This window comes from Cryptomeria japonica, chromosome 6 (genome assembly GCF_030272615.1).
Source record: "Cryptomeria japonica chromosome 6, Sugi_1.0, whole genome shotgun sequence".
In the NCBI taxonomy this organism is placed as follows: Eukaryota; Viridiplantae; Streptophyta; class Pinopsida; order Cupressales; family Cupressaceae; genus Cryptomeria; species Cryptomeria japonica.
The window spans coordinates 536,939,216-537,083,394 of NC_081410.1; the positions used below are offsets into that span (position 1 = coordinate 536,939,216).

The following is a 144,179-nucleotide window of genomic DNA, read 5'->3' on the forward strand; positions in this document are numbered from 1 at the left end:
CAGTTGGCCTTTCTGCATGTGCAGACCCCATTTGTACACACATACTATCTGTAGTAGTATCATCTGATTATGGGTAAGGTTTCCCACCATGGTTTTTCCCCTTACAGGGTTTTCACGTACAAATATATGTTTTATGTGTTGTGGATGTTGTTTCTCTTTCTGTTTCATGCATTAAGCTTCACCGGTACTATTATTAACTCTTAAACTATCAACTGGCATTAAGTTTGGTTTATCGGTATTATGCATCAAGTTTGATTAAGTTATATTTGGGTTGAAATTAATAGACAACTGATTCACCCCCCCCCCCTCAATTGCCTCTGGGTCCTAACAATAAAACTATGGGCTAACTACCCCAATGATCCCACATCTAATATTGAATACCTTTTTACATTTATTTTCTCCAATATTACATAAAAACAATATAATAGATCGCAATGTTATAATAACTCATCAAGTGGCCCTAAAAATATTTCAAAGCAATCTCTAGACTTTACACATCCAGATGTGACTCACATAATAAAATATGACAATTATAAACATTATTATGCAAGGTGTACAACACCTATTTTCCCAACAGAACTTTAGATAACCCTTTTTATGTTGAACAAGTTAGAAATTGAGTGCTTGGTCATTTTTTCCCTTGGGATCTTCCATTTAAAAATAATTACCATTTGATCTAAAGCCTTCACTTAACCACAAATCAAATTTGAGAATTAGTATCATGCAACTAATATTTTCTCACCGTTTGTTACTTTGGGCTTGCTTGAGGATTTTTGTATTCCCTATATATCATATTTAGTCAAATTAAATTCTTAATTGAATCAAATTCATGTTTCGTAAGAATCCTAATATTTTTATATCTAATAGGGTTGATTTAAGTTTTTTATTGCATTTAAGTTTTTTGTTGTGGGCTATTGTGTATAACAAATCTCGAGACAAAGATCAAGAGCTATGTATTTGAAGGAAGGTGATAAAAACACCCAGTTTTTCCACATGAGTTCTCTTAAGCATAGGGAGGCCAATAAGATTTCCAGGTTATCCTGCAATAGGGGGATTTTATCGGATGAAAATGAAATAAGAAAGGAAGTTATGGATTTTTTTAGCAATCTATTGGGAGGGGTGGACGTTCTGGATATCAAAAATCAAGACCTTCTTGCTCAAGAAATCCCTCCCATTTAAAATGAGGATGACAACAAAAATCTCTCTCAGATCCCTTCGAATCAGGAAATCAAAAAGGTTGTGTTTTCCTTTCTTGGAGATAAGTCTCTTGGTCCAGATGGATTCCCTATGTTCTTTTTCCAAAAAATTTGGCATATTGTGGAGATTGATATTTTTAATGGAGTTAAAGAATTCTTTGGTTCAAGGCGGCTCCTAGAAGAACTCAATGCTACCTTTATTTTTCTTATTCCTAAGATCTCTGGAGATAACTCTCTCAATAAGTTCAGACCTATCAGTCTTTGTAATTTTGTTTACAAGATTATATCTAAGGTTCTTACTTCTAGAATCCTGGATATTCTCCCCCGCATTATTTCGGCTCAGCAGAACGGTTTTTTCCCTGGTAGACAGATTCTGGATTCTATCATTTTTGTTCATGAGAATATTCATTCTTTAACTGCTTCTAAAAAACAGGGCTTTTTTCCTAAGATGGACATGTCTAAGGCCTATGATAGAGTGAATTGGCAACTCCTTTTTTAGAATTATGAAAGATTTTGGGTTTGGGGAAAAGGTGATTCAGCTTTGTTCTCAGTTGACTGGAACTTATACATCTGCAGTTATTATTAATGGATCCCCTTCCAGTTTCTTCAAAACTTCTAGAGGCCTAAGACAGGGGGATCCCATCTCTCCTATCTTGTTTACTATTCTGGCTGAAAGTTTGGGTAGATTTATTATGAGAAATGTGGAAGAAAGGAAACGCAAAGGCCTTAAACCTTCATCATCCAACATAACCTATACTCATGAACAGTTTGTTGATGATTCGATCACTATGGGAGAAGCTACCATTAGGGAAGCGAGAAACATGAAGAGTGTTATGGATTCCTACGAAGCTGCTTCTGGTCAAAAAATAAATTGGGATAAGAGTTCTTTGTTCTTCATCAATACCCCTGTGGATAGACAAAGAAGGATCGAAAGAATCCTTGGATGCAAAATTGTTGAGTTTCCTTCAACCTATCTGGGTTTCCCTCTATGCTTAAAGCCTTCGGAGAGTTTATGGATGAAGTTGGTTGATAGATTCAATTTCAAACTGGTTGGATGGAAAGGAGCCCTCCTTAGCCAAGCGGGTAAGGTGACGTTGCTTAAAGCTACCCTTCAAAATTTGCCTATCTATGCCCTTAGTCTTTTGAAAATCCCCAGAATGTTTGCGGAGGCAATTGAAAGAATTCGAAAAAAAAATTTATGGTCGAGAGTGGAAGATAAAAATAGAATTCCCCCTTATTGCATGGAATAATATTTGTACTCCTAAGGCTTTTGGGGGTTTGGGGTTAAGGAACAATATAACTATGAATAATGCCTTGTTAGCTAAACAAATTTGGAGAATGAAAGGGGAGGAAAGAGAATAGAATTTAATTTGGAAAAAGAAATACCTTTACATGCAACCATCTGAGGAAGAATTTATGGAAAATTCATTTTTTGTGGAAGGCTCTACAATTTGGAATGCAGTTCAAACGGCTAAAGCTTGGGCAGCAGCTGGAAGAAAGTGGAAATTAGGGAATGGGAGAATTATTAGATTCTGGGAGGACAGATGGCTTATGGATAAACCGCTGGAGGAAATCCCCATCCTTAAGAAATGGAAAGACTGGTTCAAAAGCAGGTATGGAGTCTTTGTTAGAGACTACTGGAGAAATGGGAAGTAGATTGAGTTCAGCCAGCTTTGTCTGGGGTTAAAATTTTTAGAGATCTTGCTTTCTTCTGAAAAAATTATGGACAATTCTAAGGATTGTTTGATTTGGAGGGAAACTTCGGATGGGAAATATTGTGTGTCTTCAATGGTGTCTATCCACAACAAAGTTCCGGAAGAGATCCCTTTGTGGGCTGAAGTGTGGATAAAGAAGTTCATGCCCAAAATTAATATCTTCTTTTGGATTTTTATCCAAAATAAGGTACCAACTCTTGATAATCTCCATAAGCGTGGATTTATTTTTCCTAACAGGTGTTCTCTTTGCTGCAGGGAGGAGGAGTTTGCTTGTCATATCCTCTACCAGTGTATTTTCAGTCAGGAAATTTGGAATATTATTTTTAGTAGGTGGAAGTTGAGTTGGGTTTTCCCGAACTCTCTGGAAGAGTTTTGGCACCAATAGTATTGCCCTAGTTCCAATTCTAAGAATGTTGATCTTTGGAAACTTACTCTCCCTAATTTCATATGGAACATCTGGAAGGAGCACAACAACAGAATTTTTAGGGATAAAAGTGTGAACCCTGAAGTGGTGGTGGATAAAATATATAGAGGGATCTTTGAATGTTTAAATGGAACTGATAATAGTTTAGCTGCTAAAGAAGACTTTAATGAAAGATGGAACCTCTCCAATAATAGAATCAGTAAGGATAAGGGTAGGGATGCTCTTGTATGGTGCTTTCCTTCTCAGGGATGGATTAAGGCCAACTTTGATGGGGCTTCTAAGGGGAACCCGGGGAAAGCTGGTTATGGGGGCATTGTCAGGAATTTTGCTAGAAGTTGCCTTGTGGATGTTGTTGGCCCTTTGGGTTACCAAACTAGTCATTATGTTGAAGCCTCGACAGCTTTGAATACTTTGATTATAGCTAGAAATCTTAATCATGATAATCTATGGTTGGAGGGAGACTCACTTAACATTATTAAATGCCTCAAGGGAGAAATTGAGCCTTCGTGGACTATAAAAAATATTATTTTTAAAGCTAGAGAAATTATTTCTAGCTTTAAATCTATTATCATTGAACATGCCTTCACAGAAAAAAAATGTTGTAGCGGATGGTCTAGCCAACCGTGGCGTAATTTCTGAAGCTCAAAGTATATGGAATGGGGAAGTTAATATTGATTTTAATATTAAAGAACTCATCGGAAAGGATAGATTTATGGGGAAAGATGGATCGCATGATTAATCATGAAAGTTTTAATAAGTAATCTTCAAATTTTTAGAAAGGTGATGATGACATGTCAGAAGGGCAGAGTCCTAATCAAGAATATTAATTTTCCGCACACTTTGTGGGTATGCATTATTAAAAAATCGATTGTCATTTGGAAGAAAGCTCTGAAGTTACAGAAGAAGAGAAATTGTAAAACGAAATCTAAAATGGGGGGGGATCTAAGAAGAGAGGAACCTGAGAATATTTCCAGATGGCAGGAGATGCCTAAGGTTTGGACAAAACTGGAGAAAGATTCATGACGAATTTCATGGAAAAGTTGGTCGACTATGATAAAGGCAGAGTTAACCTAGCGGTCACCAAAGTTACTGAAAAATTGGATAAATGGCTCCTTCAAAATTCATGGTGTTAGGTTTAAGTTGGATGCGGACCTCATTGCGACGATCACAGGTATGCCCCATTCTGGTCTTAACTTCTTTAGAGACCTGAAAGTGTCTAATAATGCAATTAAGCTTTTTCCGCGTAGAGAGAAGGAGAGAGAGAAACTAAGAAAAGCCACGGGGGGGTATTATGATGCTTCCAATATTAAGAAAATCTGGGGATGTGTGCTTAATGCACTTATGGAATATATTACTGTGGAGGGTCGTTTTACTAGGGTCCACACATACCATTTTGTGTTTTTAAATCATTTTAGACATGAGAAGAGGATTTCTCTGCCCTATTACCTCTTTAGGTCTCTGTCGCAGTCTCTGAATAAGCATAGCAAGAACCCTTCTTCGCCTGTGCTTCATTACAGCCTTATTTTGCTCATTTATGAGCATTGCAAGATTCTGGCTATCCAGGAAAACAAGAGATTGTCGGTGTCGCCGGGGAAAGGAAAGAGGAAGATGGAGGAAGGTGGGCCTAGCAAGGATGAGTTGACACAGAGCAAAAAGGGCAAAAAATCCACTATGGAGAAAATTCAAGAGGACAAGGGTAATCAAAAGGATACGGAGATTGATTCAAAGGACATGGGAAAAGATGGAAGCGAGATGGAGACCAATGAGTCTGAAGGAGAGGAGAGTTGGAAAGAAGAGGAAGTGGGGGAAGAGGAAGGAGGAGCTGAGGATGTTTTTGATCAGAATAGCCCTACCCATTGTGTGAGTATAGGTAATGTTAACAGCCAGCCAATGGAGGAGCAGGACAATAAGATTAATGAGGAAAGGGAAATGGAAACTGAGCAGGAGAAGGACAAGGAGAAATTGAGCAAGGATCATGATAAAGCTGGAGAGGGGATTATTCTGGATAAACTCAAAAACCAGTCCAAGGCTCGAATGGGTTTTGACAGGTGGGTTTATGAAGGAATAAAGAATCTGGAAAAAATTGATAAGCAGTAGGAAGAGAAGGGAAAGAAAGCTAAAATGAACCAGGAGTAGTGGGAAAAGGGTATGGAGGAAAAAGTGGAGAAATTGGAAGCTCGGATTAGTAAACTGGAGGAAGGAAAAACAGCTATGAAAAAAAATTTGGTAATGATTCTGGATATCCTTACCTCTGTGACTAAGAATTCAGAGGAAATTACCAAGTTCCTTGATGGCTCTAGCACCTCCAAACCTGTTGTGGACCTAGATATTGATGAGGATGTTATTGAGGCAGGGACAGTGGAAAGTGCTCCTGGTGGTGCCGCAAAAAGAACAAGGGTGAGCATCAAAAAAGATGCTTTGGCCTCTTCCAAGGATATCCCTATGCTTAGGGATAATATTAAATATTTGCAAGGGATTAGCGGAAATTTGGCTAATGCCCTTAAAAACATTAAGTAATTTGTCTTGTCTTTTTTCTGTTATGGTTGGATGTTGTTGGTTTTGTTGGGCTTTTATGCTGATTTTTGCCCAGAACTGTGCTAATTTTTGGGCAAAATGTCGTTTCATGTTTCTTAATGCTATTATCTTTTAAGGATCTTTTGTAAAGGGTTTCGGGATCCCTTCAAAACCTAGTTTTCCCATAGTCAAAAACAAAAAGCTCATTTCTAGTAAAATTAGCTATATTGCTAACATTGCTAAACATAACCTAGTCTTGCCTTACTACCACCCTAATTTTTTAGTCTTTTGGCAATTGATCATAAGTTATGTGTGGGATCAATTGACCTCCTACCATAGATAACGTGTATTGAATTTCCTTAAATGTGTCTTCTAATGGACAACCCTTTATTTTTCATCACTTGTGTGTACCTATTTTTTTCACAAATTTTTTTCTTGTTGGACCATAAGGGACGACTAGCCATCCCCAAGCGAAACAGCTATGCAGCCACCTAAAATGCACCTCATACATTGTTGAATACTTGACTCTCTTTTGAATATGATGTGTTTTAGGTGGTTGCACAAACGATGTCATCCCCAAGGTGATCAAGGGATGTCTAGGCATCCCCTATGATTTTTTGGGGACGGCGAGGGATGTTTTCAAACAAGAACTACCCTATTTTGGTCGAAACACATATCCAACAACATGGGATAATTTAGAATCTTCTCTAATTTTTTGGAGCAACAATAGTTTAGGAAATAGAAATAAGGGTGGGATCTTGTTGTGGCGTTTTCACACATCGCCCCATTGCAAATGGGCACCCCTAGTTTTCATTTTTATGGTAGTGTTTTGGCATCTTAGGGTTTTGTCTTTGGTCTCTAGCCTTTGCAAATGAGTCTCATTTTTCAAAATTTGGAGGAGTCACCAAAAATCAATGAGAAAGACTGGTCAAAAAAGCGTTTTGATGTCATGTATCTACTCAGAAGGGTCGAAGGAGTAAAATCGTAATTTTCCGAAATCAATTCTAACAACATCCTATTTTTAGAAAATTTTGCTCTTTTGCTTTTTTCTAAATTTAGAAAGTTTTGTTTTTGACATTTTGGGCCCAATCTGAGAACCTACTTTTTCAATCTACTTTTTTTCCTAAAAATAGAAAGTTGCTTTTTTGCTTTTTCGGGGTCACAAGTGGTCATCGAGTCAAGAGAAACATCGAGCGAGGAGAATGCGCCCAGAACAAATCAAGTGTGAAAATAGTTTTCAAATCCAAAGGAAAATTTTCAAAATGCTAATTTGAGATCATGAAAATTGACTAAGTCTAAAACTTGGATTGAGGACTTCCCTATTCAAATCACTGTGATTGCCTATCCATAAAAGAAATTCCTTGCTTCAAGACCAAGTCTGCCCAAGCCTTGTGGCAAAAATCCCAAACCAATGATGAAGTTAGTCCAAGGTGAGGGTAAATCTTCCTTGGAACAAACAAAGTCTGCCCAAGCTTCCTCAACCACAAGCAAAGTCCACCCAAGGTGTGGTAAAGGTTCCTTGGCAGCAAACAAAGTCTGCCCTACCTCAAGCAAAAGTTCCTTGGCATCAAGCAAAGTCAGACCAAGGCATTGGAAAAATTTCCAAACCAATGATGAAGTCTGCCCAAGGAGGATGAAAGGAAATAAGGCTAAGTGTTGGTGAAAGCAAAAGGCTCAAATCTAAGAGAAAATTCACCTAGCTTGAGAGGAATTTGAAAATTTTGAACATGGCAAAGTCAAAGTAAAGCTGGAAAAGCAATTCACCTAGAGTGAAGAGGAAAAAGTATTGCCAAAAAGTTGATGTGGATTAAAGCAAAAGAAAAATCATCACATGTAGAAATTTGCACAAACCAAGAAGGGAGAAAGAGGTAAATAAAGCAAAAAGAATTAGAAAGAAGAGAAAAGGCTTGTAGAAGGAAGCAAAAAAGGGAATTGCCATTAAGTTTTAAAACACAAAAAGAAAAAAACAAGGCAAGAGCAAAGTTTAAATTTCCTATAAGATATCAGCCTTGGCAATTCACTATTCACAATTTTCCTTTCATCCTTATGAAGTTCAAACTTTTCAAGTCATCTTTTAGGGAAATTTGAAGTGTAGTTACAGGTTCACAGCAAGTTCTAAGGAAGAATTCAGGCATCCAAAGACAAATTAGAAGCTTTTCTTTGAACATTTCTTCAATTCTTGCAGGTTTGAAGCACTTTTGTAGTTCCCCTCGTTGATTCATCTTGTCTTTTTGTACATCAAATGAATATATTGATCTAATTTAGTCTAATTTATGATGATTTGATGGTATCATATTATGTACTAACCCTATTTCATGATTGTATTGGATATGATGATGGATCTATATTTGATCATTATATTGCTTATGGGATTTTGATGACATTATGATTACGCTAACCCTACTCTATGATTATGATGAATGAGTTGATGCTACAATGTTTGTGATTGTCTTCTAGTGTCTTCGTGATTAGAGATGATCTCATACCACTCAATGCGAGCATGATATGACATTGTGATTCTCTATCACTTGCCTCATCATTTATGATGTATATGTGGTGTATATATGTTGTATTGCATTTAGTGGTGGATGCAGGATTGCAGGTACCAGACATCAACTCCACCTGGTCTCACAAGTTTGAGCGTGTCTTTATCCCAATAGCAAGTTGTTGGAGATGGCACGTGTTTCCCTCTCAATATTCTAGGCTTAAGTTGATACGCTTGTCAATTAGTGTCTTGGCTTGAGTCATTGGTTTGCGTCATGTGGTATGTCGTTCAACCTTATGTCGGGTTGCCTTGTGAGTTTGCGATTATTTATTAATTAATAATTAATCGATTTATATAGTTTATAAATATTAAATTAAATCAATAGTTGACATTAATATTTAATATTAATGTTCGATTATTATTATTATTGGAGAATTTTTACTCCTTAATGTTTATTTTATAGATTTATATTTTATTGGTTATTTGGAATTGTGAAAATTAATTAATCAAATACTACATATAGTCCATTGGCGTAAATTATTAAATAATGGTTAGTACGAATACAGTATATTTATACATATTTATTTACTGGGAGTTTATAATTAATTAATAATTAATTGGTGGAATTATATTAGTTGAGTATTTTTGTTTATTAGTACATCCATTTATTTATTTATTATTTATTTGATTATTTTATACGTATGTGAGGGATATTTATAGTATTGAGTTTAAATTATATTGGCTAAAGCATTTATATGTATTTGTACATTTAATTATTTATTTATTTATATTTGGCTCATCTATTTATTGGTTATTTATATTGGTTTTGATTTATTATTTGAGCTTTTGATTTATTGAATTATTATTTATTTATTATTTTAATTACTTGATGGGTATTTATGTCTGTCCGTACATTTATTTATCTTCTTTATTAATTATTTATTTATTTATTTATTGTTGGATTATTTATTGTTTATCTAATTATATATTGTTTTGCATTGTTGTTTTATTTATTTGTTAGTATTCATATACCTACCCCTTGTTATGATTGGCCTTCTTGGGAGTTGTGATTGTGAGGAAAATTTTATTTAATTGTTTGTTTATTTATTTATATTATTTGTGGTTTTATATTTAATTGGAGCATTTATTTATATTGTCTTTGATTTATTTTATTGGACTTTAATTTATTATTATTGTTTATTATATTATTATTACATTTTCTTGTTACTAATTGAGTAATTAAATATTATGTTTATACCTACCCTATTATTTTATTGGTTGAGATTTGAGGGTAAGTAAATAATAATAATTTTATATTCTTACCTCGATTTTTGGAAGGGGGTTGGTATAAAATATATTTTATTGGAATATTTTGATTAGCGGATATTCTTCTCTAGTTTTGAATGACATTCTATTTAATGGCTTTGTGAGCATTTTTGTGGGTGTGATTCTAGATATCTTTCTACGAATTTTGAATTTTAGAATTGCTTGGAGTGAGACTTGTTTGGTTGGGTTGGATTTTGGAAAGCTTGTTGGTTAGAAGTTTTGCTCTTCTACGATTGCATTACCATCACTCTACTTCCAAGTTAGAAATCTTTTTCCATTCTTGCATTTTGATTTTTGAAAAGAAATGTTTTCTTCGTGACTGGTGAAAGATTGTTTGGGGAGATATGGGAATGAATGATTATTCTATTATCAGTAATTGGGAGTAATATTTTGGGAAAAATATTTATACATGATTTTATCAATCCGTGTGTTGTATTGTCGAAAAGGGGCATTTGTGTACGTTGATATGTTGATGCATTGTGGTAACGGTTGGTGTTGTGAAGTTTATTTGTTGTTGCATACCTTGCCTTGTGTCTATTTGGATTGATTAGATCTAAAGAGGCTATCTCTATAATCTTTTTTGTGCAAGTTATTGTCGATATATGTTGGAATTCTTGGATGCGTTGTATTGTTGGCCTTAAAAAGGATTTCTTTTGGTTTCTTATTGTCTTTTAGTGACTTTTGGGTCGTATTTATACCATTGTAAGGCCCGTGCCCGAATCTGGGCAAATTTGAGTATCTTTGTATATCATTTTTTCGTGAGTTGGTCCCCTGTTGCAATAGAACTAAAACAGAGAACAATAGTGCTACTCTGGGCTACAATAGCGCCAAAGTAGTGTCAGCAGATTTCAAGGTTGGTTTTTGAGTCCCTCAGTTGATTTCGCTGCTTGGTCTTCATTCTGGAAGCTTGTTTTATTATGTTCGATGGTTTTGGGGCATTGTGCCCTTCATTTGTGATGTGTGAATCCATTTGGGCTCTGGCAAGTGGTTTGTGCTTGTCTGTTGAGGTTTTGATTTGTTGCTCCAACAAGTTGAGTGATTCCTTACTGTTGAGGATGGTTAATTGTAGCTCCAGTAAGAGGTTATGTTGTGCCTCGTTGTGGAAGATCATTCTATGGTATTGGATTCATGTATTGCCCATATTTATGTGTATTTGACATTCTTGAGGCTCTCTTTATTGTTGCATTTTTGCATTATGAGCTTATGGCTTGATCATTGTTAAGTAGCTCTTGGTTGTATGTTGATGGCAATCTTTGTGATTCTATTGTATCAATTTTGTAATGACTTATGGATTCTTTCTATGTTAAGCTTCACGTTGTTATTGTGTTGTATTTTGTTGTGTTTTACCGTGTGGTTATGTTCCATGGTTGGAAGAGTGGGCTCTTGCATGTGTGGACCAAAGTCTTGAGCATTAGGCCTCTAGGAGGGGCTCTAGACTTGCTGGAACCAAGGGGCTCTAAACTTGTTGGAACCACATGAGGAGTTTTCTTGTAATTACAAGTGATAATCTTAATAATTGATTAGTGGGTTTGGGTATCTAGGAATTCACTAAACAAGATAATAATTGGTTTTGTGGCCCCACCTCATAGCCCTAGAAGCGTGCGCGCTCGAGATGAGCTTGGGAAGACCGTTGGAGCGGTAAATCAATCTCCTTTGAATAGCTCCAAGGTTGAGATGGTTCCACATGTCTATCAGGGTGAGACTTGGCTCCTTCTTTTCTAAGGATAGAATGTGACGACACTCTTTCCCTACATGTGTCCATTATCCATTTGCCTTGATTTGTTGATTATGCCTCTGGAAGTTTGGTTGCTTTGATTTAGCCATGTGATATGAATTGGTTGTTGTATTCTTATGTTGGAGTCTTGTGATGTCTTGTTGTATCCTATGGTTGTTAGATGTCAGCTTAGGTTTTGAATGTGGGTTGGAACCTTATGTCATCTCCTAGCACGAGGGGTGGTTCCTATTTGGTTCCACATGGTCGAGTGGTTTGATGTCTTCTTCCATTGGGATATTCTTCTTCTTGGATGTTAGCGTGTCTAGATTGAATTCTTGGATTCTTCATTATGTGGATATTCTTTGGAGCTGATTTCTATGTACTTGGAATAGAAAACATTGTATCATGATGATTTGTATTTGTAAAAGAGATTGTGTGCCCCTAAGTTATGTATTTTCATGTATTTGTTGATGTAATTGAAAAGGGAATATGATGTAGTAGTTTAGGAGTTCTCATTGTACACTCATTGATGTATTGGGTATTCATTATGTAATGTTAGATTATGAGTTCTATGTGGAAAAGGTAGAGTTAGTATTTATACATTTGTATTGTATTGAAATTGTAAGATGGAATTGTATGTATAATCTTATGCAAATTAAGATGGAAGAATAGTGGTTGTTGTTATGATTCTTGTTTAAGGAATGGAAATTATCTAGATGAAATGGATTATATTGCTTAGGTAAATGAGCTAGTTATCTTAGAGATATGTAATGAAACTTAAAGGATAATCTAGTCTTATTGAAGAGAATGGTTATGTAATCTTTGATGCTTTTATGATGAATGAAAGAATGGATATTAGGAGTGTTTGATTTGGTAGTTTCTAAAAGAATCTAAAGAGTATGTTATGTGACTAAGTTATGCATATGTGTCAAGGATTTATCATTGTTGTATGGAAAGTAAATGAATAGATGGATAATAGAATATGATGTTCTCAGATGAATATGTGATAAGTTAAGATTTTGTCAAGTAGTGACGTTGAGATACCCTAGGGAATGGATTTTGTCAAGTAGTGACGTTGAGATACTGTATGTGTTTATATAGAATTATGTTAATGGTTAAATGGTTATTCCTCTTGCGTAATATGATTTTATGGTTATGTTCTTGTTGATTTATGTATTCATGTATATAGTTAACGATGCATTGATGAATAATGGTAGTAGCTTTGCATTAATAAACACTAGTAATAACGTAGTTGTAATGGTTATCTTAAAAAATATATATCTCTTTTTGTTAGTAGATTTTGGTTTATTTCTCTAGGGTATTTTGGTGGGCATTACAACTTTCAAGGCAGAACCCTCAAATTTTGACTTCAAAATTCCTTATTTTATTCAAAAATCTAATTATCTGACATATGCATGGGTTTTCTACATCAAGTTTTTGAGCTTCATTAAGAAAACAAGGTTGTTGTTTTTTGTGTTTTTTCAATCTTGGAGGCAAAAATTCTTAAAATCAAAATTTATTTCACAAATTCCAGAATTCTCCTAGTCTTTTTTCGCTTCCAGAATCTTTTTCAAGTCTAATTTTCAGTCCTAAAGTTTAAATCAGACTTAATTTCATGATTTCAAAAGGATTTTCCAAGTATAATTTCAAATTTTAGAACGTAACTAAGTGTAATTTCCATTTCTAAAATTTGTAATCAGACATTAATTCCAAGTTTTTCTAACTTTGATTTTCGTTCTTCAGACTTCACTTAGTCTGATTTCAGGTTTGATTTCAAGAATTTGATCACAAAATCAAAGTTATCTTTCAAAATTTGTCAAGCTAACATCATGCCTATTTCCCTTATTGTTTTTAACTAAGAGAATTTTCATGATTTTCAGGAGATGGACATCAGCTTAGGAAGAGATTTCCAAAAAGGTGAAGAAACAAAGGAACCAGTTGGAAAGATGTTTTCACAACGCATGGAAGGACAACATTCACACTTCAAGGTGGAATCCAAAGAGGAGTGGAACAAAGGACTTATACTTCATCAAGACATTCAAGAAGATTTAGTCAAGACACAATGAGAATGAAGAAAATGTTCTAATCATCTTAAATTTACTTCGGAAATCCAAGAGTAAGGTATCAACACTTCTTCATGATGGGGAATCAAATTTGCAAGGCAAGTTGAAGTGGTATCCCAATCATCAATCAACCAATCCTAACATTCTAAGTCAAACATGTCCAAGTGCAATGAATCGGATTCAACAAGTGGCTCCTATTTTCTAATTGGTTATCCAAAGTTTTGTAATTTTCTCATTGGCCAAAAAGAGTTTTTTTTGCAAGTAACCCTAATTAGGATTTTATCTATTAATCTTGGTCATTGATCTTAAATCAATCTGGATTGTTGCTTTGTAATAAGGGTGCCTATATAAACCCTCTCATTTGTAAAGAGAGATTTCTGAGAAATTGTTGCAGTGATACTTCTTGAGTGCTAAGACATAATTCATTGTTCAATTGTTCGTGAATTTGTTTACTTTTGCAAGTTAGCATTGTTTCTTGGCTCTCAATAGAATAGATTTTAATTTCCAAGTTGTTAGATTGAATAAAGGATTTGACAGAGTTGCAAGGTGGAACTGATGTGTTCATACTTTTGATTATTGGATGATTTTCAATTATCATGCAAAGTTGGCCTAAACCAGTAAACGAAATTTAACTTATATTGTTTTATTCATTGTTCAAAATGTTGATCAATATGAGTGATATGAAAATCTTTTGAAATCCTTAGAAAATTGCACAGTTCTTGTGTAGTTGTTGAATTTGGCGAAGCAAGAATTGGTTTTGGGTTCCACTTTTGAAATTTTCATCTCCAAAGTTCATAGGATTAGCTTGGAGTTAAAATTATCTTCCTAAACCCTCTCCCTTTTGCCCTTTTTTCTCCAAGTCTTAATAGAAATAGAATTGAAAAGAACTTATTGCAAAAAAATTTCAAAAAAGAGAAAGTTACAAATGTCAGCAATTAACAAAATCCTTTGATTATATGACAACATACAAATCGCCCTCCCGCTCCCCAACAACTCTCATGTCTCTCCAAATTTGAACCCTACTTCTCATGTCGATGCCAAGAATGGCAATAGCCCTACGTTCTTAATACGGTGTGCCTCTATGTCGACAATGTCTATTACTATTGCAATTGCCAATGGCCCTGCACAGTGGCTCTGTTGTGCCCTTGATCGTTGATTCCCCCCCCCTTCCTCACTTGGGAGTTGTTGGTGACTTGTTCAGTGGTGTTTCCCACGCAACGCCTATTGTTGGTTTGGCTCTCTTGTGCTATGCTCCCTAGATGGTCTCTGCTCTCTTGGTTGTGGGGGTCATGGATGGTTGATCGCTAGTGTTGACTCTCTAGGTGATGCTTCTCAGCCAGTTGCTACTAATGTTGTGGGAGCTAAGGTCCCACCCAAACCTTCTTTTGTTGGCAGGCGCAGCTTTGCTCGTGTGGCCAGATCTGTTGCCCAACCCTCCAAGCGGATCCATCCTCTTCCTTGTGTCAAATCCTCCCCTGTGGTGGTTTGTGGACAAGATGTGTTGGACAACATTGGGTTCTACCAACATTGTGCTTTAGTGTGCAAATTCTCTAGGCTCTGGCCAAACGTTGTGCTTTAATGTGCAGATTCTCTAGGCTTTGGCCTTTACTTCCGAACCTCCACCGCTGGGTGACTCTTGGAGGCCTTTGGTGGCTCAAAATATTGAGTTTTGTCCTTGTGGTAAAGACTTTTTCATTGCTTCTTTTACATCTCTAGTTGATCAAGATTTGGTTTTGGGCAAGTTGTGAGCTTGGGGAGTGCACTACCTCTCTGTCAAGCCTTGGACAACTTCTTTCAACCTTCTCACTGAACCGCTCAATGTGCGTCCAGTTTGGGTTTGCCTTCAAAATCTCCCTCTTCATTTTTGGGAGCATTCTTGCTATGAGGCTATTGGTAACTCTATTGCTCGTTTCTTAAAGGTTGATGATGCTACGTCTTCAATGGACCACACTACCTTTGCCCGCATCTTAGTTGATACTGACATCTCCTCGCCTCTCTCGGGAGATGTGGTTCTCATGGCTGAAGATCGACCTTGGACACAACCTTTGGATTTTGAGGTCCTCCCCTTTCGTTGTCAAAAATGTTTCTCTACGGGTCGTCTTGCCTCGAACCGATCTATTTCACGCCACAAATGTCCTGCTACTTGGTGAAAGGATGCTATTGTTGATCATTTGACCATCCATGTTGTTGATCCTAATTCAAATGGCTCCCCTCGAGAGGTGGAGGTGTCTCTTACTGTTGTTGATGTTGCAGTCGATTCCACTATTTGGGCTCCTCCCGCCTTCATGGATTCAACTTTTATCACCTCTAACTTGCAACTCCATTCTACACCTACTAGTTATGCTCCTGATGTCGCTCCTCTGCAACAATCCCCTCATGTTTTGCAGTAGTTGGTTGTTGTCCTGCAACAACACTCTATTGGCTCTTCTGATGGTTTCCAAGCGACATCCTTAACGCTTGATCATTCTCTTGATGGTCCCAATGACAGTATCGCCTTGACTGTAGTTTGTCGTGCGCGAAAAGGGAAGTCCTTCCCACCCAACCCCCCCACCCCTGCTTATCAAGGCTCAAGTGTCCATACCCCTCCTTGAGTTGGGTTTGAGTTATTGAAGGTTAGACAAGTTTTTCTGTCCGACCTTGTTTGTTTGAGGCTTGCTCCCATTTGTTGTTTTCTTAATACCCACGAGCTTTTGTATTTGATAGTCTCTAACTATGTTAAAGGGTCGACACCCTAGTTAACACTGCTTTTTAATCAAACCCTTTGATTAATTCACTCCTCGAACACTTCTGTAAGTCCCCCTTGAGATTACCAACATATTACAACGAACCAATTGATACTATCCGCATGAATATGGAAACTTGGAGTCATCTTCATGATCACACAATCCGTCCATTTAGCACATAGAAGATTTTGATCAAGAGAGAATAGGATATCTCCGGATATTTCATTCTAAGTTGTGCATGCATAAAAAACAGGTCCAATGAAGGGGGTTTTAGGATCTTATATTAAAGAATTGGAAGTCCCTTGAAGTCAAAAAAACAACCCCTACTTTTAAGGGCTGCAAAATTGAGTTGGTGGAAAAGATGGAGCTAAAAATTGTCCCACCAACTTAGACTTTTTTGTGTCACTTGTAACTCTCCCTAAGCTTTGCATTTTTTATCAATTAATTTTATTTTTTATTTACTCAAGAGAATTAAACATGCTAAATGAAACCACTAGCTTACACAAATTATGGAGCTTAAACTTCTAAGTCTGGACTGCATTACAAAGTTCATGGGACCACCCATTTTAATATAATCCTAAAAACAGCACCCACTGAATTTTTTTAGAAAGCCCCCTCCATGGGACCCCACCCTAAGTTGTGTAAACAAGGAGGGAGGGTGGATCCACAAATTTCTTTCCCTCTTTTTAAATATTTTCTTTCGAAATTTTTTTATCAATCTTTTAACTGGACAAATTATTATTAGCACTATCAATACAAATTCAAGATTTCTGCTACAAATTCAAGATTTCTACTTAAAAATAAGCAGAAAAATTAAATGGTCATGGTCCAGTCGCATGTGGACCTGCCCTAAAGCCACAGCAATAATATATACAAATGTCGCCACCAAAACCAGTCGATACAAGGAGAAAGACTTCATCCTCATTCCTACACTCCAGGTTTTTTTTGGTAACTATCGTGAAAACTTAACTCCTGTTTTAAGCCTTCTTTAATTTGTCATCTCCAGATTTTGAGTTTATGTACACTCTAAATTTCACCATTACCAAAACAAAATCAAACTTCCAGAGAAAGAAATGCAGAATAACAGAGTTAAAAGTATACTGCAACGTATGCTATGTATCCACTTCTTCAATTCTTTTAAAGCATGGAAGATGCTTCACAAAAGATAATTTCACAGTAAAAGGATGTTAAATAATGTACTAAAGCATAGCGTGACACATTTTTTATTCAAACATACCTTAGAGAAATTGAAAGGCATCATTCTTACCTGCAAGAATTTTTGGCAAGCATTCTTTGGAAACCAAGCAAAATAGTACTGAATTATGTTCTATTCAATGAACTTGTCTGCAAGATTAATCAAGCATGTCAACAATGTTTTTCACACTGAAATGTTCCACAGAGGTGCCCCATCTTCGACTCAGTAGCTCAATGTCAACCAGACTCATTAAGATATTTTGCCTTAACTAGCTCCTAAAAAAGGTGATAAAACCTGTGCTTGAATTATTGTTCAGGTTTTTAAGATAACTAGTTCCCTTCACACAAAATCCTTTTGAGCAGGAAACAATGGATTATCCATCGAAAAGAAGAGTGCATCTTTATGAAAAGGTCACATGCCAAGAAATATGTAATCGTAGGCTTCCTCCAGCTAAACACCGCAGTTGCATTGAGAGTCACCAACGAAAATTGCTCTATCTCGAAATTTTGATGCTGATAAATATATTCACTAAATCAGCAAACATTTAGAAGAACTGCAATGTCTCAAGCTTTTCATGCTGATAAATCTATACACTAAATCAACAATCATTTAGAATAATTTACAATATATCAATCTTCTGATGCTGATAAATCTGTACGCTGATTCAGGAAATATATAACCAATACGACAAAAATAGAAAATAGAACTCATGTATAATGCAAATTTTGACTAACCTTTCCATAGAGATCTCTCAAACATCGATATCTTTCCTCTTCCTGGAGTATCTTTTTAGACCTGTTATATGCGCTGGAAGGCCGTCATGGAGCTAATCCATTCCCATTTCATTTCATCTCATTCACTACATTATAGCCACTTCTGTGCAACCAAGCCTTTTGCAATAAATATTATCTGATGCCTAAGTTTTGTAAGCTTGAATATTTTATAATAATAGAATCTGTTGGAAGTATATTCAGACAATGCATCGTCTTTATATTTTTAACTGTAAATAATATAAAGGCTCTATGAATTCATCATAAAGGTATACGATCAATACCATTGTTAAGTAGAAACAGCAGAAAGGAATTTATATTACAGCAATATTTATTCTCACTTTTTCGGACAAACATTAAAGACACAAACGAATGGACTGTTTCTGTGCTAGTTGCTACACTTTCATCTGAATCAGAATGTATTTGCTGCTCACATCTTACATCTGGACTAAAAACGCAATCTGTATAAATGTAAATTGCATTCTTTCAGTTTCAAAGTAGAATAAGAGAATTCATCCTCTCAATGACGTTGGATACTGAGAAATTTTCCTGCCCAAGATTTTAAAGAACAGAGACGCTGCATATAGCCATCAAAGGCTACTCTAATGTGAGAAATCAACCCACACTCTAGAACCAGGCAGATGAAGAAAATTACTTGAGATCCCATTGTCTAAGATAACGTGCCACATTTTCATGAACCTTCTCTCCTTTAGAGGTATGGATTCTAATAGCAGAACCACTGGAGACAAATAATTTAATGGAAAAATTCTCTTGTATATGCATATTTTCAATTCATACTCCTGATCAATGTGAGCTGTTTGATTTTGCCATTCACAAGGACAAATTGCCCAAGACTATTCAGATAGCTCCTACGTTGGTCTGAACTATAACGTTCTGTTCTTTTTGTTTCCAAAACAAATTTCAACTCAAAACAACCTGCTAGGATTCCTGTCAGATAGGTGAACCTGTGCTTCGATAACATTTTTTCTAGAATTTATGTTTACAGAAATCTATTATCCATTTGCTTGTTTGCAAAAATTAAAAATAAATATATCTGTCCAAGACCAGAACTTGTTTCATATATTATATGCCTATCAAAACTGTATCTCAACGAAAAAACTAACTCTAGAATCTTACCCTTTGGAAATGGCAGACATTTATGTCCATAATACAAGATCCTTCTGTTCCCAAATAGTATTCTTATTCATGTTCATATGCCCAAGCATTCTCCTTGAGATAAGCCCTTACAGCTGCTTTGATGGCAAAATTGGGTATAATTTGTTCAGCTAGCAGTGGTGCTCGGGTAACTGGATCAAATTCTCCAACCTGGTACAAATTGCATGTTTGAAGTTAACAACACTAGGCACAATGCAACAGCTACTACATGAATTATAACTCTAATGCATGTCTTAATCTGTAATAACCACCTTCTGAAGATGCTCCAGAAGAGAAGATTTTTCATATGTTATGCCACTAGGAGTTATTACAGGGTCACTTAATATACCCAATGTTATTCTACATGTCAGGTGATCTGGAATCTGCATAACAACTACCAACAAAAATTTAGATACAATTGTTGAATAGAAAACAAAACTGATGCTACAATGAAGAAACATATATTTCATTTTATTTCTTCAGAGCAGCTATACCACTAACAACTGCATCAAGTAATATCACCTCTGATGGTATATCACACTGAGCTGCCTTATCAAACACTTCAGAAAGAGTGTGACATCTTTCCAGATACATCGTACTCAAATACTCTGCTCTTTTGGACCTCCTAATCCTTTGCTGATGTTCTTGTGCTTGAGCTCTTCGAACTGAAAATTTATGTATGTCTTCATGATGAGTCTCATCATCTATAACAATAACACTGTCATTTGATTTTCCTGATGCTGATTCTAAATTTTTAACAGCCTCATCATGATCTAATTTTATAGCCCTTTCACAAATTTCCCTGTCACAGGAGTAAGATAACTATTAGAAGATTTCTATAAGACCCAAGATTTAATATTGTTTCTTTTGTTTGCAAATCTGCATACGTGCTCAAACAGAATGATAAACATCACCAAAAACCATGATCACCATTCTTAATAGCACATATAGCATGATCATTTATGATCATCCATCTGATAGCAATAACAAACTTATATTGGCCTTTATGGAATTCTAAAATTATTGGCTTGTTACAGGCTACAACCAGATATTGTCATGCCTCGTAGATTGGCTCCTATACAAATGAACATATTTGTATAATATGTGGCAACAATATTTTAAAATATGCATAGAACCCCAGGATCAAAGGCCCTAGAAGTGGATGACCGTCTTAAATAACCAATTGTTATTATAAAAGTGGATTTTTGAACCCCCAACAAATGGAGATTTTAAGATTCAAATTATCATGACATGAAAAACATACGCCCTACAGTGATGTGTGAGAAGGATTACTCTTGGAATATGGAGCCCATGTCTTGGACCTATGACTCAAACCTTGGAGAAACGAATTCATCATTTCCTCATGAACTATCTATTCAAGCAACTCCTGAAGCCCAAGCTTTTCCAATATTGTGATGAATCTTCAAAGAGAACATGCACAATTATCCACTACTTCGTTATCTAAAACAGCTTTGCAAACAAATGAAAGGTTTTCCAAGCATGCAGTGACTTGGTCCTTGCCCACTGAATCCCCATCTCTTGTAATATTGTGATGAGTCTTTAAAGAGAACATGTACAACTATCCACTACTTAGCTAGCTAATACAGCTTTTCAAACAAATGAGAGATTTTCCTAGCATGTAGTGACTTGGTCCTTGCCCATTGGAATGAGATCAACTCGCATGTCTCAAAGGTATTTCTCAAGGATTCATTTGCAATCAATCAGAAGCATGTTTGTCATATCACTGCTCCAACTCGAGCTTGACTTCAAAGGACAGTTATTTACCATTTTGACGTGTGAACATCTTCATGCTTAATTCTGCCTCAGTGATGTTGAGGTATAAATGTATTCACAGTCCAACTATCAGTCCGTTCTTGTTCATCATAGGTGATACAAATATCATTAACTACTTACACTCATCTCATTATGTTAAAACTCGGATGTCTAATACTTCTTAGCCCATAGTAAAAATAAGAACTATCCATAGATACCTTGTATTTAGTGATTGAGTCATGTTTGGTTCAACTTCGAGAGGGATATGAGGGGAATGCCCTACCCTAGTTAATAACTATATATGTGGAATCTTTTTCACTATTTAGTATCAATTCATCTTACTATTTTTTTTAAATCAAGTGTTCTTCATATCTGAATGTTTATTATTGTTATGTGAATTAATGGCACACTATTGTTATCATTTATTTGTTGAAAAACAGGATAAAACTACAGCGAAAATATGCTGACAATTTTATGCATCCACATAAACAGTAAGCAATAAATCATAGATGGAAATAGATTAAAATATGAATTCGAACCATAACTCAAGAATTACGTGGAGAAACCTTGCGGAAAAAAACTGCAAACCCGAAGAGATCCAAGACTTATATTAATCCTTCAAATGAGTTACATCAATACAACTTCTCTCTCTAAATCAGTGCAACACTTCATTGCTTCAACAACCTGTGAATTAACATTGTTTTTCTTTCAACTCAAACACTAAACAAATAGGCATGAGAGAAACCAAAAAAATCACAAATGGTTTCTAAAACCATTTAGGCATAAATCACAAAATAAGAAACTTCCTCTTCCAAATTGTGATTTTATCTACCTTTAAAAAGATCGTCCTTGACTTCTCCAAACTTTCATTTAACTTCCCCTTTTTCATGGTCTTTCTATTTTGACAGCTAAAAAACACCTTACAAGTTGTCATAGTTACATTTTATCAACTTTTGTGACAACTAAAAGATAATTACAAATTGCCAAATAATAAATAAAAACAAATATGGTAATATGCAAAAATTTACAAGGAGAAAGATCTGAGAACCCGTCAAGCAATAATACACTGACTTTTATCCGAGTCATATTTGAGGAACATGCAAAGCACAACACAAAGAGACCAATCCCCCCCCCCCCCAATGCAAGTGAAGGGTTTGAACCCATGACCTAGGCTCTGATACCACTTGTTGGTCCAAGGTTTGTCATTGCACCAAAAGATCAACCTGTTAATGCCCAATACAACCGCGAGATTTAATGAATCCACGAGAGGCAGTTAAGCCATGTCGCAAACCCAAGCACTACGCTACACAACACAAGGAGACCAAGGGCGCACACCTTGCCCCAAATGATTACCACTGGACTTTATAAAGTTGGTAGTAAATAAAGGTGGACAGGGAATGTGAAGCATTATGTAGGTTGTCAAGCAAAAATCTTCTAATAATCATGGAAAGTGCATTATTTGAGAAATTTTTCCTGACACAGTAATATAGTATCAAAGTGTTGTTGGGGAAGGTCCATGTTCTTAGTTCAAAATTACCTACATACACAGTATGTCTCTTGTTTAGAAAACCGAGTAAAGATTTTTGTTTTACTGATCATAAACCCTAGCTATTAAGAGACTGCACTTTGGAGAGGAATATAAGGCCCAGTCTCCTCCTTTCTCCTTGAAGCAATTTCGTGGCTATAGAAAAGTGACAAATGCCAGAGCAGCAGCTTTGTTGATTCTTGAAGATAACACAAGCTCAGTTGACTTGTGAACATACTATGTTCCCTACCTTGTAATGACTGAAGTGAACTTTTTATATTTTCTGTTAGTTTGCCTAATTTTCATAAAGGTTTGGCATCATAGAGATAATTTGCCATAATATTATAGGCAGCTTTCTGATTACTCCAACTCCAATCTTTCCAATAAGAGCTTGACCCCTAAGCTGCATATGAACAAAGACAAATTTCAACAAAACGTATTTGGTTCTCTTGGAATACTTTATTTTACCCCTTAAAGTGATAAAATTGTGCAAGAGGCATGTGCCATTGGCCCCACTAGTTATTGGGATCTCTTCTCACATAAGAAACTTGATTACAATGAGGAAGTGATGAGGAATTAGGATCTAACTCTTGAGTGTGCTGACTTAATGTTATTGTTGCACAACTTGCCAAAAATCACGCATGACATGGATAGTGGAAGTGGCATTGTAACTCATTGTGGTTCAAATGATACTGAACCAAATGTTGACTTCAATGAAGAGCAATAAGAAGATTATTGAATATTGATTGTAATTTTCATTGTACATTGACATTTGACAAGTCACTGAATTATGAATTTACAAGTCTTTTCTTTTTCGCAAAAGATGAGGTATATAAATATTTTGTTTATTGGCAGTTATGAGTATCACTGTTTTTATAATTTTATATATATAGTCAAACCTGTACCCATAATTAAGGGAAGAAAATTCTGTACCACTAACCTATAGACATCCCCATACCAAGGCTGGCAACTTAGCAACAAACAAACTAAAAAAGTCTTGATAATATGATCATATTGAGTTAGATGTGCCATAATCGAGTCATGAACCCAAACTTTTAATCCCAAAAACAAAAAAAAAAATCAAGCTGATTTTTTTCTAGAGAAACGAAGCAAGAGAATACACAGCCTTGTCCTCTTCATATGATATTTTAGCTCTGTTCAAACTGTGTCGCGTATACCACTATTGATGCTCATGAGGACAATTGTTTACCCAACAAAATATTGCTTCCTATTTAGTATTTTCCCAAAGAAAACAAGCAAGAGAGAATGGAACGTCCAAATACTCGTTGAAAGGACCATTTGTCACACAATTGTAGATCTTCTCATTTCTCCATCTTCAATCTCTCTCCACTAGGACTTTTTTTCTAAAGAGAAAATATTATATTGATATAATGATAGTTACAAAAAACATTTTGTATAAAAAACAAGAGGGGGCATAAGAAATCCCTAAATAGAGCACCCAAAAGACCAAAGACACCAAGAAGCACAGATCAGAAATTACTGTGCTATTCAATATCCCTGATGACATCTAAAAGAAGAGTAAATATATGATATGCTAGGCAGAGCTCATGACAAAGTTAAAACTTATTCTTAATCAAAAAGGGAAAAAAGAGCTCTTGCAAGAATTGCTACAATGATGTTTCCCCTCAGACACACACAAAAGTTTGTCCTGAATTCATATCCAACCATGTTGAGTATTTCTATAATGCCACTTTTCTCCTCGAGATATTTAAGTATTAACAGCAGATTTAATAGATTAAATATTAAAGTTAAGGTAATATACAAGATGTTGTGCTATTAAAATACAAGTGAATAACTGATGTAAAATACAAATATCTGATAATTTAATAAGAATTCCAAAGTAAATAATTAACATAGTAAATTAAATAACACGACAACATAATTCAATCATATATGGAGTAACTCTTCTCCACTCCTCTCAACTTCCTACTCCCAAAGGCTATGGGATGCTTCTTTTGCATCAAAACAGCACCAATCCCCTCTCTTGAAGCATCACTCCAACTCAAATGGTTTGGAGAAATCTGGTATTACCAACATTGCATGTAGACATCACATATTCGAAGTGCTCAGAACACTTTTGGGTTGAATCAAACCACTCAAAAGCTCTCTTCTTCATCAAATCTATAATCGAGCTTCAATGTATGAAAAGCCATTAACAAACCTCCTGTAAAAACAACACGGACCAAAGAATCCCTTAAGTTGATTGAGTTTCATAGTTGTAAGCCATTCAGCTATAGCCCTGATCTTCTCAAGATCAACTCTCACTCTCTCTGTACTGATAATGTGACCAAGATAGAGAAGCTTTGTCATACCAAAGTCACACTTACTTGAGCTCCTGAGCTTACAAGGACACACACTCCAATATGCTCAAAACCTCCTTGACATCCTCATATGTTTTGCCCAAGTTCTACTGAAAATTAGATTATCATCAAAAAATATTAGCACAAACTTCCTTAGTTGTTTTCTGAATACAAGATTCATGCAACTCTAGAAGGTAGCTAGTGCATTAGTCAATCCAAAGGGGATTATCAAAAACTCAAGTGTCCAAAGTGGCATCTGAATGTTGTCTTCTCTATATAGAAATCGAGGGTTTCTTCACAGAAGCTTGAGTTTTCTCGTAACTTATTTTGAAAAATAGTGTATTGGTTTCAAAATCGCATGAGTTTTTTTTTTGCCTTAGAGTCGCGAAGTCTCTCTAAAAAAACACAGCAAATTTTCACGATCTGGCCGTGTAAAGATATTTTTCCTCACCAGACCAAAAACCCCAGGAAGCATCCCCAAGATGACAAGGGGACATTCCCTCGTCCCCACAACGGCTAGGCGTCCCTTGCTGCTGCGAATGATTCCAAGCAAAGTTCCCAAACTCGGACTCGACAAGGCTGACTCGACTCGTGACTCGGCAATGACTCGGCAAAATTAAAAAAACCCTTGAAATTTAGAGATTTTTAATGATTTAAAACTTGTTTCATGCACCCATTATTGAATAAAGCTTAAAGACACTATAACATCATCAAATAGAAGCTAATTTGATCACATACATCCATCACATGCGTAAAAATGTAAATTGTAGCTGAAGGAAATAGAAAACATAGATATATAGAGTTATAAAAATTGTCAAATGTATATAAATCCATGACATCAAATGTTCCCAAACATATATGTAACTGTAAACAAAAACAAGTCTATGCCTCAGGCTCTAGCTCATCCTCAACCTCAGCTTCAGAGTAGTTTGTTTGCCTCCTACAAAAGCGTCTAAGGTAGGTCCTAGATGACTGAGTGGCCATAGTCTCCGCCTGTGAGGCGCCACAATGATCAACATCAGTTGTGCCTATGCCGGATCGTGTTGTATCATCCTCCTCTGCCATAGCTAAAGCCTCACCCTCTCTGTCTGCTTGGTCAACGCACTCATGGTCCTCCTCAGTGAAGACGGGATCGGTAGACTCAGTGATCCACTCAGACACTGGATCGATCTCCGCTAGAGTAATCGAAGAGGAGTCAATGTCCAATATCTGTCTGATCCTAAGACGGAGGTTGTAATGACTAAAAACAAGATCATTCAACCTCTACACAAACAACTTTTTTTTTTTTGCAAGTCAAAACATTGACATGCCACAGCGCGAGTCCTAGAGCTCGGATTCGGCGAGTTTTGCCATAACTTGCCTAACTCGCGAGTCAAGCGAGTTATGAGTAAAACTCGCCCAAATTGTTAAACGCAATGCACCACTGAGAGGGGGAGGGGGTGAATCAGTGGTTCTCAAACTTTTCCCTTTAGCAATCCTATGTGAGCATGTCGGTTATTAGATCTAACTAGGAACAGACTTAACGATTAGAGAGAAGACTAACTCAAATGCAAACACACACAAAGGGACATCTCATAACACCAGGATGTACGAGGAAAACCCAAGATGGGAAAACCTTGATGAGCAATGCTGCTAGAGTCTACTACTCCAATCCAGCCTCACAATCAAAACTTTGTTACAATATTTAGGGCACCAACCCAAGGAGCACCAACCCCTGACTTTATGGGCTACAACCCAAAGGAGCACCAACCCCTGACTTTATGGACTACAACCCCTGCACCGAGCTATAACTCAGTGTCCTTAAAGTAAACTTCAAATACAAAAGTAGTTATCTTGTTACAAGTGAATCTTGCAACCATTTCATATACCTTACTCCGCGGTGAGATACCTTCTCTGCAACACCAACTCACTTCTTTGCTGGTAAACTTTATCGGTACACCTCTCCTCTTCTTCTTAACTACTGGATCTCCACCTTGCTGCTCTACACTTTACCGATACTAAACACATCCTGTTTGTGTCTGCCTACTCAACAGCTTCCTTCACCTCTAATCTGTCGGTATGGACACTACCGGTTCTTCTCTCCTACCGGTTGAACACTTCAACCAGGTTCTCCCTTGCTCTCACTCTCTTCTCAAGTGCTCATTTGGCACTTGGCTGATTCGCTCTTACTTGCAGAAGTAACACACTTCGCAACAGCGTAAAATGATCTTTTGTTTAGCGAGCACAACCAATCTCTTAGGCTTGCATATTTATAACCCAGACTTCCCGCCAAAATCCAATTTTAAACTTGGCACCTTAGGGGTTTTCTTCACTCAACACGAGGCACATCAAATCCACTCAAATCTGATCGAATCACAACACAGAGATGTCAATCTGTACATATCTGCCATTTTTGTACCTTACAGAAATCGCCTTCCTATTCCCACAATCTGCAATCAATCTGTCGGCATACTTCTTGGTCAATCGCCATTAATGGCATGATGGATTGCTTCAACTACTTTGAACTGCTCGATCAGTCTATCCTCGATCCTCTCTTGTCCATTTAATCTCGAGCCGCGCACTTCTGCAACTCCACCTCGAAATTTGCAGTCATTAATAATGTCGGACCAATCACAACCTTACCGACCTCACTTCACCGACCCATGCATGTTTCATCCGCCACTTCATGCAAGTTTGCCACTCCATCTTCACGTGGCATCACTGTTGATATCCACATCAACCAACTGTTAACTTGGCTCTTCAAGTCGGTCCAGATAGGATCGCCGACCAAACACTCTATCGGTTCCTCTTTCCTACCGGTTAACTCCTCATCATGTCTGCCCTTTGTTGTACTGTCGGTGGAACACCTAAACTGGTCTTCAGACATGACTAACCTAAGCATGCACATTCCCATCAAGTGAGAAGTCTTTTGTATCTGCACCTTGTCCATATTACCAGTGGACAAACATACCGATAAGCACTCTTGATGACACAAGTCATCAACCTTCACTAGACTCCTTCTTCAGTCAAGCCATCCTTCCTCTATTTGCATCTGCTGCTATGCCTTCTCCCTGATCAGCTCAGACCATATCTCAACCAGTTTGTCAAAGTGACAAACACTTCACACTTCATCTATACCGGCACCTCAACATGCCTTCTCAGTCGATCCAGTGCATAGCTCTGACTTCATTCACTTGAGGCATTCCTTTTGTTTCACCTGTGGATCCAATGTGAACCTTCAAGTACTTGCCTTTACCTCTTCACTCTTATGCACACAATGCATAATAGGAGATAAGCTCCACTTACCGGTGGTGTCACCTTGTCTTCTGCATCCTGCAATGCACTTCATGTGACTTCCCTGTTTGTGCAACATCTCTTCAAATAGGCACATGTGATCTGATGTGAGCACATTCACTGTCAGTCATTGCTTCTCATGATGACTATATCTTCATCCGGTAGGAGTCCTGTTGTTCTGCAACCTTACAGTATACCTTTTCATTCTTCTCTTCCAGTGTTGATATGATTCAGGTAACATTCTGCCTCTTCATCACAAACAGCTGCTCAAACACCTCTCTATCTCATCACACAAGTCAGGCACTAACTCATGTACTCGTGACTCCTGAGGTCATCTTCCTTACCTTAACGGTGTACTGCAACACAAGGTAATATCCAAGATATCACATCCTGCACTCCTCCATAGCAGTGTTGCACATACATCTCTTCTACCGATAGTCATCCCATACCAATTGACATCAATGACAACACAATGCCAACAATCTCCCCCTTTGGCATTGATGTCAACACATGTAGTATCCGGCATACTACATAGTCTTTCTCCCCCTTACTGTGATCCATGGATTCACACACATGTAGTATGTGGTATACTATAGAATCCTTCTCCCCCTTTGACAACAATGGCGAAGGGAACTGTCAAGATATTATTTCTCTTTGTATGTACCGGTCACTGACAGAATACTTTCTCCCACTTTGTCTTCATTGGATGCAACTCGTCCTTTGATACCACTTGTTATTTTGTCACTTACTGTTACATCTTCTCAAGTCACAACACTTGAGATGGGGATTTTAACCATCAACTGACACTAATTGAGTATGCAGATCCGAAGCCATTTGAACTCAATTTGCAGAAAGATTGATACCAATTGTTGATGTGTCAGTCAATACCACTCACTTGTTGGTCACCCTGCAACAATTTCCATCATCTGTAGTTTGGGCGATCAGTATCTTTACAGGTTCAAGCAAGCTGTCTCTGTATCACGAGCACTTGAACTTCCCTTGAGTCATACACCTCAGGTTCTTCTCTCCGGTCAGGTACAATATCGGGACTCCAATCTCCTCCATATACTAGCTGTGCATATGAGATCATCTGATGATCCTTCAACTCTATTGTATCCACCACAGCTTATGACATGATCCTGGATCTTCACAATGCCAGACAATGTTATCATCATGCCAAGAATCAAACCGGTTAGCCCAAAAAAAAAACATGCAAGCCTGCATGATCAATCACGGGGCCAACATATGTCTTTCAGGTTTTCTTCAATACCACCTAAGACATAACTTCACTCCATGCTATCGGGGCTAATGCAATGATCTCCAACCTCATTGTCTTACATAACCTGCAAGTACCTGTTAGCATTCATGTCAGTAACAATCTGCACATACCAGTTTCTTGTACTGGTCCATTATCACTACCGGAACACCCTCTTGTGACCCCTGACATCTTGTGTCACTTGGCATCCGATCCCAATTGTTATCTCATCATACTTTGACTCAGCAGTAGTGATCCAACTTTCATCTGTAGGTGTGTAGTCAAGGAAGCATCTACACACACTTATCATTTCATTTTTATCCTTCATACCGGCAACAGCATGTTCTTCCATGTTGCCTTCTTCACTGAGGGGGTGAATAATGAATTCAATGTACTACTCCCCCTAGGATCCTACATCTCCTTTAGACCTTAGGAGTTATCACCTGTGCAATGGGTGCACAGTGCCGGTCCATTGTCTTCTTCCTCCATACTTGCTTAATCTCATTCTTCTTCCCATTTTCAAACTGGGGAGCAGGTCTTTCCTTCTTCTGCTGAGGTGTCCTTCCATTTCCTGATTTTCCATCACAGCCAGAAGTAGTGCTATAGTAGCACACAGCATCCATCCCAACTTCATGTTTGGAGAATCTCTTGACATACCAGTTTGACCATCTCCTTCTGGTCATGTTGTTGTGACTAGCAACTGAAACCGGTGGACCTCTTGCTCCTACAAGGACATTTCTCCTTTGATTCCAAGTTGGTTTCTGACTTCCACATGCTCTGTATTCACCAATCTGCAGAGCATAGTTTCCTTTTCCCGCATTCAAACTTCCTATGGCCAAGACCATTGCAGTTATGACAAACGACATTTGCATAACCGGGAGAGGGGACATGCATGTGTCTACTCCTGGATACATTTTGCTCATATGCATGATGTCCATGAGATCCTACATTATTCTTTCTAGATCTCTTTCTACATGCCTCTACCCTATGGCAATAAGCATTACATGCAAAACAATAACCGGTAAATGATGGCATATGACTTACAAATTTATTTTACCATGCATGAGGAGATCTTACCGGTTTTGCATCTCCATTTCTTCTTCTTTGAGAATGGATCCTTGGTTGTCCATTTTGTGCAGCTCTTCCATCTGGTCTCTTCTTCTCCCACATTTGCTTTCCCCTATGGGTGGTAGCATTTTTTTGTCCTTTGTTGTTAGGAGGTCTTCTTTGTTGCTTCCTCGTCTTCTTGCTTCTAGTGAAGCTTTCTTCTCCCATCTTCCCCTTTCCTTTGGGATCTACATTGTTTCTCCATGCAGCACCATTCTTCTTCCTTAGCTTGAGCTCATCTTGACATTTCTCAAGTTCTTTCCCGAGGAACTCCATTTCAACTATTATTTGCCGATGCTCTTTATCATTTGTCTCTAGCTCAGCTTTTAAGTCTTTGCACCTGCATTCCTTGGTGTCTTTTTGTTGAGTCTTTAACTCTGAGATATATTTCTCAGATTCTTCAAGGCATCCGATCAACCGGTTTTGCTCAACAACTGCAGCATTCTTAAACAGCTTGTATTCATTTCTCAGATTCTCCATTTCACTTCCCTTGGAGTCCAAGACTGATTTCAAATCATCAATCAATCTTTTTGTCTCTTCTAGTTGAGTGGTCAGTAAACCAACCTTTTGGTTTGATACTTTGAGGCAGGTCCTCAACTGGCTGCAATCCTCATGAACTGATCTTTTGTAGTTTTCAAAATCATTCCTAACATTATGACGCTCTTCTAGAGCGCTTACCAGTTCACACTCAAGATCCACTTCTGCATCTTCTTCTTCTTCATCATCATTTCCAAATAGGTCTTGCTGACCAGATCTATCTACCTTGTCTCCTTCCTCAAGATTGCTCCCAAACACATCATACCAGTGGGATCTATCTGCATTATCCTTTTTTGATGTGTGACCCTCAACGTCTGTCTCATGGGCCATGAAAAGATGAGTCTCCTCATCAACATTGTAGCTGCAGCAATTTGAACTGCCTCTGTAATCTGCACACGAATCTGCTCTAACCTTCTTCTCACTCTCACAAGTTGATTCAGTGGTGCAGGGTTCATTTCCATATAGCTTCTTCAATCTATCCCATGGACTCTTTGCCCATTTGCATCTATCCACCTGTGAGGAGATATCACCGGTGAGCCCACTGAAGATAGCCTTCATGGCTTCTTCATTACATATGCATCTTCTTTCATCTTTAGTGCCGATGGGCGGACAGACATTCCTAGGGAGACCATCGACAACCGACATCCATACATCAAACCCTAGAGAGGATAAGAAAACTTCCATTCTGCAACTCCAAATAGAATAGTTTGAACCATCAAACACTGGAGCAGCGATTGACACTAAACAAATCATTGTGTCCTTAAGCCCGAATCTACCCAAAGCTGGAGAAAGCTCTTCTAACTGGGAACCTAGGCTCTGATACCAATTGTTAGGCACAATGCACCACTGAGAGGGGGAGAGGGTGAATCAGTGGTTCTCAAACTTTTCCCTTTAGCAATCCTATGTGAGCATGTCGGTTATTAGATCTAACTAGGAACAGACTTAACTGTTAGAGAGAAGACTAACTCAAATGCAAACACACACAAAGGGACATCTCACAACACCAGGATGTACGAGGAAAACCAAAGATGGGAAAAACCATGGTGAGAAATGCTATTGGAGTCTACTGCTCCAATCCAGCCTCACAATCAAAACTTTGTTACAATGTTTAGGGCACCAACCCAAGGAGCACCAACCCCTGACTTTATGGGCTACAACCCAAAGCAGCTACAACCCCTGCACCGAGCTACAACTCGATGTCCTTAAAGTAAACTTCAAATACAAAAGTAGTTATCTTGTTACAAGTGAATCTTGCAACCATTTCATATACCTTACTCCGTCGGTGATATACCTTCTCTGCAACACCGACTCACTTCTATTGCAGCTCTTCACCTGTTGCTTCTTTGCCGGTAAACTCTACCGGTACACCTCTCCTCTTCTTCTTCTCTACTGGATCTCCACCTTGTTGCTCTACACTTTACCAGTACTACACTCAGTCGATTCTGTGTCTACCTACTCAGCAACTTCCTTCACCTCTACTCTGCCGGTATGGACACTACCGATTCTTCTCTCCTACCGGTTGAACACTTCAACCAGGTTCTCCCTTGCTCTCACTCTCTTCTTAGGTGCTCGTTTGGCACTTGGCTGATTCGCTCTTACTTGCAGAAGTAACACACTTCGCAGCAGCGTAAAATGATCTTTTGTTTAGCAAGCACTACCAATCTCTTAGGCTTGCATATTTATAACCCAGACTTCCCGCCAAAATCCAATTTTAAACTTGGCGCCTTAGGGGTTTTCTTCACTCAACATGAGGCACATCGAATCCACTCAAATCTGATTGAATCACAACACAAAGATGTCAATCTGTACATATCTGCCATTTTCGTGCCTTACAGAACACGCCTTCCTATTCCAGCAATCTGCAATCAATATGTCAGCATACTTATTGGTCAATCGCCATTAATGGCATGATGGATTGCTTCAACTACTTCGAACTGCTCAATCAGTCTATCCTCGATCCTCTCTTGTCCATTTAATCTCGAGCCGCACACTTCTACAACTCCACCTCAAACTTTGCAGTCATTAATAATGTCGGACCAATCACAACTACCTTACCGACCTCACTTCACCGACCCGTGCATGTTTCATCTACCACTTCATGCAAGTTTGCCACTTCATCTTCACGTGGCATCACTGTCGATATCCACATCAACCAACTGTTAACTTGGCTCTTCAAGTCGGTCCAGATAGGATCGCCGACCAAACACTCTACCAGTTCCTCTTTCCTACCGGTCTACTAACCCTGTCGGTATCACACACTGTACCGGTTAACTCCTCATCATGTCTGCCCTTTGTTGTATTGTCGGTGGAACACCTAAACCGGTCTTCAGACATGACTAACCTAAGCATGCACATTCCCATCAAGTGAGAAGTCTTATGTATCTGCACCTTGTCTATATTACCGGTGGACATACATACCGATAAGCAACCTTCACTAGACTCCTTCAGTCAGGCCATCCTTCCTCTATCTGTATCTGCTACTATGCCTTCTCCCTGATCAGCTCAGACCATATCTCAGCTAGTTTGTCAAAGTGGAACACTTCACACTTCATCAGTACCATCATCTCAACATACCTTCTCAGTCGGTCCAGTGCATAGTTCTGACTTCATTCACTTGAGGCATTCCTTTTGTTTCACCGGTGGATCCGGTGTGAACCTTCAAGTACTTGCCTTTACCTCTTCACTCTTATGCACACAATGCATAATAGGAGATAAGCTCCACTTACCGGTGGAGTGTCACCTTGTCTTTTGCATCCTGCAATGCACTTCATGTGACTTCCCTGTTTGTGCAGCATCTCTTCAAACAGGCACATGTGATCTGATGTGAGCACATTCACTGTCAGTCATTGCTTCTCATGATGACTATATCTTCATCCAGTGGGAGTCCTGTTGTTCTGCAACCTTACAGCATACCTGTTCATTCTTCTCTTCTAGTGTTGATATGATTCAGGTAACATTCTGCCTCTTCATCACAAACAGCCGCTCAAACACCTCTCTATCTCCTCACACAAGTCAGGCACTAACTCATGTACTCGTGACTCCTGAGGTCATCTTCCTTACCTTACCAATGTACTGCAACACAAGGTGATATCCAGGATATCACATCCTGCACTCCTCCATAGCAGTGTTGCACATACATCTCTTCTATCGGTAGTCATCCCATACCAGTTGACATCAATGACAACACAATGCCAAGAGTCTGAGTCACGAGTTGTCAAAACTTGCCGAGCTTGGCTCGACTCGCCAACTCAACAAACTCACCTGACTCACGTCGAGTTTTGATACTCTGATTCCAAGCTTACAAAAACCTAAAAAATAAAGTGTTTTTTTAATTTTCTCTGCTTCTATTCATCTATGGGGAGGGCACAAGGACTTCTAAACCACAAAAGAACCCTAAAATTACATAAAGAGTTAAAACCAAACAAAACACTAACCCAACAACCAAGATTGGTCGGGCTATCATTGGATGATCCACTTTTGCTAAAGTGGTGAGAATGACTCGAATGGTTCTAAATCTTTGCATATTGATAGTTCGAATGAGACTTGGTTTCATAGACTATTGTATTTTGTTGTTTGAGACTTCTGGATACGTGTCTGAGAACTTTGGATATTGATAGACCGTGGTTTTTTTATGTTTAAGATTGTTGTTATAATGCTTTATTGAAATTTATCCAAGTTGCAGGGTTCGTCGGGTTCAGGGGCTAGTACCTGTACCCAAAACCGAACTCGAAACCTAGAAATTTGTTATACTGGTATACTACTACTCGCATTATTTATTTGCATTTTGATATTGTTGTTATCAATTATTGACATATCTATCTCTCTTTCCCCTTCTCTCTCTATAATATATTAATATATTTTAAAAAATTCATATATATATATATATATATATATAATTAAAAATTTGTATATTGTCATCCCCTAATTTTGGCCCTCTAGGAAATGTCATGGAAATGTGTTCCCTGTCATCCTCAAAACACCATGGAACATTCGAGAAATATTGTTTTCCTCTCACTTTGGCTATTGCTTTAGCATTGTGATTCACGGCATTTGATGTTGCTCCTTGATTTGGCACCTCTTTCTCATTTTAGTGTTGTTCTTAATATTGCTCTCTTCCTTGATGGTGGCTTTCTTTGATGATGACTCATTGTTCTTAGGCACCTTGGCATTTTATTGTTGTTCTACGAATATGTATGACTTGTGAGACTCTTGTATGGCAAGTGTATTCTCGTATGATGTCTCTACTCCAAGATTGGCATTTGTGTAAACCTATTTATCCCCCATGTATCTTCATTGCTTGAGTGATTGGGCCATGTGACTATCTTCATGAGCATGGTGGGATGGACCTACGGGTTCCACATGGTTGGGTGGCATTGCAAATCACAGTTGGGGACCAATAGACTTGTCATCGAGAGTTTCTCCTTCTTGCTCATTCATTCCTTGCAAAATGTAAACTACATACATTGATTCAAAGCATTGAAATTATTGATGTAATTGTATAATTGAAAACTCCTATTGGAGTTGGAAGTAAACATATGATATTGGTATAGGATTGAAATTGTTTATGTAAGTCGATGTTGGTATCGGACACAATTGAGTATGTTATCTTCCTTATGCGCAATGTTGTAATCTTGTTTAAGTGCATAGGAACACTTAGTTTGGTGCTTAAAATGAATCTATAGGAGTCATGTGGTGTCTTGGGGGGCGTTATTGTCCCCTCTTAGCATTGTTACGTGTCCTTGATGGAATTCGAGTGGATTCAGGTGGTTTTGGGTCAATTCGGACCCATTCTGGACAATCCAAAAAGCCTTGTAAAGCCTTGCGACGAGGTGTATGTGTTGTTGAGGCTTGTTTGAGGGTGTTAGAGTTCATTTAGAGAAGTTTAAGGTGGATTGGATATGATTAGGGTCCATCTAATCTTCGCTTATGCTTGTTGGTGTCACCTAATAACCAAATCTATAGTTTGATACTTCATCTCCACACCTTTCTGTTGTTTTCTCAATCCTCGACTGTCATCAATGTATTTTTACTACACCAATGTGTTTTTGGTGTCTGGGAATCCTTATTGTCCATCAGCTTCACCCACTGCCTTGGACATTGGCACGTCCGAAGGACTACAACACAATTACAAGTCAACTGAGCATACCAGTGCAAATTTTGAGCACCAATGCAAGTTGAGGACACTTGCGCATGCGAAGGACTAGGGCACGCCATGCTAGTGTCCTAATAGGATGTCAAGATCCCTAGTGGGTGAGTTTGATAGGGTTTTTGAAGGTCTAAAGGGTCAATTTAATCTCATCGAAGATGCCTGTTGTGGCATGTGGTGTCTAGGGAACCTTTGAGGTGTCTTGATGGTGTTTTTGGGGTGAGTTTGAGTGGTGTCAATAGTGTTTGTGTGTGAGTTGATGCTTGTCAAAGCCCATACGTGACATCTAGGACCTAAGAGATGGTCTTGTTGGTCAAGTTGATCTAATAACTTCTTTGGGGATCTTGTGTGAGTTTAATCATCTTGTGGACCTTGTCTAATGTGTTTGGAGACCTTTTCCTATGCTTGGTAGATGTTTTGTGTTTTAAGTCTTCTGCTTGTGCAGTGTCGCATGTTGCCAAGTAGTCGTAAGTTCAAGGCTTGGCTATTATTCTTCTATGAGATGCATATGTTGATCTTAAATGTTTCAAAAGAAAATTATTCCATGCATTCTTATGTCTATTTAGCTCGTTTTCTTGGGGGTTCCTTGGCGGGGCATTACATTTGCATTGGGATTGAATGAAATTGGTTTTCACATTGGGAATCACCTATTTAAACCAAGTGTTTAGATTCCTTTCACCAAACCCTACAACTCTTATAATCATCTATGTGCAAAGCGTTCCAAGTGTTCTTTTGATAAAATGGAGGTAGAATACTTAGGCCATGTTCTCTTTGTCGAAGATGTTAAGGTAGATCCCAAGAAAATTGAGGGCATGTCAAACTAGTCAATACCAAAAACTTTTAAAAATCTCTCACCAATTGTTACCACAAATTCAATAAATTAACATAAAATTGCAACTCCTTTGACTGAAATGTTAAGAAAAAATGCATTCATGTGTTATTAATCAATTGAGCATGGCTTTGGCCTTCTCAAACATTCAATGTATACTACTCCTTTCGTCAAATTGATTGTCATTGACAATGATGCTTCAAAGGTAGGAATCGACATAGAGTTGATACGCAAAGTAAGACGCTCAACATTCACTAGCAAACAACTAGAGAGAAAAAGTCAAGTAAAACCTACCTATGAGAAATAATGTTGGCAATACTTCATGTTGTAATTCAACAGCAAGCCTATCTTTTGAAGCAACATTTCTACACCAACATAGATCATCATAGCCCAAAGTATTTCTTTTGAACTAAATTATTGAGCTATGATTATGAAATTATCTACAAGAAATGAAATAGTGTGTCATGGCAAATGCTCTATCTCCCAATTTAAAGACAATGGGACATCATGTGCTTGATCCTTACCAACTCTATATGGTAAAAATTAATAGTGCACAATATTTTAATATTCTATAAAATAACTGGATACGGTTACAAAGAGGTTCATCTCCTTATATAGAGAATGGAGAATGAAACCATGCAAAAGGATAAATGTAATGTCCCCATTTTTGGAAAGGAATTAATTAATTAATTTAATTAGTTAAGTTGTCCAAATTATTATTATTTTTCATGGATAGCTTAATTAATTATTTTAATTAATAATATTAAGTTAATTATGTATAAAGTTATCAAATAAATTAAAATTAAAAGATGACTTTATATTTAATTAATTTAATAAAGTGACTTAATTAAATATCATAAAGTCACTTAAGTGAAATAATATTATTTCTAGAAGATTTTGGATGTTGGGGGTGAAAAATACGGTGAACCACGGGGACGCGTCCCCCCCCCTTTTGGGCGCGTCCCCCCGTCAAAAACGTCTCGGGGACGAGGGGACGGGGACGCGACGTCCCCCGTCGTCCCGCCACCGCCACCCAAACGCCGCCGGGACGCGGAGACGTCCCCGCGTCTCCCAGGGAGACGTGGAGACGTGGAGACGTCTCCTTGGGAGACGTTTGGGCGTCTCCCAAAGAGACATGGAGACGCCTCCACGTCTCCTTGGGAGACGTTTGGGCGTCTCCCCGTCCTTCAAGAGACGTGCAGACGTCTCTCCAAGGACGGGGAGACGCCCAGACGTCTCCTGTCGCCCCCACTTATATGCAATGTTTAAAATTAAAATTTTAAAAAAAAGTGAGTTTTTAAGTTTTTGGAGGGTTAAGGGGTAACTCTAATTGGACGTGGGCCAATAGAAAAATAACACCCATTGAAAAATATAGGGGGAAACCGCGCCGATAGAAGTAGGGAAAATCTAACCTCCGAGTTTGATTAGGCTCCATATAACAACACAACTTAGAAATCTTGGTATTTAGATTTAGTATTTCAAATTTCCTATAGTCTCATTTCAAATGTAATTCTTACACTGTAATATTGTCATACATCTTTTCAAAACTAGTTTTTCAAGTACTATATGTATATGTACAAGTATATGAGCACCACCACCCCGCCACCCCCCCGCCGTCCCCCCGCCGTCCCCAAATTTAGGCCCTTGGTCCCCCCGTCCCGGAAACGCGTCCCCCCCGTCCCCCCGTCCCCAACGCTCGTGGAACACTGGAAAAATATAAAGGGAGATCAAGTTGAGCTTCAAAGCAGCTAGGATTTGGATTTTGGTTTTGATTGTGTTTTATAGAACCGAGAGGTGTCTGCAGAAAATTATCTTTGGGAACGAAAACTCACATTGATAGCATAACTGAGGGAGTGAAAGATCTCTCGAGGGGTTGCACTAGGGAGGTGATACTTCAGTCATCTCATTTGAGCTTACTGAGTTTTAACAACAGCATTCATGGAGTATGCATGGGAAGTATGCTTCAGATTAGGGTGCATTTGATGTGTTGAATCTGCACTTCATTGATAAGAAGAGACGATTTCTATATAAGACCGACTGAAGTGGAAATTAGGAGGTAGCTGCCCTTATTTCAGGACTGAGATAACTCGAACCTCTACCTTCATACCCACGATTTTGTTCTTATTCTATCGCTGAAGTATTCTAATTTGCATTGGAGGACAGCGATAACATTTAGGGTCAAGGGTGATTCGATTAGGAGTGATTGGAAGGAGTATTGAGAAGGAATCATTACCCAAATCTGATCTGAAGACAAACTGTATCAGACGGCTAAGTCTCATGAAATCTGCTCCTACTCTTCCACCTTGGCATTGAACTTATCATTTGGTAATAGCAATTTGATTGGGATATGACAGTGATTATTTTAGGAGTGGAAAAGAGAAGTTTGGTGCTGGAAATTGATAGATATCAAACCTCGAATTAGCAGCAGGGGCGATCTGAAAAGGGGATCGAATTTGATCATTGAAGACTCCAAAATTGGTGATATTGATTGCTTCTTCATCTCCAAGGCAAGGCGAGTTTAATCAGGTTTCTTTTGGGCATCATTCTCTTAGTAATTACATATTGTATGCTGATCATCATGGCTGCCTTGTGTTCTCAGAAATTCTGAGTACTCATTAATAAATTGCTAAGTGTTTGAACACATGTGAGCAATGTAATGACCTTATTGTCTCATGAATAGAAGGAGTAATTGAGTTGCATCTCTTGATCATTGTTACAAAGATTTCACGCCAACTGTTTGTCAAAATTACAGTCTGCCTGTAGCTTTATGTTCTTGCATATCTATTCACACTAATGCATCAAAAATACAAATACAAAGTGCACCATCACCCTAGAGGCTTATAGTGTTGATTGGTAGTCATCCTTTGATTATGCTTTGTGGATCATGCTTCCAAACACAAGTCTGAAAACTTGCAACAGTCAAAACTGTAAATTTTGTGCCCTAGATCAGTAATCAGATTTATGTCTTTTAATTATGCCCTAGTTTGTTAATCAGATTTGTAACATTTTAGTAAACCATAATTCAGTAAACTCAGAAATGAAACAAGTAAACAAGAGGCAAACACAAATACCCTGGGAAAAGCTCCAAAGAGGAAAACCCAGCATTAAAGACCCACAGGTCAGATTATATATTCTCTCTTAATTGCACAAATGCAATACTTAGCTTGCTTCTCCAGATCTGATCCTTTTGTATGTCAGATATGCACTTCTAAGCACTTCAAGTCTGCACCAAAAGGGGCCTATGTCCTCTTGGACAAGTTCACACAATCCTTGACAAGTTCGCACAATCCTTGGGTAATTTCGCACCTTTTATTTGCAGAGCTAGTTTGCTGATTGCATGAATGAATGTAGTGATTGTGTTTGTACTTTATCTTTATTTATATGGATCCTTGACCTAGGTCGGCCTTAAACCTTTTTGGCGCCAATTTATATTTATTGTGGCATGAGACTTTAGTGTAGTGTGAAGGATGGGGCCGGACTTGTCTTGGGGGCACACTACCCCTTAAAGATGGGTCCTAGCCTTAAATGGGTTCGGATGTTGCCTGAAGGCAATCCGAACCCATCTTCCCTAGTTATAAACAACACTCCCTCTTAACTAGGGAAGAAGAGAATACATAATCTGAACCTTTAGAGTTCCATCTAGCACACAAGCATAGAATGGATCTAGCACACAAGCATAGAATTACATCTTCCACCTAGCACACAAGCATAGGATGGTTCTAGCACACAAGCATAGAAAGTGTAATACACAAGTGGGTCTTTACATAATTACAATTTTCCATCTAGCACACAAGCATCGATTGAATACTTTTCATTCTTGCACACAAGCAAAGAATGATCAAAGCACAGCAGATAGAGTCATTGAGATTGGAGCTCCCTCGCAACCAGGGTTTCATTTTCCACAATACCAAGTCTGTCTCTGAAGTATTCAAACTTCACTCTGGATAAGGGTTTGGTAAGGATATCCACAACCTGTTCATCTATGCTAATATACTTTAGCTGAATGGCACCTCTTTGCACCATATCCCGAATGAAGTGATAGTGCGTTTCCACATGTTTGGACCGGTCATGGAACACAAGATTTACTGACATCTTTATACAGCTTTGATTATCACAATGAATGGTGGTAGGACCACTAGCTTGACCAAATAACCCAACAAGGAGTTTGCGAAGCCGCACTGCTTCTCTGGATGCAACGGATGCTGCAATGTACTCACCTTCTGCAGTGCTTAATGCTACGGAAGATTGCTTTATACATGCCCAAGAGATCACTGCAGAGACCAAATTGAAGCAGATACCCGAAGTACTTTTCCTGCCCTTGACACTTCCTACCCAATCTGAATCTGGATAGCCTTCCAAGAAGATTGAGGTATAAGTGAATACTTCAGCCCATAACCAATAGTGCCACACAGGTATCTTAGAATGTGCTTGGCAACCACCAGGTGAACAAGTTTAGGCATGCTCATGAACTGACTGAGGGCATTCATAGCATAACAGATATCTAGCCTTGTATTGACTAGATACATCAAGGATCCAATCAACTGCCTGTAATCAGATGGATCTGCAAAATCAGAGTTAGCTGCAAAAACACTTAATTTCTTTAAGTTAGATTCCATAGGAGTATGCATGGGTTTACAATCCATCATTCTAAATCTTTTCAAAATATCAATAGTATATTTTCCTTGACTTAGAAAAATTTTATTGGAATTTTGCCATACTTCTAACCCTAGGAAGTAATGCATTAGACCTAAATCCTTCATTTCAAATTCTGAGGCTAATTCTTTCTTACATCTTATGATTAGTTTATTTTCACCAATGAGAAATAAATCATCCACATACAAAACAAAAATAAGCATATCATCGTTATAAACCTTTAAGTAAATGTTAGCATCAGCATCATTCTTACGAAATCCTAAGCTTAGTAAGTACTTATCAATTATTTCATACCACGCACGAGGAGTCTATTTGAGCCCATATAAGGCTTTCTTCAACGTGCAAACATGAGAATCTCTTTTATGGATTACATAACCTTCTGGTTGCTCAATATAGACTTCCTCCTCAATGACACCATTGAGGAAGGTTGTCTTAACGTCCATTTGATGCAGTTCCCAACCTTTGGCTGCACCAATAGCTATTATAGATCAAATAGAAGTATATCTAGCAACAGGAGCAAAAGTTTCTTCATAATCTATTCCTTCCTTTTGAGAGAAACCACGAGCTACAAACCTAGCTTTGTATTTTTCAATACTACCATCAGCATTATGCTTAATTTTAAACAACCATTTAGAAGAAACAACAGACTTACCTTTGGGTCTGGGTACAATGTCCCAGACATCATTCTTGATGATAGACCCATACTCTTCATCCATGGCTAATTTCCAAGCATGATGGGACATAGCTTCTTTGACATTGTGAGGTTCACACTCAATGATATTACACATCACAGAAATGTAGTTGGTGTGGTTTTGGAATCTCCTGCTATCTCTAAAGGTTCCTCTGGGAGCAGCAAATCCTTCAACATCTTGAATCGTGTTTCTAACCCAAAGTGGTCTCTTCTTGCAAATCACAATATCCTGAGGTATATCAGTAGAGACCATGGGTTCTGTTGGGTCATCCTGAACTTCCTAATTCGAAAGGTCAGTGGACTCCTCCTGTATCTCAGGGTTAGCATCAACTATTGAATCTTGATTTTCAATCACCATATCGTTATTGCCAAATAATGAACCTTTAGATCTTTTGAAAGCAATATCTTCTTCAAAAGTTACATCTCTACTTACCTCAACATACCTTTGACCTGAAATGTAGATCCTGGAGGCTTTGGAAGATTCAATGTATCCCACTAGGATGCCTTTCTTTCCAGAGGGATCCAACTTGGTTCATTTTTCTTTAGGCACATGAACATACACCGGTCTCCCAAATATCCTTAGGTGGCTGATGTCAAGTTTGATTCTTGTAAAGGCTTCTTCAAGAGTTACATTCTTTAGAGCACGATGAGGACATCTATTCTGGATGTAAACTGCTATTTTGGATGCTTCCGCCCATAGAAAAGGTTGCAAGTCTTGATCATGAATCATGGCTCTTGTAGCTTCAACAATGGTCATGTTCTTTCTTTCAGCAACTCCATTTTATTGAGGATTGTAGGGAACACAGAACTCCCTCTTAATTCCTGCCTTAACACAGAAGTCATAGAAACTACGTGAGGTGTACTCACCTCCATTGTCGGACCTTAAACATTTAATTCGATTTCCTATAGTGTTTTCAACTAAGGCTTTAAATTCTTTAAATCTGTTTAGGACTTCTTCAAACTCTTTAGATTTAAGAAAGTAAATCCATGTTTTCCTAGAGAAATCATCTATGAAGATAACATAATACAGGAAACCGCTAGGAGATGCTACCGACATAGGACCACATAAATCTGAATGAATAAGTTCTAACTTTTCTTTAGCCCTACTATCGCTTTTATGAAAAGGATTCTTTACATTCTTACCCATTGCACAACCTTTACAAGCATCATCATGAGATAAACTAAGTTTAGGCATACCTTTAACCATTTTACCGAGAGTGGAGAGAGCTTGAAAGTGAAGATGTCCAAGTCTTCTATGCCATAGCTCACATGATTCAGGGGCCTCATGAATGAGAGCTTGAATTGAATTAGCTGCAAGCTTATATAAACTATCACATCTATTTCCAATAACACGGGCAGTTTTGAAATTAGATTACTTAGACCAAGCAAGTACTTTCCCTTCAGAAAATGCTATTTGCAAACCCTTATCTTCTAACGCAGAAATGGAAATAAGATTTGTTTTAATACCAGGTACAAAAAGAATATCATAGAGTTGTAAGGAAATACCAGAATCTAGTTTTAAAGAGGTAGTACCAGAACCTTTTATCGAGTATCGAGCGTCATCACCGATTACCACATGAAGGTTGGTGTCTTTTTCAATTAGATCTGAAAGATGCTCACGAAAACCTGAGATGTGTCTGGAGGCACCACTGTCAATTATCCAAGTATTACTGTTCGTAGGAACATTGTTGGATAGAGCAGAGATAAGAAGATAGTCCTCACTTTGATCGGCAACTTCATTTAAATTGACTTCCCTTTCCTTGGGATCATTTTGACAATCTCTGGCATAGTGACCATACTTATTGCATCTGAAGCAACGAATGTGAGAGGAATCTCTTGACTTCTTCCTTGGATCATAGGAGGAGGATCTAAAATCTTTGCTTCTCTTTTCTTTCTTCCAATGTCCACCTTTCCTAGATTTAGCTAAGAGAACATGATTATCATCTTTGTGAGAGTTCTTGAGTTTTCCTCTTACCTCAATTCAAGATTCCTCTTCAATGCAATCAGATTGAAGACGCTCAAAGTTGGGACGATCAGCTCTTCCACCAATGCTACGAATGAATGGTTCCCATTCATCAGATAGACCATTTAATGCAATCATAACAAGATCTTTATCAGAAATTTGGCAATCAAGAGTGCTTAGTTTGTCCTTTAGTTCATTGATCTTCATGAAGTAGGCTATGATTGAGTTTTCTTCTTTCATTTTCATGTGAAGAAGTTGCTGCCTTAGAGCAAGAGCCCTGCTGAGGTTGTTGACTTCATACATCCCTTCCAAGTGTTTGATCATTTCCCTGGCAGACGCAAATTTTGATATGACAGTGACAAGATGATTCTTAACGAATTCAATTATGATCTTCCTAGCCTTGAGGGAGTCTTTCTTGAACTGCTTCAGCTCTTCAACATCTTCCGGAGGGAACAGCCTTTCTTCTTCTACGAATTTCAGCAGATCATTCTCTTCAAGGATCAATAGAATACGGACTTTCCAAGCAGCAAAATCAAGGGCTCCATCAAGTCTATCTTCAGCCCTCAAACCTGACATTTTAATCTGAAAACAAACAGCAACTATATGTAGTAAATGATTTACTAAAATCTTGAAGTTAGTGACACCTTAGCTCTGATACCATGTAAATTTTGTGCCCTAGATTAGTAATCAGATTTATGTCTTTTAATTATGCTCTAGTTTGTTAATCAAATTTGTAACATTTTAGTAAACCATAATTTAGTAAACTCAGAAATGAAACAAGTAAACAAGAGGCAAGCACAAATACCCTGGGAAAACCTCCAAGGAGGAAAAACCCAGCATTAAAGACCCACATGTCAGATTATATATTCTCTCTTAATTGCACAAATACAATACTTAGCTTGCTTCTCCAAATCTGATCGTTTTGTATGTCAGATCTGCGCTTCTAAGCACTTCAAGTCTACACCAAAAGGGGCCTAAGTCCTCTTGGACAAGTTCGCACAATCCTTGACAAGTTCGCACAATCGTTGGGTAATTTCGCACCTTTTATTTGCAAAGCTAGTTTGCTGATTGCATGAATGAATGTAGTGATTGTGTTTGTACTTTATCTTTATTTATATGGATCCTTGACCTAGGTCGGCCTTAAACCTTTTTGGCACCAATTTATATTTATTGTGGCGTGAGACTTTAGTGTAGCGTGGAGGATGGGGCCGGACTTGTCTTGGGGGCATGCTACCCCTTAAAGATGGGTCCTAGCCTTAAATGGGTTCGGATGTTGCCTTAAGGCAATCTGAACCCATCTTCCCTAGTTATAAACAACAAAAACAGCATAACACGCAAGTTATACTGCAAGCTAGAAACCACATAACACGCAGGTTATACAGACTGGGAATCGGCACAGCATGTTGACAGCATACTATTTGACAATATTCCTTGCATATTTAGTCATTTATGAGCAGGGGATATTAAAATAAACATGACATGACTCACCCAACACTCAAAATAGTGAACTAAAAAACAAAAAAACTTGCCACTAAGGTGACTTTATTACAACTATAAGCCTTCTCTTATAATAATTATTTAATATTATTCTAATAGCTGCCCTTAGGGCTTACTATATTGAAAGCAAAACATATCAAACTAAAAGCACACTCAACTATGAATTTCCATTCTTCAAAATATTTTCTTTGAACAAAAGCCATACATCGAATTGAACTCAATCAAGCTGCCTTGAACCTTCGTAAATGTGTAGCTCCCTAGCTGAATTCCCAAGTTCCTGGATTACCACCTCCTTGAACTCCTAAATTATAAAACCCCCAAATCATTGGACAACTTATGCTGAGTAACACTCATAGAGCTCCATCAAGGTGTTTTAAAATACTTGTAAGGGTATGATTCCCAAGATCCACAAACTCCCAATATAACTAGGCAACCTTCCATTTTCAGTTTTATCTATTTTGGATTGCTTTCTTCAAAGTGTGAACTTCTTCTAATACGAGTATTTCATCATTCATCTTGACATAGGAATCTTTGCAAGCTCTCCAAGCAATACATCTAGAAGATCTTCAACATGGCAACAAAGTGTGTCATCATTAACTTCAAGAAGTACTTCAGCACATTTCACTTCATGATACCCATAGGCAAAGTGCATGGTTGTCCAACCTTATAAGTTTGCTCCCTTAATTGTGTAGGTAATTCAAAGAAACACCAATGAAAATAACACCAAATGTGATTATTAGAGTCAATGCTACTATAACCTGAATTGTAGAAGTTGGAACTCCAATCTCATCCATTGTAGAAACCAAAGATCACAAAAAACTTTTAGCATGTAAGCCACTAAGCAGCTCACCAAAACCGTTGATTAAAAAACTTTCACTACAGCCCAATGAAACAAATAGTGAAATCTTATGCCCTAGTAGCTTGAGTGCAAACCCTAGTTGCTGGTTTTGAGCACAAACCGAAGGCATGGATTTAACTTACAGTGTGGAATTACTTATGCCAACTTGCACATCAAAAACCCTAGTCATCGACCTCTAATGTGATTTTTAATTATGTTGTGATTTTTAACCTAGGTTACCGGGAAACGGAGGTACTTGGAGACGCTGGAGACTGGTACCGGTACTGGTACGCCTAATTTTCAAAAATAGGAGACAGGGGTACTTCGAGACACCAATTTTTTTTAAATATAATTTAATAATTTCTAGAGAGTATACATAGAACTTTGAAAACAAGAACAGTGGTGAAGTTTAACGTTAAATTTAAAATTGAACAAAAATTGAAATTAAAATTGCTTATAATATTAAATCTAAGTGATCTGTGCATCGGGAAGTTTCCGGAGACATTTTTGGTACCGGAGACGCATCTCCATCTCCGGTATGCGTCTCAGGGGGTAGTAGACAGGTGTCCTGGTAACGTAGATTTTAACATGTTGCAAGTTTTTCTACAAAGAAAAATGAAGACATTATAAACTTGACACGAACTATTTAAGCTACAAGGAATGCAACTACAAATGATCACAAAATATCACCTACAAACTAATGGTGTCAACCTAAAATAGTCAAGTAAAACTTGAAGATGTTTTTATATTGTTTTGCTCCAAAGCAACAATTTTGCTAGGCTAAGTAGATACCTCTTGCTGAATGTTGGTACAACACTTCTTACAATTCCTCAAACAAGACAGCACCAAAATAAATTGTTTATGGTCAACCACCATATCTATCACATCCCACCTTTCAAGGTATGGGGACATGTCATCAATTCAACTCTCAACCACCAAGAACATCTACTACTCTCAAGAACGACTTCACCCTACCTCAAAACCATATAAATCAACACCATTCCAAGTGTGCATTTGTTGATGGGGACATGGTATTTTTGCACCTATAACCATATGAGCAAACATCCTTCAAGCTTAGAGAGAATCGAAAATTAGCCTGTAAATTCTATTGAGCATTACCAAGTACAATGAGTCAATATCATCACTTAGAAATTGGACCTTCCTTTCTCTCCCAAGATACATACTATTTTCTATGTTTCGTGTTTGAAAAAGGGCATTATTCAATGTGTTCACATTCAATTGAGGCAGTTCAAGAGTTGGCATATCTGGGAAAGCCCAAATGTTTCTTCTTTTGTAGGTGGTTCTTCAACACTTTGGACTTATGGAATCAATTTTTGGCTTAGTGCATCATCAACTACTTTGCATGTACTCTGCATATGATTGTCTTTATTTCCAAGGATTAGGTCCCCAATAGAACCCTCACATATCTAAAACTATATACTTAGTTACATGCTTCATTTGAAAAACAATTTCTTTCGTTTTTGTATGTATAACAGTTTATACTTGGCTTGAATGATAATCTCACAACATATCCATTTGAGAAGGAACTCCTAAAATGATTATGCATTCAGTTGCATTAGTCAATATGCATCAATGCACAAAATAAAGACACTCCCTCAATGAGAATTGCAGCATAGAAAGTTAGCTCCACTGAATATAAGTAGTAACCAAATTGGCTTAGGCCATTATAGGATCTTGTATGTCAAAATAATACTCCCTAGATATCACTCAGCAAAACCAAAGGTATAAATGACATTCAATTTCTTGGTATTTAACCAAAAACTAAAGCTAAAGAAATATATCAGAAAACTAAAAAACATTGTGAAAAATTATAAAAATAGGAAAAAAATATTTTTGATATTTCATGCCATACTAAGGGAAAAAATGTTGCTTTTCCATTGAGGACAACACAAGTTTTTTTATTTTTAAAAACTAGACAGGAGATATTGTTGCCGTATGTATAGCTGCGGGAGAATCCTTGAGGGGCCGACTTCACCAAATGTGCAATTAGCCTTCGGCTTTGCACATTTGGGGGTTGGCCGACTAATAAAGAAGAGCGATTGTATTTGACTAAAATAAAATATAAAATCATATTAGATAGCTTTGAGGGCCAACCCTTTGTGAAAGGGTGCCTCTCCCTCATATATATATATGAGGAGCAATCTCATTCCTTGGACAATCAATCAGTTAGTAGAAACATATGTGGTGTGCTCGGGGGTGACGATAGGAGTTTATCATCTATGGTTGGGAAGGCAACAGATCTGATTGTTTGCCTGTGGTTAATCGAGCGCTACCATTTAACAGATATGTGGCAGCAGCCCCTAGTAGGGTCAAGAGTCAGCACCATTTTGCACAGCACATGTCATTTTTCAAAATTTTATTGTTAACCACACTCCAAAGCCTTCAAAAAAACATCAATGTTGAGGCCGTACAGCAGTAATTAGGCCTAAATTACATAATGAAATGGATATTAGCTGAGAAACAAGCACCCTCATGTGTGGATACATACACATGCATCATAGTTACCAAGAACTTCCATCATACAAACATGGACAGCATCTTCAACTCCATATTCACAATTTTGTTGACAAACATTTATATAGAATATAACGGTATCCTTATTATACAATCGCATATCCTAATTTGAATCATGACCCCATCCCCGTGCCCCCCATCTCTGTGTAACAATGGTATAAATGAATGTCTAATCATTTCCTATCCATTGTGTGTAACGAGATCAGGAGCAGGAGCCATTGTGGTTGTGATGTTAATAAAAATTGCAAACCCAGCAAAAAAGACCAAGAAAAATATTGCGCAGACCTCAGTTCTTGTTGCCTTTGTATCCGAAGGGTGGAAGCATGTTCCCATTCTTCATATTGTGCTTTGGCTAGTGCATCCCTACTATATACAAAATAATCAATAAGTTTTTCCACTTTGCTCAGCTCCATTGCCTGATAGCATAGAGGAAAAAGTATGTTACTGTCAGTCTTTGAAACCATTAAGGGTATAAATCAATAAACCTATCTTAAGAACATTGTAAAACCTGATGATTATGAGATTCAAAATTCATGGGAAAATAATATTAGCAAGTATCTGACAATAATTGTATATCCATATTAACATGATAAAGACAAAAGCATATCTCGGTAAGAGAATTCACTGTATTCATCAGAACTCTACACCCTAGGAGAAAGTCTGTATGTTTCATATGCATCGTCTCCATGCTCAGCAGGTAAACATCATGTACACCATGCAATGCATTCAATTCAAAAATAGCAGACTCCAAATTTATATTGAATGTAAATGAAAATGATTGTTTAGAAATATAAGAATTTAGTGACTTACGCGCATTACGGGAAATGGAGACAAGGGTTACCAAATGGCTGCTTGTTTTTTTTCAGATTAAAGACTGAAGAAATTAATGTTAGGAAATGTCCAAGAGCATTCAAAAACAGCCGGTATAATATGCAGTTAGAGGAGTGCAATGAGTGTCAGTCCCATGGTAGAAAGCAAAACAAACTATGAAAGCCTAATAACAATATAAACTGCAAAGCTAATCATTATTAGGTTATGGCATATAGTGCTTGACGAGAAGATAAAATAAGTCTAGCAAATCAACTATCATCTTTATTTCACACATGACCATATTGTCACAGTACAATCTTTTTCAATTGTTAATTTAAATATTGCCCATACAAATTTGTTAGACCCAAAATGAGAATTTGGCTGTCTGTGTCTGTACTTACAGAAAAAATATTAGTCTCTGATTCTTCATTCATTTGCTGCATCTAATAATATGTACTAAAAATGCTATAACTAAAAAAAAACTAATTAAATTAAGTAACTTTATAATATCTGACATGTTCGTAATGCAAAAACAGTTGAAAGGAATTAGCTCATCACCTTATTAAGAAGGCTAATTGCTTCAACATATTGCTTGCTCTCAAGCATAGCTAAACCAAGCAGGTAAAGGGCCTGAAACACATTTTGTATTAATGCATTAAGCGCACATTGCATACATCTATAGCTCAAAAATCGAAAGCTAGACATGCAACTGTTAAGCAATCAAATTGAAAAAACTCCTAGTTTGGCTTCCAGATTATTGCCAAATACTTGATTGTTGTATGTAGAAGCAAAATTTGGTTTCCAGATTATTGCCAAATACTTGATTGTTGTAATGCTTACAACAAACTTGAACAAATATAAAAACAGATGATTTTCATCTACATATTTGTTCAAACAATAATCACACTGTTTAAAATTGCACCAATACCTCGATTACAAATACTCATGAGAAGTGAAAACAGTATGATGTTATTGTAAAAGCAAGCGAACACAAACATAACTGAATTCAGCTAACCTCAAGGAGGATAGGAAATATACAAATGCAAGACCTTCTTGTGGCTATACGATAGTGTTTTATTGCATTTGATTTCTTAGTGACATGAACGCAATCATGCAGAAACTAAACGGAGAGCATGTTTATAATGTTGCAGAGAATAGTCTAATAGCCACTGAAATCATTACAGATTTTGCATACTCAAAAAGAGGTAAGGAGTCAATAATGGACAAGCAAAGTTAAATTAAGAAGAATATAATATTATACACCTAGAGCCACAGCATTATGATGTATATGGGTTATGCCCGTATAACCTACTTTGATATAGTATGGATTCTTTGAAAGCATTTAGTCAGATAACCTTCAAACGTTTGGATCCAAGAAGATATTCAGTGGAAGACAAACTATGTAAATCTAGTTGTATTATTATTTTTATACATGGAAGTAACATTAATAAGAAATCAAAGATAAGCATTAATCAAAGAAAGAGACGTAGAAAGATACTAGAATTCAAAAAAAAAGTGATTAATTTCTACGCTCCATACATGGCATAATCTCAAGGGAGATGTTTTGCTCTTTATCTTCCACTAGCTACGTCTATACTATGACTGTTTATGCTTGCTTATAAAATATAGATGTATACATCAAGATACAAGTCACTAAGGCTAAACAACCAGTATGGAAGTTGATAGTTAAGCCTACATGTGACTTTTCACCTTCTAACAATTGAGTTGAATGACATTAAACATAACAATTAAATCTGGCCCACAATGTGTTGCCCTAAATCTCATGGGGACACTACTCCTTAACTACATGAGACGAACCCATTGACTCATATGGAGAGCTTCACCCTTCTAGGTTGAAGGCAACAACATTATTAGCTCTCAACCATACCCCATGTTGTGAGTAGACCTTAAAGGTTTGGTATTGGAAGGTTGAAATTTGTACCTAAGTGTTATATTATGTTTTAATACAAGTAGAAATCACTTTCAATGTGCTACTTAATAAATTTTATAATAACTGACAATACGATGTAGACTCTGAAATATCATGTTATTACACTAAATAAAAGCAACACAAGCTGGGATTGATCTATGAAACTAGAAATGGTGAAAGGAAGGTTACAAGGCATTCCCATTTGGCTAGATAAACAGGCTGCAAAGCAAGATCTAAAAGTTTCCAGACAATGACATAGGACTTCTGAAAATGTAATATCTAGTGTATAAGTCCCAAGCGCTAGCATCTAATGGACTGGCCAGTGTCTAAGTGTTTGGCACTAATGCCTGACTAGCAGGCACTAGTGTGTAACTAGCTGGCATAACTGACCTCCACAAACATTCTTGTTTTCAAATTTGACGTTCCTCCGAATTTCTAAAGTTGCTTACCTGAGTTTTAGAAGCCTTTTTGAGTGTGCAAATATTCATAATCACCTCTCAAATGGAATAACAGTCAAGTTTGAATGGGGCCAAAAGTTCTATGGTAAGATAGGTCCAGTAGGAAACACAAGTGCATACTTTAGTGAAAGCATAGAACAGGAGGCCTTTTTCTAGGAGAGGGAGAGCAATGGCAACTAAAAAACTAGGGAAAATTTTAAAATACGGATAATCTCATTAATTCGTATGATGAGGCATTCACTATATTCATTATACAACCATATTATAAAACATTAGAGCTGAATTGAAAATTCACATGCCGAGACTTAACATACAAATAAAAATATTCAATGTCTAATCATTTGGGTTTTCAGTGCCAATATACATATGCAAAAAAATAAAACCAAAATGGTACAATTACAAAACTACTAAATGTAGGCAACTTGTGTATATCATTATCAAAGTTTGAAAGAGTCACTACCGGTATGACGGATTACCTTATCCAATGTGTTAGCACCTCTTTGAATTTGAAGGTCCCATGATGAAAAAATTGATTGCAGCACTTAGAAACACCCCTGCAAATTATTCCCAGGTAGCCTACATTGAGGGTGAATAACTTGATGCCCTTTGATTTGTCATGAATAATCACTTTGGGATCTTGTTCATCTGTTGTTAGAGAGTGACCATGTCAATCCTCAGGCCCCCATAGTCAAATCTGATGTGTTTTTGATGCAGCAAGTTTGAAGGTTCAAAAAGGTTTTCTTGTTTGCATAGGTTCAGAACAGCCAGAGTAGCCATTTTCAGAGATTAATATTTTACTACCAATTGATTGTCATGGCAGAAGGATTGGTGCTAGCAATTTTCCACATTTTAATGTACCCCTGTGTCCGATTTTACAGCTCCGGGACCTCATTTGGTATTTTTCTCAAACCAAAAGCAAATGCAGTTTACTGTGTTTTACTGATTGCACAGCATTAAGTTTGTCAGCAGACCAACTTTGAGAGTCGATATTTTGGAACCAGGTAATTGTCAAGAGAAGTGGATTGGTTCCTCCGATTGTCATCATGTTTATGTACTCCCCTGTTAATTCACGCAGTCTTTGAGTAATATTTGGTATTTTTTTGAAGCTGAAACCAAATGGAGTTTACAGTGTTTCATTGTCTGCATGTTCTTGACAGTTTTAGAGTGGTCAACTTTGACCATTAATATTTTGTAGATTTGATGGAATTAAGAAAATTTGTGTGGCACACATTCTCTTTGTACCTAAATGAACTAATTGCCCCAGGGACAGCTTCCCAAAGCAAGGTTTGATATTTTTTTTCAAGGCAGTGATTTGGCAAGGTTTAGAAAAATTCTGCATGTGTAGTTCCAGATAATGCCATAGTAAGCAACTTTGAGCATTAATATTTTGCAGCTCAGGTTATGTCATGCAAATCCACCTAGCAGTCTGATTTTCATTACACTCAACATGTCTGTCAAATTCCAAGACTTGGAAAGAAGGTTTGGTCAATTTGTAAAGGTGTTTCCGGAGACTGCCTGGCTTGTTTTAGTCACAATGTAGATATGTCAAAAATCAGATTTTATTTGTTTTCCACTTTGTGTTTTTGCCCTAAACGTATTCACATGTGGTTTCAAAGCAGCTCCAAGGACCAAGTGTTCAGAAACGAAAACAAAATTAGCCAGGCCCACAAAGGGACTCGGCTAGTATTGTGGTGTCGTGTTGTGACCTTTTTCACACATCGCCCCATTGCAAATGGGGATCCCTGTTTTTGCTTTTTAGGGTTTTGTTAGAGCCTCGCAACCCTTCTTGGCACCATTTTGTCAGTTTTGAAAGGTCTGAGTTTTGGAAGTCACAAGTCAGTTTATGCAAGCCATGGTCAGAACAGAGTCTAGACATCGTCAATGTGCCTAGAAAGTCTGAAGGATGAAGATTGCAACTGATTCGGATCAATTTGGACAACTTTCTATTTTTTGAAAGCTTTGCTTTTTCACTTTTTTCTATTTTTTAGGAAGTTTCATTTTTGGCACTTGAAGCACAATCCCCGAAATGGCAAATTTTAGAAAGTTTTTCCTATTTTTTTAGGGAACATTGTTTTTTCTATTTTTGGAAAGGGGATCTAGGGTTTGCACTATTGGCTCTGAGTTATATTGAAAATGATCATGAATTCCACCCAAAATTCAAATTTTGTCCGAAAAAACTAAGTTCCTAGATTTTAGTGATCTAGAGGAATTCAGAGGATAAATGGTGTATGAATTTCAAATTTCAAGAAGATCCAAGTTGAAATGCATAAGTTATGAAGATTTTGAATTTAGTTTTCATGGAGATCAGGTATCTTCAAGTCCGCCCAGCAAAGAGGCTCATAGGGTCATGAGTTTGATTAAATCAGCCCTCATGATGTATGCAAAGGGAAGGAGGTCTCTCCAAGTCCGCTCACCTTGGTGCCCAATTGTCATAAAGTTCGCTTGGAATCAATGCACAAAATGAACTAAGTCCGCCCTCATGGTGCATGAGTTTGATGAAGTCTGCCATGCTAGTGAAAGGTGCACCAACTCCCCTCAAGTCCACCTTGTAAAGTGCAAGGATATGAGCAACTCCGCCTTGTAAAGTGCAAGGATATGAGCAACTCCGCCAAGAAAGAAGTGCAAAGACATGTCTAAATCCACTTTGAAACATGAACTGCAAAGGTATGGTGAAGTCTGCCCTAAAGTGAGAGAAGAAGCAAGTTGAGAGATGCATGGAATCAACCAAGTCCGCAAAGTTCGAACTCTTTAAGAATGAATCATTCATTCATTTCTCTCATTCAAGCAGTTTGAATATGGAGAGCGAAACACTTGAAAAATTATTTCAGGTTTTCTAAAGCATTTTCAAAGCCTCAAGAACAGTTCGAAAACTTTCAAAGGCATTGAGGAGAAGACAAACAAGGATTTTCATCTATTTCTCAAGGTGACAGGGGTATTCTAGTTTGTTTCCTTACCTTTTGATGAAGATTCAAGGCATCTTTGGTGATTTACAATCTACTTTTCAAAGTTTTGGAGGATATTTTCAGAGACTAGTCTGATTTTTACATATTTTCCAGAATTTGAATCTGATTTCAACTTTTATTCACAGACTTTTGGGACTAAGTTATTCATTTTCAGATTAATCAAAGACAAATTTCACTCCCAAACCTTCAAATCGGATTGAGTTTTCAAGGGTTTCCAGAATTTCTAAGTGTTCACAGCTTGTTAAAGGCTAAAAGAGTTGAGGAATTGGAGTAAATGGGACCAAAATCAGAGCACTCTGCCATCAAACCTTCAAAATTTACACTCAAAGTTAGAATCTTAACTTAATTTCTTTTGGGTTTTGCAGATCATAGATGAGAGCTAAGGTGGGATCATCGCAGAAAACACAAATGAAGTTTCAAGCCAAATTCAGAATTGAAGACAAGTCCACAAGCAAGGTTCATCCGAGCATGGAGATGGCCAAAATTTGGCTAAGTATGAGAATACTTCATAGAAAAAAATCCAATTTCCTCCATTGTGGCAAAAGAAGAGGAATTCTTCTCCAAACTCAAGGCACTTGAAAGAATCTCAAGGCATCAGATTGAGTGTTCAAGGGTTTCCAAAATTTCTAAGTGTTCACAGCTTGTTAAAGGCTAAAAGAGTTGAGGAATTGGAGTAAATGGGACCCAAAATCAGAGCACTCTGCCATCAAACCTTCAAAATTTACACTCAAAGTTAGAATCTTAACTTAATTTCTTTTGGGTTTTGCAGATCATAGATGAGAGCTAAGGCGGGATCATCGCAGAAAACACAAATGAAGTTTCAAGCCAGATTCAGAATTGAAGACAAGTCCACAAGCAAGGTTCATCCGAACATAGAGATGGCCAAAATTTGGCTAAGTATGAGAATACTTCATAGAAAAAAAATCCAATTTCCTCCATTGTGGCGAAAGAAGAGGAATTCTTCTCTAAATTCAAGGCACTTGAAAGAATCTCAAGGCATCAAGAAAGAAAAGTTCTCAAACTTGGTGAAAATATAGAAAAGAATTTTGTATTTCTAGTACAAGTGTCCCCAAATGTAATTTTCACATTAGTCAAGGGGTAGTTAGTTGTAACAAACCCTAATTAGGGTTTTGATCTTTCAATCTTGGCCATTGATCACAGTTCGATCACAGTTCGATCTCGGTCGTTCAAAACTTTTGTGTGCCTATATAAGGTTTCCTCCTCTCATTTGGAGAGTGAGGTTTTTGAAATATTGTTGCGAGAGGTCATTTTTGGATAATATATTACTTGTGTGCTTCTAGGCTTTGTAATCTCTATTATTTGAATGATTAGCAAAGTTTTCAAATTCCTCAAGTTTTCAATTTCCTCAACACAATAGTTTAGATTTTATTTCATGTATGTTAGACAAATGCAAGATCTGATAAGTATTGATTTGTGGTGAATCTCCACTCATACTTTTGATGAACAGATGTTTTTTGTTCATTGTGTAAAGTTAGTTTGAGCTTCCTTTGTGGATTCTTAACTTTTGTCTGGATAAATATTGTTCAATTTGAGGTTAGTTATTCATGACGTGAAAATCAAAAGCACATCCCTTGAAGATTGCACCCACTTTGTGTAGTTGTCCTAATTGTGGTGAAGCAGAGTGTGGTTATTGAGTTCACCTAGTCAATACCGTCTCTTGAATTCCTAGGAATAGATTAGAACTTCTAAGCCCTTGTCTCCTTTTCAGTTTTTCCATGAACCAAGTCCCAAATGATAGAGCTTCATTGTCTAAACCTTCATTGTGAATTGAACAAGCCAAGCATAAGTCCCTTTGTGTATTACCAACATATCACAATGCCCATTGAGCTTATCCACACGTCATGACTTGACAAAAGAAACCTTGGAATTGCCATATGATCTTCTTGCAATCTTAGCATAAGCGGTGATTTTTCAAGAGAGGATAGAGTGTCTTTGGACATTTTATTCTAAGTTTGGTGAATGATAAAACACACACCAACATGTCATAAAATCAATTAAGGTCCATTCTAATAAATGTTTATTATTTAAATCATTTTGATTTAAATAATAATGTGTCCAAATTTATTTGGGTTCGTAGGTGTGCTAAAAAGAAAATGAGATTATTTAAATCATTCAATTGATTTATATACCTAACATTATTCAAAAGGGTTAAATCCACGATTTAACAAATCAGTTTAACGATTCCATTAATATTAGCAAATGAGGAATTACACTTCCCAAAATGTAACAAGAAAGGCCATGCAAATGTTTCAAATGTATGCAAAAAGGGGAATTAAAATGCAAACATAAATATATTCTGCAATTTTAAATGATAACCCCATGAAGCAATGGGCGAAGAAATGAGAGTGGTGCAGGCCTTCAAGGTCTCCCTGCTATCCCGCAAACAAATTAGGGCAACCCAAATTTCCTTGCGAGAGCATGAGGTAACCTCACTACCCCACACAAAAATTAGGGCATATGGAAAAATGACGCAGGGGTGTGGGGAGTGCCTTCGTTAAAGATGGAAATGCGTTAATGTTCACTGCCTATCATTCATCTCTTGTTGACTTGGCTACTTCTACGCAATGTTGGGTTGTGGGAAAGCATTTTTCTAGATGGTCTGCAGATTTCTCAACACAAAATCGAGATTGTATTTTTTTTGTCTCACATGCCCATATTCTTTAAGGCCATCTCTATGTTCTAGGCACAATTTTGAAATCTATATCATTTATTTGAATGAAAACGTTGTATCTTGTTGAATCGGCATTATCTGAAAGTGTTGAGGAGGGATGTGATGTATGTGTTGCCCCTTTGTCTCATCTTTCCGCGCAATAACTTCTTAATGTTGCAAATCCCTTTGTGAATGATGTGATTATCCTCATCTTTAGCCAGTAATAAACAAAGCAACATCGTGTGTGGTATCAAGAGTTTGGACTGGCTATTGATCTACAAGCGTTGGCGAGTCATTACATTGCTCGATGCTTCTTTGTGGCAAGTTTTTTGGAATATCAACAAGTTGTTCTTATCTGAGGATGTATCATGATTGGGTCCGCTAATATAAGGGAGGAGTGTCTGCATGAAGCATCATGGTCACTATTAATTAAATGTGAAAAGTCCAGTGAAAATGTTTGCAGCGAAGTTTTCCTCCTGTGATCAAACATTGACTATTTTTTTCATTGTCCCTTGCTCTCTTTGCACTTTCAAGCAGCTCACAGAGGATATGAGGGATACCTTGCAGAATTTGATTTGCAGGTCCTGTGCACAAATGTTTTAGCATATGTGGAGGATCGATTGAGAAATGGTGTATGGGTTCATTACCTTCTTAAGATCGATCAAAATTGATGGCAACACAACAATTTTCATTTTATAATTCATCGGGAAATTTCTATGAAGGGAGTTGTATATATTTGTGTGAAGTTCCAATTCTTTACAAGTTTCAAGTGCAAATCATTTTGAAGCTCCTGCACACTGTTAATGATGATCCCAAGTCTCACACTCTACATCAAGAAAATTTGGGGTGAATGATTAAAATGCAGCATTAAGGAAAATGTTTCTCATTCACAAATAACAGTGTTCACAAAGGACAAGCAAAAAATATTTCACTGGAGAAATTAAATTAAGTAAGACAACATGTCAATAATGAAGATTTTAGAAGGCAAAGGGATGTGAATAATTGCAAATGGTGAGCACATGGGAAATTATTTTTACCCATGATGGTAAAAGATAAAGAGCAGCAGAATCATTACTCTCATTCAGATAAAAACATTTCAGTGAGTGTGCAATACCATAATGGGTGGATATTTTCATTTCAAAATAGAATTGGCAATTAAGGATGATTGACTCAGAGGGATTCCTTTTAACCAAAGAGGTAAAATGCAATGTAACCAATATATTTTCACCTAATAAAGATGTATTTCACGGGACATATTCAAAAGGCCAGAGCAGAGTAAAATAGAACAAAGGGGTCAATTACAAGTGAAAGGTAAATAGAATGGAAAATCACTTTTACTATCAAAGGAGAGATAAGAGTCAAATGCTGAAATTTTCTAAAAGTGCCACATGTCAAAAGGAAAGAGAGGACAAAAGTATTTAGCTGCAGAATAAAGTGATGCAACTAGCATTTTCATTATGTGAAAAATAAATCACGGGAAAAGCAAATAGAATAAGGACAAAGCTATTGTTGCAAACAGAAAAAAAAGGGGGGAAATGCAGATTGAAGACTAAGGAGGGAAAGAGGAGAATGTTTTGGTTGCAAAGAAAAGAAAAGGAAAATTAAAGATTCCAGAATCAGCTGGAACAGATGTTGCCAGGTGTCAGCAGCAAGTCAGATCTGGAGTTTTCTCATTCTCTTTATATTCTTCTTTCTTCTCTTTTGTACAAGTTCTGAACTGCAGACTTTGAAAAATAGTATAGAGAAGTGTATAGCTTAGGGTTGGGATTTTATCCACAGAAAATGAGCATGTAAATTTTCAGCAATGTCAATCAATTTTGAGCAAAATCGGATAAAAAATTGCAGAAGTTGTCTCCATTTTGTATTCTCAAATTACATATGAATCAAACACATCAACGATGCTTTGATTTGTCATTTAATCTTTTTGCAATTGTGTGATCTGTGATGGACTTCTTCAAAGAAGAATTAAATGTTGTATACAGGTTATTGTGGATTTGAGATAATGAAATGGATCTGTAAGTATGATTATGCAATAATATGAGAAGTTGCATTAATGTCAGGCATTAATGTGAAAGGGCCACTAATTTGAGGTGATATGTTGTTTAAGTTTGCACTCGTTTGAGGTGATATGTTGTAGGGCCACTAGTTTGAGGTGATATGTTGTAGGAGTTAAGTTTTAGTCTAGGAATTATTCACAATTGCTAAGTGAATGTTGAGATGCCAAGATCAAAGCCAGATTTAAGGTTATTTAGACTATCCTTGGTGAATTCTTATTGAGAATTATCTGCTGTAAAATACAATGTTTGTGCAAAGTATGTGTTGAATCCTTAGGCATTGTTAGGTTCACCCACCCTGAGCTAGCAGAGCCAGAAGTGCAAGAGATTTCAATCTTGTGACTAAATCTCGTTCGTTGGCCAAATCAACCCCTAAGTCTGAGCATATGAAAGTGGCGATTCTTTAGGATTCAACCGATTTGCTGATTTGGGAACCAACACAATGGACCCAACCAAACCCTCTTATGCTTACTCAATCAATATGTGTGGCATTTTGTGATCAACATCCCACCATGCAGCTAGAGTCTATTGATGCTTGAAAATCTATAAATCATATTATTGCAATAAAAGTGTATGTAAATCTAAAATTAATTTCTTAATATTGGATTACCATATAAAAGTATGTGAAGATGCATAAAGCAGTAATATGAATAAAATGAAAATCAACAAACCATATTCACATAGGATCTACATGAAGAAACCATTTCAAGAAAAAACTCAATGAGAAACAAGTCAAGTATGTATTAATCTTCAATATACATGATACAATATCAACACACTACACTTTGCACTCTAACAACACTTCAGCAGCATCAATATATCTTTAAACAACGATATCAAACTACTATCTCCTACCTCCAATATATAAGCAACAATAACAATTACATAAACTTGTTTCTCTAAACTCCGAGGAGCATAAGAGGAACTAATTGTGTTAAAAAAAACTTTCAACATGTCGTTGAAATAAGGAGAGCATGCCACATGAAATGGGATTGCATGGGAAATTGGGTAACTAAATCACTTGTCTTTTTTGTGATTGCACATTCAACATCCTTTCAACTGTCTCTCACCTTTCATTTTCTACTCTATTTTGTAGAAACCTAGCCTCGACAGCCATCGATGGCATAGAATTTACTGGCATACCCTTCGATATAGCTACACCCTACATAAACAATCTAGAAAGCTCAATCTTCTCAACTATGGATATCTTTTCACAAATCACATTGCTATATCTTGTCATGCATAAAAGGTATCTACATACCCTCATGTAGCTTCCCTTGAAATTTTTATTGCACAAATGGCACAATTAATGTCTACTCACCCATAAAATTCAACAATAACCCTCGATTTTTTTGGCATTGCAACTAGCAACAATAGTTAAAGTTAGTCAATTCAATGATCCAATTGAAAGGCATATTATTTACCTCAAGTTCAAAGAGGATGGAACTGAAATTGTTGGCAATATTACAAAACAAGGACATGTCGACAAAGTTTTTAACATGGCTCAACAAAGAGACATTGATATTAGCAATCAAGTCCTCCTTTAGGACTATGCCATGTAGCCAAAGTTATGTTATCCCAAGTTTCTAGGATCGGGATAGCAAGGGATGGGAGATGAGTTTCGAGAAAGGTTTTTGGGGCCATTTTTGGGTACGATAAAGGGGATAAAGCATTCATCATATACATTATAGATCCTCAATACATACCAATCATGTGTAGAACACAATTCTTCTACTGAGGGGGATGGCGGGGGACAGGGGGTGAATCGGTAGAAGATATTAAATTTTAATCCTTAATCAATCAAAACTTTGGTAATGATAAATATAAAACTGAAATGAAAAGAGAGCAAATCACACAAAGCAACTTCAACACCTAATGTACGTGGAACACCCAAGATGGGAAACACCATAGTGAGAAATGTTGCTAGGATTTACTATCATAATCCATCCTCACTATCCTAATCCATCCTCACGAATAAACTTGTGTACAATGCTTTAAGGGCACTAACCCTAAAGAATCACCAAATTCCTTGCTTGAGTGCGCCAACTCCAACTGAAGTACCAACTTCTTAAACTAAGCACCAACTCAAAATCCTTAAGGCACCAACCTTGAGGATTTACAATCTTTTGAATTACAACTTTCTTTTAGAAAACATCTCACTTCATAAAGATTCTTATTTGCAGAAGTATTTAACACATGACAAAACCTTCCCATGTGGATGAAAGTGTGCGCAAATACGAACGATTGAAAATCTAAATTAACAATCGAAGCTACCACGGAATTCATTCGAACACCTCAAGATTGAGAATGTTGTTAGAAAAGGAAATTGGAAACATCAAATAACACTAAATAAACGCAAACCAATGTCATTTTGATTTGATTGTTCCCCAATCGAATGTGTGCTCTATGACATCGTGGATGTTCGATTATGTTCCATGATGTGGGATTATGCAAGATGGATTCAAGATATGAGTGTGGAATGATGGGATGTGAGTATGAAAATTGGCATGATTGTGCAAATGGGGTTCAAAAGCATGAAAAGATGGATGAAATGGTTGGATGGAATTTCTGCATTATGAGGGTATGATTGCAATAGCATAGATAAAATTCGGCATTATGGAATTATGAGTGTATGAAAATGGATCCATGGCTGAGAAAAGGGAGGGTTTAAATAGGAAAGGAAGGGAGATGAAGGGTCTTGAAAATGCAACACTTGTCCTTAAGGAGGACAAGTGGCAATCCTAAGGGTGCCATGTGGAATGAGATTCCACACTTATCCTCACAAGTGGCTCAACAAGTAAGGACGAGTGTCCCCAAGAGGGACAAATGTCAAAAAGGGGCTTGACATGTGTCCTCAAAGGCACATGTCCAATTTGGGAGATGGCCACCCAAAATTGGTTTCAATTTCCTAATATTTAGGAAATTAGGAATATGCACACACAGAGGAGGTTAGAAAGGATAGGGTTAGTTAGGTGGATAGGGTTGGTTAGAACCCAAAGGTTAGGCTATGGGTTAGGTTAGAAGGGGGGTAAAGGTAGGAGGCATGTGAGTCAAATGGAATATTTGAATTAATTAAATTCAAATAAAGGAGGGGAAGAAAAGGGGGATTAATTAATTAAGATGTTTAATCAATTAATTGGAAATGGCGTTATTAATTAAATTAATTTAGCCAAACAGGATAGGATGCTACATATAATTAAATAATATGGATTATTTAATTAATGTGAACGGTTAAGGGAATTAAATTACACTTTCAAAACAAAAATGGTGACTGTAATGAATCTCTTGTTGTTCAATATTTCAGATTCTTCTCCTTTATTCTCACAACTTCATTCTCATGTTCTCTTCATTGTTTTCACAGTATTTTCAATACACTGTGCATGATCAATCACATACTCTCAGTAATATGTGTTGCTGCAGCCTTCATATAATGAAATCCATTCACCACTCAGGTTTCTCCCAATGGCAGAGATACTCTTCTTATTCTTCACTTCAGCGATCACCCTCCACTCACACACTATCTATTCTTCATCAAAACTCAGCACCTTTAAATAGTGTTTATCTTATTTCCATCAGATGTCAAGACAGCTAATAACTGTATGGAAACAGTTTGCAGTTACAACTGTACAGTTGACAGTTGGTTGTCAGTTACAACCAACCTTTAAACAAACAGAACTGATCCCCAAGCTTTGATCACTGAAGAGGAATACATTTGCTTATTGCTTTCAGACCAAAATTAAAACAACAGTAAAAATAAAGTTTGCTGTTAGGAAACTGTTACAAGTCTTACAGCGGAATACAGTTATGACTGAAGTCTTATAACCAATGCCTTAACATTCCTTTGTACAAGACTTTAGTCATAAGTTCGCTGACATAACAAGTTTGCTGAAGACAATAAATGGTTCCAAACGAAACTAAAGATTTGTTATACAAACATATCGATCTGACTATAAACATGTTCATGAGCATTGTTTCAATCTCCATGATACAGGAAGGTGCAATCTGAGATCAGAACACATAATACACAGATCGACATATTCCTGTCATCTGAAAATTCATCAATGCATAGCATATTAAAGATTAAAGGTATGTGTTTGTCCTTTTATCACCAATTCAATCTGCAGTTATCAGACTAGGGTTTCTGCAGATTTCATGCATCTAATTGAGATCAATATCAAATTTGCTAACATCATGTTCAATTAAGAGTTCACATGAGAGTCGAACAAATTATCATACATCAAAATTTAATTGGTTTCATAATTCATAGTCAATATGCATGTGAATTTAAAAGATAGTATACGAGTTACAACAAAATGCCCAAACACTGCAAGTTTCACTTTCAACTACAATATGAAAATACAAAATCAAAGAAAGTTTCATTTTATTTTCTTCTCATTCAGTATGAGTTGGAGTGTGAGGGCGGTTGGCACATGAAACCTTTTTTATTTTTCCAAAATTGATTAAAATCTACAAACTAAAGGGCCTTCAAAGCTACAAACCACAAAAAGGAATGACACTCGCCAACACAGAATAAAATACCAAGTATTCTATCCTCTCTTGTCCTCTTCGTAGGATGAGTCAAGTTCAATGAACTTGGACAAATTGACCTTAAATTATTTGATTGGTTGATGATGAATGGGCACCACCCCAACATGTACATCTTGTAAACTTTTCCTTTCTTTATCACAAAAGTCCTTGCATTTCTAGCAATATCTCTTGATACTCAACATCAACCAGCCTTTGACTAATTGTGAAGATTCATATTCATCATAGATGAGTTTCTAACTTTGATTTACTCTTCTAAAACTATCTTCCTTGCAATTTCTCTATCCTTGGGCTTGCATACTATTTAGAGTGTTCTTCTTCATTCCAACTCAAGTTCTTCTTCATTGAAATCCTTGACCTTGATATCATCCTTCCTTCATCTTGATCTTGTCGTGTCCATCACCATGATCTTGGATTTCCAAAGGAAATCCAAGGTCATTGTAGAATCCTTGTTGTAATGCTCCTCATGTTGCAATGTCTGGAGTCCTCTTTCATGTCCCACATGCTTCCTTGCATTGTGAAGTATGTTTCTTTGTTCCATGTGCTTCCCTTGCACTTGATTTCTTCCAATCATTCTCTCAATTCTTGATCTTCTTCACGTTGTCGTTGACCATCCTTCATCCTCTTCATCATTCCATCAATCCTAAAAAAGAAAGAGAAAACACTTTGGATTATGAATATGAATGAAACCTCATGTTAACTCCTAAAACCCTTAAGTGAAATGCAAGAGGATTATGACAATGAAAGTTTAACTCCTTGCATTCCTAATTCATATGGAATCAGTCCTCAAAATATTGGTGAAACATCAATAATAACTTTAACAATTCAGAAAAATGCTTCAAAATTTGGAAACAACCCTTGTTTCAAATCTGGAAATGAGGTTTTCAGGTCTGGAAAATGCACTTTCAGGTCTGGAGATGGTCAGTTCAGTGATGAAAATTGCTTAAATCAAGGTAGAAATCCTTCTTCTCCTCACAAATTCACTTTCCCTTTCACAAATTTGAACCACTTCTGTTACATTCAATCATCAACACTCTCTCCTTCATTCAATGCTGGCTTTGAATCTAATTTTACTCCTTAGTTCTACTAGACAACGCTCTTTCTTATTCATGTAATCAACTTCCTCACTGCTGTAAGTCGCATTTAAATCCGCTCTGCTGCTCAATTTTATTCTGATCTGCTGTAATTTGTATCTTGTTTCTGCTTTTGTTTTGCTTGGATCTGATTTAAGTAGCACTTTCTGCTGTTTGAATTCGCTTCTCCCTGCCTTGAATTCGCTTTCTTTCTGCTCTTGAATGGTTCTGATCTGCACCTAGTCAGCTTCTGATCTCTGGAAATTTGCCTATCTCTGCCCTTTTTAATTCTGCCTTGAAATGTATTGTTTGGTTTACAAAATGATTTTTACTTACCCAGCAAGAAGGTCAGCTAGGAAGGAATTTTCCTTGTTACTTCATATTGCAAAACCTTCTCCACCTTGAGTCAACATCTTCCTTACAGATTTTAGAATTTTTAAATGCATTTTGGAGGGAAACTATGTTTTAAATCCTAGATCGGTTATCCCTCTCTAAGTCGGCTATCTTGTATTTTGATTTTGCACATGCTTTGAATAGGTATAAATAAAAAGTGAACTCTTCATTCAAGGCAAACACACTGCCCCTGCATTCTTATATGAATTATGTCCTAGGTATGCCGTTTTAGGCGGGATTTTGGAATTGTTTAGAACAGAACTTTTCATTTATTTCAGAAATTTCAGGTGGTGTAGAACAAAACTTATCCCTATTTCAGAATTTTCGAGTGGTGGAGAACAGAACTTTTACATTATTTCGGAATTTTTAAGTGTTCAAAAACAGAACTCCTACATTTGGTCCTTCATTTTTGGAATTTTTGGGTAGTATAGAACAGAATTCACATCAATTTGGGTTCAAGTAGTAGCCAGGAATAGAATTTACATTCAAAAATTTCAAACTTAAGGGGTCTTGAATCTGATTTTGAGGAGTGAAGAACTCTTCAAAGCAAAAATCTAAGTTGTTGAAAGACAAAACATCCCCCTCTTCCTTAGCGGAAATTCCAAGGGTGTATGCACTCAAGAAGCCTTGCCCTTGGGCAGAATTTTTACCTATGTAAGAAAAAAGCACCCAAAGGTTGAGCAAAGATTTAGCCAGTGCAAGAACTCAAGGACCCTATGCAAGTGGGAAAATTTGTAATTGAATGAACTCAAGGACCCTATGATAGGAGAAATTTGGTCAATGCAAGAACTCATGAATAGTTTGCGCAAAGATTTCAATTTGAAATTCACCATTTCATTTTCAATCCCTTCACATGTTAAGAACAAATTTTCCCATTTTTCCACCCTATCCTTGACAAGAAATTTTCCTTGTCAAGATGCTGAATTTCCATTATTTTTCCTTGACAACTTTTCTTGCACTTTGACAACATTTTACAAAATTGACAGCAATGTGAATTTTCGCCCTCAACTCTCAATCTCGACATTCACTCATGGATTCTGAGCTTAAATTCTTGGCTTGATCATACCCCTAAGGACAAGACGTTGCACTTTAAAACATTTCAAGAGTTGACCAACACTTACTCCTAGACCTAACAAGATATCGCTATCCTTTCTCAAAGGCTAAAAAACTAAAACTATTGCCAAGCTAAAACAAAACTAAGCAAAAACGACTAAGCTAAGAAGCAAAAAAGTGGGGGTCCCCATTTGCAAAGGGTCATGTGTGTTTACAACACAACAAGAACCAAGCATCATTAAGCCTCCAAATCCAAAAAATGTGCCTAAGTAAAATAGGAGACTCAGTGCTAAGCAAAGGCAAGATCAAATGAAGAAGACCACAACTTGAACGGGCCTAAATAAACTAGGAGACTCGGTGCAAAGCAAAGGCAAGATCAAATGAAGAAGATCACGACTTGAATGGGCAAACAAAGAGTGGAGTTCTACACGTAGCATCAACTACCCTCCTTGGGACTTGCAAATAATCTTATTTTATCCCAAAAAACAATCTTTAAAGAGAAACACTTAAAGGCTATTGAAGAGTTAGAAAGAAAGAAACTTTAAAGCAAAGAACCTAAACAACTAATAAAAATGAAACCATCTAAAAAGACACCACTCCTTCACCAAAAATAGAACATGACCAGCAAATATTCTTCCAATAGATGCCAAAATCTTAACTTGCATATAGAGAGAAATCTTTGAATTTTTGGTGCTTTAATTCTAGCATTTTGCTATCATGGCCACCTAATCTTATGGCAGTGTTGATTTTGTCATATTCTAAAGGCTTATGTAAATCCTAAGATGGTTGCTCAAATCATATCAATTTTTACATAATACAAAAAACATAATCTCTAGATATTGAAAGAATTGTCAACAAGAAGGGATTTGTCTCACAATTTGGTGCAAGTTCTTAATCACGCCTAGAAACAAGCTCCATTCTATAACCAAACAACATCTATCGAGAGGTATCTAAGGAAGAAATTATAAATGCCATCAATGTGTTTAAAATGACAAATCTCCTAAGGAGGATGGCTTGCCTATTGAATTTTACAAAAAGAACATTGAATGGGTTAGTGAGGATCTTCTTCAGGTATACAGAGCAGCTATCAATAGAGGCTCTTTAGACAATAACATCAACAAAGGGGTCATTAAACTCCTTCCTAAGCAGGATGATAAAATTCTTATTAAAAACAAAATACCCATTAGAGTGCAATAATGTTTCTTACAAGATTCTTGCCAAGGTACTAGCCTTGAGATTAGTGGATATACTCCCTTCTTTTATAAATTCTACTCAAACTTGTAGAACACTCACCTACTACTGAGGGGGGGTGAATCAGTAGTAGACTTAGATCTTTAATATATTTAATTCAAAACTTAAGATATAGCAAACTGAAACTGAAAGAGATGCAACCACAAAAACACTCAACACAAGATTTTTACGTGGAAACCCAATGTGGGATAACCACGGTGAGAAATGCTACTAGGATCTACTGTCCTAATCTGGCCTCACAGTTGAAAAGTTTACAAGTCTTTGGGCACCAACCCAACCTATATTTGGGCACCAACCCAAACTGTATTAGAGCACCAACTCATCTGCTGTTACAAAATACTGATCTGAGCATCAACTCCGATATCAATTCCAACAAAGAATCTTACAGAGACACCGGCCCTCCAATTCAATTCTCAAAAATACTCCAGTTGTATAAAAAAATTGATACAGTTCAGATATATTTACTTTGACAGTGTAAAAGAACTATTTGCTGTAAAATAGAAACAAACTTCACTGACAAATAAAATATCTAACATCAAATGTCTAAGCATCTGCAATCTGCATATAACTGTGAATAGTGCAAAGCTTACAAATGAATCCCAGAACACCAATCTGTAATCTGCAAATGATTCTCAGACAAAATATTAACTAAAAATCTTCTCAGAAATTGATCAATCTGCTCGACCTGAAGGTATCTTTACTCTGAGATAAGTAATAAAAATTCAGATCTGAAAATAATATGCTTTTTATCACCTGTGATGTTAATCTGAGTAACGAATTGATTCTGACACAGGTTGCACAGCGTTTTTGACTCTTTGACTTGGGTATCGTCTTTAGTCTTTGTAAAGAATTACGACTTTGATATATAAAGTTACATTCACAATCAGACCTTCCACCCTTTGTGAATCAGATCTTCATAGAATAAACACTTCTCTGACAGCACTCGACACTATACTTTCATTGTAATCAAATTTCAGATATGATGCACGTATTTCAGAAGGGGGAAGCCTTTCAACGACTCCAACCTACTCCAAATTCGGTGGGCAACCGTTGGAGAGTTGTATAAGCCTTGTGGACATGATTCCCAAGGTTGCTGCTGTTGTAATTGGAGTTTGTGAAAAAATAAAACACAAAATTCTACAATTTTCCCAGAAATTCTGAGTTTGCGGGAGTTGCACATGCCTGTATGGATTGATCTGAATCCCACCATCCATGGAGTAGATAAAGGGATGAAATAGCTTTCTTTTGGTGGTGGTCTGAGGTCCTAATTGTTCCGGAGTAGAGAGAACCCTCCATTCTTCTTACTGCAACCCGGAATTTGAGGGTTTGGAGAGGGTTTTGGACAAATATGGTCTTATCTTGCATTCTAGTCCACTAGAAGACTCTTCCTTTGGAGGGATGCAAGATAAGCCTCTGTACTTTAGAGTTTTCATGGTTTGTTGCAGGGGAAACTTGGTTGTGTGGAGAAAGGAGCAAAATTAGGTAGGCATGTCTATGTGACTACCTAGGACAAGATTTAGGACAGTCATCATAAAATGTCATAGTGGTGGATTCCAGGCGTGCAACCCTGGAATTAAAGGTTACTCACCATCCCCCACATGCCCATAGAGTTGGTTTTCCAGTTTGGATCCACTGATTGGTAGTTGCTTTGGAAAATGGGACTAATTGCCCCTATTAGGTCTCTTGGCCTCTAAAGGGATCAGACCTTGTAATTGCAGACCTGATCAAACCATTTTGGGGATCAGTACAACTTCCAAAAGGGTGTTTGAAATGGTAATTTGTTTGTATGGGTGTGTGGAACATTTTTGAGTTAAGATCCATTCTATCGCCAAATAGGGCTACAAGCCTAGGGGGTAGGTTTCTAAAGGAGGTATAAGAAGTTGGAGTCTAATCCCTAAACCAATGCTTGGACTAGTTTCTAATGGCCATAAATGAACCAAATCCTAAGCCCTTAGGAGCAGGGTTGCATAGGATGGTGTAGGGTAGGTATTGAGGCATTTACTCATCTTGAGTAGGCCCAAGCCTAGTGAACTTGTGAATAGTTTCATCTAAGGTGTGGAGTCCTTCCTTGCAGGACCCTTGTGATCATTTGAGGGGTCAGAAGTCTAACCTTGTTTGGGCTTGTCTTTAGGTGTGTGGGTAGGGCTCTGCATCAAGTGGTATCAGAGCCTAGGAGTGTTCTTTGGATAGAAGGAGAAGACGAGATGTCGGAAGAAGAGGGATCCCAAGAGGCACCTTCAAGAATGACCAATGCTGAGTTGAATGTCCTGGTAAAGAAGCAGATGGCAGAGAGCAGAGCAGTCAGGGCTGAGAATCAGGCCTTGAGAAATGAGATGGACCGGTTGAAGGACAGAGTGGAGAGGGGAGAGGGAGACTCTGGAGAAGAAGGAGATGAAGAGGAGATCCCTAGGCAAGAAGAGCTAGAGGTTCCTGCAGACCAGAGACCCCTGATGAGTGTCCTCAAGTCCATGGAGAGAATAACAATGGATGTGAAGATGGATCTGCCAATATTTGCAAGCAAGATGGAGCCTGATACAGTGATGGAGTGGATAGACTCTTTGGACAATTTTTTTGAAAGTGAAGACATACCAGACCACCAGAGGGTGAAGATGGCCCAATCCAAAATGAGAGGGGCTGCACTAACTTGGTGGACTTTCATCCAAGATGAGAGGGTGAAAGAGGGAAAGAGAAGAGTGGCTACATGGAAGAAGATGATGGCCTTGGTGAAAGAGGCCTATGTCCCAATGGACTACAATATCCAATTGCATAGGAGGAGACAGAATTTGAAACAAAAGGAGATGGACGTGAGTTCCTATACCGAGGAGTTCATGAAGTTGTGTGTGAGGACCAAGGTGAAAGAGAGTGAAGATGAGAAGGTGGCAAGATATCTCAATGGGTTGAGATTTACAATCCAAGAAGATTTGAATCTCCACACCCCGAAGATGGTCCAAAAGTGCTTTCAATTGGCACTCAAGGTGGAGGAGAAGTTGAAGAGAAGGCAAGATCAAAATAGCAGAGGTAAAGGGAGACAGCAAAGAGGGGGAAGAGGCCCTTTCAGAGGTAGAGGAAATGGCTTTGGATACCAGGGAGACTCTAACCAAGAAGGCAATAGAGGAGAGAGCAGTTACAACCAAGGAGGGGGCTACAATCCAAGAGGGAACTTTAGGGGTAAAAGACCACCCTCTAGGGGAAGATCCCAAGGCAGAGGACCTCCTAGGTGCTACAACTGCAACCAAGAAGGGCACATGGCCAATAGGTGTCCAGAGAAGGCTTCTAGCTCCATGGGAGAAAGGAGAAGCAATTTGGTGCAGGAATCTGATTGTCAAAGTGTGGCAAGTGCAAACACTTATCAAAGTGTTAATGCTCCTGATAGCTATGGCTATCCTGAAAGAGGAGAGGCTTTGATGATGAGGAGAGCAGTAACCACCGTGAAGGTACCTGACAAGGAGCCTACACAAAGGAAATCTCTTTTCAAAACCACTTGCAAGGCAGGAGGAAAGGTATGCAAGGTCTTGATAGACTCCGGATCCACTGAAAATTTTGTATCACTTGAAATGGTAGAGAAGCTTAAACTTAGAAAGCTGCCTCATCCTTACCCCTACAAGATTTCATGGCTCACCCAAGGTCAACAAGCAATGGTAGAAGAGCAGGCTTGGGTGGAGTTTCAGATTGGATCATACAAGGATAGATTGCTATTTGACATAGCCAAGATGGATGCATGCCATCTCTTGTTTGGGAGGTCGTGGCAGTATGACTTGAAAGCTCATCATGATAGGTTGAGAAACACCTACTCAATCACCAAGGATGGGAAGGTGATAGAACTCTTACCTCTGATAGAGGAAGAGATGGAATCAAAAGGAAAGGATGCAAAGGTGCTGATGGTAGAAGGTAAACAGTTCATGAGGGAGATTGCAGAGAAAGGTGCAGTTTGCTATGCCCTCATGCCTAGCCCCAAGGTGACAAGGAAAGAGCAGTATGCAGAAGAGAAAGAAGGAGGACAGAAGCACATGGACCCTGCAGTCCAACAGTTGCTTGATAAACATCAAGGCATCATCTCAGATGGAATACCAAGATCCCTACCACCGGTGAGAGACATCAGTCATTGCATAGATCTGATCCATGGATCTACTCTCCCAAACAAAGCAGCCTACAAACTCACTCCAAACTAGAGTGCAGAAATGGCAAGGCAGATTGAAGAGTTGCTTGAATCAGGACTGATTGGGAAGAGCTTAGGCCCATGTGCAGTACCTGCCTCTCCTTGCACCCAAGAAAGAAGGCATTTGGAGGCTTGTACAGACTCAAGGGGCATCAACAAGATAACTATAAGGTATAGGTTCCCAATCCATAGGATAGAGGATTTACTTGATTGCTTGGGGAGTGCTAAGTATTTCACCAAAATGAATCTAAAAAGTGGATACCATCAGATTAGAATAAGGCCAGGGGATGAATGGAAAACAGCTTTTAAAACCAATGAGGGGTTGTATGAGTGGAAAGTTATGCCATTTGGGTTGTCCAATGCCCCTAGTACCTTTATGAGGTTGATGAATGAAGTCTTGGTGGAATTCATAGGAAAATTTGTCATAGTATACCTTGATGATATCTTGATCTTCAGTCACACAAGGGAAGAACACCTCAAACACATAGATATGGTTCTCAAGAGGTTACATGAAGAGCAACTAATGATCAATTTGGATAAGTGTTTGTTCATGCAGGAGGAGATCATCTACTTGAGTTTTGTAATCTCACAAGGTGAGTTGAAAATGGACCAAGAGAAGGTGAGTGCTATACTATCTTGGCCAACACCTAAGACTATGAATGGTGTCCGAAGCTTCCATGGTTTAGCAACTCTTTATAGGAAGTTCATAAGAGGATTTAGTCATGTTTGTGCACCCATGCTTGACACCATAAAGAGAGGACAAAAGTGCAGGATCAGTTGGACCAAAGAGGCAGATGATTCATTTGAAACATTGAAGAAGAAGGTTGCAGAACAACCAATCCTTGCCTTACCAGACTTCAACAAGATATTTCAAGTGGAATGTGATGCAAGCCACATGGCTATCGGGGCAATGCTCAATCACGAAGGAAGGCCTATTGCTTTTTTCGGTGAAAAGCTAAATGATGCCAAGAAAAGATACTCATCTTATGACTTGGAGATGTATGCTCTAGTACAGTCTTTGAAGAAGTGGAGGCATTATTTATTGCCTAAGGAGTTCATAGTTTTTATTGATAATCAGGCACTCGGTTTCATAAATAGCCAAGAGAAACTAAATCACCGGCACATGAAGTGGGTAAAGACCCTACAAGCCTTCACCTTCACCCTCAAACACAAGAAGGGAGTCAAGAACAAAGTTGCAGATGCCTTGAGCAGGAGGGTCTTAACTGCCAACCAAATCAAGATGGAGAGTGTTGGTATTGATTCCTTGAAGAGTATGTATGATGCTGATGAAAACTTTGGAGAGATATACAAGGTATGTGAAACCTTTGGTGAGAGGTATCATATTGAGTTTTCTGAATTTTTGATACAAGATGGATTGTTATTCAAAGGAGTGCAGTTGTGTATTCCTAAGTGTTCCATGAGGTTGAATATCATTAGGGAGAAGCATTGTGGAGCTATGGCAGGTCATTTTGGTCTTGACAAGACCCTAGACCTTGTGAAAAGACATTATTACTAGCCTAAATTGCAGGCAGATGTAAGGAAGTTTGTGGAGACATGTGTAATATGTCAGAAAGCCAAGGGGAAGTCCACAAATGCAGGTTTGTATCAACCTTTACCCATTCCTTCTAGGCCATGGGAGAGCATAAGTATGGACTTTGTGTTGGGTCTGCCTAGGACAAGGAGGGGATTTGACAGTGTCTTTGTAGTGGTGGACAGGTTTAGTAAAATGGCTCATTTCTTACCATGTAAGACTTCTTGTGATGCATCATATGTTGCAGACCTATTCTTCAAAGAGATAGTCCGGATACATGGATTGCCCCTAAACATTGTTTCAGACAAAGTGTAATGTCCCCATCCTAGTTAGGGACTTGGGATTGAGGAGTTAGCCTATATTTTGACCCTTGTAGGCTAACAGAGCATGGATAAAGGGGTCAATAATGCAGTATCTTGAGAAGTGGCATGTCTATTTGTTCTAGTTTAGTGTTGAGTTTAATTCTGGTCTTTGTTTCATCAATTTCTGACACTTTTTGAGGATTTCCAATTTTTTAGGGAAAAATTGCTAAAAATAGACATGGTCCTATATTCATTGGCATGGCGAACTGTGGCCCTAGCTTCTGACAAATTCAGTTTTCGAGCAATAATGAGAGAGATATGAATTTTTAAGTGGTTCCACAGGCAATTAATATTTTAATTAAATATTAATATAAAATCATAAAGTGCATCACTTAAATTTATTTAAGTGAAAATTTATTATCTCCTAAGCTAGGCATTGCTTTTAGGGTTAAGTTGGGAACCCTAAAAGCAAGTTATTATTTTTAAATCCCTAATTGCCAAAAATCGCACCTTTGGGGTATTTAGGCAGCCAAGATGGAAATTAAACCTCATTCTTGATATTGAGCATTTGACATTTTCTTCTAGTCACTTGGCTATGGCGGCTAGGGTTTGGACCTGTTTTGGAGAGCGTGCATTCTTCAGAATTCAGTAGCTTTGAGATTGTGAAAGATCAATCGAATTGTTGCAGCTTGGTTGGCTTCATTCAAAAGTCAAATTGAATTGAATTGGGGCAGATTTGGCTTCTTACAAGGCAGATTTGTTGTAGGGTTTTCCTATTTACTGTTTTGTTGTTAATTCTTTTGTGGGTTGGAGGCTTCTTTTCCCAAACACACAGCTTGCTCATTTATTGGCACCATCTTCCACTGTTTGGGTGTCTTAGTATTTAAATAAGAGCAGATCTGAATTGTTCCTGAATAAAAATCAGAACTTTGTAAGTTGCTGATTTATTCTTTCTTTTCAATAGATTGGCTAAGGACCTATGGGTATGTTTCTAAATTCTCCAATTCATTGTTTCAGTTGATTAAATTCATGTATTATTCAATATGTGTTGCAAATTAAAGAAACCCTCTTCTGCAACTTTTGTCTATTTCTGAAAGACCATCTTAATAATTAAAAATTACAAAGAAGATCTACAAATAACAGCAGGTTGAAGAGTTGAACCAGCAAGGGATCACACAGAGATGTGAAGTTCATAGGTCACTTTTGGAGGACCCTTTGGAAGAAGTTGGGAACTAACCTAGCTTTCTCATCAACCTACCATCCTCAAACGGATGGGCAAACTGAAGTTGTCAATAAGTCATTGGGAAACCTATTAAGGTGTTTGACAAGGCAACATGGAGAGAAATGGGACAGTATACTGTCACAGGCAGAGTTCTCTTACAATGATACCATCAATAGGAGCACAGGGAAGTCTCCTTTCCAGACTGTATATGGCATCCATCCAAGGGGAGTATTGGAGTTAAGGGATTTTCCCAAGGAAGAGCCCATTAGTGCAAATGGTGAAGCTTTTGCATCAGCCATCAAAGAAGTGCATGACCAAGTCAAGTCTCATCTCCAACAGTCTGCAGTGAAGTATAAGGCTCATGCTGATAAGAAGAAGAGAGATGTACAGTTTAGTGTTGGGGATTTGGTATGGGTACATTTGAAAAAGGAGAGACTCCCAGAAGGCAAATACACCAAGCTCATGCAGAGGAAGATTGGACCATGTAAGATATTGAAGAAATGTGGACAAAATGCCTATGAGATCCAACTTCCTCCTGATCTTGGATTATCACCCATTTTTAATGTGTGTGATCTTACACTTTTCAAAGGTAGTGACGATGAAGGAGAGGAGCCAATGCAGGTTGCAGCAGACAATGACATTCCAAGGCATGAATCACATAAGTTGAGCAAAGTGTTAGACACTAGAGTCACAAAGAAGACAAGGAACAAGGAGTACATTGAGTACTTGGTAGCTTGGCAGGACAAACCAGACTCTGAGGCAGTTTGGATGACAAGTGAGCAAATATCCAACCATGGTGCAGATTTACAAACTCTAATCTCAAGTGGGCTTGAGATCTCTTCTCCCGGGGACTATGGTGCAGGAGCGCCTCATCAACAAGCTACTCATGGCCCTAAGGATGAAGACTAGGATCATTAGGGTGTCTTAGTGTGTCTTGTGTTTCATGTATGCAATAAACCCCACCATGTAAGCTCGTGTCACCAATTAGGCAATTTGATAAGCCAATTGGGACAATGTGGCCAATAGGGGTAGTAGATGGTTTAGTTTTGTGTTTGATAGATTTTAGACATGTTTTAGGAGTGTTTGGTTGATCCATGTATGTGGATTCCAACCTTAGCAAGTTTGACAACATTTTGTGCAAAACTACAAAATTGCAACTTTTGTAAAATGCAACTTTTGAGTGCAAAAGTGCAACTTTTTGAAATTCGGTTGGGGGAAGCCTTTCAACGACTCCAACCTACTCCAAATTCGGTGGGCAACTGTTGGAGAGTTGTATAAGCCTTGTGGACACGATTCCCAAGGTTGTTGTTGTAATTGGAGTTTGTGAAACAATAAAACACAAAATACTACAATTTTCCAAGAAATTCTAAGTTTGCAGGAGTTGCACGTGTTTGTAGGGATTGATCTGAATCCCACCATCCATGGAGTAGATAGAGGGATGAAATAGATTTCTTTTGGTGGTGGTCTGAGGTCCTAATCGTTCCGGAGTAGAGAGAACCCTCCATTCTTCTTACTACAACCCGGAATTTGAGGGTTTGGAAAGGGTTTTGGACAAATATGGCCTTATCTTGCATTCTAGTCCACTAGAAGACTCTTCCTTTGGAGGGATGCAAGATAAGCCTCTGTACTTTAGAGTTTTCATGGTTTGTTGCAGGGGAAACTTGGTTGTGTGGAGAAAGGAGCAAAATTAGGTAGGCATCTCTATGTGACTACCTAGGACAAGATTTAGGACAGTCATCATAAAATGTCATAGCGATGGATTCCAGGTGTGCAACCCTAGAATTAAAGGTTACTCACCATCCCCCACATGCCCATAGAGTTGGTTTTCCAGTTTGGATCCTTTGATTGGTAGTTGCTTTGGAAAATAGGGCTAATTGCCCCTATTAGGTCTCTTGGCCTCTAAAGGGATCAGACCTTGTAATTGTAGACCTGGTCAAGCCATTTTGGGGATCAGTACAACTTCCAAAAGGGTGTTTTAAATGGTAATTTGTTTGTATGGGTGTGTGGAACATTTTTTAGTTAAGATCCATTCTATCGCCAAATAGGGCCACAAGCCTACGGGGTAGGTTTCTAAAGGAGGTATAAGAAGTTGGAGTCTAATCCCTAAACCAATGCTTGGACTAGTTTCTAATGGCCATAAATGAACCAAATCCTAAGCCCTTAGGAGCAGGGTGTCATAGGATGGTGTAGGATAGGTATTGAGACATTTACTCATCTTGAGTAGGCCCAAGCCTAGTGAACTTGTGAGTAGTTTCATCTAAGGTGTGGAGTCCTTCCTTGCAAGACCCTTGTGATCATTTGAGGGGTCAGAAGTCTAACCTTGTTTGGGCTTGTCCTTAGGTGTGTGGGTAGGGCTCTGCATCAATTTGGTTCTCCAAATATAAGTTCCAATGTTATGGGGCTAACCTAAAGGTAAGATATTTGGGGATTCCATTTCCTGTTAACCCATACCTCAAGGATATGTGGGTCTGGATTAAGGAGAATATTGAGAAAAAGATAGACAAATGGAACAAACAGTATTTGTCCTTGGCAGGGAGAGTACAAATTTGCCAAAAGATTCTCTCTTCGTATTTATTATTCCTTAATTTGGCTTTTTTGCAAACATCAAGTAACCAAAATCCAGAAGAGAATCAAGAAGTTCTTATAGTTGGATGGGGAAGGTAAAAGGAAGAGACATTTGGCCAAATGAGATTGGTGTTGTGTATGAGAAAAGTGGCGGGGTCTAGGACTGAAAGAATTGAAAATGCATGGAATGGCCTTGGCTGTTTTGTGGATCCTCGAGGTCTCGAATGGGGATTTACCTTGGAAGGTATTAATAAGGAATAATATTTAAGGTGTTGTGCCCAAAAAAGATAAGTCTTGGAAGAAGCTTCTCCCCTTCTATGACCTCTTATTTAACAAATTCTTTGTGTCCCCTGCTAGTTCTAATGTATTCAGAAGTTTGTAGAAGGCCTGGGAGCAGGCAGGAGCAAGATCCAGAGTGTTGGTGCTTTGGAAAATAATAAAGTCCAACTCTCTAGGTCTATTTGGTGAAACCTAGAACACAATAACAAACCCTTTGCACCGATACAAGGTTGTTCTGTAAAAATGTGGTCCAATAAGGGCATAAAAGTCTTTAGTGATATTCTTGAGAATGGTAATGTTAAAATCCTGGCCCTCCTTGTACTGCCTTTGATATCCCTCCCTCAAATTGGAGAACTTATGAAGTCCTCACAAAGGCATGTATTGCTATGAATTTCCCAGTTAAGTGTGAACATAACACTAACATTCTTGATTCTTTTAAATGGATTGATGGTACAAACCTGCTCAAAGTTACAGCTTAGAGTGTTTATAAAGCATTAATTGGTACTGACTGCATTGTTTAACATATTAATGACTGTTGGAACTTGGATCTATCTGAAAAGCAATGGTCTAATATTTGTCAAGTCCTTGTGATCTAACAGGATTGATTCAAAGAAGGCATTTTTTAGGTGGTTATTAGTATTGCAGAACTACCTTGTAGCATGAATTCTTCTAGCTTAGATATATGCAATATCTGTAAAAAAACAGAATCTATTAAACACATCTCCTTTGAGTGTTTCTTTGGTAAGGTCTGGAATATCTTTTGTGCTAATCTTGAGGGTTGGGGTGAAAGGTGGTATTAATTTGAGGAAAATTCTGTGTGATTTTGCACGTAAATTAGAAAAAACAATTAACTTATTCTGGTTTATGTTTTCTACTGAACTTCTTTGGACTATATGGAAGTACAGAAATGAGGATAAGTTCCAAGGGGGAGGGAGAGCACTCACTGAGTCTTCAAGATGACTCATAGTTTACAATGTTCCTATGCAATTGAACATGACTATGGAGGGCTCTAAGGAGAATTTCATCCAGTCAATGAAGAATGGAACAGTACAAGTGAACATTGGAGAGATTAAATATGCTGCAAATTGGCCCTTCAATGAAGCTAACAATACACCCTGCAGAAAAGGCTACTTGGAGTTACAAAAAGTACTCGGCAGATACCTTGGAGAAAGATTTAGGCTTGCAGGCTGGTCCAAGATTCCAACTGAACGAGGAAGAAGATTGTACCCTTGAAGTTGTCAGATCAAATGAAAAAGCTTCTGCAATAGAGACTCCACTGGGTTGAAGGGATTTAGATGATTTCAGTGAAAATAACAATGGCAGGAAGTATGACAGCTACAGTGGCAGGAAATATGATTTTAACAGCAATTTTTGTCACACGTAACACAGTAACAGTGGCAGTAAGTAGGACTGTAACAGCGATTTTGTTGTCATTTTTTGCTCTAGCTAACTTTGTTATATCTAAAACAGTGACATGTCAATATTGGTATAATCTTATGCAAAGTCATAAATCTGTTATTCTATATTGTCCTGGAACCCTGCACGGTTTGCATAGGACTCTAGCAGGCTATATGATGTAAAAATGCAACAGTTAATACTCTATCTTTAATAAAGAAAAAAGTATATTCAGTTGAGAAATAAAACTTCAAAACTCAAGAAACACTGGACCACATCTAAGGCAATTTACTTGCTTCTGTTCTTTTAATACAACCCATTATAAAGATTCTTAAAGGTTCAAATTTGATTGTTTTAGGCCATATTTCTAACAGATTTGATAGTTAATAAATTCTAATGCCTAGAGTTACTTAAGCTTATAACCAAATTTCCATTGGAAAAAACAGACACAAAAAACAGCTCTGCATTGCTCATAAGATGTAGAGATAATTCAGAGGCCAAACCCATCAGGTTAATGAAATGCTATGGAATATATATACATGGATCGTTCCAAAGAATATCTGGTAAAAAGACTCAACAAACCTTAACACACTGGTTGTCAAGCTCCAAAGCCTTCCTAGAATCAGCCTCAACTCGCTTCCAATCTCTGCATATAATGACAAACCAAATTTAATTTCTGATCCCAAAAACAAACAGAAAAGCCAGGAAGCTTAAAATGGCATTGTCATCTCACTTGAGCTTCTTGTAACAAAGTGCTCTGTTTGTCCAATAAATTATTCTGTCAGGGTATAAGGTTATTGCCTGCATGAAATCAAACACAGATCAATTCAAAATCATCAATACAGAGCCACATTAAGGTAACAAAGAAAAAAACAAGATCTAATTATCTTCTACCTGCTGCATATCTCCCTTAAATGATAGTTACGGAAAATCCTCACAAGTCAAAACATAATTTGTATATTCTAATATAACCTCTCTAATATGTAACTAAAAATTAACACAAGCCAAAACATGAAATGGCAGAAAGTTTTGGTTCTAACCCCTCAGATTTATTTAAAAACAATTCACAGCTTGGTTTTTAGTTTTAGCAACATGAAGATTTAGGACTGAATTTTGAAATTAAAACCAAGCCTTAATCCTGTGTAAGGTTTCAAGTCCCCTTGAATCCTCATATCTACTACCTTGATTTTCAAACTCGAATATTGGGGAGCTTTACAATAACAAAAAAAACAGAAGAAGAGTGAATAACATTGGAGATTATGAGCTTCAACAGTGCTGAACCTACAGCAGTGTGAACAGATGTCAAAAGTTAAATAAAACTGAAAAGATTGAATATCACAAAATGTGTAGCCCAGTAACTGAAAGATACCTTCATTAAATGGGGCTTTAAGGGTCTGGTCCTTATTGAAGAGTTTTGAGACGATGAAATATGATGCCCTTTGAGATAAATAAATATGTAGGCCTTCTATAACTATGTGTCAAATGATCTCTATGATGTTGTGAGCCATACATAGGATGAGGAAATTAAAGATCCAATGGTAAAGTCAATATCAATCTATCTAAAAGATTTGAGCTTCTACAAGAACAATGTGTTGGGATGGTTAAGACTCCGCCAAGTTTTGCTGGTTAAGCTAAGGCTTCACAGAGTTTGTGTCACAGACTCCTTATGTGAACTTTGTTGTAAACAAGAAACTGTTGACTATGTTTTTTTGGAAATGCATTTCTACTAAACCCTGTTGGGCCTTGCTTCAAGCAGAGAATAGTTTTTTATTTAATGCTCCTCTAGTTTGGTCAGGACTTCTCCTTGGGAATGTGGATGAATAGGGAAAGCTGCACAAACATTTGGCACAGAATTCAGCTTACAACTCCTGGATTCCTGTGTAAGAAATGCACAGCCACATTTCATGAGAACCCCCTACCTCTGAACTTGTGGGGACTAACATTTTAACAAGACATGACTTTGCTTGTTAAAGTTATATTTGAATGTTGTAAAAATGCAGAGATTTTGCCTCTTAGGTCCAAACCTGAGATGTTATCTTTTTGGCTTAGTTAGAGAGAGTTTCCTTGTGTTCTTGTTGTTAGATTGATGTAATTATTAAATTTCCATGAAATAATATAAGATGTCTTTCTCCAAATGGAAATAATATAAGATGTCTTTCTCCAAATGGAAATAATAGTAAAGGATAGAAAGAAACTATATTAACGTCCGCAAATGACCAAAAGTAGGCCAATGGGACTTGAGAGAACAGCAATACACAATATAAAGTTCTAGAAAGAGAAACCTAGAAAGGTCCCTCCAAGGGGAAGAATAAAAGTAAGAGACTTCAAAACAACAAGGGACCACCAAAGCAAGGGATCAAGAAATAGGTACAAATCATAGAAACCAGACTCGGACTCAGCACGGACTCGGAAAGGCTGACCCGACTCGGGACTCGGCAAAAAATCGACAGGACTCGGGAAAAAAACCATTTTCTAGTGATTTTTGCCTAGAGCAAGTCCTGGAGAGTCACGAGTCCCTGAGACTCAGCTCGAGACTTGCCAGGACTCGGCGAGTCCTGGAACTATGCAAATCATCAAGAAGAACACCCAAAGGGCAAAGAACAGCAATAGAGGAAAAATGGAGATCATCAAGTACCAACGTTTGGACTAGAAATGGTTACGTCACTAGTGCCATCATCAATCAGTGTGAAGAAACTGATACAAGATCTAATAATGCTCATTGAGGAGTGACAAGGGCTAGGAGGTGTCCTCCCACAAGGATCGCATCTAACATCCAAGGCCAAACTAACCGTTGTGGTAGAGAAAAAAATCATAATATGTATCTACCCCTATGACTGGGGAGGTGGCCACGGTATGCTGATGAGAATTAGCTAGGCCAAGTCATCAAGAAGAAAAAAGATCATAATGATAAGGGGGAAGATGTTGAGGAAGAAGTTGTAAGATCTATCTACATCTATAAGAGAAGTAGTGGTACCCAAAGGGCATTTAAGGCTGCCAATCTACTAGATGTGTTGAAAGAATTGATCAACCTAGGGGCTCTAGAATCCCAAGTTGTTCCATGTAAGAATGTATGCCAAAAGGTCATGGCCTTCCGAAGATAGATAGTTAAACACCTCTGGTACGAATATCTAAAGAATGTAGAGAGATTATTGCCTAAGTCCCTGTAAAGACAATAATATCTCCCTCAAATTTCATAATAAATGGGGCATCTGAAGATAAAATGCTCCTTGGTCTCAACCTCCTAGAGGGAGCAAAGATGGCAAATCCAGTGGGTGAAATATAAGATGAATCTATCTCAACCCATAGTAAATGGGAACACACCCTCATTTTGCCAAGGGGAAACCTTAAGCTATGTGACCAATGACGCTGGAGATAAAGAATGTGGCAATGTGTACCATTTTTTACCTATATTAAATGCTTAGCATAAAAAGGAAGCTTTGGGCTGATTGACACAAAAGGGGAGGTACAAATGACCTGAATGGGCTACTTGTAGCAGCTCTGGTGATGATCTCCTTCAAAGTAAAGAACCAAGTATGGGGATCCAAGGGGAGAGAGAGAGAGAGACCCTTCTAGCAGTTCTGGTGATGATCTCCTTCAAAGTAAAGAACCAAGGATGAGGATCCAAGGGGAGAGAGAGAGAGGAATCGTATAAAAATTGTACTGTAATGTTGGTGTCAACTCAAACCGAGGTGAACAGATTCACTCCTATACAAGGCAACCCTCAACACAAATTAAAGGCTCTTGTGAGAGCAAGTGTATGTTCTAAGGGATGCTGCATGGAAGATAAAAAAAGCAACTAAACGAAGCATTCCACATCAGATTTTAAGTTTAATGTTAGGAATGAAGGATTTGAATGTTTTGATTAGACAGTTTATGTAGGAGTTTCAGGTGAGGATATCAAGCATGCCTAGAGGATGGTAAAGGAAAATCCCATTTGACACTATCAGAAAATCCAAGAAACTTTAACTCTGAGTTTTGCAATAATTGATGAGAATTGGATTTATGTCTCAAAAAAACAAGAGAAAGAGCTGAAATCAGGTATAAATTATTAATCAGAATTTTTTCATTTTAAACCCCCAGTCTCAGAATGGTCTTGTCTTACTGTATGTATGTAATACTTTGATGACTCGTCTTGTTTTAGTCAGATGTAAAACAAAAAGATTTCATCCCATCTCCCAATCTGTTTGTCTTACTGTACTTCTGAGCTTTTACCTTTAATTTTTTTATTATGTTGCCATTCAGTCCGTTAGGCAAAGAAGAATCACAGTGAAAAGATAAATCAAGAGAAACCTCTCCAAAGTACAAGGCATACAAAGCCATTATTAAAGTAAAATTTGAGCAAATGCAATGACAAAAGGGCACTTTAGAAAGGGAATGTTGCTTTTGAAAGGAGTTATATAAAGTGTCTAAAGTAGAAAATGGGAAGCCAAGGTTTCTGTTGAAAAGAGGAAATGAAAGTTATTCTATTATTCTTGGAGCAGTTGATCAACAAACAATGGGAAAGATTGATTCAGAGATGTAACAAAACAACATTTGAGAAATTCGATGTATAACCATCAACCATGCAAAGACTTATGCTCTGAAAATAAAATAGAAACTCTTATCAAAATTTCCAAGGAAACTGTAAAGTTGATTGAAAAAGGAAGTAGCAAAAAGGCAAACGGCTGCTGCTCTGTATTATGAATATATGGCCTCTCAAAGAGGGCAAAAACAATTACCTCATCTTCCATTAAAGGGTTCTGGATTCTGCTTCCAATAAGTTGAATACAAGGACAGAATGATTGAATGTAAGAGGGTGGGTTAAAAAGTAGAAACATCTGTACCTGCTTCACAGACTACCTACAGAGGAAGGAATGTCGAGAAAATATTTAAAATTTTTGATTTGGATGTTTTAGGCAGTGACAAAACCCTTCATCTTCAAATAGCATTCATAATATCATGTAAAATCCATTGCTAAGAACAAAACACTTTCCTTTGCAATAGGCAAGGTTATTAAGAAACTTCACACTTGGTGTTGGATCCATTCCAGCAGATGCATTCAAATATATTGAGAACTTATGCACAACCCTTGGAATTATTATTCGGATGAACCCAAACACCGATAAAGCTAAATTTAGAAGGCACTCTAAGAATAATTTTTTATCTGCACTGAAAAGGCAAGATATTTTTCATTTGTCCTGCTCATAACAGTCAGAAGTAACCTGAACAACATTGGATTTCTCATATAATTCACACTGTCTATTTTTTGGCACAATTGGCTATTATTCTTCAAGTCATAAAATATTATGTAGTTGTGAAAGATGTCTCACTTTCCTTTCAATGGGATTATGTATTTGTTGGCTGCAACCTGTTCGCACCTTTTTGGGATAATATCTTTCTTTGTTACACAATGCAATTTATCGGGCATATGGCAGCAATTTTCTCCTCTGTGTACCCTATAAGATATGATTTGAGCTCCATATATAGCAGCAACGTACTTACCAATGACAACAACAAAAAAGGGAGAAGACAGTGGAGGGGTTGCGAGTGGCAAGGATACAATATTTTTCTCAAACAGTACTGCTGAGATACTATTCCAGAGTTAACCTCAAAAAATGGATCCCAAAAAGTTCTTAAATTTCTGCTATCAAGTATCATTCCAAAAGCTCCCAAGCTTCTCCTTGATGTATTTCCCCTTTTGTGGCATGGGCACCACCAATCATCTGTTCTTTATTGCATTAATATTATTGAGATTTAATTTGTAACTGTCACTGACTAGCAGGCATAGTGACCCTTTAGTGTTTTTCCTTTTTTGAGATTTTTGGTTTTGTTTATAGGGGTCTATTGTTGGGTGGTGGGGGGAATTTTGGTGATTGTTAGATGTTTTAATTTTTAATAGAAATGCAGTCAAGGATGGAAATTGGCTTCTGGTTTTTGAATCTTAATATTCAGAGCTGCATGTTCAATTGTAAACATATTTTCTCTGCATTTTTCTTAATTCAATTCTAAATCATCATATGACTATGAGACTAAATGTAATATTTTTTATTCTAAGTAATATGGAGTTTGAGTTTGAGGAATATAGTGAATGTTTGAGCAGTACGAAGCAAACAACAATTGCAAAGCAAAAAATAGACCACTGAAGCAAAGGAATTCAAGCATTTTGAGAAGGTGGAAAAGATTGGTGGGAATAAATACTCACCTTGTGAGCAAGAGTTATTTTCAAAGAGGAAAGCTATAGCCAAGAGATAGAACTACTAGAACAAGGAAAAAAATAAATCCCTTGAAGAGATGGCAAAATTATTATCGTATAAAGGCCCTTAAATGTGAAATACACGACCTTATAAAGTTTGCAATTCTCAACAGTAAAACAATAAGCGGTAGTATAAGTCAAATGCTTTCAACATCGATATACAGCTCTCAAGATAAAAATAGTAACATAGAACTAACCCTGCACTTTAGTTTATATATTCATAGATAATATTGGAATTCACAATATATACCCATCTGTATTAATACTGGCAGATAACTTCTTGAATGAATAACAGCCTAATGCATTGGCAGGGAATCAGTCAAATTGATACAACTAATTCACACTCAAATCTCAATAACTACACTAAACCATACTGGTGTGATTCGGTATCTTAAGTATGATGGCCTCCAGAAACTCTCCTTCTCCTTGGGTTGTGCCAAACACATCCCTGATATGCAGTCGGATCCTTGTATTAGGCATGCCCCTATTTGGTGATATAGGCACCTTGGAGTGGCGCCAAACTCCTCAATGATATACTCCAAATGTGGCAGCGTAAATGGAGGTGGCTCCCATGTCTTAAAGTTGATTCTGTATCTGCAAATCCTCCTATTAGTTGCACAATATTTCTATCTTCCCTCAATGGTAAACTCCACTCATGAGTTGAATGGGTGGAGAATCAATATACACAATGCATATGAACCTACCAGTCAATGGTGTGGATTTTGTCCCAACATTCGTGAAGCTACTCAGGTCTTTGTCTGAGCTGCCCCTGCATTCATTTAATGCATTGCACAAACAAACCCTTTCATGCCTCTTGCCACCATCAACAGACCTATAAATAGGAATTCCAACTAAGTCGGCCACAAGAAATAATCGCCCTAAGAAACAGGTCAGCATCAAGAGCCATTTTATTTTAATTATTAATAATTATCATTTATTAAAATTTATTTATTTATTTAAGAAGTTGGGGATGGCTGACCCAGCTAAATCGAGAAAATTACAATCCTCCCTTCCCAGATATTGCTTGTCCCCAAGCAATCCACACCTACATACCAAAATTGAATGCAAGGATCCCATATCAACCTCAAAATCACTGCTCTACCACTTTGTTGCACTATTCTAAAAAAAACATCTCTCACCCAAACTCCATCATCATTCTTATCAATCTTGGAACAAAGGAATGTGAATGTTTCTTGGCTCACCATTTAATCAAAGTGCATAGTCATAAGACTTTCTAGAGAACCCTACAATACTTCTTCATGGCATTCAAACTCAGACAGACCAATCACAACATCACATCTAATATGTTGCATAGTATTGCATGGACTAATCATTCTCATATATATTGTGAATCGTAATAAAGAAATGCAATTATGTCCATACCTAAAGTTTATGTTGGTGTTGCCTGGGCATTACTCTTTCCTATCATTGAGGAGTCCTCCTGTTTGACATCTTGCAGCTCTAATCTTTCCTTTTGTTCCACTATCATCACCTCATCCTTGACCTCTTGTGCTTTCGTACTCTTCACCATTTCAAGTTCCACCTTTGCTGCTTTTGAAAATTTCTCTTCTTTTCTCATTTGTCTTATGTAGTCATAAAGTTCTCTTTTTTTTGGCTTTATCCAATCCAAATATCTCAAATAATTGTCAAAAGAAAATACAAATTTGATTTGATCATATATCCCTATGTATTCATCAAAGATTTTTGTGGCTTTAAATGTGTACATTTCATGATCCCATCATTGAGTTCCCAAATCCTCCTCGCAGGGCTGCTCCACAAATCTTCTTCTCCTTGGCCCATTCTTTTGAAGCTCAAACTATTCAATAAAGGTTATATCTTGACGGCTGGTTAGGCATAAGTTCATATAATTGGTGTGACATCTTGCCACCTCGTTAGCAGGTTCTTCAGGTTGTCATAATGGCGTTATGTCCATAGCTTCATATTTTCATGAAGCTGCAAAAACTCCTCACAGGCTGGCAAGAAGGTGGCTCTGATACCATTGAAATACACCAACTTATGAAGTTTGAAATTCTCAACTGTAAATCAATAAGAAGCAGTATAGATCAAATGCATTCAACCTCAATAGACAGTTCTCATGATAAACTTAGTGATACAGAAATAACCCTGCACTTTAGTTTATATATTCATGGATAATATTGGAATTTACAATAAATACCCATTCGTAGTAATACTAGCAGACAAGTTCTTGATTGAATAACAGTCTAATGAATTGGTAGGGAACCAATCAAATTGATAATTAATTCACACTAAAATCTCAATAACTACACTAAAACATAGTGGTTTAATCAATATCTTGACTGAGTATGACAACCTCCAAAAAATCTCAATCGAGTGACTCCTCTCTGAAGTGTGATAACTCTCTTACTCGTTGGGTTGTGCCAAACACGGCCCTGATATGCAGTCGAGTCCTTGTATTAGGTGTGGCCCTTATGAGGCAATATAAGGTGCCTTGGAGTGGCACCAAACTCCTTAATGATATACTCCAGTTGCGACAGCATAAATGGAGGTGGCTCCCATGTCTTAAAGCTGACTCTATATCTGCAAATCCTTCTATTAGTTGCACAATATCTCTTTCTCCCCTCGATACTAAACTCCACTCATGAGTTGAATGGGTCAGGAATCAATATACATAGTGCCTATGAACTCGACATTCAATGGTAAGGTTATCGTCCCACCATTCATGAAGCTACTCAAGTCTTCATCTGAGCTGCCTCTATCTTCATTTAATGCATTTCACAAACAAACTATGTCATGCCTCTTGCCACCATCAACACACCTATAAATAGGAGTTCCCACAAAGTCAGCCACAAGAAATAACCACCCTAAGCAACAGGTCGGCCTCAAGAGCCATTTTATAATTATTAATAATTATCGTTTATTAAAATATATTTATTAATTTAAGAAGTTAGGACTGGCCAACCCAACCAAATCAAGAACATTCCAAAATGTAATTGGCCAAGAGTTTGAAAGAGAAGAGACAAATGAACTAGATGAAGATGTTGAATTGTGTTAACCCAAAGGAGAAGAAAATGTAATTGGCAAAGACTGTATTGAAGAGGAATGCGGATCACTAGAGATCGCCCAAAACGTTGCAATTATGGAAGCGGTCCACATTAGAGATGAAACAACAGAAAAGAAGAGATATTTGGAAGCCCCCCATATTTGATGGCAGAGAAGTACTAATAAACAAGGATGACTTAGCGAAGAATAGATGTGAAGGACCTGATACTGTGAGCATGCGAGAAGCTAATATTGCAGTAAAAATAGATGATGAGTAAAGGAGAGATTTTGGAATCCCCATATTTGATGGTGGAGAAGTACTTATAAACGAGGATGACTTAGTAAAGAATGAATGTAAAGGGCCTGATATTGTGAGAATGCCACAAGCTAATATTGCAGTAAAAATAGATGATGAGGAAAATGGACCCTTCATAATCTATGATAGGGCAACAAGTCATGGAAAAGAACAAGCTCAAAAAAAAAATTAGAAAACATGTCTAAATGGCATAACGCAGAGAAGGAAGCGCCTAGGGGATGTTTGATTCCCTTAACTCAATTTATGTTTTAATTGCTTATATCCAGATGCAACAGAATGTTGAACAAAAAATGAGGAAAACAAGAATGGATTTCACTAGAGGCAGACAAGCAGAGATGTGCCAAAGTCCGCAATAAGCTGAAAAATAGAAAGAAACAAATTGGTAAAGAAGTATGATTTATAATTATAGTTCAACAAGAGGCTGGAAGTAAAAGAAGAAATTATGTTAAAAATTGCAAAAGTACCTAACATGGTGGAAGGGTAAGCCATCACAGTTGAATTCTTGAGTTCATTGAAACAAGGGGCTCAAAATATTAAAAGGAGGAGAGGATGATGTAATTACCCTAAAATATTAAAAGGAGGAGAGGATGATGTAATTACCCTAAAATATTAATAGGAGGAGAGGATTATGTAATTTCCCTTTTGTGGCATGGTTCCCACCAATCATAATTTCTTGATATTTTTGGGATTTAATTTATAACTGTCAATGGTTAGCTGAAAGAGTGGCCCTCTAGTGCTTTTCCTTTGTTTAGATCTTCATTTTTGTTTTTAAGGGTGCATTGCTAGGTGATTTGGGGGGGATTTTGATGATTGGTAGATATTCCCTTTCTTATACAAATGCAATCTTTGCTGGAACTGGCTGCTGGTTTTTAAGTTTTAATATTCAAAGCTACACATTCTATTGCAAACATAGTTTCTCTGCATCTTTTCATAATTCGACTTTTAGTTATCAGATGGCTAGGAGACTGTCTGTAATAGTTTTTATTCTGAGAAATAAGATTCTGATTAATGATCGTTTTGTCCTATTTTGTTTGATCTAGTTTTTGAAATAGAATTTAATAATAAATGTTAATAATAAAATTAAAATATAACACAATAAAAATAAAAATAAAATTAAAATTAAATATAAGAAAATAAAACTCAAATAATTGAAATTTTGTTAAGTTTAATGAATGGTCAAAAGGCATGAAATGAAAAGTTGTGACTCCCTCAAACATGAGATATAAAAGGGAGAAGAGAACTTCATTTGAAAGGGGAGATATGGAAAAAGGAAGAAAGAATGGAGCATGTAAATCAAGGGAGAATTAAACTCTTTCAAAGGGTGCTAATTATGAAGGGGGAGAAGAAAGGAATGGGAAGTAAATAGGGAAGTGACTCTTTCAAATGGGTAGAAATTAAGAAGGGTTGTACTCTTTCAAAGGGTGCTAATTATGAAAGGTTGACTCTTGCCAAAAGGCAGATGTGATGAAGAGGCGTGACCTCTCCCTTACATTGGAAGATATAATGAGGAAGAAGGATCAAATGGAATGGAGGGAAAAAAGTGCAATTAGAGGATATCTAGAGCAGATTCAGAGCAGAAGTATATAGAGGGATCTGAAATAAAATTTGGGAAGGGAAGAAGAAAATAGGATATGCAAATCTAGAGAAGAAGATATGCAGATCTTAAATGGGATATATGCAGATTTAAAAAGCAGTAAAGACAGATTTGAGAAGTGAGAGATAGTTAAAGATTATATAAGTGAAAGGACAGCAGTTGTTGCCAAACAGATGTATCTTTTCATAACCAAAGGATGAGACCCTTTTTCTCCATGAAGGGTATAAAGCGAAGGAGACATCATTTGAAGAAGGATGTAACCAAGAAGAAGATCAATCGATCCATTCAAGGGAGCATCGGACATTAACTGATTTCAGAATAATAAAGAGAAGAAGCCAGGAGATTTGATAATAGTAAGGGCAAGATTTAGGGCAATCCCAAAAGGGGACATTACAGTTTTCAATCTGAAAGTATGAGTTGTAGGATAAGACGATCCAGATGTGGTGTTAAAAACTGCAGGAACAGAGGTTTGCCTACACCAATCCTGCACTGACTTGAAGTCTCCAGATAAATTTAGCACCCTGATTTTTTTTTATATTCACTATCGTGGAATCTGGAGGTGTCCTCGCCGAAGCGAGACTAATCCCCCAGTGTGTACGACCCGCTCACAAGGTAGCAACACACAGAGTTAACACAGCCGGGGACTCGAACTCAAGACCATGGGGAGCATACCCATGCCTTAAGTTGCGATCCACGACAGGGCGAGCTAGGGCCAAAGCCCTAGCACCCTGATTTTCATTTGAAAGATCTGTTTTTCTCCATTAATGATTTTGTTCTATTTTGTTTGTTCCAGTTTTCGATCTGAAAATATGAGTTTTAGGATCATAGAATCCAGATATGGTGTTAAAATCTGCAGGAACACAGGTTCGTCTGCATCCCTCCTGCACCGAATTGAACTCTCCAGACAAAAACCTTAGCACCCTGCTTTTCAATTGAAAGATCTGTTCTTCCCCATTACTGCTTTAAACAAATTGCACGGGACTGCTCAACCAATGAAACTACAAGTAGCAGACACCTTAATGTAATCCCACCCTAAGTGGACAGTTTTTCACATTTGATAGTATGGTTCTACTTGCTTATTTGGACAATCTAATGTTTTAAATGGGTATGAAGACTAATTTTTCCACAAAGATGTAAATGACTCGTTGTAATATAGACTAATTCTCACACTTGGAGTTCAACATCAAATGACACCCCAGCAAACTGACTATGGAGACCTTGCTAAACATTCTAGAAGATTCTTTTGAATATTCCCTTGAATTACTAACATCTGTTGTTTATAGTTTTATATTGAGGATTAAACTTCCGTATGCAATTGATCAGAAATGGTTACTCGGAATGGTTGACGACACGCATATTGCAATAGAGAATATCTGCAGCAGGAAAAAAGGAATCTGCAAAAACGGTGCCAGACGCAGCATAAACACCTCAAAACTATTGTAAACGGTACCAAAAACTTAAGGATTCTTTTACATTTAACATCCAAGTATGGTTATTGCGTGGCATTGCAAACTGGCAATAAGTTTTCGGCATTTTGACAACTTCCGCACATTCAAACTGCAGTAAAAAAATGTCGAAAACCCTTGCTAGTAGCCATACAAGTTCTTCAAGGTATGCATCTTAATGTAACAAACAACAAACCCCAGGCTCAAATCCCCACATTGTAATGAGGCAACCCAGAGTAACGAAAACGAACCAGAAAAGTTTATGGTATATTCAGCTATCTGGAAGTAAGTTTGTGATGTATTGAGACATAGTTAAATGAGATTTGCAGAGTATTGAGAGCGCATAAATATATGCACGTGGCAAGAGATTTATACTACTGAATAGGGAATTCGCACAACCCAATTTCAACCGGTAAGTTTGTAATGTGATGAAATATGAGCATTCGATGTGAAGTTTTGAAATATTCGCAGAAGAACAGAAAGGAGATTCGATACAAATAGAATCGGAAGATTTAAAAAGGTAATATTAAAACAAAAAAACTTTCCTCGGTATAGAACTCAATTGCTGCCTTGTAGCGCCCTCTTCTGTAGCTTGCATTGCCCTGCTCTTTCAATTTTTCGGCCACCCCCGCCATTATTTACAATAAAAAAGTTGGGATTCTTTCGATCTGCAGGCCTGGGAAAAAAATTCAGATGGCGGGTTTGTTGGCCGTTCTAAAACGTAATTTAAGGGAACAATTAGCAGCTTTTACAGATAAGATGAGAATTCGTGGAAGCCGGAAAACGACTGTATTTAAATACGTAAGCCCGTTGAGACGGGAGGTAAACGGAAGGAAATTGTGGCCACTTTTTACAATTTTTTGGCGGTAGCTTTTGAATTTTATGAATCCGCGTGGATTTATGGCATTGGCTGAAATTAGATGTAGAAAGTTCTGCCATTTTGTCACCCTAACAAAGGAAATTTAAAGGACATTTCACATTGAACAGTTTGTCATCATCTCAAATCTTACCAATTATGTTTGAATATAGGTATATGCTCTTCCTTTCTTTTTCCATTTGGTATTTTTCTAATAACTTAAATGTGTCAATTTTTTTTTTCATTTGGTATCTTTTTAATAAGTTAAATGTCTTAAGTTAACGTGTGGGGTTCAAGTCACTGATAAGAAATATGAAAATAATTTGTCAAGGGAATAGTGGTAAATGGATGGTGATTTTATAAAAATCATCAAAATTTATGTTGAAAGGGTCCCAATAGTTGTGTACCATGTCAACAAAAAACAAAATTATTAGAACGCTTTTTCAGGCCTATAGTCATTCATTTCATTTTCCATTTGGTATCTTTCTAACAAGTCAAATGCCTTATATTACATCTGGTGTTCAAGTCATTAATAAAAAATATAAAAAATAATGTGTCATTGGAATAATGGTTATTAGATGGTGACTAAAAAAAAATCACCATAACTTTATGTTGAAAGGGTCCCAATAGTTGTGTATCATGTCTACCAAAAATAAAACTACTAGAACCCCTTTTCATATATGATCACTCATTTCATTTTCCATTTGGCATATTTCTAACAAGTTAAGTGTCTTGAGTTACCATTTGGGGTTCAAGGCACTAATAGCGAATATGGAAATTATTTGTCACATAGAAGTAGGAGTTATTATTAGGTGGTGATTTTAAAAAATTCATTTAAACTTATGTTAAAAGGGTCCTAATAGTTTTTTATGGTGTCAACAGAAAACAAGAGACGCAATGCATCAAGTTCTTGCCAATAGTGTGGTTAGTTTATAGTATAAAATAAAAAAGATGGAAGAAGAAATGTGGTTGATGTATTGAGTCCTTTTGCATCCCTTGTTGATCGAGCAAGCAATTGTTTGTAACTAAACATAAGATATTGTTGTTTACCCTCTCGGGTGAATAACTTAAAGTACACAGATAAAGCACGTAATGCAAAATAATAATGCCATAGATATCAGGTCAAATATAAAAGATGTTATTCCATTCATAATCGTTGTTCGTCACAAGTTACATTCAGAAGTATATAAAGATACCGAGGGGGTGTGAATGCCAACCGTCGCACTACAACTACCACCCCTCGGTTGCCACTAACCAAGACAATTACAACGTACAACTTAATTAACTAGTTTTATTTGCTTACAATATTGCTGCTAACATCATCCCCCAAAAAAGAAAAGAAGTCGTCTCCGGACGACTTAATACAAAATAGAGATGACATTAAACAGAACTGTTGACGCCAGTCGAGCCCGGAACTTATACACCTACTGCGTCCTCACTTAAAAACTCTTTTTCTGCTACCATCCTATGCTCAAGTGCGGGTGTCACCATTATTGCTTCCGCAAAAGTTGTTTTTTTTTTGTTTCCTTGACAGCCCAATCCTCCTGTGCCTAAACCAAACTTGTCTGCAAAACACACTTTTCAGCCTCCACCAACTGCTACTCAAATGACATTATCTCCCTAGCCAATTTGTCCTCGATACCCACCCACGTTGCCCTCTCGGCATCCAACTCTTGGTACGTCGAGCTAAGTCTCATGCTAGTACTACCTCCAACCTGGTGGTCAGCTCCTCCCGAGCCCTCTATGCATCCACCAAGGCAACCTTACGTCCAGCTGAGACATACTCCGAGTTCCACAAAGCGTACCATTCATGCCTCGAAGTGGACACAACCTTCGGGCACAAAGGCTAGGAGACGCCTCAAATCCTCCATCACACTCCCCAAAGACTAATAACTGAACTGAATAACTCCCTGGTACCGTACAACTTTGCATGCCTGCAATGCCTTCCCTCAGACTCTGTTTGTTCACAACCTCCAAATTTGTCTCCCTCTACGGCTTATGGCTTCCCCGCCAATGCTAAGCTTCAAGTTTCTTTCTCACAGTACGAGACAACCCAACACTTACCGTGCCTTCTCTGATGCCCTTCACCCAACTCAAAAAGTGTATTGTAGCTCAAAAATAAACTGGGGGTCTGGGGGCAGTGCCCCAGCAGGGCCAGCGGGGTCTGGGGCAGTGCCCCAGCGAGGTCAAGGGACAGCGCCCCTCACGAGATCCGGGGGTAGCACCCCCGCCGCCAAGACCAATTTACAACCTTCATAACCGCACGAAAGTCCATGGCGTGCATCATTTCTGTGATATTTTAAGATGTCAAAACCCTTCTTCTCCACTCTAATATTTTCAGCGTCCTGACTCCAGATGTCATCGAATGGTCGTCGTCATTTTTTTTATTTTTTTTTAATCCACTGTAATGTCCCCGATGGCACCCCGGCCATACAACCTCCCCGTATGGTCAACAACAACACTGACACCTCCAATCGTACGGCCACCTTCCCGTGCGATCAACACCCTCCTCACCGTACAGACAACATGGTCAACCGTGCACACTATATTGTCCTCCTTCTGCACGCCCAATGCAGTTCAACCGTACAGTGGACCACTGACGATGGAGCGGTTGCGTGTGTGTTTGTGCAGCTGCGTGTTTATGCCTTTATGCCTTGCGCGGTGGTATCCACCGCACGATGGCCCAATGTCGATGTTGCCACCGCACGGTGGTTCCACCGTTGGTGTTGCCACCGCACGGTCCCACCGTACGGTGATTCCACTGTGGTTTTTCGTTTTCTTCTTTTTTTTCTTTTTTTCTTTTTCTTTTTTTTTTGGTCGTACGGATTTTTATTTTTATTTTTATTTTTTTCCTAAGTGTCCAGATTTGGCTCGGGTTTCGTGCCTCTGGGATCGCCCTTTCTCGGTTTGCCTCGCCCGAGAGTCTCCCGCTTTGGTCCCGTGCCTCTCGAGTTGCCTGCCCAGCCTCTCAGATCCCCTTCCATCCTATCGGGTTCCCCTCCAGACTCTCGGGTGTCCTTCTGGCCTCTCGGGTCCCCTGCGCACTTCTCGTGGTAGGGTTTCAATTTGGACCCGTTGGTGGCAAGTCTATTTTCAATGGCCATCCGAAGACCTAGAACCACAAATTCTACAGGGACCATGGTCTCCTTCCCATACATAACAACAAGAAGAAGAATAATAAAGATTTTGAAGGTTGCGGCCTTCCACACAGGGTTCCAATTGTTGCCGACATAAATGATCTTGGGATTATCTACATCATCGAGGTTTGGGGCGTCTCCCTTCCAATATTCTTTGTATTCTTGCAGGTACACCTCCTCTGTTACTTGCTTTGGTTCCTCTACTTTGAGCCTGTAGCTCTGGAACATTTCGTAATCCTCCATCTGCCAATGGAAGAGCCCGTTCAATGACCCTGTGTCATCCTCGGAGCACTCTCATAGTTTGAGAATCCCTTCATCTTTGGGCTCCCTGCAGCCCCGTCCTTCGTCCCTCAAGTCGCCTTTTTCTTCACCCTCTGATTCCGAAGATGATGCCAATTCCTCACCGATAACCTGGGTCCTCAGATCAATGGTGTACTTCCGCCCCCTTTCTCCATAGAAAGGGTGTTATTTTTCCAGTCGTGGTTCACCTTTGCTGTAACCAGCCACCCTCTTCCTAAGATGGCGTCAGACCCCTTCTTCTTGAGTGAGATTACCATAAAATCTAGTATGAAGGGTTGTGTGTCGATGGTGACCAACTAGGCCTTCAAGGTGCCGAGTGGCTTGATGTTGTGCTGGTCTACACCTACCAAGTTGAACGTGGGTGGCCATAGTGTTGGCTTCCCCAACTTCTTCCACGTATCCTCTGGCAGTACATTCACCCCCGAACCTCCGTCCACGATGGTGTCCTCGAGGATAGCCCCGAGAATTCTCATCTCTACTATAGCAGGATGCTGACCACTATTTAAGGCCAACAACATTGGGTCAGCCGAGGGGTTGACCGGAACTTTCGCCCGTGTGGCACGCAAAGGTGCCTGCGCAGTGGTTTGTATGGAACTAAAAATGGCAGTTCTTAACTGTGGCATTGTTTCTAGAAGGTCCTTTACCCTTATAGGTACTTCCATCTATAGTACTTGCCTAATGATGTTATTTTCAGCTTCCGTACGGGATGATGTACTCACCACCTCGTTGTTCCGTCATTCGGTTGTCATCTCATGTTCAATATTGGCCTTTGCCTCCCGTAATCTCTCCTTCTCCGTACGGGGTCGGGATAAGTAGCATTTTTCGTCTGAGCACGGGTGATCGCCAGTACTTCTTTCTCACCAGTCTTCTCAGCCTTCTTAATGTTGAGGAGATTAACCCCTGCCTTTGGGCAATTTGCGTCCTCATGGTCGCCTGGCCCACACCATCGACAGAGGTGTTGAGGGGTGGCTTCCTTCATGCAATCACAGACGAAGTGCCCCCACTGATTACATGCCCTACATTGGATCATTGGTCAGCCCTTGGCTTCATACTGGATACGACTTTCATTATTGTTATTGTTGTTATTCGTTCCGTCGCCGCGTCTGTTGTCTCGGTAACCTCTAGATGATGTTGTTGTGTTGGTTTGTTGGGTCGTACCCGCTGGTGCGGATGTTGTGGCCTGCTTCGTGAACAACACTTGGCTCGTTTGCATACTTCGGGTTTTCATGTTGTATGGGCATTCCTTGATGGAGTGTCCCATCACTTGGCAAATCTCACAAAAGGCCTTCTTCGGGCAGGTGCCTTTTGTGTGGCCTTCTTCCTTACAATCAGTGCACCACACCTCTTCGTTTTTGCTCGTGCTTCCTTTCGTGTTCTTAAATTCCTTCAACACACGGTGCATATCCTTTTGAAGAGCTTGCACCTTCTTACTTGATGATTTGTCACTGATGCTTTCTCCCGAGGACTCTTCTTCTGCAGAGGACTTGTCCTTTTTCTTCCATGATGTTTTGCCTTCACTTTCCAAATCCATTGCGCGGTTGTACGCGTCATCATATGAGGTGGGCGGTATAATTTTCATCTTTCTCCTCAGGGATGACTGCAACCCTTCCACAAACCATCTTTTCTTTAGTCCGTCAGCCGACTGGTTCTCCATCTTCCCCAGTAACTCCTTTAACCATCGGTTGTATGTTCGCACTGTCTCGTGCTTTCCCTGTTTTGTGCTTAATATCTCCGCCACGATCTCATTATCATCTCTAAGGAGTCGAAACTCTTTCTCAAAATCTTTTTGTAGTTGATCCCATGTTCCCACCTTTACTTTATCCACATCAGAGTACCAATCAATGGCTACCCCTCTCAAGGTGGAAAGGAACTACACCACCCAATCCGCTTTGTCAACTACCCCATTGGTTGACCATATTGTCTCACACGTACGATAGTGCCGTATGGGGTCATTGTTGCCATCTCCGTTGAATTTAGGCAACTTTTGTTTGCCCGCCATCGATGGGGGTCATCTTCCTAGAGGTGGTTGTGGCTGCGTCGGTGGTGTGTCCTGTGTGGGTGACTGGAGGTACAGTTTTTTGCCTTCTGTGTGTGGCACCTACAACTGTACGGTTGTCCTCCCTTCCATTCTCACCTGCACCCACTCTTGGCTCCCTTTGGTGATCCTCACGTCGTGGCATAAGGGATAAGTTTCTAAACTGATCTCAAGTCTCTTCGACTAGATTCCTCCGTAACCTTGTTTCCTCCAGAAACTCTTCATGGCTTCTCACCCTACGGTGTTCTGGTGACGCGTAGAAATTTCCCTCGGCTTCTGCACCCTTCGTGCCACCTCCTTGGTTCCCTTCGGGCCACCCTTCAGCAAGTCTTCCTTCGGCAAGTTGCCTCAGCCTCCATCTACGTTCTACTTGTTGTTCCAGAATCAAGGCCCTCTGCGTGGCCTCCCACTCGTTCGTTTTTGCTTTCTTATTTCTATCTTTATTTAATAGGTTGGGCATTAATTCCCATACATTTCCATAATTCACAACACATAAACCAGAGCATGCCTTTATTAATTCATTTCGTCAAATACAACTCGTGTCAATATTATGACACCTTTGTTTGAATATAGAATGTTCCTTTATCCCTGTGGGATTCAAGGTTCAATTCCCTCGTCGCAGTGTCTTTTCCGCCGTAGAGCTCTGTTTGTGCGTCGTTGGCCTTTGGGTTTATCTCACCAACGGGTAGGCCCATTGTGTCCATGCGCCATCCATTTCTTTCGTTCCTGAGTATGTCTAAGCAGCGGCACCAAATGTTTACCCTCTCGGGTGAATAACTTAAAGTACACAGATAAAGCATGTAATGCAGAATAATAATGCCATAGATATCAGGTCAAATATAAAAGATGTTATTTCATTCATAATCGTTGTTCGTCACAAGTTACATTCGGAAGTATATAAAGATACCGAGGGGGTGCGAGCGCCAACCGTCGCACCGCAACTGCAACCCCTCGGTTGCCACTAACCAAGACAATTACAACGTACAACTTAATTAACTAGTTTTATTTGCTTACAATATTTCCGCTAACAATTGCTAAAGGCAAAGTACTACTAAAATTGTTGTAACAACAATTATAAGGCAATTAATTATTTATGAAAATGGATAACTAGCAACTTTTAACTTCTTTAAAATTATTAATTTTTGTCCAAAAATAAATCATATTAATAATCTTCAAAATCAAACTATCATAGCATAATCTTTACACATTAATACATTGTGAATTTATTGTTGTAGACGTATAAAAATGACCACATTCCTAAATGAATATTTTGTTTTTTTTGATAGGTAATTGGCCTAAGCCTGAATAGCTTTTGACTGGAGCTATGAACCAGTGGGGCCACAGTAGGGGGCCCCATCCCCATTACATAACTTTGAATTATTATTATTATTATTGTGTTTGATTAGATTGACCCCAAGACCTTCCCCATCTTTTGGAAGGCCAAGAGTCACAACTTAGAATTTCACTTTAGATGTCCCTATTGGGAATTGAGCTTGGGTCTCCACAATGAGAACCCAGTGTTTTAACCAGTTAAGCTCAACCCCTTGGACTTCCTAAATGAATATTTTATGTTCATTTCTCTATTTAATTAAATCCAATTTAATTAAATTATCCACATTCCTCTATTTTATTAAGTAAATTACTCAATTTATTTAAATAAAATTCACTATACCCATTTGATGAATAAATCATTTTATTCAATTAAATCCCTTCTATCCACTTTTTAATTAAATTCAAATTTAATTAATAGTTATCCTAAATTGAATAAATCCAATTTATTTAATTTCTTCAAATTGCAACCAAATTGAATTAAATTAATTCAATTAAATTCTATTATTCCCTCCACCCACTTGCAAAATCCCAAAACCCTTTCTAATCCCTTCTAGAATCTTCTAAACACTTCTAATTAACCTAACCCTCCTCTAAACTTTGTCACATCCCTAAGCAAAGGGAAGTCACTTCTCAAAAACCTTAAAGTCTTTGATAACCATTAAAGGTTTTCAACCTTCAACCACCAAAACCCTTAAAGTCTTTGATAACCTTTGAAAGCTTCCAACCTTCAACCACTTAATCCCCAAAGTCTCCAATAACCATTAATGGTTAATTCAAACCCTCCCACATGGTTAAAACATTTGTTTTGACTCAACCTCTATCCAACCCAAGGGTCTCATCAGGCCATTAATGCTTTGACCAGGATTATCTCTTAATCATTTGCACAAAGGTTTATCCTTAGATTAAATCTTAATCCTGTGGATAATCCTAATCTAGACTTGACCCTTAGCCTTTAGATAACCATGAGGTCTACTCAGGGCTTTAATGCCTCCAACCTCTTCTCTCAACCCAATCCTATGTTGACACTTGTCACCATGTTATTGGTGCCAATTGTGCGCATGGATCCCCAACTTTCAAACTTGGCCCTTGATTAAACCATTCAATCTTGACCATGCATTGCCCTGTTTATGCTATAAATAGAGCTCTCATTCCTCCATTCTTAACAATCATCTTTCAAATTTGAAGCATTACACTTATGCTCAAATTCTTTCAAGCTTTCTCATTTCATATATGCTCATCATTTAGCCTCTTTTAGATCATAAATTAGACTAATATGCATGCTTAGATTACTTTCTTTATCATTTTAGTTCAATCATAGACTAAATATAGTATGCTAGGATATTATTCATACTAATCTTGTCATCTTATCATTTAGTTTATTGCATTTTTAGCATCATACATAGCTTACAACACATCTCATACTAAAATCAATCAAAAGCATCTCTCGTTCTCATATTTGCCATCCCTAAACCATTTTGCTCAGTGATCTGAGAGCAAAAACGTTGGTTTGAGGGACATTGTGAGATAGAGAACCATGGGACCCTCCTTGGGAAGCTGAGCAACATTACGTTACTCCATAGCTTGCATCAAGAAGTCCTGTGTGTGTGTGTGTGGACTAGTTATTTAACTAAATTTTCACATATTAAGTTTTATTCGCCCACTTTTCCCGCATACAATTGTAAACCATAGACATGTTCTAACAATAATCACAAATCATAATAACAGACTTTGTATTATTCTAAAAACTATTATTAAATCACTTAATCAATCAAAATAGTCAAAATCAACATCACACTAAATTTTAAGTCAACTCCAATTCATTCAAATTATTTCTAACACTTTTTAATCTCTACTTCCTTATTTACAATAATAATAATCTTTAATCATTTAATTAATTTATTATTTAATCATAAAATTAAACCAACCTAATTACATTAATTTATTATTTCCCTGCATTCATCAATAAAAAAATAACATTATATTTTAAAACCACAACTTAATAGATAGGCGAAAAACGTATTCTAATATTTTTAGGGTTAAAAACATGAATAACAATATTTTCAAATTTAAACCAAAGTTACGACTAGTATGGACAAGAAATATCATTAGCACTTGGTCTAAATTATTAGTGTGTATGAGTGGATATACAAGTCACCCACGTGAGCAGTGATTTAGTTTTGAAACAAGAGACGCAAAGCATCATGTTCCTACCATTAGTTTAGAGTAGATAAAACTTGAGATGAAAATGGAGGGGGAGAGGAAGAGAGAGAGAAGTAGATAGAGAGATAGAAAGAGGTAGAGGGAGAGTTAAAGATAAAAATAGAGAGATACAAATAAGATAAGAAGATTGATGGATAAAGAGAAAAAGGAGAGAGAGAGAGAGAGAGAGAGAGAGAGAGAGAGAGAGAGAGAGAGAGAGAGAGAGAGAGAGAGAGAGAGAGAGAGAGAGAGAGAGAGATGTGGCACTACCATAGAGGGATAGAGAGGTTGACATAAGTATATATCTTATTTGCTTTTATTTTAACAATACTGTGTGCAGGAAGCAAGGAAGCTCATTTGGTAAACATATTTTTATATGAACTACAATTTGTTAATCTTTTGGGATGTTAAAGCTATTGTTATATTCATGCATATTAGTAGTTGTTTGGTTGCCTCCCATAATGTAAATTTTTAACATAGTTAAAGTAGCTTATGAATAGGAAATATGGAAAAAAAATGATTAATAAATAAACATGAATGAAAGTAATGAAGAAAAAGGAAAAAGTATAAAACATGTGTATAAATGTATTTATTTATATATTTTTATTTTTTGCTATCTAAAGAAGATAGCAATAAGTCTGTATTAAATCAATAGTCGCTCCTACTTGGTGGAAGGTATTGTCACTAACATTAAGATTAGAAAAAATACAAATAAATATAGGGATAAATTACTTTGAATTGTAACAATTTAAATTTGAACAAGATTTAACATAATAAAAAAAAAAAAATGAATATGATGAAGTGAAAGATGGCAAAATCTATGTTAAACTTGATATTTATTTGAACAAAACATATACTCAACAAGAAGCTTTTTAAGTGGTTGAAATATTGTTGTCTCGTTGTAGAATTGACATGTCTAATATGGTAGCCTAGAAACAAACAAACTACGACTTAGCTATAATGCATGCATATACCTTTAATTTTGGCTCATTAAAGCTTATCACAACAATGTAGAATTATATTTTAAATAAGTGATATTATATTGTACTAGAGAATTTAATATGATGCGACATTTGATATAATTACTATCATATAGATTTGTAAGTAAGATTTTTATACTAATTACTATTATATCGTGTTCATGTTTTAAAAAATATTTTAAATTTCTATACTATCAAACAAAATAATATCTAATTTTTAAGTAATACTTATTTTTATTTTTTATATATTTTGTTTTTATTTTTTTAAATTTTTATACACATGTTAAATATTACAATAAAATAAAGCTTCTTGTCCTGATCACATAAAAATTCAAATAGTACCAACAAGTATTAAACAATTATTTAAAAATCGTTTATATTTTTATTTACTTGAGATTTATTTTATAATTTTAATTGATCGCTTAAGAAATATTATTAAATTTTTCTTTTTTGATAAAATAGAATTAATTTTATTGTAGAACTTGAGATGGCGAGGTTTGAAGTGGCGCGAAGGAGCGAAATTTTGAATTTGGGACAAGCGCAAAATGGTGAAACCTTTGCAGAGCGTGGCAATGGGCGTGGAGGCATCAACAAGGCTAGAGTATGGTCTCGAGAGGCTGGAGAGGTCTTCTCTTAAGAAACCATTCGACGTCAAGTAGCCAATGAAAAGTGGAGAGCTCTGAATCCTGAGGTCCAACGAAACCCTTATGTAGGCGGATTTGGAATTCAAGTCGATCGTATGTTGATAAGTTCATAACAAAGACTTCAATTGTTGCACATAACTCAATGGGTTTTTGAGGGTGGTAGGTGGGTTGAAAAATGTTGGCCCCTGTATCAAGAGCACCATAAAGCAGATCGGCGATTGGGAGATGGCCAAAACAAAAGGTTTATGCAAAACATGAAGAAGCAATCGGGCCCCCCATAGATTCAGCAATGGGAAAGAATCAATGAAGGCCTAAGATGAAAACAACAACCCTACGAAGAGTGTTGCAGATCATCTTCAAAGACATGGATTCAAATAAGGAAGGAGTGGGTGGTTCAGGCAAACAGAAATTCCTCCAACGGACCAATCAAAAAATTGGAGAACAAGCAGTCTTATATTTCCCCGCAGCACTAGCATGGAGTGGAGAAGGAAAGCAAATAACATACCAGATGGAGACCCCTCTCGGAATCCTGTGGATTTAAAAGGTAAGCTCTGTGAAACTTCCCATAATTGAATTTATTTGAGGGACTCTAAAATTAAAGAAATCAGGGAAACACTAAAAAATAAAGGGATGTTTGTTAAATGGGGGGGGTTGGGTTGGGGTAAAGGAAATTTTGCAAATTGGTGTAGAAGATAGTGGGGCATGGGAATTCAGGTAAACACTCTTCCAAACAATTACTATCTAATAGAGTTCTCAAAAGAAGCAGATAAATGGAAAGCTTTAAACAATGGCCCCTATATGCTGGATGGAATTGGTGTCCATCTAATCAAGTGGTGCCCTAATTTTAATTCCAGGATTCATATCTTAGACAGGAGTTCGACTTGGGTAAGGCTATACAGTATCCCAACATAATATTGGAGTGTAGAGATGCTCAAGGAAATAAGCAAAAGCCTTGGAACTTTCATTTATGTCGATGATATCTTGGAGGATACAATTTGGGGAAGCTTTGCAATAATACGTGTCAATGTGAATCAAATTACAACTATGCCAACCAGCGTTAAAGTTCGTGGAGCTAGGGAAGTATGGACATAAAAAAATAAGAGAGAAGATTAAATGTTCTTTTGTCCCAAATGCTTCGCTAAATAACACATTGGAGTAGAATGTGAGCTGGTAGCAACAGTCTCGAAGGCATACCAATGCACTCAAATTAAGCCTCTAAACCTCGAGATAGAGAAAGGAAGCACATGTTGGGATAGTCAATTTAATGACCCATTAGTTGAATCTATGGAATCTGTGCTACTAAAGGATGAGTTGAGAAGGTGTGAATCATAGATGGTGTTATCTTTAGATGAGTTAAAGGGACCTTCACTCATAGACCCAAAGTAAAATATTGAGTCAAGATCGAAAGCAAATGCAATATTTTCTGCAGATCTAGGGTGCCTTGGAGTGAGAGATGATGCTAGTGAAACAGACCTACAAGCTCTGCTAATGGAAGCTAAATCTTGGCAATCTGAAATTGAGGTTCACATCAAGGACCTTCCATCATCACAGGTGGTTTGTTCCGAGGCAAAGAATCAGGAGGATCGTGGAGTCACTTCAAGTAAAGAAGAGGGAAGGATGGTGGTCCTTTCAACACAGAAAATAGGTCATGACAATAGAAGCAAATAGCCTATGAAGGATTGGGAAGAGATTCATAATATTGTGGAAGGAACAAAAGATGTTGACAATTACCTCCTTAACAACTCAATGGAAGAAATAGTAGATGGGGAAGAGGACTCAAAATGGGAAAAAGATTTGGAAAGTGAGGGCAAAGAATTAGGAGACTGCAACATAAAGGGATTTGAAACTACTATCTCCAAGATCAATAAACCAAACATCAAACCCAAGCGGAGGAGAGGGTGTAAATTAAATAAAGCCAAACTGGCAATGGCAGCCATGGTTGTTGGTCAAACAAAAATCACAACAAGGAAGGGCATATCCCTTCCCCAGGGGCAACGAGGATCATGACCTGGAATGTCAGGGGCTTAATTGCTCGTGAAAAATGGTGCTTGATCAAGCGTCAAATAGATGAGAAAAAGGGGATATATGGCTCTTGCAAGAAACAAAATGGACTGGGGAAGAAATTGAAAAAAAGGATGAAGGTCTAGAAGCAATGGTCAGGGTTGTTTGTGGAGGTTGTAGGTGCATCAGGGGGCATCAACATCGTATGGAATCCTTTAACTGTCAAAGGAGAAATTTTAGGGGAAGGTAGGAATTGACATGTACAAATGACTCTTTTGAATACTAATGATAGATTTTTTGTCATAAATGTGTATGGATTGATGGCTAATGCGGAGAAAAGGGAATTGTGGCAACATATCTCAAGCAGATTGTATTTAAGCAGGAATGTGAAGGGTATCATTGTAGAAGATTTTAATGCCACCCTGAATGCACAAGAGAAGGTGTGTGGTTTAAAAAAGACCATGATTATACAAACAGGTTTTTAGAACTTTGTGGATGGGAATCAACTCATGGATATCATCCCAAAGAACGGTCTTTACACATGGATGAATAGGAGGGAGGGATTCACAAACATAGCAAAAAGATTAGACATATTTTTTATGTTTGGTGATTGGAATCAATATGGTCTTATTAAAGAAACATCCATTCTTCCTCTATCAAGGTCAAATCACTTTCTAGTTCGATTGATAGTAACCCCGAATCAACATGGGACGGGCATCCCCTTCGAGTTTGAAAAAATGTGGATCAGAGATGTCAATCTGTCATATTTGGTTTTCAAATGGTGTAATGAAATTAAGCTGGGGAACAATTAACACTTATTCAAAGTAAACAAGAAACTAAAATACATCAAAACAAAGCTCAAAGAGTGGAATAAAGAACAGTTCAAAAATATCTATGCTCAAAAAAACAGAGTGGAAGCGGAACTCGGGGCTATAAACAAAAAAGTGGTTAGCAGAGGGATGGATAGTGCTTGTTTGGAGCAACTTATCCAAATAGAGGATAGAAAATCATTGATTTGAAGGTTTAAAAGAACATTTGTATTATGTGTCTCGAAAGTGGTAGGTATATGCTCTCCCCTTAATTGGGTGACCAAAAAGCCAAACCCACTCTTTTTATGCTTTTGTTACTTTCAAGCAATTAAATCCTTTAGAGGGTTTGTCTTCCCGAATGCCTTGAGGGGACTAGTGAGAAGAGAATGACCCAAGTGAGTACGACTAAAGCCAAGTATGCTAACTCACTATAATCAAATTGCCTTTTGAGATGAAAATCTTGGGGGATGGAGCATATTTGAGTTATCTCATATCGAGCACTTTGTAGGGCCTTGAGGTCTCAATCATGCTTGCATGACTACATCTTGTTTGGTAATTTGTTGGGATACAAGTCTCAATTTCACTTGCACAACTTCAAAGGGTATCTTCGAACATAAGCCTTTACTAAAAGCCATAGTGATAGAGACTTTGAGCTAATTCAGTTGCCAAAAATTGCAAATATCATAGTGCAAGGGTGGGGAAGAATCTGCCCCCAAGATTACTCACCATGTATCTCCCAAGATAACTACCCAATTGTGAAGCAATTCACTTTGGGTTAATTTTTGGAAAAAGGCAAAAAAAAACGGGCGCCCTCTAGGGGGTGACAAGGTTGTTTGAGCTAACAGAGTATCGAGACTGTGGGCTATGATATTGTCAATGACCCTTGAATAAAGAGTCTACTTGGTGTGTATTATTTGTATCCAAACCAGTGAAAACGTCGAGGATTTGAACACATCCTCAAAAGAACACACACTAAATGTTTAGCATTAGGATGACCATTGTCTTCATGTGTGTTATGTATTCTTGTCACAAATGTTAAAACATCTTGCAAAATATCAATCGTTCAACTCAAAAATTAGTTCAAACAAGGAGAGGTCATAAGTGAAGGAAATTTTAAAATCCAACAAAGCACCTTTTGAGGTGGTTATTAACATTTCAACTATCTTTAGACAAGACTTTCATCCAACAAGATTAGGGGAGTATCAAACCAAGTGATCGAGAGTTTATCATCCAACCATCTCAACGAAAACAATACCTAGCTAGGTATTCAAGTTAGGTCAAATCAGGTTTCCATATTGGGATACTTTATCCATATCATTTAACGTGCTTTGTCATAGGGGCCTATCAAACAAACCCTCTATTCGACTTAGTAAGCTTGAGTATCCAAAATGAAGTATCCATCAAGTCAACAACATGAACCTATCCAAATTGAAACTTTGATCACTCATGTGACCATCCCTTGTCGCTTGAAAAGGAATAAACTCAATCAAAGGAAATGAGTCCCAGCATAAATCAAGATCAAGATATAACGACTATCCAATCTAATCCCATTTTTTTTATCAAGATCCCACCTATTAAGAATCTTATGATGATCCCCTAATCTTTTGGTATTCCATCCATGATGATCCCTTTTCATCTCAAGAGAAGAGTCCCATTCAACATCCATATCCTAAGTAAGAGCATGATATCCCTTCCATATCCTCCACTGATCTAATTGAAAATCAAGAGAAAAGTGCAAGCACAAATGATCATATTCCAAGTCAAGATCAAGGTATCCCTTCATCCTCCAAATCCATTTTAGGTCCTTTCATTCCAAATTCAAAGCCTTCCTTCCTTCTATCCATCTTAGGACCTTACATCAACCCATCCAAAATACCTCCATATCATTCTTACCCATCCATGAATCCCATTTCTTTTGGAAGAAATTTGGATGTCAAGAATAAAATCCATAAGTCTAAATATCCACATGCATCAAAAGATCTACGGGTTCAATTTAAAAGAAATGTCAAATCAAAGAAAAATCTCATCCAAAAGCAAAAAGCAATATCCAAAAGGCCACAAAAACATTTTAAGCAAAAAGAAAAATCAACGTGGATGCCCATAAAAGCATTACAATCCAAAAAACAATCAAAATTGGCATCTAGACTTGTTATTCCAAAAGCATTCCAAAAGCTTCCTTCAACCATCTATCTAAACATCTCTCACTTTCCAAATCTATTCTTCCATCATTTCCTCTATCTATTTTGGGTCCTTATGTCCCAAAATTCAATTTTCCTCCATCTCTTCATCACTTATTGAGTTGTGTACCAACACTCATCTTGAATACATTTCCATCTATCCTCACACAAATCTTCAAACATTCTATCTCTTATCCAACACCTCTTTTCTATCCTTCCATCCCTTTCATTCAATCATTTGCATAAATCCTTCATCTGTGAAATAGGCATTTGTGTCATTTTGTCACATGTTTGCCCGTGCTCAAATCTCATGTTCAGTCCTTTTCCTAGATATCTATTCATTAAACTCTTCAGAATCCGAGGTTGTTCCTCTTTAACATTTTCTTTTGGTTGGGATACACACGCAATCCAGAAAAGAACCACTTATAGTATCTTGGTACCGACATCTTTTGATTACTATATCTCATACACTTAATCAATTGCTCTAAATCATAGTGATCTCTTAGTCGAAGACATGGCTAGTAAAAAATCTAAAATCTTGCTTCAGCGCCACCGTAATTATCATACGCATGTAAGTTTCATCACTTACAAGCCAATGAAATCAAAATAAGAAAAGAAAAAGCCAATATCAAAAGACCAAAAGCATGATCAAGAAAATAAATATCAAGAAAAAAAAATGCAATGAAATGCAATATCAAAATGCTTAGCTATGAGAACATGCAAATAACTCCATCGGGGCTATGGACGCCTAGCTAGAAATGAAGCAATATTTGTGATATTACAACGATAACCTCATCAAAGCTATGGACACTCGTTGCCAGCAAGGCTCTATCCAAGATGCTTTTGAAGTCAGGGTAACTCATGTAGCTAGCCACGTTGGATTCTGAAGATTACAACGATCATATGAGTTAAAATGAACCCACTTGCACACACATGGGTAATCAAAGACTAAATACCTTGATCCAATTTGGGATTCTTCTTCCCTTTTGAGTATACTTCCTAGTTGTGGTTGAAATTTTCCAAAGGTTCTAAGTGTGGGTTGGGTCTCTGTCTTTGAAAAGTTCAAAACACTTATTCAGGTGGTGCTAGATGTTGTGACAATCTTACATATTGCCTTTTTTCAAATGGAAATCTCTATGATTGGGGAAAAAGTTCACCCACTCTATTCATCCTACCATATCTCCCATTATCCTTCATCCAATATCCATTACCCTATCTAAATTCATCATTATCTACGATCCTGCTTCACTTTATCCATACTATCTATCCTATCTATTCATTGCTTTCATCATCCAGTGCTATCTACAATCTTGCTTCACTTTATTTATACTATCTATCCTATATATTCATTGCTTCCATCATCCAGTGCTATCTAAGATCTTTCTTCACCTTATCCACACCCTCTAGTCCATATCCCTTATCATACCTATTCATTGCTTCCATCATCCCTCACTATCTATGATCTTGTTTCTCCTATCCATATCCTATCTCTATCCATATCCCCTTTTCCATCCTTGATCTTGATCGAAACTAAGGACAAAACACAATTTGAAAAGCTCTTGATGTGTCCCTTCATGTTCCATAATAAGCTACCTCCATCTTTCACCCATTCATCTTCACCTCAACGGTTCAGTCATCCATTCATAATATTCCTTGTCTTGCTATACATTAGGGCAACCAAATACATCTTTCTTCTAATCCAAAAAGCTCCAAGAATCATAAATATCCAAAAAATAAAAAATAAAAAATAAAAAAAGTTGACAAAATCAAATAAAATTAAAAATCAAAGCATAACAACATGGACCATCCATCAAATCAAATCAACAACTAGAAAAATCTTGAAGTCTGCAATCAAACTAATCACATGTCTTGTTAATCAACTCATCACTTGAAATATATCAACATCAATGTGTCTTATATAGGGATAGGTACACTCGAAACCAAACAGATTGATCTTATACGAGGTACTCACTCTTTGAAACCAGCCATTCCTATCAATCATCAAGTCTTGTTAATCAATCCATCTATCCACATCAACATCAACATGTCTTATATAGGGATAGGTACACTCGAAACTAGATAAATTGATCTTATACGAGGTACTCACTCTTTGAAACCAGACATTCCTATCAATCATCGAGTAATCAAAACAATGGCATAGAAAATTAAGACTACTAGATTTTATTCTAGTTAGCCGTATCTTTATCAATTGATGGCAGTACATGTTTCACCTTTCAAAAATAAAAAAACAAATCAAAAAGTGCAATAAAAGCAAGTGATGAAAACTAGAAATAGGCTTGCTATTTGTGATAGAGCGGTTCCTCCATCTATTTGTACATATCATATCTACCCATCTGAGCCATCACTAGAAATTCACAAATGCTTATCAATCCTGGACATACTTAGTGTAGTCATTGTCCATGATTTACCTAAATCAGTTATCCAAATCATATCCCACAATGGCTTGGTGATTAGTGTAAATATTCATATCGAAGTAGTATCAACAACAAGGGGAAAAATCCTGACCTCGCTGGGGGAATTTCATCTTGAGGGTTTTCAACATCAAACCAAACACATAGCAAGACAACAAGGATCAAAACAACCAACAATGATAATAACAATGCAAGAGGCTAGACATCATAGACTTGAACTGATTTGAACTAAACAAACGATCTATTTGCAAGATGTTTTATTTGACAAAAATACTTTTTCAGATGGCATGCATGCTTACTTATGGTTGTTAATTTTTGCTTATCATATCTCCTAAGTGACTCAAAGATGTCTCAATGACTAGAGAAGCAAGGAAGGAATGTGGTGTTTTCTTTGTTTGCTGGTTGTGAGTGAAGCCTTTTTACTATGCAAATTTGTTCTACAATGTGATCCAATGGCATATCATTGAGGACATTTCCAATTTGTATAGGACAAAGTTTAACTCTTGTCTGTTTACGCAAGCCGCACTCAGGATATTGCTGTTCAATTATACCTCAACACTTGTGTTATCTTGTAATATCAAAACCATGTAATTTATACTCAGGTCATCATGGTTCAATTATACCATAATGCTTGTATTAACTTTAAACATATCAAAGGCTCGATGATGATAAAAAGGAAGCATATCTAATTTCATCGAAAAGGGTGATAATATCAAGAACGAGAGTGCATTTCATATCAGGTTTCGTATCATTGTTAAGTGCTTAGGTGCATTTTTCAGATCATTCCTAAAATTTGCATTTAGTTGCATTATCATATCATGGCATTTAGTTGCATATCATCATCATCATCATCATAATCATCATCATCATCATCTAGCCACATTCATCATTGCATCCATCACATGCATATCTATTGCATCATCATGGAATCTTTCTTTACTTTCCTATCTTCATCATTCATCCAACTCTCATCTATCATGTCTTATACATGATATATCTTTCCCGAAACTAGACGTTCTCTCATCTATCATGTCTTATAAAAGAAATATCTTTCCTGAAACCAGATGTTCTACCATTCTATCATTTCTTAGACAGGATGTATCTTTCCTGAAACCAAATGTTTTGATCAGGTCTTATACAAGATATATCATTCCTGAAACCAGACGCTTTGATAATCTTTGTCTTATACAGGAGGTGTCATTCCTGAAACCAGACTTGATCTCAATCTTATCAATCTAATCAATCTGATCAATTCTATCAATCCATTTCATCTAATCCATTCCATCATGTCTTATACATGATGTATCTTTCCTGAAACCAGACGTTTTGATCAGGTCTTATACATGATATATCATTCCTGAAACCAGATGCTTTGATCATCTTTGTCTTATTCAAGAGGTGTCATTCCTGAAACCAGACGCTTTGATCATCTTTATCTTATACAGGAGGTGTCATTCCTCAAAACCAGACTTGATCTCAATCTTATCAATTCTATCAATCCATTTCATCTGATCCATTCTATCATGTCTTATGCAGGATGTATCTTTCTTGAAACCAGATGTTTTGATCAAGTTTTATATAGGATATATCGTTCCTAAAACTAGACGTTTTGATCATCTTTGTCTTATATAGGAGGTGTCATTCCTAAAACCAGGCTTAATCTCAATCTTATCAATTCTATCAATTCAATCAATTTGATCAATCTTATCAATCCAATCAAACCCATGCATGTCATCAATTATCCACTCTTCTATCTTTCAAATAGCTTTCTTATTCTTTCAAGAGATCATTCATGCCCTTAAGGCACGAACAATCTCTCAAGGGGGCATCATCATATCAGTTTCATATTGACATCGGTTCCATATCGACATCTCATATCGAAATCAATTTTTCATATATGGGGCATCATATCGACAATTTTGGCAACAACATCATATCAAAAAATTTGGCGACATATCGAGTGCTTTTCTTTGAAGAAACATGCGATCACACATCACTTCAAAAAGGGGCAAAATGTAGACACCTAAAACTTGCATAACAGATTAAATGAACTAATTCGCCTATTAATTAAATATACATTTAATTAATATCCTCCTTTCTTCTATTTTGACCATTAATCAAATTAAAGATTTGATTAATATTCCCCTTCTCCTATCTAAGTCATTTAATTAAATTCACATTTAATTAAAAAATCTCCATTTATCCCCTTTCCTACTTTAATTAAATATACATTTAATTAAAATCCCTTTTGCATTCAAATAAATCAAATTTATTTGTAAATCCCCCCACTAGCGAAATCCTACAAATGCAAGTTGCATCCCTTTTGGCTAAATTAAATCATTTTAATTTAACTAAAAATCCTATTTTCCCTCACCCACTTGGATTCTCCTACATCTCCCACTTGCATCCTAATGTTTTTCTAGAACCTCTCTAACCCCTCATTAATTAGCCTAAGTCTTATAATCATGTCTCGTCCCTAAATTTGGGGGAGTCACTTCTCCAACCTTGGAAGAAAGTCTTCTAAATGTGTTGAAGACTCTACCTTCTTCAACAAGTTAACTTGTTGAGTCTTCCAAACATGTAAGGCTCTTAAAACCACTACAGGTTTTCCTATTTGGGCAAGTTAACTTTCCAAAGCCTTCCCAAGAGTATTTAATGCTCTTACAAGCCCACACCCCTTAGCCATAATGGTTGTCCCTTTAACCATTTTCCCATGTTGCACAAGAGTTTACCTCTTGGGTAATAGCATGCCTCCATGGTTAATGACATTATCCAATGATGTCACCGCTTGAGGTTATCCCTGGTTGCTTGATTAGCATCTAAAGCTTGTTTAGCATCCCCTCCCTTTCAAGGTGGCATTTGTCAACTTGAAATTGGATTGAATTCCTCCCATGGATTGATAACTTTCAATCCTAGCCCTTGTTAAGATTGTTCAATCTTGGCCATCCATTTCTCTATTTTCTCTATAAATAGAGCCCATTTCTTCAATCAATGATCCATCTTCATTTTGCATCCAATCTATAGCTAATTTTTTTTGTGCAGGTTACTAAGGAGCTCAATTATCTTCTCTTAGCATTTTTAGATCATCTTAGTTGCATTATAGCATAGATTTCATCATGTTTTAGTATATCATGCTAGTTTCTTTTCCATGATAGATCAATCTCATCTTCATAACATTCTCATGCTAGCTTAATCTCATACCAATCTTCTCATTTTGGTAACATATCTAGTTTCATATCCATTTAGCATATCACTAAGATCTTAGTTGCATTTCATTTAGATCTTAGAATCATACATATCTCTTGTTCTTTAGATAGTCATCCTAGAGATCAAGTGCTCTTCCAAGATGAGAGCCACCTTGATTTGAAGGATCCTTGGAGATAGAGAACAATGAGATGCTTTTAGAGTTTTCAGTTGATTAATATATTTTGCTCATTTGAATCCTCTAACATAATGTTTCATTGGTGTGTTTGAAGTGTTTTCCCTCTTGCGGGTGGAAGACCACATTTTTGGTATACAGATAGTATTGATTTTCAAAAAGAAAAGTCACTGAAGGAAGAGCTCAATGAGATCCTAGAAAGGGAAGAAATCCATTGGAGGCAGAAATCAAGAGAAATATGGCTAAGGGAGGGGGATAGAAACACCAAAATTTTCCATAGATCTGCAATTGCTAATAGAAACAGGAAAAGAATATTTGAAATAAGAAAAATGGATGGTGGGATGGCTCAAAGCACAAAAGAGGTCAGTAGAGAGGCAGTCAATTTCTTTGAATCAATCTTAAATAAATATTGTCAAGTGAATAGACAAATCAGAGATAAAATCTTGGACTTCGTCCCTATTTTAATTACTGAAAAATGGAATAAGGAATTATACAAGAAAATTGAATTGGAGGAGGTCAAGAGAGCAACTTTCCAACTCAACCCGGACAAGGCCCCTAGACTGGATGGTTTTCCTATTATCTTTTTCCATTCTTATTGGGATATTGTTGGTAGAGATTTGGCTATGGCTGTAGAAGAATCTAGGAGAAACATGACTATGCTGGGGGCTATAAATCACACCTTATTGGCATTAATCCCAAATAAAATCTATCCACAAGAGATGGGAGAATTTAGACCCATATCCCTATGGAACACAATTTAAAAAATTGTTACAAAGATCATTGCAAACTGATTAAAAGTGGTTCTTAACAATATCATCTTGAATGAGCGAAGTGGATTTGCTCCGGGTAGATCTATTGTGGAAGGCATTATCAGAGCACATAAAACTTTGCACTCTGCAAGAAATTCAAGAGACCCTTGTATGATTTTGAAATTGGACATTTTAAAAGCATATGACTTGGTGGATAGGTAGATCCTTCTAGATGTCCTGGAGAAATTTGGCTTTGAGAGAAATTGGATTAGCTAGGTCAAGAGTTGTTTGGCAACACCCAAATTCTCAATATTAATAAATGGGGCAGCTCATGGTTTCTTCTCTTCTATAAGAGGTATCCGACAGGGAGACCCAATCTCTCATTTTCTCTTCATCATAATGGCGAAAGCTCTTGGTATAACTATAGGTAAACTTCATCAAGAAGGTTCATGGTGCGGGGTTAATGTGGCTATCGGAATTGAGCATTACCACACACCTACAGTTTGTTGATGACACTATACTATTTGGAGAATCAAGCAGGAGTGAAGCTAGAGCCATCAAGACATGTCTTGAAGAATACAGTATGGTATCAAGCCAGAGTATAAATTGGCATAAATTAGAGATATTTTTTCTCAACACTCAACCTAAATTACAAAGAGTTTTGTCTAGAATTCTCAATTTGAGAGTGGCGAATTTTCCTAGTAGATTTCTAGGCACCCCTTTGTTTGCAAGAATCAACGAGGTCAATTTTTGGGAGAAGTTAATTGAGAGATGCAAAAGCAAGCTAGAAAGTTGGAAAGACAAATGGTTGTCATTTTCTAGGAGGCTTACTATGATCAAATCTATTTGATCAGCTCTTCTAGTATTTTCAATGGTATGTCTCAAAATACCAACTGTTGTGGAAGGGGAATTCATCCAAGTCATGTAAAATTTCCCATGGAATGGGGTTGGTGAGCATCATAAAATTCCTTTAGTAGTGTGGAGTAAGGTCTGTCAGCCAAAAAATGTTGGGGGTGTTGGAATCAAACAACTGTCAATCATGAATTTAGCCATGGGGGCCAAGCTAGTTTGGGCCCTTTGCAACGATGGTAATCAGAGATGGATAAGGATTATGAGAAATAAGTACTTAGACTCAATAGAACCCAAGAGGATTCTCACAACACTAAACCCTCCAAAAGGCTCAACAATTTGGAACCATATGGTGGATTGCAGGGACATCATTAGCAATCATGTTTCTTAGGTGATTGGCAATGAGAAGGATGCCTCCATATGGTGGATTGTAGGGACATCATTAGAAATCATGTTTCTTAGGTGATTTGCAATGAGAAGGATGCCTCCTTTTGGTATGATTCCTTGGGGGGTGGGGATATCCTTGGCATGAATGCAACTTGGATGAGATCAAGGAACTCACTACTAGGTTGTGGGGGAGTAAAGTAAGAGATTATGGTGAGATAATCCATCAAGATGGAATTACTCGGTGGGTGTGGTGTTCTCTAGACAATCTCAATATCGACCAACATCAGAAAGATGCATTGAACAACATCTTAAAGGAACGCATGATCATCCCAACTGGAAATGATGATGTCATCAGATGGTCTGGCTCTGATGATGGAAAATACAAAGTAGCCTTGGGTTATAAATTCAAGGAAGCAGCTTTAGAAAAGAAAAATTGTTCGTCTAATCCCTTATAGAATAGGTACTGCCTACCGAAGGCTGGGGTTTTTGCCTGGATCACATTGCAAAAGAAATACTTACAAGAGACAGATTAATGAAAATTGGTATCCAGGGTCCTAGCAAATGTGTCCTTTGTGGAAAAGGCTCTAAAACTATGGATCATCTGCTTCTAAATTGTGAATTCTCCAGTAAATGTTGGTGGTATTTCACGAGTAAGATCAAAAAAATTTCCCTGTGCCCTTCGATATTGACGACTGGTTCAAAATGTGGCGAAGGAAATCTTCAAAGCATGTGTTTGGAGACCTATGGAAGATTCTTCCCTCTCTTCTGATTTGGGAAATATGAAAAGAACGAAATCATATAATTTTTCAAGGAAAAGATATGGATTCTGAAAGTTTGTGTCGTAAAGTAGAAATTCAATTGGTGGATCTAGTCAATGAGGCAACTAAATCAAAAACTCTTAAGAAGAATGTATTCTCTAGTTGGGATGATAAAATCAAACTTACCTTCAACGGTCTCTCAATCCTCTCATTGTTTGGAGGAGGTAGCCAAATCCTGGCTGCAAATCCTAGAACTTCAACGCAGTGGCATGCTCCTGATTCTAGATGGGTAAAGGTGAATTTTGATGGAGCATCATTGGGCAATGTTGGACCCAATGGCATTGGATGTATAATTAGAGACAAGCACGGATCCTCCTTGGTAGAGGTGTCAAAGCACATTGGGTGGGCCACAAATAATGTGGCAAAATTTCATGTTGTCGTGCAAGGACTCCAAGTGGGAATTGAACTTGGGGTTCGAAAAAATCATTTGGAAGGAGACTCATTAAATGTGGTTGATGCAATTAGGAAAAATAATACCCCTATTTGGGTCCTCAATCAGATATTGCACCCAATCAAGTCCATGTTATACTCTCTAAAGGAGTTCAAAGTTAGCCACGTCTATAGGGAAGGGAGTGAACTGGCTGACAAGCTGGCTAAAGCGGCGGCAATGTCAGGACATGATCAATAGTGAGTACTGGCAACAACATTTAAAGATCCTCGTCAGCTGAGCTATGGGTGATGATTTCACATGGCTTTTTCAGGAAATATTCTTCTCTGTATTATTTTGCATGTTGTCAAAGGGACACATACGATGATTAAAATGTATGCCTAGGCTTTGAGTGACTTGTTTTAATGAGGAAGGACACTTGATGTGAGATAAGACATCATACCAATGCTGGGAAAATGCCTCAAGAAAGCTGGAAATCATGTAGGATATAGGAGTAATAAAGCCATGAGATATGTTGGATAACTTGAAAGGATTTGGCAATAATGCTAAGTTATAGGATTGCGATTATATATAGACCTTTGAAAGATTCACTTTTCATATAACCGGTGTCTGTATCTTAGAGTTGTCGAGGTGGAGTAAGAGTGAGGCCTTTGTTTGTAGTTATGGACATGCTGATAATGTTGGAAGCCACGTAACGACAGATGGCCTTTTTGGGAGAAATCATCGACAAAAGGCTACTATCGGTTATGGCTTCTAAGCACTCGCTCATCCTGCATGCCATCAGGAGGGTGCTGGGATCTAGGAATTTCTCAAGGCATATCACCACTATCAAGTTAACTCGGACATCCCAACAATGTTTGTAGCCATGCTTGTATACATGGGAGTAAGTAAGCCAAGAGTGAAGAAAATTACCCAAATGGTTTTCAAGCACTATTTTTTGGGTGAGATAGCTGCTACTTAGACAATGTGGATGACAATCTTTGCATCCCCCTCCTATAGAATTATTATATGTTTGTTGGTAGGGGTGTAGAAATAAAGAAGTATGTGGTGGTGCAAACCTTAGAACAACAGAAGTCGGTGGCAAAGTGGGGTGTAAAGGACCGAAACATTGCCTTCCTATTGCGTGTCACGAAAATTCTGCCAGGTTTCGACAAGACTTGGAAGAAATCATTGAGGTTGAAGGCTTGAGTGGGTGATAAGATATTGGTATTATGGAGGATGGAGAGGAAGTCCCAGAATATGAGTGGGGCCTTGGCCATGGTGAAGAATTGAACTCGGAGGACTTTCGTCATCTGAAAGAAATGGCGGACTCGGTAGCGCATGTGGACTATGGAATGGAGTGCCTTGTGGTGTTGAGGGTTGTCTTGGCTCAGAGAATGAAGGAGCAACATGACAATTCAGGGAAGGACAATGGGCGAGAGGAATCTGAGCAAGACAATGTGGAAGTTGGATCAGGCTGACCTGGTTTATTTAATAGTTGAGCAGGCCCCTTTGAATCTTGGCATGTTTATTGTTTCTATAATAATTAAGTAGTCTATACGTGGTCTTTAGGTAGGTTAATTGGTAGTTTCTTTGTTTGGATTTATATGTATATGTGATGTAATTGGCTGGTTTTTTTTTAATACTACCTCAACATAGTATATGTTTGAGCCCATTTTGTAATCTTAAGGCTCTTCAGGTAGTTAGTAGTTGGAGTCCAACTATGCAAGTTAATTCTACAAACTTCAGAAGTTATGTAAATATTTTATAGTGTTAATATAATGGATGCTGCCCCCTACAACTGTTTGACTATCAAAACAAAAAATTTATTGTAGAACAAATTTTAAAAATAATTATCATATGACTTTATTATTACTAAACTATTTTTCAATTCATTAATATAAAGCTATGTATATTTCTAACACTCTTCACTATATTATTTTAAAATTTCAAAAATCATATAACATATTGGTTTAAAATTTCATAAACATGTCACACGAAAAATATATGAAAAATAAAAAATAAAAAAAATTATTTCCATCTCTTTAATGTTAGGACTTCAATGTTAGGAGCAAATAATTATGATTAATTGAATTAAGAAAATAACATTTCCAATCCATAGTTTTCAGTAGACTTTAAGCAGGCCATTTACTATTTATAAGAGACATTTCGCTCTTGCACCACAGGAATGGAAACGAAGGTTGCGGTAATGGACTTCGTCCAAATGTACAAGGTAGAATGATACGGTGAAAAAGGTCAAGATACGTGGGTCCCATGGGCCGGCCATACAAAGATTGTCACATTTTTTTTCACCGGAAACTTTATTGATCATGTATAATAATCTGTATTTATTTTTGAGAAAATTTGATTTGTTTGCCCACACAAATCAATGAGAATACAAAAAAATAATATTTTTATAATTATATAAAATAAAAATTAAATTTAAGCTATAAAGTTCTTGATGGATTTTGGTAATTCTTTGTATTCATTGATCAAACTAATTGACACAAAACCTGCCATTGGCAGGAACTAAAAACTTCAATAAATAAAATAATAGAATTCGAGTATGCTTAATGGATTATTTTTAAAACTGAGTGGTGTGGTACTAATTGGAGCTTTAGCAATTAATGTTGTATTTAATTTATTTTTTAGACATGGATAAAGTGGTTATTGTAATCTATCAATGGCAGTGATATTAACTTTAAAAATAAATGATGTCATTAATGAAGGGATAAATATATTTTTTCACACTTGAAGAAAATTGAATTTACTATCTACTATTTTCAATATGAATCAATGGAATTAAAGAAAAATGACATTTTTGTAATTATGTAAAATATAAAATAAATATGGACTATAAGATTTTTTTCAAAAAGTTTAATTCTAAATGTTGATTGGTCAAATTAATAGAAAATTTGAATGCAATGGAAACAAAGGAGGAGGTAAGGATTCTTCTGGTGCCATTTTAACCATTATGCCTAATTTTGTAATGAATGTAGTATTGTTGAATGAGAGATCTAGGTTAAGAGACACTGGCATCTTCTTTGTTGTCTTAGACCATAGTAAAACCTCCTTCCATAAATTTTATCAATGTTTGGCTGCAAAAAGTATGGGTTAACAAATTAGAGTTTCAGGTTATTAAAAAGGAGTTTTGGAATGTTGGTGTATACACATAAAATTGGCTATAAGAAATTATATTTATTTAATAATTCATCTTCTATTAAATAGTTAATTTGAAAAGTTTAATTTATTTAATTCATTTCGTGTCCTTTTATTAATTAATTTAATTGAAATATTTTATTAATTAATTTGTTATATCCTTTTTCTCTAATCAATTAATTAAATATCTAATATTTAATTATTCCTCTAATCAATCAATTAAATATCTACTATTTAATGGTTATTCTTCTATCCTATAGTCTCAAATATTAAATAATTTCTTACTTATTTAAATCCCTTTTCTAACTCATCTTCCATCTCCACTTCATCTTTCATTTGTCAACTCATCCATCATGTGGCTAAATTAATTCAACAAAATAAAATAAAATAAAATCATTTATTAGCCACTTATCTCCAACTTCCAAAATAAATGAAATATTGTGTACTTACACATATTTCCTAACCTTCTTCTATATTCTCTCTAACATCCCTATATCTTAGGAGGACTTGAGTCCACTTGTCTTCTCATTCCTACATCTTCTCAAACTATCCTAAATTCTCTCAAGTCTTCCCCTCAGTCAAGGTGAGATGAGTGACACTTGTCTTCTCCTTCCCCCTTCCTCTCAACCTTCAGCTTCTTACTCATAGCCATCCAATCTGTAAGATTTGATCATGACCGTTGATCTCTGCCACCTATGCTCATACACTCAAAAATCTATAAAAAGAGGTCTCCTAAGCAATTTTGAAACTAATAGACTAATAGACTAATAGAAAAATAGACTAATAGCTAATCATATAGTCATCTAGGAGTCTTCATCTTGCATCTGTGAGTTTGAGTTAGAAGTAAATAGCATTTTAGAGTTTTGAGCATAAATCATTTTCATAGCATTTTAGCTTAATATCATTTGCATTATCATAGTATCAGTTCACTATCAATCCATTCTTCATATGCCATCTTGGAAGCTACCAGAGCTTGTCTGAGAGCAAATCATCTACAACTAAGAACAGTGGAGTTAGGACACAATGAGACTTAAATCATGAAGGTAATATTGTTTTCATTTTATATTCCTTTCATGTAGTTTCATTGGTCGAGTTTGGATTTCCTGTAGTATTTCTTTTGTATTTTGTGAAATTAATATGCTGCAGGTAGTATTCTGAAGATGAAATTAAAGTCGACACATTTATGGAATGCAAATGCAATGATTGAAACACAACTAAATGAAATGAATGATGATAATTTGCATTGTAAATCATTATATGCATACACATTAAAAAAAAAAAAAATCAACATTCATTTGCGTGCGTAATCATTAGAAGCATTCTCATATAGATCATTGCATTTACATCATTTAAGTAAAGCATATCATTTAAGTTAGTAATTAATTCCATTTGCATCCATGATCATCAAAATAAAAAATCAAATGCAGTTTCATTTCATCATCATTGCATCATATAGAACATCATCATCATGAAAATAAAGGAAAGAAAAGATCACCATAACATCATCCATCACTGCATATATAATCTATGTAATTAATGCATATAGATCATTATCATCATATAGAGTAGCATGCATAATAAATCATGAATCATCAACATCATATAGGGTCCATGTCTGCATATCATCATAAAACAATAAACAGTCCAAGTATACAATGATATCAAAGAAATAATCAATAAAATACAATGTCCCATGATACAAATCAATGTCTCATATCAATACATCTAAATCCTCCTACAACATGGTATCAACAAAATGTTAGTTCTTGATCCAATCAATCACTTTGATTAATCAATCAGCTATCTTATCCGCTCACTTGAGTTTTCTATCAATCTCTTTAACTACATATTAGTGACGCTCATTCATCATGAGGTTATGCATCTAGTCTATCCAATCTTGAGTTTACATTATTGACGTTCATCAATCATTAAGTCAATCAAACTCTATCCTATCGGATCATCAAAGCTTCGAGTTTATATCATTGACCCTCATCGATCATGAGGCTAATCAAACTCTGTCAATCATCAAATTAAGTAGAATATCAAAGTAATCAAAGAGCGGACATTTTCATCAACCAAAGTTGCAGAAATTTGAATCACTTATCATGAGATTAATCGCTTATCCCAATTTTTTAACAATTTCACAATCAATCTCCCGAGGGGGCACACAATTAAGATTTTTATCTTCATCACCTACACATTATCAAGACTTGATTTAATCTTTGAAACAATGTTGTCTCAACATCATTTCAAAGAGGGGCAAAATGTATACACATAAAATTGGCTTTGAGAAATTAAATAAATATTTAATATTTATTTAATAATTATTCTTTTATTAAATAGTTAATTTGAAAAGATTGATTTATTTAATTCATTTCGTGTCCTTCTATTAATTAATTTAATTGAAACATTTTATTAATTAATTCGTTATATCCTTTTCCTCTAATCAATTAATTAAATATCTAATATTTAATTATTCCTATAATCAATCAATTAAATACCTAATATTTAATGGTTATTCTTCTATCCTATTGTCTCAAATATTAAATAATTTCAACTTTATAATATTCAAGAGAAGTATTCATTTTATAATATTTCGACTTTCTATTATGTCATCTATTATTTTAAAAGGGTAAATAAAATCTCTATGGCTTTGCATTGTCTTGTAATTACAATCAAATATTCAATGATGCATTTTTCTATATAATAAATATAATTATACAATATTAATATGGGAATTCAAATGGTAGTTTTTGAGTCGATACTATTGATCTATATTTCATGAATATTAATATTAAGATTCAACTCGTAGGTTTTGAGTCAAATTTATTGACCTATAATTCATTAATTTGATGTAAAAAAATATTTCATCAATTTGACTCAAAAACTATGTAATCAAATCTTAATACTAATATCATAACTTGACACATTGAGAAAAATATCTACTATTTACAAGAAATAATTTCATTTCAATAATTTTCAAATCAACACCAAACTTTTCAATTGAAAAATGTGATTGATTGATTGATTTTTTCAAATATTTCCTCGAAACTAAAGAAAGATAGCTTGATTGTCATGTGAAGAAAGCTCCACAAGCTTGAAAATGATAAATCTAGATGTATCTTAACGAAAACAAATGGATTGAATTGTAGAACAATATATCAACGCATTTTGGTTCCAAGTGGCGGAGACCAATAAACTGATACTCTCTCCAAATTCACAGAGAAGAGTACTCATGTACTAAAATAAGTATTGTATTAAGTTGGAGGAGCAATTTTGCTTTTGAACTGATAAGAAAAGTTGAAGATACCCACACCCAACAAAGAAACCTCAAGCAATGTCCTAACCCATTGCTTCATTAAACTCTTATTGTCACTCACTTCACATTCCTCACTATCATAAGGAAATTCCTCAGGAAACTTATCACAGTGTTTTCCTCCCATTGCTTCTTCTTTATCTTTCTTATCATACTCTTCACCTACCATTACTGAATACTGTTCTTCAACGACTTCCTCTACTGCAACTGGCGGTTCCGAGTGATTTGTACAGGGCTCCCCATGAGGATCATCATGTGGTTTCACATTGGAATGAAAGAAAGCCTCCAACTCCTTTTCCATCTCTGGAGGGATCCCTGTGAAGAAGTAGTTATTGCAATTTTGTATGTCAAATGACGCGCTGCTGAGCGGCATTCTTTTTAGGGTTTGCAAAACAGAAGTTTTACTAACAAGTGAAAGTAGAGAAGCAGATCGTTGCATCTGAAAAATGGAGAGTAATGTGTAGAACATAATTTGGTTTGTCCAACACCTTTAATAAACAGGATACGAATAGAAAGACAAGTTGATGGCGTCGCTTAGATGCACCCTTCAAGCTTTATGAATTCATTAAAGCTTTACGAACACAAATACAAAACCTTTCATTTGTAAATAATTATTGACCAAATCAAGTAGTGAGGATAGATCAAACTAAGTCAAGTTTTGGCGGGAACTAATAAAACTACTAGAACCCCCTTTTCATGTGTGTATTCACTCATTTCATGTCACCACATGTTAACATGTACGTAAAGTGACCACTCCTTAGGCACCAAACATAGAATGAACATTAAATAGGCTAAAACTAATAATAAGCTTGGAATTAAAAATATACAGATTTGGAAATAATTTGTTAGATTAGATTTTACTTCTAGATTTTTAACCTAAAATTTATTATTTCCTTGTTCTTACTCTCACTTTCACATCTTTTGTTGAATTATATTATTATATCAAGTTGGAAATGCATCTAAGACTATTGCATCAAAAGAAGGCTAATAGATGTCTAATTTGCAAGGTCACCACAACTGGTTGCTCACATCTCTCTCTCTCTCTCTCTCTCTCTCTCTCTCTCTCTCTCTCTCTCTCTCACACACACACACACACACACACACACACACACACACACACACACACACACACACACACACACTCATTTGCAATAAATAATCACAAAACATTATATGCCTTGTTCTAAGTAAAAGAGATTTTATTCATGAGTACCATTGAGGACAAGATTGTTTGCCTCCACCACAACTCAGTGCCCACATCATCTCTCTCTCTCTCTCTCTCTCTCTCTCTCTCTCTCTCTCTCTCTCTCTCTCTCTCTCTCTGACATTTGCAAGAAATAATCAGAAAACAATATATGCCTTGTTCTAAGTAAAAGAGTTTTTATTCATGAGTACCATTGACGACAAAATTAAATGCCCCCTTCTAGGTATATACCTAGAAGGGGGCATTTAATTTTGTCGTCAATGGTACTCATGAATAAAAACTCTTTTACTTAGAACAAGGCATATATTGTTTTAAGTAAAAGAGTTTTTATTCATGAGTACCATTGACGACAAAATTAAATGCCCCCTTCTAGGTATACCTAGAAGGGGGCATTTAATTTTGTCGTCAATGGTACTCATGAATAAAAACTCTTTTACTTAAAACAAGGCATATATTGTTTTCTGATTATTTCTTGCAAATGTCAGAGAGAGAGAGAGAGAGAGAGAGAGAGAGAGAGAGAGAGAGATGATGTGGGCACTGAGTTGTGGTGGAGGCAAACAATCTTGTCCTCAATGGTACTCATGAATAAAATCTCTTTTACTTAGAACAAGGCATATAATGTTTTGTGATTATTTATTGCAAATGAGAGTGAGTGTGTGTGTGTGTGTGTGTGTGTGTGTGTGTGTGTGTGAGAGAGAGAGAGAGAGAGAGAGAGAGAGAGAGAGAGAGAGAGAGCAACCAGTTGTGGTGACCTTGCAAATTAGACATCTATTAGCCTTCTTTTGATGCAATAGTCTTAGATGCATTTCCAACTTGATATAATAATATAATTCAACAAAAGATATATATATATATATATATATATATATATATATATATATATATATATTTTATTTCATGAATTATTTTAGGTTTAATTTATTTAATGTTTGTGAATTCTATAAATATGCAAAAATATTTGAGTTGACATTTTTTGTATTTTGTTGATTCTATTATCTACCATATTAAATATGTATAAATCTACAAAAGATATGTCATCTTCTTGGTATGAGATTTTTTAGTGCATGCAAAACTTACATTTATGCAGCCAGAAGTGTGCAATATTTGTATGTGTCATTTAATATTTCCAAATAGAACTTACAAATAGTTCGTAACATTTATGTACATGCAATTATAGATGTGTGATATTTGTACATTCTTCTAAGTATAAAGGCTCAAATATATCCAATGTTTGTGTGTCTAGATGTGTAAATATTTGCATGTGCCCAATTATTTCAAACATTTTAAATGACACCTTGTAAATATATAATTTATTATATATACAATTAAGCCACACAATTTTACATCAATTCATCTCCACATTAGAGATCTCTCAACAACTTTAAGCATTGTTGTTTTTCATGTACATATTGACCTAAAATAATATCTATGTATGTGTATTTGATGGAAAACTAGGGTTTCACAAGCTAAGCAAATGTTAACTTGGAAATGACCCGACTTTCCAAACAATACATTAAAGGATGGGAGAAATCAATTGATCCAATACAAAAGGATTGAATGTAGATCAAGTTCTCTTTCTTCTGTCTAGTTGAAATTGATTTAAATGTATTTGAATGCTAGATCAAGTGTGAATGATGAAGAATTGATGTAAAACAACAAAAACAACAAGCTACATATGAGATACAAAGGCATGGAGCAAAGTCTAAATATGAGAATTAGAGAAGCACCTATGACAACAAGTTCGACCCAAAAATGCGGGATCATGTGGCAATTTGCATCTTGGTTCCTGATGTCGAATGTGGATGAGCTGAAATCTTTTGGAATTAGGATGTTGCTCAAAATCTATTCTCAAAAGCTCATCAAAAAATCTCAAGAATGTGGCGGTTTTCATCGTAGTCCTCTAATTTTTGCCTCTGCAAAAGTCAAATTTGATTGTCATCATCTCCTCTGTTGGAATCCTCGTATGTGGCTCCTGGATTTGTTACCTACACATAGAAATAAATGGAAATGATGTTGTTGATAGGGGTTTGCCTAAGTCAAACCCCTAGTTTTCAAAATTAACCCTTTAATTGAATTGAATTGTAAATGAAAATGCTGAAGTAAATATTGAATGTTATACCTCAGATCTGTTGAAATTGATGATGGATGATGTGCAATGCTCCTTAGATGTGAAAACAAGTGTTGATGCAATAACCTAACTTGACATAACATGAACATGAATAACCTAATCAAACACACATGCTTGCATGAAGATTGATGTATATTTCTTGCTCCATGATGCTTGAAGGATATGGTGGTATGAAGTATTTTTTATTACGAGAAAAATAGGTTTTGAAGGGACCTGAAACCCTTTACAAAAGATTACACAAGAGAGATCAAATAGAGTCTAATCATAACAAAATTATAGCAAAAACAACCAAACAGGACTGAGAGACAGCAGAAGGCAAACAAAAGACCGCTCAGCCCACAAAAATAGCAAAAGGCCAGTAAAATTATAGCACAGAACCAACAAAAAAAAAAAATTAACCCAGATTTTTAAGGTTCTCCTCAACATCAGCACTAAGCTGGTGCATCTTCTTGGCGACATTCTTCAAGTCCAAAATATCTTGAGGTGGCTCAATGGCTTTCTTCTTCATACTGGCACGAGTGCACTTTCCTGGAGGACCCAAATCATCAGGACCAACAACCATCTCCTTATCCATGTCCATAACAACCCTATCCATGTGAGCTTTCTCCAGCTTGCTAACCATGGTAGACATAGTGTCTGCAGAAGCCTTCACAATGTTCTGACTAGTTTCCATAATTCCCCTGAGGGTAGTCTCACACTTTGCAATTCTGGCCTCCATATCCACAAATTTATTTGTCAAATATTTCCTTAACACGTTGAGTAGCTTCCATATTCTTGGCCAAACAAACTGTCATCACCTGTTTTTCACTTTCAGTCCACAAAATACCAGCCAAAGTACCCTCAACCATCTCTTTACCAACATTGACAGGGCGAGCTCTCATAGTACTATGCAACAAATCTTTAGCATTAGCCTGCATTACTTCCATCTTGGAAGATAAAGACCGTTGCTTAAGATTGATGTTTTTTATTTCATAGAATACCCATCTGAAAAGACGAAAACCTCCAAAGAGCAGTTTTTGGCAACATTAAGCATATCAAATGGTATCTCTTGTTTAGGATGAAAATCCTAAGGGGAAAAATCCATCGAATCCTAAGAATTCTTCTCCGAGCCATGAGAGGAAGATGACACCTCAACATTTTGAGTTTGCTCCATGGAATCCTTGTCATCAGAGCTTCCAAAAATCTTCAAAGTAGTTTTTCGAGATTTACTCTTAAGGCGTTTACTCGAGCCTTCCCCACCAGCACTAGGGGAACCCATACTCACACTCGCAACAACCATTTTTGCCCCAGTTTTGACCTTTTTTGCTAGAATGAGGGGCACAATCCCCATCATCACTATCAGTTTCCCATCCTTCCGACTCCGATTCCTCACTACCATTAATATTTTCAGTAGAAACATGGGATGGCTTATTGGGGTTTTCAGAAGCCCTATCTTTCAAATGCTCAAAATTCAGAGCAATTAAATCTTGGTGTAAAATAGGATTAACATGGGGGTTTTCCTTGAAATCAGCAGTACAATCATTCAAAGAAGACAACAAATAAAACAGGAACAACATTTTCTCATTATGATGGAAATGGTTAAGGGACACAAAGTGATACCCGTAAATTTTAGTGAACCTGTCGTCTAGAGTGAAGAACTCCAAAATCACCTTCAGAAGCCCTCACCATATGGCTTTAATCTGCTTTGGCTTAAAATAGGTCTTATTGGCTTTCACTAGCCATTCACATTCCTTCTCCTTCTTGGGGAATTGCTTCACAACAACATCAAATATTTTTCTCTTTTTGTAAAACTTAATCCCCTCCATAGACATCCCCGTCACTTCAGCAATAAGTTCTTCATTAATCTTAGTCACCATACCAAATAAATGCACCTTACCATCCTTCCATCCCTTCACAAATTGTCTCATAGCACTCTGGTTGTGCCCATGCAACTTCTCCAGAAAAGTCACCACACCCCCTTTTGTAATCTATGCCAAATGGTAGGATTCTTCTTCCAGTTAGCACAGTTAGGAGGTTCCACCCGGCGCCGCTGACCCCCCATAGTATTAAAACTCAACTCAAAGACAACCAACTTTAGAAGAACAAAGTTTATAGCAAAAAAATCAACAACGACTTCAAAATCCAATAATGCCCATAAAGCATGCGAAGTCTAGTAGTAATAATAGCAACTTAAGGTAGCCAAACCAAACGCTTGCCATAAAATGATGATAAAATTAATAACTTTCATCATCGAAAATAGTAGGGATCTCCTCATATTTGTCATGTGTTCGATCGTGCATAAGGAGTGACTGAACCTCAAAATCTAAGGTGTCTTCATTAAACCACACCTTCCTAGTGTTAATTTTAACCCTTGTTTTAGCGAAATAGTCCGCTACACAATTACCTTCTCTATAGTTATGAGAAATATAAAACTCCTTGAAAGTATTGATTATATTCTTGGAGGCATTAATAATATGTTCAATCGTCCATGAAGGTGAATTTTTCCCCTTAAGACATTGAATAATATTATTCGAGTCTCCCTCAATCTACACCTTCCTTCATCGAACTTTCTTAGCAATTTGCAAAGATTGGAAGTCGCCCATGGCTTCAACAAGGTATTTGGTTTGTGTACCCATGGTGAGTGCCACCGCTGAAATACACCTACCATTCTCATCCCTTATCAGTCCCCCACACCCAGCCAGCCCAAGATTGCCCTTAGCTGCCCCATCAAAAATAATTTTAACCCAATCTGAAGGAGGGAAATTCCACACACAATTATCTCTAGTCTTATGCCTTTGTCTATGACATTTAGGAAGAACCAATCTCCATTCCTTAGAAATAACAATCTCAAATTCATTGATTAGGTTTGAGGAGTACAAGGATCCAGCATTGAAGACCATATTAACATTCTCAAAAATAGGTGGGATGAAATGTTTCCTTGAATGCTTGATGACAAATTGTGCTAGGAATGATTAGAGTCTTAAATAAAAATGAATAGGAATAATTCTCTTATATAGGGCCCCCAAGGTAATTTACCGATTAGGTTGACCTCCAACAGTCAGATTGAGACATCGAAAACCGAAATCCCTAGGGAGGAGCAGTGCATCAACCCATTTAAATTAGGTCTAGTTTAAGGAAGACCAAGAAGCCCTAGACGCATGGTCTTGGGACTAGGATGCCCTAGGTGCCATGGTCCACCAAAAACATGAAAAACCAATAAGAAACTATAGTACACAACCCAAGACAAAGGTTCAATTCTCCATGCAGATATATGACATCAAATTTTAGGTGAAAAGGTCTTAAATGAACGTGGGAAAGAGCTAAAACAAGACACAGTAAAGTAGGGGCACAAAAGGTGGTGTGAATTGTGTAGGATTACAAATTATGATGCTACTATATGTATGTAATCTTCGGGCCCTTGATAGCCTATTGCAAAACCAAGTATGAGTTACCCAACAACTTCGAGCCCTTGATAGCCTACTGCTCTTTGTGTATATGGTGCAAGAGCACCTAACTATGAAGACATGAACCAATAACAAGATTATTTTATATTATCCTATAATGAATGTAACAAGACCCTATGGGTCCCTTTTGTAATTCAATGTCCTAGGAGTGTGACAAGTTTGTCCATGTTTGGGTCAAATTGTCATCTAGGGTCTGGTAGAGCAAATTGAGTCAATAAGGGTCACAGTGGTTTAAATTGAGGGATCAAGTGACCACAAGTCTATTTGAGTCATTTTTTATGTTTTAGAATCAAATGTAATTATTTTGGGGGACTATGATAGTTTGGATTCTAAGTTGGTTGAATTATGCAAAAGTTGTCATATTATCAATTTGTTGTCATGACAATTTTGCACTTTTTTGTAAGTTGTGATTCTCCAATGGTCAGTTCAATTTGAAAAATGGTTGGAGGAGGTTGTGGTCATTTTGGAGATATATTTAAAGGTCCCAAACATCGAAGGATGTATGTTGGTTGATTTGGAAAGGAAATAAAAGCATCAAGAACTGTTGGAAACTCGGAAAACCATCTAATTTATGTTAATTACATACTAAAGGTGGATTGGAAAGAATGATCATGGCATAGTTCCTGTAACTAGATCATTTTACCTTTATTTTTATTTCATTTTTAAGTCTTGAAGTGATCGTTTCCCCATTCTACAAGCAAATCTCTACCGGGTAGCCTAAAACCCTTAAACCCCTAGGGTTTGACTGCAATAATGGGTTTTGGCCTATCAATCCTTAACTGAATACTTTACTGTTATAGGAGATGATATGCCACTACATCATATATCAGTTCCAAAATTCATTAAGAGGATACAACAGGGCGAAGAGGATGGAGAACTAACCCTAACCGGTTTGATGAGCGTAATGCGTGAGAATTGAGTGGTAGAGAACTAGAAAGGGGTTTGAATGTGATAGGAGAGTACTTCGGAGGTTTAAATAACATTTCATGGTCAGTGATGGTCACCCATTAGGTGAACCAAAACAGTTTGTGGAAGACATTAAGTCAAATAGGTCTAATATCCCTATTAGGTATGTTAGTGCAGTATTGGTTGAGATATCTACAAGTTGGTCCAGTATTGGAAACTGAGACAATGTTGAGAACTCCCAAAAGGGTATCTGAAACATAATTTTTTTTTCCGTAGATCCCCAGGGTGTCAAAAGTTATTACCCGATTCCTTCAAATGGAGGCCTAATAGCAACTGGTTTTGTTTGTGAGCGAGTGAGTCAAAATTGATGTTTTGGTGGATCTAAACCATGAAATCCCATTTCATTTGTGGTAAGGTGTTGTGAGAACACCCCTCCAAGGATCATTGTATTGAATTGGTCAAGTGGTCCATTCAAACGCTAAAGCCTAGTAGTAGCCCACTCATGTATGCAAAGGTGTGGGTAGTCACACAAGAACTTGAGAAGTGTTAATTGTTTGTAAGTGGACATAGTGGAGCCTTTGGGTCTTCCAAGGTGTTGTTTGGTATCATTGAACCATTGCTTGAATTGGTGTTGTATAAGGATCTTTGGAATTAGGGATTACCAGTTGAGTTTGTGAGCCTTAGAGGTTGGTTGGTTCAAGGTTATCCTTTCGGTTTGTTGCCTCCTCATCAGTATAAAATCTATCTCATCCTCAAATGACAACTCTTTGGGAACCTAACTCTTTTATTTAGTCAACATGAAAGGAGAGTCAATCTAGTTAGTTTATTTTTCTTTACCTTTTTCTTGGAGATGGAGGAAGTCATGACAAGTTGAGCAGTTTCCTCCAAATTACAATTAGGTTTTCTTTTTAACCAAACCATGTTGGACACACCTAAGAGTGGTCACAGTGTTCTTAATGGATTCTTTATAGTAGGTAATGATCTCCTACATGTTTTATAAATCTTCGCTTGGTTGGCTTCGATATTATCTATTTCAATTTCCAGCTTCCTCTGACCATTAGTAGAGCTAGCCACTTATTTAATGTTCTCGACATCTCCCTTAATGTGTTTCCAATTGTCAAAAATGGCAGCTATCTTTCCCATGACATCCCAAGTATCCCCATTTACTAATTCCTCTAGCCATTCCTTAGATTTGGGCAACACAAGGGTTTCTAAGAAATTAATATTATTTTCTACAATATGTAATTGGGTGAGCTACCACTTCATAATGTCATTTTGAAGAGAATTGACCTTACAAAGTTCATCAATCTTCATGCTAAGGCGGTTGCAAAGGTATGTTGGGTAAAATTACCAAAATTTGACTAGCATTAGAGAAGAACATTATCATCAGAATGCACGTCCTCTTGGGGGAGGGAGAGTGGCTAACCATGGCATTAGGAGATTGTTGAGAGCCTTCAAGATTGGGTGAGCTCCAATGTCAGAGTCATCTTTTGAAATAGAGAAATGGAATCATTAGGGAGGTCTTGGAAGAAGACATTTCTATCTTTTGAAGAGGAGGCAAAGAGGTTAGTCACCACATTTTTACCCTTTGAAATAGGGGTAAATTGGGATTTTGAAGGCTTACTAGAAGAGGCAAGAATCTCAAGAGTGGAGGGAATTTCCTCTTTTTGGGAGATCTCTTCCAATTAGCCAAGTGAAGGATTGATAACACGTGAAATTGGATGAGTGTCACATCTCATCTTTTTTCTTACATTAATAATACAATAAACAGATTGAGACTATGACTAATTATCTTATGCTTGTTTGATCACAAAAAAATGTGTTTGAAACTATAAGTTATTTCTAAATGGATGAAATCAAAATTGAACTGGTGATGAATTGTTATATGTTACCATGGATTCATAGTTTAAACTATGCATTATGCTTTGAATATCGTTTATGGTTCATATGGTCAAAATAGTTAGCTTGCATATATACATAATCATGGTCACTATGTTTACTCATTTAAAATGGCTTGTTAGGAAAAACAAATCATCTCTTTTATTTTTTTGTCATTATCTTTATATGCACTACGTAATATTTTTATTAGAAAAATAAAATGTCCATTAGTTTCTCAACACAATTATTGTAAAGGAAAATAATAACATTGAGAAACGAATAGATGTTTTTATTTTCCAATAAAAATAAAGATATAAATAATGATTTATCACGCATTACTAAATATACACATACATATGTACATGTACACATACACACACATACACATATATACACATATACACATATATACACATATACACATATATACATATATACATATATATACATACATACATACATATATATATATATATATATATATATATACACATACATACATATATATACATACATATACACATATATATACATATATACATGTATATATATATGTACACACACACACATGTATATATATATATACACATGTATATACATGTATATATATATATATACATGTATATATATATATATACATACATGTGTATATATATATGTATACATATATGTATATACATATATGTATACATATATGTATATACATATATGTATATATATATATATATATATATACATGTATATATATATACATGTATATATATATACATGTATATATATATACATGTATATATATATGTATATATATATATGTATGTATGTATATGCATGTATGTATATGTATATGTATATGTATATGATACATATATATGTATACATATGCATACATGTACATATATGTATATGTACATGTATGTATATGCATACATATATGTACATGTATACATGTATACATATATACATGTATGTATATGTATACATATACATATATGTATGTGTGTGTGTACATGTATGTATGTATGTATGTACATATATATGTATATACATATATATGTATATACATATATATGTATATATGTATATACATATATATGTATATACATATATATGTATATATGTATATACATATATATGTATATATGTATATAGATGTATATACATATATGTACACACACACAAATATATATATATATATATATATATATGTACATATATATATATGTACATATATATATATATGTATGTATGTATGTATGTATGTATGTATGTATGTATGTACATATATGTACATATATATGTATATAGATGTATATACATATATGTATACACACACACAAATATATATATATATGTGTGTGTGTGTGTGTGTACATACATACATACATACATACATATATATGCATATTTGTGTGTGTGTGTGTATATATATGTATGTATGTATGTATGTATGTGTATATATATGTATGTATATGTCATATACATACATATATATACACATACATACATACATACATACATACATACATACATACATACATACACACACACAAACAAATATGTATATGTACACACACACATATTGTTAGAAATACTTGTCTTAAGTTGTCATTGATGTCAAACCTGGTGATTTGGATTGGTCTGGATGTGTTGCAAAACAGTGGAAGATGGGTATGTATGTTGCTAATGGTAGATCCTAGTTGTTTCTGATGCATTATTGCTCCGATAATACATATTGTCAGTATAAGGATTCATTTATCATGTAATGACAGATTTGGTGTTGGTTGTGGCAATTAGTTTTGTGCTCTAGTCATCCATGCAGTCTGGAACTATATGTAGTTGGCTTATCTCAAAAGGGCAGTCCTCTGCATTTGTGTTTTGATGCAGTTGTGGTAGTACAATCTTTGATATGATTGTTGTAATCAGTTGAGATTGTTGTATTCATCATTTTGGTGCTTCGAAAGTCGTGCTTTGAATGTTGTGCTTCAGATGTGTATTCAATTATGCAGTGTTGAGCAATTCTTCATGCTCTAGTTTCTTCCGATTTCCTTTGGTCTCTTGATTTATAATGATAATATTTTGACGATTTGTTGTTAATGTCTTTAGCCTCATAATGCTAAGTTGGATCATGATCGTGGTGCTCTGGTAGCATGTTATTATGGAATTTCAAGGATATTCTTATTGGGGTTAGGCCAACCTTAAGAGATTATGTTAATGTTTAGCTCTGGTGATTGTAGAGTGTGGTTTGACCATTGAAGATATCATTTGGGTAAATATTGTCCGACAGCGTGTTATTGTGGAATTTCAAGGATATGCTTATTGGGGTCAGGCCGACCTTAAGAGATTATGTTAATGTTTAGCTCTGGTGATTGTAGCATGTGATTTGACCATTGAAGATATCATTTGGGGAAATGTTTTTAAGGCCGACTTGATGAATATTCTTACTGTTATACCCATATATATACATATGCATATACATATGTATATGTATATCTATGTATATGTATATATACATACATATACATGTATATATACATACATATACATGTATATATACATATGTATATGTATTATATATCTACACACACATATGTATAGATATATATACATATGTATATATGTAAATATACACATATATCCATATATATACATATACATATACATATACATATATGTATATAGATATTGTAGTGTCGTAAATTGTACACCCTTGCTAGGGTGGTGCAATTTCACACTTAGGTTAGCACCCGCCTTAGTGTGTCTTTCATCCTGCATTTTTCATTCCTCTTTAAGCATTTAATTAATTAATTAAATTAAATCTAAGGTCATGTTTCATCACTTTACACATTACAAAGTTGGGCCCTTTACACTAAGTGTGCCCTTTTCATATTATTCCTCCAATGAATCATTTAATCATAAACCCTAATTATGTCTTATTTTGACCGTTTAGGCCCGATTTCGCATATCAAAACACCTCGCAATCATCTGTAACTTTGGGATGTGCTCTAATATCATCATATCTAATGGCCCTGAAAAATTCGATGAAAATTTGGTCGAATCATGGTGGGAATGCACATGGTCCGCGACTTTTTCTTGAAATATCGGGAGCACGATCCTATGATATGATAATGCTTAACCCAAAAATATCAGTGGGAAATTCAAATCCTAGGTCGCCCTAAACATGAAATTAAGATCTAGCGTTTCATACTTAAGAGCTCTCTTTCTTCATTTGAAGGGGTCTTCTTCTAAGAATCTAAGGGCAGGTTTTTGGAGCATAAAGAGCCTTCTTTGCAGTGAAAGAGTAGATCTTGGAAGTCTTAACAACATTCATCATTCATCCATCAAACATTCATCAAGAATCATTTTTTCAATTGGGGGATTTTGAAGATGTAGAAGAGCAATAGGAGATCATCGATTGACCATTGGCTTGTACCTCTCCCTTAGGGTTGGGTATGATTTCATGTCTTTGCATAAGCTTCATTTTGATTCACATTCATGCTTTATCTCACTTTGCATTGTGGATTTAGAGAATTTACTTTGTCAATTATAAGCAATTAGGGTTTACTCTTTAGGGCTGCTCTAGGTTGTTTAATTTCATTCTTAGGATCTTGCATATACACAAGGTTCTTGCACACACATTTTCAGTATATTATCGGCTATTCGTGGAGGTGGAAATCACCAACACGGGGGTTTGACTAAGTCAAAACCCTATATAGCTACCCCAAACCATCCCTTTTCAGTTGCAAGTGCAGAAACAAGAATCAGATCAACAACTTACAGATCTCAGAATCCCTCCTGTCAGTTGTAGCTCCAGAATTGTAGAATCAGGACAGTGGCGTGGAACCCTGGTCCCAGACATTTCTACTTAGATTTTAGACACAAGTTCACCTCTAATTTTTCCTTCTAATTTTTACTTTTCAACAGTGTATCAGTTGTGCTTTGATCTGCATTCTCGATTAGGATTTGCTTGCTTATTTTCTTTCTAGGTTAGATTGTATTTTGCATCATTCCTCTCTCTCATTTACAACAAAGGAATAGAAAACCTAAGAGGTAATCCATAGATCTCTCTTTCTCATAAGAAGTAGCTGACGTGCGTTACCTCCTTAGGCTCTTTCGTATTGCATGAGTGTGTATGAGAGTGGGATTAGGGTTTCCATACTTAGTCTCACTTTTTCCCCTACACATCTTTGGTGAACCCAATGTAAATCCAATTTCATTTGCATTGAATTGCATTGTTAGATCTAGATCTAGTTTATTTCATTTGCTTTAAAAACAAAAAGAAAAAGAAAAAAAAATATAGGTTTCTTTCATTGTGTGTTTAAGTTTCATGCAATTTTCATTTCAAAATGCCAAATTTCTATTTACAAGAAGTTCATGCTTTTGATGATGTATGCAATTTTGTTGATTATGAATTTAGTAAGTATGAATTAGATGAAGCTCTTGATGATTTTTTGAACCCTAAGCCTTCTAAACCTTCATTTTGTCAAAAATTAATCAACCTTGTTACTATGACATTTCGTGGTGATGAGAAAGATAAGTTGAATGATCCCTCTCAGGGGTATATTCCTATCAACTCCTCCTCTATATATAGCAACATAGTTGATTCCCATGATTCCCTCTATGATGTTATGTCTCCTTTTGAGTCAAAGGATAATCCTTTCAATCACTATGACCATGCTTTATTGGATGATGCCCTTGATGACTTTATGTCTCTTCCTAAACTTTCAAACAAGAATAATGCATCTAAAAGGTTAATTAATATGATAAATGTGAATGAACATAGCAAACCCCTTTTTGTTGTTCAAGGTACTTTTCCTTCTCCAACTTCACCTCTTCCTAATCAACCTCTTTTCATAGTTCAAGGTGGATATGGTCATGATTCCTTTAGCACTCGAAACAAACCTATTATTACGGTTCAAGGAAGGAATCCCACTAAGAGTCCTTATAGCTATGCTAGACAACTTACTAAGGAGAGTTATAATGCAGTTGACCATACCTATAACACAAGAAACAATAGGCAATCTAGGCCTCCTCCAGTTGTTCCTACTCCTCTACCTGATCCTCAACTCATTCTTCCTCAAGCACCTCGTATTTCACAAACTCTTGGTATGGAATATGATCTTGTCGAACAACTTAAAATACTCCTGCCAAGATATCCCTTTGGGATTTGCTTCAAACTTCCTCGACTCATCATGTAATGCTACAAGATGCTTTGAAAACATTGAATGTCCCGCCCGCAGTGACATCCAATAATATGGCTTCCTTGATTCACTCTATTACATCACCTAAGGCTCAAATTGTGTTTATACAAGATGAGTCACCTTCTAGTGAAATTCAACAACAATATGATCACTTAATGTTTGTGGTCATCATAAATGATAGCGCGATAAGAAAAACATTAGTGGACAATGGTTATGGTCTTAATGTTTGTAGCATTAAGATCAATGTTGATACATCTCTTATCAAGCCTGATTCTCTCACTATCCATGGCTTCGATAATGTCGCTAAATCTTCACTAGGTATCTTCTCTCCTGAACAGATTCTTGCAGAAGATGATTGGGGATCCCTTGATTTCAATCCTACTAACTTTGTGGCGGCCTCTCAGGTTCCTTCTCCTTCTTCTTCTTCTTCTTCCTCTTCCTCTTCCAAGCATACTAAAGCCTCTAAGAGACCATCTATTAGTGGAAATGGGCATGGTGCTCAAGCATACTAAAGCCTCTAAGAGACCATCTATTAGTGGAAATGGGCATGGTGCTCAAGAACAAGGGATCAAAGTTCCATTGGAATTTTTTTTTTGTGATATGACATTTGGGCTTGGTTATGACTTCTTCTTCTTCTTCTTCTTCTTCTTATGATCCTTTCAAGCATACTAAAGCCTCTAAGAGACCATCTATTAGTGGAAATGGGCATGGTGCTCAAGAACAAGGGATCAAAGTTCCATTGGAATTTTTTTTTTGTGATATGACATTTGGGCTTGGTTATGATCCTTTCAAGCATACTAAAGCCTCTAAGAGACCATCTATTAGTGTTAATGTCATTTATGCTTCTCTCTCATTAAAATATCCAGAATATATTGACTTTGACCCTTCTTGTGTCTTTGCTTTGGATGTTTTTTCTATCGATGATTCCTTAGCTGAATTTTTGGGAGCTTATGACAACCTTCCTCGTTATCACCACAATCGTAGTTTTCCCTATTGTTTAAATGTGGAAGCTTACTTCGGGAAGGAAAGAAATAATGATGAGATAGTTAAAAAATTTCCTCAATTGAGAGATGCTCCTCAACAAAGCAATCTCTTAATAAATGACACCTTTGATATCAAGATGGATCCTTGTGTTGATGATAAGATCATCAAGATAGGGAAATGTCTTGACGAAGAAGAGCAAAAGCAATATGTTGAGTTGTTACATGAATTTCCTGAGATCTTTGCTTGGATATATTCTGACATGCCTAGCATAGATCCTAAGATTGTCACTCATAATATTGTCCTAGTTCATGATGCTAAACCTGTGAAGCAAAAGATTCAAAAGATTCACCCTAAAGTGACATCACTTGTTGAAGCTGAGATTGAAAAATTGTTGGATGCTGGATTCATTCGTCATATCGATTATTCCCCATGGATTTCAAACATTGTGGCGGTGGCTAAAGCTGAAATACAAGATTAGGATGTGTACTGATTTTCATGATTTGAACAAGGCCTCTTTAAAAGATGATTTTCCCCTCCCAAATATTGATATGATAGTGGATTCAATAGCAGGGCATGCTTTACTATCCTTTATGCATGGTTTCTCAAGATATAATCAAATCTTCATCAATCCCCAAGATCAATATAAAACTACTTTCAAAACTCCTTGGGGTACGTTTTGTTGGATTGTGATGCCCTTTGGATTGAAAAACGTAGGCGCAACCTATCAGGGTTCTATGACTCTCATTTTCCAAGACTATATCCATAAGACCTTAGAAGATTGCATTGATGATATCTTAGCCAAATCTGTCCTTCGTATAGATTATGTTAAGATCCTTCGTCAAATCTTTGAGAGAATTCGTAAGTACAACGTGTTTAAATCCCCGAAAATGTGTTTTTGGTGTTGAGAGTGGAAAACTATTGGGATTCATAGTTTCACATCATGACGTTGAGGTGGACACAAAAAAGATAGATGTTATTGATAACATGCCACCTCCTAAGAATGTTTCTCAACTAAAAAGTCTGCAAGGAAAGATCCAAGCTATTCGTAGGTTCGTCTCTCAACTTGTGGGTCGTATCTTTCCCTTCACACAATTTCTTAAAAAGAGTATCACTTTCCAATGGAACGAGGATTGTCGTCAATCATTTGAAGACCTAAAAACTTATTTTTTTAATCCTCCCATTCTTCAACCTGTTGATCCTACTAAGCCTTTTCTCCTATATATCGGTGCTTCCCCTCAAGCTATTGCAACCTTATTGGTACAATGTGATAAGGATGGTAGAGAATGCTTGGTTTATTACATAAGCCACACTCTACTCGATTACAAAGTCCAATATACTGTGATAGAGAGACAATGCCTTTCTTTAGTCTTTGCAACTCAAAATTTGAGGCATTATCTCTTGAATGCTGAGATTTATGTTATCATTAATTTCGATCCTCTTGAACATCTTTTCTCCAAAACTGATCTTTCTGAACACTTAGCTAAGTTGGTTATGATGTTGACCGAGTTTGACCTTAAGTTTGTCTCTCAAAGGGTAATAAAGGGTCAAGCATTGATTGATCATTTAGTTGATGCTCCTTCACCCTTCTCCCTACATAGTCCAAAATCTTTCCTCAATGAATACATTATTTCCATTGAGGTTGATGAGATTTGGGAATTGTACTTTGACGGCTCTAAGTGTCGTATAGGATCGGGGGCAGGGGTGTTCTTAATTTCTCCTAAAAAGAAGCCTATTCCTTTATCATATCATCTCAATTTCTTATGTACCAACAACATTGCTGAATATGAAGCTCTTATAGCTGGAACTAAAGCAGCCTTGGTGTTGAGTGTGAAAAATCTACATATTTATGGAGATTCTCAGTTAATAATAAGACAAGTGATAGAAGTTTATCAAGCTAAACAGGACAAACTATCACAATATAAAGATCTAGCTTTATCATTGTTATAAAAATTCAATTCTTACACCATGGATCCCGTTCCTCGAAAAGATAATCGACATGCTGATGCGATGGCATGTGTTGCCTCTCTTGTGTCTCTAGAGAACCCCATGGTAGATCTTCAATTCACTATTCACAACCTTACTTCCCCGGCTATTGCTGATAACCCTAGTGATGTGGCATATTGTTACATTTTAGATTCTGATGAATGGTACTCGCATGTCATAAGATATTTGAGTGATGATACCTTTCCTGACTCTGAGAATAAGAATACTAGGGCTAGGGTTCGCAAATTGGCATGTGTTGCCTCTCTTGTGTCTCTAGAGAACCCCATGGTAGATCTTCAATTCACTATTCACAACCTTACTTCCCCAGCTATTGCTGATAACCCTAGTGGTGTGGCATATTGTTACATTTTAGATTCTGATGAATGGTACTCGCATGTCGTAAGATATTTGAATGATGGTGCCTTTCCTGACTCTAAGAATAAGAATACAAAGCTGAAGTCCCTATCGCACTCAAAGAAGCGCATTGAAGTGCTTGCGGGGGGTATTTTGGGGGTAGGTCTTTAGTTCAAAAATTGCTCCGAATGGGATATTATTGGCAAACCATGGAAAAAGATTCCTTTGAGTTTGTTAAACAATGTCATCAGTGTCAGCAACATAGAAATTTGATCCATGCCCCTGCCCAAGAGCTTCGATCATAGGTAGCATCTTGGCCCTTTTCTACATGGGGTTTGGATCTCGTTGGTAAAATATCTCCTCCTTCATCTCGAGGACATACTTTCATCATAACTACCATTGATTACTTTACGAAGTGGGTGGAGGTCATTCCTCTTAGATCCGCTACCGGTGAAGTAATTTGACAATTCATTTTGGAAAACATCATTTCTCGATTTGGGATACCTTCCGCCTTAGTTTAAGATAATGGAACGTCATTCAAAAATAAGGATGTGAAGAGGTTTCTCAAGAAATATCATATTCAACATAAATTTTCTACACCTTATTATCCTCAATCAAATGGTGAAGCTGAATCTTCTAATAGGATAATTGAACAAATTCTTTGAAAGATTGTAAATAAGCATGGTAAGGATTGACATACTCAATTAACTTATGCTCAATGGGCTTATCGCACGAGTGTATGTGTTGTGACGGGTTGTACCCCTTATAATCTTGTTTATGGTGTTGACGCCATTATGCCTTTGGAGTTAGAAATTCCTTCTTTGAGAGTTTCTCTTAAGGGTATAGTGGATGATGACTCCTATAAAGAGCAAAGACTTCAACAACTTGAGATGCTCGATGAACAGTGTATCAATGCCCTCAAACATATTCAAGTGTATCATAAAACTTTGCAACAAAGTTACAATGATAAGGTCATTCAACGTTCCTTCTTGGTAAGGGACTTAGTCCTTTATGAGAATCAACGCAACGTGAATGCCTTACTTGAGGAGAAAGGAAAGTTTAGTCCTAATTGGCTTGGACCATACATTTTTATGGAGGTCTATGGATCAGGTGCTTACAAGATAGCATATGTGGAAGGTACGCCTCTCAAGAAACCCATAAATTCTATGCACCTTCGTAGATACTATGCTTAGTCTCTCTCTCTCTCTCTATATATATATCTAGTCTTCTTTATGTTCTCTCTCTATGTCTCTTTCTTCAAAATTGGGTAATATGTTAGCATGTCTTCATTAAAGTATGTAGGATTAAATGATGATGTATTATTTAGTCTACATTACTTCATTCTGACAAGCATGTTTTCATTATTATATTGTTTGTCTTGCATTACTTTTATGTAAATTGTAATGGATTTACATTTTATATGTGCTAGCGTGTTATATAATTTCTTATGTGTTAAGTAGAATTATATCATGTTGTGTTTAATTAGAGTTAATTAAATCACATTAGTCATATAGTTCTCATGCTTATACATTCTTCTTTTACATCATCAAAATAGCATTTGATTAAATACATAGTTATTTAATCAAATCACACATGTATCAATTTAATCATGAAGTATTGAGAAATCAATCACATGGAAATTAAATCTGATATACATGCTCATTACTCAGTATGTTACTTCTAATCTAAGCAA

General features: G+C 36.9%; 1 protein-coding gene across 6 annotated transcripts; it reads right to left on the bottom strand.

Moving 5' to 3' along the window:
* Nucleotides 1–17,780: 17,780 nt before the first annotated feature.
* LOC131030247 (E3 ubiquitin-protein ligase CHIP) lies at nucleotides 17,781–93,358 on the bottom strand. 6 transcript variants are annotated; one of them, XR_009358257.1, is made up of 10 exons: nucleotides 93,027–93,356; nucleotides 80,608–80,674; nucleotides 80,457–80,520; nucleotides 50,592–50,663; nucleotides 49,509–49,639; nucleotides 19,803–20,082; nucleotides 19,553–19,663; nucleotides 19,263–19,451; nucleotides 18,090–18,228; nucleotides 17,781–17,867 (listed from the first exon to the last, which is right to left on the bottom strand). XR_009358257.1 is itself a non-coding variant. In XM_059207472.1 (8 exons), exons 1-8 carry the CDS (start codon nucleotides 93,115–93,117, stop codon nucleotides 19,326–19,328), a joined length of 942 nt encoding a protein of 313 aa, XP_059063455.1. In that variant the 5' UTR covers nucleotides 93,118–93,356; the 3' UTR covers nucleotides 18,431–19,325. The 6 variants fall into 6 exon arrangements, 2 of the variants coding, with proteins under 2 accessions (XP_059063455.1, XP_059063456.1); XR_009358255.1 differs by having other exon boundaries at nucleotides 18,090–18,231; XR_009358254.1 differs by having other exon boundaries at nucleotides 17,792–17,867; nucleotides 18,090–18,150.
* Nucleotides 93,359–144,179: the final 50,821 nt, after the last annotated feature.

Excerpts from the sequence above, each read along its gene's own strand:
- LOC131030247 (XM_059207472.1), bottom strand. The coding sequence starts at position 93,117 with ATGGCGGGGGTGGCCGAAAAATTGAAAGAGCAGGGCAATGCAAGCTAC. Across the intron at positions 80,521-80,607 it reads CTTTGTTACAAGAAGCTCAA|AGATTGGAAGCGAGTTGAGG; the intron begins GTGAGATGACAA and ends CATTATATGCAG. Across the intron at positions 19,452-19,552 it reads TTCTGGAGCATCTTCAGAAG|GTTGGAGAATTTGATCCAGT; the intron begins GTGGTTATTACA and ends AATTTGTACCAG.